Below are 144,179 nucleotides of genomic sequence, written 5' to 3'. Positions count from 1 at the left end.
ACTGACTATCCGAAGAATTATCAGTTAGACTAATAACACGCGCAGCGGAAAACTTTATCTTTTGAAAAAGCCTTTTAGAGACATGTTGTCAGGTTAATGTTTCACTTTGCAAATAGCCAGTTTAAGTTAAGAACGTTTGTGCACAGATAAGAAAGTAAATTGAAAGCGATAAACGACAAAGGGATTTTTGCGTGGTTCGGAATCCAATTCCTACGTCCACGGTCAGTTGATCACACTTACGAACACTCTGGGCTTATGCTTACGGGTGCACAACAAACCTTGAACTGAAAACACACGTTTCAGTACCAACACACTACGTTGGATTTCTCAAACACACTTAGCGCGCACTGGGCACTAAGATCTCTTGGAGTCAGAACACAGGTCTAAGAGAACAGGAGGTTGAAAGGAGGTTCAAAAACTACCAACTAGATCACAGAGAACAGGCTCTCTGTAATCAGTAACTTAGGCTTTGGATAAGCAATATTTGCCTAAGGTTCTAAGAGAATGTATGTAATCAGCAATGGACTGATTTTGGCTTCGTGATTCTCTTCCTCGATTCAAACTTTGGAAGGCTTTGATTGGCTGAATTGCTATTTCGGTAGCGTTTCAACTTGTGTATTTGAATCGGTGAAGATTGAAGTGATCCTCGAGCTCTATTTATAGGAGAGGTCTTGAATAGATTCGTTGGCGGAGATGGTCTTCAAGAATTCATCCGTTGGAGAGTAATTCGAATTTTGCCGAGGCTTCAATCTTCGAGGTTCCTTGTTTGGTGAAAATGGCTACTTAGGTACAGGAGGTAAGGTGCCTCTGAAAAGGTAATCACCAAAAAAGAATGCTCTACAAAGAAAGGACGATCCTCTGTATCTTTGCATTTAATGCGGCTGTACTTTGATTGCGTGGGCTTCCTTTTAACGTTGGAGCTTCAGTACAAGGAAGAATGTCAACTGATATTTAACTTTAGTATCAGTCCGCTGATTCCATGTAGCCAGCATTAGATGAATTAGTCATAACTGATTCTTCAGTTGAGAAACTCGTTCTAGTCAAATATCAGTATTTGACTCTGACTTAAATCGCGAACAACAGTCAAGTTCTTTAGTCTTTAGTCTTCAGTCCTTCGTTCTTCATTCTTCATTCCTCCGGTCTTCAGTCTTCAGTCTTCAGAACATTAAACAACTAGAAGATGAACTCCAACACTTGAGTTCGAAAGGTTCTAGTCTATTACAAGAAAACCTTAAGGATTTTGGTATCATCAAAACTAGGGCTAGAATATTTCATTAAGTTCCCAACAAAACCAAACTTGAGCACACTACAATTCGGTTCAACTCGGTTTGATTACACTCCTAGACGGAGGGTGATGCAGCCCAAGGTTCGTCGTTGAAGAAGCAAGAGTTGAAGAAGAAGTCATATGGAGATGGTGGAGTTGGCACTCCATGTTTATGTTTGATTTTGATTTATTTGTATTTGGTCCAAAGTTGGAAGACTTTATTTGTTTTATTTTCAACTTTGTTATTTTAGAGCTCAATAGTTTAGCTTATTGGGTTATTTTCGAAAATAAGGAATAAGGGCATCGTTTGGTTGATAGGGTTTTATTTAAGTTGTTTCCTTATTAGACTAGGTTTAGTTTTTGCCTATATATAGGGCTTCGTGGTGTGGCTGAAATTTTGAACCTATTTTTTTAATCAAAACTGTGAGCTTTATTCTCTCTTGAGAGTTTTCGAAATTCTTCTTGAAATTCCAAGTCAAATTAATGTATCGACGTAACAGCGAGTCAACCAATCCTCGTCGGGTGTCATCCATCATCCCCGAGTTGCTGCGTCAATATCACGTTGGGGTATAGGGATTCCATCGCCTATATCATTTCATGGGTTAGATTCAGAGGTTTTGGGATTTCCATTATCTATTCCATCTATCGTTCGTTCTTCAGTCTTCCGCTAATATGTTCGATTGAACGGTCTGGCAAGGATCGTATCAGAGAGAGTACATGATTAGTACGATGAAGGACATTACAAAATTTGTATTGCACGTTTATTTCCAATGATATAAATTTTTATTATTAATAGCACGCCTTTTGTAGTGAAATCCATTTTAACCATATTTTCACTTGAAAAATTAAAATGTGTTCATTTATATATTTAGGGCTTGTTTGGTACGCGTGATTAATGTGTATAATATATCTATGACACCCTAATATCTTGTTTGGTAAGAAGTAATACGAAACACACGGCCCTTTATAAATTAAAAATCCGAAAATATTATACTGGTTTGAGGGATTATGTATCCCACCTTTGTAGGTGGTATACATAATACAAATCTTAATTATAACTATTATCAACTTTATATAATCTTAATACATCATAACAAACAACATATTATATTTTACAGATATTTTAATGCATTTTGCCAAACATGATATTAATATGACATACAATAAAAGACATCTCAGTCAAACGTATCACACTTTATCACATACTACGTACCAAACGAGCCCTTATAAAGTGATTTGATTCAGTTCTTACAGGAGTTCCACCATCATGGGAAGATTGTTAAAGGAGGCAATCCGTGTTTCGTCACTCTTATACCGAAGAAGACTAGCTCCTTACAGGTGAGGGACTTTCGTCCTATCTCTTTGATTGGTTGTGCTTATAAGATCCTCGCGAAGATTTGGGCTAATAGATTAGCAAAGATCATTGACAAGGTGATCTCTGATAATCAAAGTGCATTCGTGGGAGATAGATAAATTCTGGACAACATTTTGGTTCTTAACGAGTCCGTGGATTTTCTTAAGAGAAATGGTCCCAGTAGTTTAATCTTCAGTGTGGATTTTGAGAAAGAATATGACTTCGTCTTGTGGGACTACCTTGATGAAATGATGGATGGGAACTTTTGTTCAAAATGGAGATCTTGGATTCGTGGATGTTTATCTTCTGCAACTATGTCGGTCCTCGTCAATGGTAGCCCTTCGGGCGAATTCTCTCTCCAAAGAGGAATTAGACAAGGAGACCCTCTCTCTCCTTTCCTTTTTCTCATAGCAGCGGAAAGATTCAACTGCCTTATGAATAAGGCCCTGTCTCTTAAACTTTTTGAGGGTACAGTTATTGGGAAAGAGAAAGTGGCGGTGAGTCATTTACAGTTCGCAGACGACACAGTGCTCATTGGTAATGCTATTTCCAATAATGTCAAGGCCATCAAAGGTATCCTCAGGCTCTTTGAAATATCATCTGGCCTTAGAGTTAATTACTTGAAAAGCTCCGTTTATGGCATACTCATGGATGATCATAAGCTACTATCTTTTGCTGATATCATTGGCTGCAATATTGGAAGCTTTCCTTTAAGTTATTTGGGACTGCCGATTGGTGCTAATCACAGAAAGAAAGAAACTTGGAGAGTTGTGATTGAGAGAATCCAAAAGAAGCTATCTGGATGGGAAAAGAGAAATCTCTCTTTTGGTGGAAGAACTATTATCTTGAAATCAGTTTTGTCAGCTCTTCCGCTTTACTATCTTTCTTTCTTTAATGCTCATGACTATGTTATTAAATCTTTGACCAAAATGCAACGAGAGTTCCTTTGGGGGGGGGGGTGGGAAGAAAATAGTAAAAAATTGCTTGGGTCAGCTAGGATAAAGTGTGCCGCTGCAAATCTGATGGTGGTCTCGGGGTTAGAGATTTGAAAGCATTTAATGTGGTTCTTTTATGCAAATGGTTTTGGAGATTTGCTAAGAATCAAAATGTTCTCTAGGCTAGGGTTCTTAGATCTAGGTATGGGGGTTTTATGGCTAGCCACATGAGTCCAATTAATACGAAATTTCAATCTTTTTGGTGGAGGGACCTGATTAATCTTTTAAAAGGGGATGAGGTCAGATTTGTTTGTCAAAATATCTCATTTACCTTAGGAAATGAGTTATCTACTTCATCTTGGGATGATCCATGGTTTAAGGGGTGGGTCTTTCTTTTGGGACTAAATTCAAATTTCTTTATTGGGTGTCTGCTCAAAAAAGCTACAAAGTTGGGGAGATGGGTGGTGTTAGAGAATGAAAATGGGTCTGGAAATTTGTGTGGAATAGAGAGTTTAACTTTGTCGAATTTATGGAATTTGTGGAATTGTGGTCTTTTTTGTGCAAGGTTAATATCCGCCCATACGTGGTTGATTCTTTATCGTGGAGTAGCTCAAGATCTGGAATCTACATGACAAAAGAGATGTACTCCCTCCTTCACAATGATCGGCAATTTTTGGACAACAAACTAAATGCCCTCAAGGATATTTGGCAGGAGTTTATTCCCTGTAAAGTGTCTTCATTCACATGGAAAGTCCTTCAAAACAAAATACGAACGAGAGAAAATCTATTGAAGAGAGGAATTCATATCAAGAATACTAATTTCAGTTGTCCCCTCTGCCTTGCTTAAGTGGAAACCACAGATCATATTCTGCTATCTTGCTCATTTTTGGACCAGGGTTTGGAAAGCCATCTGTAGATGGTTGAGTTTCAGCCCCGTCTCATCTTCCTCTATCCTGGACCATTTCTATGAGTTTGTTGACAGGGGTGGAAACAAAGTTGGAAAAAAGACTTGTAACATTATTTGGCAATGCGTGTGTTGGAGGATTTTGAAAGTCAGGAACGACAGAGTGTTCAAGGAAGGAGGCCCCGACAACACTAAAACGGTGGATGATATTATTTTTTGTACATGGAGATGGCTTAAAGCCATGTCTCCCAATCATTCTTGCTATTCATTCTACGAGTGGATGTTGGACCCAATTAGTTGTCTTCTTCCTATAGTGTCTTGACTCCTTGTTGGGGGAAGATGTGCCTTCTGCTTTGTTTTTGCTGGGTAGGTGACCTTGTTGGGTCTGTTTCTCATCTGCTTCTATGGGTGTTTTTTGATCTTATGTCCTAAGGTTGGCTTTTTGCCCAGAGTCTGTAATTCTTCGTGTTTCATTACAGTACTGCTGGTACTCTCCTTACTTTAATAAAAATATTTCATTTACCTTTCAAAAAAAAAAACATTTTTAAACACTTTTTCACCTACACACAAAATATACTTTTTGTTGGGGTCCCGGAGGATTGACTGACAGGTGTATGGGGGGGAATACACATGTGAGCTATTTTTCGCAAATCAAAACAAACTTAACCAAATTTCAGTTAGAAATAGGTTGTAGACTGATACTGGGGATGCTTCAATAAATTGACATCAGTCGAGCATTGGGCTTAACTGATATCCAAGTAAGGCTTCAGTCTAGTTTGTAAAACATAGTAGAGTTATTGATCTCTCTGACTATTGAATCGTCAGCAGGATTAATAACTTAGTAGCGGAATTTAAACTTAATGCGAATAGCCTTTTAGAAAAGGTTTGTCACTTGTAAAATCCTTAGTTACACTTTTCAGTTAATCCGATTCAGTTGAAGACAATTTGGCACAAGTAAAGGAATAACTGAAAGCAGATAAAGAACACAAGGATTTTTACGTGGTTCGGAAACAACATTCCTACATCCACGGCTAGATGATTAGTCTGACAAACACTCTGGGCTAATGCTTCAGGTGCACAGCAAACCTACCAACACCACTCTTGGTTGGATTTTACACTTAGCGCGCCCTGACACTCTCGTGTGCACACAGCGAAACACTAAGGTCTTTGGAGACAGAACCTTTAATCTAAACTCCCTCTTGGCTTAACTGGTGCCAAGGTAACCGTCCTGTTTAGTTTTCTGGTACTAAACAACAACCGCTTGGCTTACCTGGTGCCAAGGGACCGTACTGTTTAGTTTGCTGGTACTAAACAACAACCACTTGGCTTGACTGGTTCTAAGGAACCATCTGTTTAGTTTCTTGGTACTAAACAACCATTCAAACACACTTTTCTCTTGTTTGAAAAGAGGTTTGGACGCTTCGTCCAACTATGACTACTGAGAACAGGCTCTCAAGTAATCTATACTAGGCTAATGATATAACATGTATTAAGAGAGTTTTGATAATCAGTTAGACTAATTTTACAACGATGAATTACTCTCTTATTCGATTCGAAATTTGTCTATCTATGAAGAATGTTGCCTTTTGAATTTGGCAGAGTTTCAGCGTATGTCTTCGAATCGGTTCTCCAAATTGAAGGTTTTTCTCGAGCTCTATTTATAGGCAAAGTCTTGAATAGATCCGTTGGAGAGATGGTCTTCAGGATTTCTATCGTTATGAGATATTCCGTGCTTTTGGCTGAGGCTTCAATCTGCTTGGCTCCTAATTAGTTAAGAGTTTGAATCCTCTTTGTCCAAGGAGCATGGTGCTGGAAAAGGAAAGTTGTTGTACTGGAAAGAACGATTTTCAAATCTGATGCATTTAATGTCATTGCAGGAGCACTTAATGCGGGCGTCTGAGCTTCAATCCGATGAAGAAGATCGACTGATTTTTTTGTCCTTTGCTGGATCAGTTGATAACTTCAGTGAAGTTGTCTTTTGCATCACCTGTATCTTTCCTCGGTTGTTCAGTCTTCTGTCAAGCTTTGATCTTGAAAGTCTTCGGTCTTCAGTTATCAGTCACCTTCATTCTAGCTAAAGGATTGAACTCCAACAGTTGAGTTCAAACAAGAATTCTAGTCTAGAGAAAACAATTCTAAGGGTTTTGGGATCATCAAAATTGGAATAGGGTATTTCTTCTATTTCCCAACACTTTTCTTAATTCTCGTGCCCAAAAAAATGATCTCACTTGTAGTGGGATGGAGGGAGTATAAAAGAGGAGTTTTTTACCTCCAATTGTTCTCTCTCTTCATAATTTTTCCCTCCAAATTTTTTATCTTATTTTTTTCTTTTCTTTTTCTATTTTAATTCTTTTAAAAAAAATATTAATTTTGATTCATGAAAAAAAATACTCATATGATTGTTAAATTAAAAATTATGATAAGATCTTTAATTTGATTAAAAATTATAAAAAAATAATTTTGAAATGAATAAATTATTATTATTTAAAGTGTCAATTATTTTTTGTTCGCTCTCATTATCTCTAATATTTAATATTTTTTTTCATTTTGGTTCTGTTTATTGGTGAAAAAATACGTAGATGTCATTTTTTCCTTTCAAAAAAGTTTACATCATTGTTTGATTATAACTATTTTAAATTTAAATATTTTTAAATTATAGTAGTTTTTAATGCAATTAATGGGAAGGAAATTTGTATTAATTTTAATATGAATTAGCAAATGAAAATTAGTTATATATATATTGTTGGAAATTGGAAGAAATATGCATCCTAGTTTTGATGATATCAAAACCCGTAGCTTTAACATCTCAACTGAAGAATACAGGAGAAAGAAGCAACTAAAGAGACTACAATTGAAGTAACTACAACTGAAGCACTCAAAGACTGAAACTCAACTGAAGACTGAACAACTGAAGGAAGAGACTGAGATCAGAACTGGTGGACTGAATCAAAGTCAACGACTGGTCAAGAAAAGGACGCAAGTATACTCGCCTACATTAAATGCTTCTGCAACAACACTTAATGTACCAAATAAGAAGATGTCCTTGTACCTGAGCCAGAAAAGAGACGTTATCTCCCAACAGTAGGATTTGAAGAAGAAGATCATTGCCAACAGATCTATTCCTCATAGACGCATATAAATAGCTCAGAAGATCTCTCAATCAGAGAGAGAGAGAGAGAGAGAGAGAAAGAGAGAAGAGAAGATTCCGATTCAATCCTCAATGCCAAAGCTACATCAGAAAATCAAATAGAGCTCAAAAGTCCTTAAGCATTGAATCGATGAAGAGAGGATTTAAATGTTGTAAAATCAGTTTCACTGATTACTTAAACTCTCTTATTGTAACTAGGATTTTCACTTAGATAAATCACTAGCCTAGTTACCGGTTACTTAAAATTCCGTACTTAGTAATCCTAGTTGGTATATTACAATACTCATTTTCAAAAGAGCGAGAAGAGTGTTTGTAATCGAGCTTGAGACTTAGACCAAGCTCAGTGGTTTTTTAGTACCAGTAAACTAAACAGTTAGGTTCCTTAGCACCCCCAAGCTAAGTGTGTAAATCCAACTCAATGAGTTGGTTGCTGTAAGGAGTTTCCTTTTAGTATAGGTTACTTTGCACACGTAAGCATTGCAAATAGGTTTGCGTTTCACCCGTAAGCATCATGGTTAGGTTTGTTGTGCACCCGTAAGCACTAGCAAGTGATCGTCAGACTAATCATCTGACCGTGGATGTAGGAACGTTGTTTTTCGAACCACATAAAAATCCCTTGTGTTCTTACTTGCTTTTATATTCAGTATTTGCGCATATCTCTGTTTCTCTAATACTGACTAACTGAAAAGAGTAACTACGGGATTCTCTATAAAGAAAATGTTTCAAGGCTATTTCACTAAGTTTACTATTTCACTGCTAGACTTATAGGTTTAACTGATCAATCTTTCGATAGTCAGTTGAATGAGTGACTCTACTCTGTTTTACTTACGACTGAAGCTTTACTTGGATGGAAGTTAATTGACCAGCTCAATTAACTGAAGTTACCCACTGAACCTCTGTTTCAGTATCAGTCGCCACCCCTTGTCAACTGAAGCGTGCATATTCAAAGTAGTTAAATTGTCTTTTAGAACAAAGGTGTTGGTTTTAAGTAACCTTATTTCGAAAATAGCCTACAGGTGTATTTCCTCCTATACACCTGCCCTTTCAACCCTCAGAGGACCCAATAATTGGCATCAGAGCAGGTTGTTCGGAAGAACAATTTATTTTGATCAAGTTCTACTGAACTAGATCCTATTCAGAAGGGTTGTCAAAAGATTTTCAAGAGTTTCAAAATTTTCTTTCCTCTGTGCTAAGTGTTCCCTTTTTGTTTCTTTTTTTATCTTGTTATGTCTTCTAACCCCTGCAGCTCGTCGTCTCACCTAAAGAATGACAACAAGAGGATCGAGAAAGGAAAGACAATTGTCGAGGAAGTATCTGAAGACTCAAGTTCATCTTCAGACTCCTTCACTTCATAACAAGATCTCCTTGAAGTTAAAGAGGTAGATCAAGCTTTAACTGCTTACTGTGATCAAAGGATGATTCTTGAGAATATCCTTGTGGAGAAATGGAGATTGGGAATGACCATCGCCAAGACTGCCTCCAAGACGAACGAAATCTCCCTAATCCTAACTGATGAAGAAGATGAAGAAGAACTGGCTGTTGAGTACGCCAGATTGGAAGACTTGATGCAGTCACTTCAGATTGAGAGAAATCAACTCATACATCTTCTCAGAGACGTACATGCAAACCTCATCCAGACGAGAAGAAATCTTGATGATGTTTTGATTAAAGCGTAAAATGAAAAGGTTAAGAAGGATCAATGGGTTGAGTTCGGCATGAAGAAAGTCAAAGTAAAGTTCTTTCCATCCATCTCACGAGAAGAATATCTCAGAAAGAAACAGAATGAAGATGATAAGGGAAAGAGAGTTCAAACTGCACATTCTTCATTGACAATCAGGCATCAAGAATCTTCAGTGCAATTAGTGCAACATGATGAGAATCAATCAGTCGGTATTACTCTGTTCTCAAGACAAAATATGATATCTACTGATGATTCCTCATCACGTGAAATAAGATCCGTCATCTACCCTGAAGCAGACTTATCCTCTCGAATGATGGAACTGAGCCTCAAATTAGTCATCACTTCTTCAATAACGGAGGATAGTTCAGAAGGAAGGTCTTCTGAAGAAGACAAAAGAAAATGAGTTCTTGAGGATGATTCAACTGATGAATTCAACCTTGACTTTACAAAAGAACCCCCAGTTGAAGTAACTGAACTGCAACAGTGGGTGACCAGCCAACAACAGTCATCCACTCAACCACTTCAACCAAGGGAATCTCAGACAGCTTGCTCTCCTCCATATCAAGGAAAAAACAACGATGAAAAAGGAGAAATGACGAGAAGTGAGAAAGAAGAATCAAGAGAAACGGTGAGAGAATCCAATGTGTCAGACAAACAATCAGTCAATAATTCTTCACCCAGTAACTGGAGAAGGAGACCAGAAACTTAAAAGGATGCATTATCATAAGGAAGCAACGATCAAGACAACTGTAACAATTGAGGGGGAACTTCATCAATTGAAGTCTCTTGACTAATGTCATCAGTCAATCATAATGAAAGACTGAACTTCAGCTCAACCATCATCTGGAATCGACTGATTTTAGTGTTCAGTCGAATTGTAAGCCTCATTATCTATCTCAAAGACTACGCATTTGTCCCGCTTCTCAAAATCAACAATACATGTCTTGGTCTCTTTCAGTTTATTTGTAAATTGTAGGGAATGATGATTGAAATATCCTTTGTAAAAATTTCCGTCATTTAAGATAGAAGGGTATATCTTCGGTCTTCTGCCTTATGTTTTTTTTGTGCTAAAAATGCCTTAATCAAATTTTACCTTGCTATTTATCTAAGCAGTTAACTCCACGATCTTAATGATCCCGCCCTATTTATCTCTGTTTCTCTAATACTTACTAACTGAAAAGAGTAACTAAGGGATTCTCTGTGAAGAATATCTTTCAAGGCTATTTCACTAAGTTTATATTCCGCTGCTAGAGTTATAGGTTTAACTAATCAATCTTTCGATAGTCAGTTGAACGAGTAACTCTACTCTGTTTTACTTACGACTTAAGCTTTACTTGGACGGAAGTTAATTGACCAGCTCAATTAACTGAAGTCACCCACTGAACCTCTGTTTCAATATCAGTCGCCACCCCTTGTCAACTGAAGCGTGCATATTCAAAGTAGTCAAACTATCTTTCAGAACAAAGGTGTTGGTTTTAAGTAACCTTGTTTCGAAAATAGCCTACAGATGTATTCCCTCCCCCCCCATACACCTGCCCTTTCAACCCTCAGGGGACCCAACATATATAAAATTATAACTTAAAATTCTATATAGTTTTATTTAGTTACGTGTACAATTTATTTATATAAACATATTTGTTGTTATATTTTCTTTTTTATATTATTCCTATTTTCCCTGATTTCTTAATTAATTTTGAGCTATTTAAATATGATTTTTTAATAATCAAAATACATTTTAAACTTTTAAGAGCCCAAATTTTTTATATTAAATTACCACTATTAATTTTGTTATATCAATGGTTTAGAGTTATTTCCTTAATCAATAAGACTAACTTAAATTATTTTCTTTATAATTTATAAATTTAAATATTATTTTACATATTCAATTTGTATACAATAGTCATTGAATTTAATATTATACTAATTAAGTTGATAACATTGTTATTACACTCTATTTAAATCAAATACTAATATTTAAATTAATATAATTTTTTATTATCGACTAATCTAACTCATAAATAATGAAATTTAGACATAATTCAAAATTTTAAAAATAAATAAATATACAGTGGCCCATGCATCGCATGGGAAAGCGTACTAGTAGTTTATTAACTAACACTTCAAAGTATTTAAACAAATTAAAGTCCTAAAGCAAAATCAAAATTAAAAAAATTGTATTCAAATCAAGTAAGCACTCATTTTAAACTATAAAATTAGCAAAACAGACGTTCACATTCCATACTGCAGTAATTGAAGTCTATTCTAAAAAATGGGCAAATTCACGGTCACGACAAAATCAAAAAGAAATGGTAATACTAATTATATCATGAAGGGGTTTATAAAAAAAATAATTTAAATGATTGAATATGAATATAATTAATTTATACCAAGTATTTAATTCAAGTTATAATATTTTTTATATTTATTTCAGAAATTAAAATTTCTCAATTAATGAATTAACATAAAAGTGAAATCTGAACAAGAATATATTTTTAATTCCTTTTTATTTTAAATTTCAAAATAAATAATTTTATTAGTAAATATTTATAAATTAATAATTAAAAAAATCGAGGGGGGAGGGGGGGGGGGGCGCAGAAATCTGTGGGACCTTTGCGAAGTTCTAATTTATTTGTTTTTTTTTGTGTGTGTGTGTGTGTTGGTAAGTTAAGTCGTGGCAATTATTTTTGGCACCACTCCCATTAAATGCACCTTTTTATTTATTTATTGATAGCAACATTTTTATTTATGTTTTTGAAGTAATTAGGATAGCAACACATCTCTACATTTTGCACATTTAAACAATTTATTATTGACATTAAAAGATTTACATTCGTATTTCTTATGGGAAAAGTGATAGACTTTGAATAATGCAATAAGTTTTTCAATGTACAAAACAAGCTTAGTAATATTTTGTGTCTCAAATTTTGAGCGTATTCTGCAGAATGCCTCTAATTTTTGTTTTTTATTCAAAGGATTCTAACTTTTAGTGTTTTTCATATAATATTATCAATTTTATTTTATATGATGCTATCATATAAAAGGCGGCGTTGGATATGCCTTTGAGGCTGAATTGTTGTCGGTGATCACCGCTATTGATATCGCGAATTTAAGAGGCAGCCAGTCGCTTTGAATTGTCTGAAGAGGGAAAGATTGAAGTACCAAAAACTAAAGTATCGAAGACTGAAGATCGAAAGACTGAAGTACTGAAAACTGATGACCAACTAAATCTAGACGCTAACCCAACTGAAGGACTCTTACTGAAGTATCAGTGTTAGGGATACACTGATACACGCCACGTCAGATAAAGCACTGACTGATGCTAAAGTAGAATATCATAAGAAACCTCGGACTGATTCCTGATTCGGACTGATTCTTTAGTTTTAGGATGTTTCACTCAGCTCAAACATAGCCATGTGGAAAATAAGTTGTTGTCTACCAGTACAAGCTGCATTTAATGCGGAGATATGAAGAATCATCCTTCAAAGTGCAAAATTTCCCATTTCGTGTTGCTTTATTCTACAACACCATCTCCTATGAAAGTAAGGACGGTACCTACTTTCAGTTCAAAGAGACCGAAGACTGAGAACCTGAGCCAGATTCAAATCTAAGTCACAACGACAGAAAATGAAGAAGGACCTCCTCCAACGGATCTTTTCTCCAGATGTTGCTTATAAATAGAGCTCAAAGATCAACCTCATTCTTCACCGATTCAACGTACAAAGCTGAAACTCTGTCGAACTAAAGTGTCAGCTATTACCACTGCATTCTAAGTTTGAATCGAAGAAGAGAATACCTATTGCTGTAACTATCAGTATTTATTGATAACATACATTCTCTTATAACATCTAGGCATATACTTGACACGCACCCGTCGTGCGGTACGATCAAAATACTTGTGTTCACCCTAGATGGATGATACACGCTCCTACGCCTCGCAACCAGAATCAAGTCTTAGTGGCAAGTATAGGGTCGAATCCCACAGGGAGTGAGGAATGATCACTAAATTATTAGCACAAAATACCGCAACTAACATGGTGTAATGGTAGCACAGAAATAGTAACCAGATATCGTATCCACAGGGATTGACACAACGAAACGACTTTATCTATCTCCTAAACAGACTATGATAGTAGACATGTAAACAAAAGTAGAAGATTCAATTATCTTAAACTAAAACACAAATAAAAAATAAAAGTACGTAGAAGAAAATCAAATATTAAAAGCAACTGATCCTAGGGTAGTAAATTCATTAATTAAATCTATGCAATAAATCTATTAATCCTATGTACCAATTTAATCCAGTTATGATGAGAGATCACTTAATTAATCAATTACTCTCGCTAGAGCAGCAACGATCGTAGATTAGTAAATTATCTATCTCCGTTAGGTCTCAAGAAAATCTACTAACTCCCAATAGCTCCTAAGAATAGCTCCCTATGATCCACCTATCTCCGCTAGGTCTCAAGGTTAAAATCATATCATACATTCCTGAATCCGCTAAACAGTTATCTCCGTTAGGTCTCAAACCGAATAGCTAAACATGCAAACTATTGGCCAAATAATTCACAAGAAATTAAACACCAGGAATTATGAATCATAAACTGGAAGGCACAAAGGTATTAACAAATAAATCACATAAATTCAATCAACTATTTACAAACCCTAGAATCAGCTAAAGGAAACTAGCCAGACATGCTTAAATAAAACATAAACATAATTAAATAGAATGCAATTGAAAAAACTGAATTATATAAAAACTGAATAAAAACTAAAGTAGCGACTTGAATCTTCAATCTTGATCTAAGCCTTAAAACTAGAAAGCAATAAAATTCTAAAGCTAAAAACTAAAGCATGAATGCTAGGGTTCTCGGATGTGTGTTGGTTCCCTCTATAGGTCAAAAGAGGACCTATTTATAAGCTTCAGATTTCCTTCGGATCACCATGGAAGTTGCCACGCAAAGTAGAATTCTAAAGGTAATAGAATCGTGTGAAATAAGGCAACTCTCCAGCTGGATGTGCGCTTCTGAAAAATACTCCTACCAATCGCCAACTTCGCAGCTCTCGCCAGAGGAATGGATGTCACCAGGGTAACGGGTCACGCCAGAGGATTAGGTGATTTCTCTGACCTCGCCAGAGAACTGGTTTGCCAGCGGAATGATGATCTCTCTGGCATTCGCCAGAGGAACGGTGAATTCTCTGCTATCGCCAGAGGAATGGTATCGTCCAGCGGAATAGGTTGCGCCAGAGAAATGGACCTCCGCTCTGGCATTTCTCCGCTCTGGCAGCGGAGAAGCGAATCCTCTGTCATCGACTCCTCTGGCGCCTTATGAGTCCTCTGGCATCGACTCCTCTGGCGCCTTATGAGTCATCTGGCATCGACTCCTCTGGCGCCTTATGAGTCCTCTGGCGTTCGTGGATTTCGCTGCACTGAACTTTGATTTCTCTGACTCCAGAGGAATGGTGATTTCTCTGCTCTGGAAACCAGAACACCTGGAGAACGCCAAATTCTTCCAAATTCATTCAAAACTGCATTCTTCCATCTCGAAAGCCTAAATCTCCTCCAAAGCATAAAATACACCATAAACGCACCAATTTCCAGAAGATTATCTTAAAACATGCACAAACAAACCCTTAAAAATAGAGTAAATTAAGCATAAATCAAGGAACCACTTTGTTCTCTGACGAGAAACTGAGGTGTCACTGGTCTCAATCTGTATACTCTGCACAAGAAACTAAACAAAGATCAATAATAACAAAGGGGTGAGGTTGTTCGGTTAGGTCATAACTGTTGCCAATATTTGTTTCGGTCATAGGCACACTGATAATTCGTCCATGATCCGTATAAACTCAAGGCGTGGCCCAAAGACATTTGGGTGTTTCAAGAGGCTATACTTCACACTTAGGATGGTTGAGTCCATTGTAGTCACTTGGTCCGAAGGTCACACAATCCCCGGTCATAAGGCAGTGCTTCACTCCTCCTTAGATGGTAGTCATACCCGTTACTCACCAAGTATGACCCTCACCAACCTTCTCTCCCGAGGTCCCCAACTCTGTACTTTAAGTGACATATGCCTCCTGGACACAACCATTTCCGGCTTGTTAGCCGACCAGTCATAGACATGCTACAGCGCAGAAGTTACCTTTCTCGTTTGATAACCATGGCTTTACGCCTCATCACAGTTGATGGATAATCTCTAGAGAAGCCCAAGACTGGGGAAGGACAGTGTATCCCATCAATCCTTTCCCCACCTTCTAGATCTACAATGCTTTTTGTTGACGCTGCTCAACTACTCGGTCGTGGTATACCGGTTGTCACGCCCTGGTATACCCTGGCCTTTGTTTGACACGGACAGCGTTTTACCGAACGGAGATCTCCCGTTGGCCCCTACTGTCCATGGTTTCGAACAGATCATTCCGGAACCACGAGACTCAACCGAAAGAACAAATGCCTCACGAATATTTACATATTGACAACAATTATTGCCACCCATTTAACCTCACCAAGGGATTACTCACACATAGCAGTAAACATAAATGCAAAATTAATTAAGTGGTAAACTCGAGCAACGTAGGAATCTCCCCAGGCTCCACATCTCCTCTCTTAGGCAGTGGTGACCTCTATAGATAGTCAACTAGTTTATCTAATAAGAATTACCATAGATGACCAATCAACTAAAATTCTTTAAGAAAAGGCCAACATAACTATTTCCCCAGTTCCATAGCCCACAAGATGTTGATTATGTTTTCCTACATTATCTATCATCTTATTCACATGACGTGGCAGAAACTGGAACCCTGCATAACATTATCATTTAAGTGGTAAACTCCAAGAATCTAAGCATTACATTATTCACATTCTCTATTAATTAGCCAGACAGATAGATGCAAAAGACATAGCACCACAGCAAACAAGATACAAAATTTGGGTGAATGTACCAGAAAAATAACTTAGGCAAAAGCAAGCACAGCTACGAAATGGCCGTTTCAATTTTACAAAAAGCCCTATATCCTACCATAATCAATCAACTTATGTAAATCGAGAGGTCGAGCAATATTTACCAGAGAGAATTGGAGAAATCCGACACTAATTTGGCTCTGGCTGGGCGAAGCCGGCTCACGGTGGCCGTCTGGACTCTGGGTGAGGCAGGGGCGAGCCCAGACCTCTTTGCTCATTTCTCACCCTCGAATCGACAACGTTCGACATTCGGTCGATTCCTGAAATAGGGGAATAGTTAGGGAAGAATTAGAACAAGGATTTAACATAGAATAAGTAAAGAAAAAGAACAAAATAGAAGAAGAAAATGGGGCAGCAATAGCCGAGAACCACCACGGCGGAGGTGCAACTGGCGGCGACGACCGCTGGTGCTGCTCGAGCAGCGGCGGTTCGCGGCAGATGTCGCGGTGAGCCCTAGCGGCGCGTCGTCCGATACTTGCTTCGCGAGGTACAGCGGATACCATTCCTCGGTCCAGTCGTATGTCGCCGACGATTCCTTGTGCTCCGCAGCTTATCTTCTCGAATCACGCTCTCATCGCCCGCCGCAGCCGAGATTTCCTCGGCGACTGCCGAACTGCCGCGAGCTTTCGACAGGAGCAGCGATGAGGATACCATAGCAAGGATACGCAGCGGCAATTCGCGGCGGTGCCGCGAACGAGAGCAGGGGGTGGAGGGAGATCGGGGAGGAAGCGTAGATGGCAAGGGGAGAGAGAACGAGTAAGAGAGAAGGAATACCTGAAACGGTGAGAGCAGAGGGCGTGAGGAACGGTCGAGCAGCGGCAGCGGCAGCGGCAGCGGCAGCGGCGGCGGCGGCGAGATTCACCGGAGGAAGAGAAATTCAAAGTGAAACTTGAAACCCTAGATTTCTGATTTTGAGATTGAGGTAGGTATTTAGTTTATTTAAATATTAGAATTAATGACATAAATAAATAAAAATAAAATTAATAAATAAATAATACTTATATATAACGATTTTCTTAACGCTAAAATAATCGTTATAAAGTAGATGCTCATAGATAACGTATAACTTAACGGTTTAATAATACCGTTATTTATATCACTAATAGATTACGCAAATATGTAACGCTTAATTTGATACTGTTACAAATACATTTGGATAACAGTACATACATAACAAAATTTTGTAAAACCGTTATATATCACTAAAAGTGCGCTCATACATAACGGTTTTTGACCAAAACTGTTATGTATGAACCGTTATCCCTATTTTGATTTTTAGTAGTGACGGACCTGAACTGACACAAACAAAGGAGAAAAACAGGGCCAAATGGCCCAAAAGTCAAAGACGCATCACACCTACACACTTAAACCATACTTGCCCTCAAGTATGTAGGTGGATTCATAGAAGACACGGACGAAAAGATGAAAGGAAGGAATTAAAACTTCAAGACACGAGACCTGCACAAACATTAGGTTCAGATCATACTATCATGCATCATTCAGTTCAGTCAAAATCACAAACCAGAGAGTAATGAAGATGCATAAAGTACGATAGTAGCTTCTCTCTCACTCATGTATATAGCTAAGTGTATACACTCGTGCTATGCTGCACCAGTTCTTCTATGAGTTTGATTGAAAACTACAAGTAAGCATACTAGCATGACTCATCAGAGGGACTTGCATTTGGTTGTAATGGGGCATACGGAGCAAAGGTGAGATATGTGTAGTTAAGAAGCTAATTCAGTATCACCTATACCCAGCATGTGTATTCAGTAAAACCACAACCAACTTTTCATTCCCCTGTTTTAATATGGACCAACCTTTCTTCGATTTCTGGCAATATTTTATCATCAATTTTTTTTGTACCCAGATTTTCTTTCTTCTTTTTAATTCCTTGTTTACCATTTCATGAACAATAACAATTCTTCCTTTTACATATAATCTTGTCAACAAATAAGCTTAAGAAAGAATAAGTTCGGCTCAAATTGGCATAACAAGGGATTTTATCGCATTTATCAACAAAGAAAATTTTGGGGTCCTAATCAAAGAAATACGCCCTAATCATGCAAGTCACCACTAGTAGTAGAAGTTTTCAAACAAAATCCAGAGTCCCTAGTACAGCAAAGTCTCACCAGAAATATGCGATTTTTCATAAATATGGCTATGATCTCACTGGTGGGCTACTATCTGTAAGCTCACAACTACTATCATACACATCATACTCATCCACCAAATCATACCACAACCAAAAATCAGTATGCATACTCTCATCACCATCAATTAGTGCAAGTAAGACTCGACTCAAACAAAGACTCTAAAGACACTAAAACATAAAATCAAAAGATGAAGCAAAACCCAATCTAAAAGTTCAGGGTAAGAAAACTTAATTGTCTTGGTCGAAGGATCCCTCCTCTTCATTCGACCGGTCCGTGATTATCTTAAAGCTAGCTTTCATTGCTTCCCTCAGGGTTGTTATCTCCGCGCTCAGCATCAACAGCTCGTCCTTCACCTCTTTAAGCTCAGCCATCAACATGACACCCTCGCTACTGACAAGGTGAGGTGCATCCTGCTCCTGTGGCCTCCTCGGTCCTGGCCTGGCCGCTGCCCCCTCTGGGTACACCAAACGGTGCCTCCCGCTCTCATCAGCCTCAACCACCCTCCAACGCACAAATCTGCCGAGGTCTAGAAAGTGATTTTCAGCCAGGGTGGTGTCATCAGAGTTCTCTTCATCGAAGTTGGTGAGCTTCTCCGCTAGGATGGTCACTAATGGGCATAGAGAGATGAACTTGTTAGTATGGGTGACCCCATACTGGAATTGCAGTGCCACGGTGAACCCGAAGTTCACCCTCCTCTTCTCTGTCATGCACCACAACAGGAAGACCTCCTGTTGAGTGACCACGTTAAAACCCTCCAGCCGGCCATAAATGTTGTAGGCCAGCCATCGATGACAAATTTGCAGGGCAGGGTCACGGATCTCGTTTGACTTGCTGCTATTTTTGACATATTTGGTTCCGGTAGACAACATCGACCAGTAGTGGTCAATCCGACTTCTCCACTCTGGTGAGGTTATAGTTTCTGCTTGCTTGTACTATTCTTCATAAATATCTCTAGCTTCAATCACCCCGAGGTGTATGTTCAACTCATTGAACGAAAGCGGGAACATCCTACTTCGCAACTGGAACTGCAAAGTACCCGAGGTCTCAATCGTGTAGTTTCCTTTGGGCTTAAATTCAAAATAGCCTTCTGGAATGCCTTCGGGTTCCACTCCAATACCTTCTTCCAACCTATCCCATCAAAATAGCCTTCCACTCTCTCTTTTATCCCCAACTCCTTCAGAGCTTCATTAACCAAAAAGTACCAAGGGGTAATTTCCCTGTTCTGAAGTATGGCATACCTTTGGCTGTCTCTCGGTATGACTGCTCCTGAAGTAGTAGGGCGCACCAAGCCTTTTTGCTTCGTAAACTTCGATTTTGCAGTAGTGGCTATACTGGAGATGGGTTTCTTTGGCGCCAAAACTTCCTCCGACTTAGAGTTTTCCACAGTTTCAGTCCTCTCTGGATCTTCTTCGTCTTGCTTGCCCTTTCCCTTTTCAGCTGGAGTTGCCTTCTTAGCCTTGCTCTGAACTTCCTTGCCCTTCGTCTTACTTCCGGCTGCCGCCAGTTTGGTTTTCGTGGGCAGAGGAGGCTTGGTGACATCCAAGTTTCTCTTTGCTCCGATTTTCACCACCTTGCTCTGGGGTGTGGAAGCCTCCACTTTTGTCTCGTGGGTGGCCTCCTCTCCTTCTTCTTCTCCTTCCTCGGACTCCGTCGCCGTCTTTCCTTCTTCAAAGAATGGCGCAGGTTTCAGTGGTGCAGGGAGTACTGGAGTGACTTTCCGCTCCTTGGCAGCTTGAGGGGGGGTTGATTTCTTCAGGGTTTTTCTCGGCTTCTTTATCGGTGTGACACCCAAATCCATTTTAATTTTAAATGAAAACGCACGTGGAAAATCATGACTATAAATAAATATTTAACGAGAAAATAGTGAAATAAATATCTTGTTTTAAAATACTTTACTAAACATAACATTTTTAGTTAAAGCTAAATTCAAAATATTTGATTCGCCATTCGACCTTCCACGCGCCTCCGGTCTTTAAAACCTGAAAATGTTAAGTATGGGATGAACATACAGGGTACACTCAGTGTGGGAACATGCAATCATTGTCCACGTTAATAAAATGAGAATCTCATATGATCAATACATTCGTGACTGAAAGTCGCACGGTGGCATACCAAGGACCTTTCCGTCCTGGACCGATTGAGCCGGCCCCTGGCGACTGGTTGCAACCATAACTTTAACATGAAATCGCATTGTGGCATACCAAGGACGGTGAAGTCCTGGACCCATTGAGCGGGCCCCTAGCGATATAATTTAATGCAACTCACATATGGTAAACACATGATATTAAAATGGACAAGAATTAACCACGGGCATGTACTGAAATAAATCCCACACCTGTAACTTGGAACTTCAACTTGAAAGCTAATTCTGAGTAATTCAATCAAAATATACGTCCTAGTCGCGCCGCACCTAGTCAGATAAATTCAAATAATAAAATATAAGGGCCTAATTGAACTTTAAAATAATAATAATAGTAGTTTAAATCTTAAGAATTTATTATCATAAAATAATTTGGAAATAGTTGGTCTAATGAATCAAATAATAAAATGCAGGCTCTTATTAAAATCTGAGTTGGGATTTAATAAAATCAAGTCCAACTTAATAATGAAAATTAAAATATGAAGTCCAAATATGACATTCTTTGTAAAATAATATGCAAATGCAAGCCTTTTGATAAAATAAATTAGTGCAATAATTAATCAAATTATAGCCCAATCAGTTAATAAATTGAGCCCATTTAAAAATAAACTATCCTAGGCCCAAGCCCAAGTCCACTCTTCCAACTCCCCTAATTTACACACACCCACACCCTAATTGCTCACAAAACTCACGCAGCCCCCACTTCCCTTTTCTCTCTCTCCCTCTCTCCCGGTCTCCCCCTGCCGCCGCCGCCTGACGTCAGCCAGTCGCCGGAGGCCGGCGGCTCTGGCCTCCTTTCTCTTCCCCCTTCTTCCTATCTCCCTCTCACCCCTCACTTCTCGCTCTCCTCCCTCATATTTCTTCCTCCTCCCTTGCCACCGTCTCGGCCGCACCAGCTACGGCCGTTCCTTTCTCCGGCGGTGACCTTCGCCGCCCGCCAGCGTTACCACCCTGTCCATGCCTCCCACCTCTCATCTCCTTCTCGCCGACAACAGCCACGGCAATAGCAGCAGCTGATCGGCCCGCCACCTCCCTTTTCAGATCCGGCGCCACCACTGCCCCTGCCTCTCTCTTTCCGCCCTTGCCGCCCCTCGACAGACAGCAGCAGCCGGTCAGGCTGCCTCCCCCCTTTCACCTCTCCGGCAACAACAATCTTCACCAACAATTCTTCTACTCCTTTCTTTTCTTTTCTTCTAATCCCTTACTATTATTCTTTTAATTCCTTCCTTTTCTTTTGATTATGCATATGCTATGTAATGGTTTTTCAAAAGAAACATTTTTTTCTAAAAAAAACAAGAAATTGTGAGAGTTTTGGCAATATATATATGGTGTCTGCATAGGCGAAAATTGAAGAAAATAGCCATGATGAATTAAAAGGAACTTTTGTTTGTTTTTGAAAATAATAAGTTTACCTTTCGATGCCTGCACTGGAAAGAACAAATGGAAGTCAAGGAAAAAAGATGAGAATCAAAGTTTGCTACGTTTTTATCAATTTTCTTTCGGAAATGAAATGATGAAGGCAGTAGCAGAGATATAGATAAAATGAAAAGGTGAAGGCGGTGGAAAAGATAAATATGATAAAATTGATACGGATGATATTTGGCTCAAAACATGGCTGCAGCAAAGTGAAACATGTGGACTTATTATGTGGCTGAAAATTTGAGTTGATAAGAAAGAAGACATGTATATCCCAAAAGCAATACAAGTAAGTGAAGCCCAATATAAATAGACTACAACTAGTTTTATTTAGGCCCAATAATATAAAAATATATGCAAATATTCATTCAGCCCAATTATGTAAATATTTATTGCTAAGTAAAAATCTGTAATCTAAAATTAATGATTTAACTAGGGGCGCGACTAGATTCATCACAAACTCGACTGATATATATATATATATTAATAACTCGAAACTATAATAATTTTCAAATAAAATTTGCAAAGGAAGTAAATGGTTTTGGGCTGTGACAATCGGTGGGGTAGGTACGGGCTGTTCTTCCTCAACTGGCTTTTTCGGTGCCTCGATCATCTCTTCTGAGGTTTCTTTCTCAACCTCACACTCTTCCATGGTAGGAACTTCTTCCTGCCCTTTCTCCTCCGTCTGAATGGTCACGACTGGCTCTTCGGTAATTTTGATAGAAGTTTTCTCGGAGGCAGTCCGCCTAGTAGTTTGTTTCGTCGAAGGTCGGGGTTTGGTGGTCCTTTTCCTCGCCGGAGGTTGAGTGCTTCCAGAACCAGTTTCTCCTTTAGTCTTCGCCATTGCATAATTTTGGAATTGGGAAAGTGTTTGAAAAGTTAGGGTTTTGGGTGGCAAATGAGGGAACTCGGTGGTTTTTAAGGTAGTAGCAGCGGTTACCAAATTTAGAGGTGTGGGGAGTGGTGGAGATCGTGTGTAGCAGTTATGGAGATTTAGGATTTTGGGAGAAGTAGGGAGAAGTGTTTAAGGGAAGTGAGGATGACGGTTATGACAGAGTTTTAAATTAAAGAAAGAAAAATCTTTGCAAAAATCGAATTTCAAATTTCCTTTGGAAACCCAAACATTTCCGTCCCATCATGTCAGACGGTCGTTTCCGCCCTTCTGACGTCACCCCCTCCTGGTTAGACCCCTCCTGCTTTTCAAAATCCCAGACCTCCACCTACACACTTTGTAACGCAAAGTGGGTTTGAATTCTCCACTAGGCCTCCGCCTTCCTTACTTTTTCGGCCCATCTTACCTGCAAGTTAGTGCATCCAAACAAACAAAACAAACTTAAAGAAAAGAAACTTCGATAAAGGCCATACCGAATAACAACGCTGGGTTGCCTCCCAGCAAGCGCTCTTGTTTCCCGTCTCGAGCTCGACTCTTCCTCCATTCTTTACTCGTACACAAGGTCGAGAAGGTGACATTCCTCCTTCTCTTTCTCTACTTCAACAAGTTCATGGTAGGGTTCCAAGCGATGCCCATTCACCACGAATGTATCAATTCCATTGTGATCGTACACCTCTACTCTTCCATTTGAAAAGATTTCTCTAATCACAAATGGTCCTGACCATTTTGAACGAAGCTTCCCGGCCATCAGTTTGAAACGAGAATTGAAAAGTAAGACTTTTTGTCCCACCCGGAATTCCTTATTCCTGATCTTGGCATCATGGATTCTCTTGGTTCGCTCCTTATAGAGCACAGCATTGTCGTAAGCCTCCAACCGAAGCTCTTCCAACTCACTCAACTGCAGCTTTCGCGTTTCTCCAGCTAGGCTCATACTGAGGTTAATTTGCTTAATTGCCCAGTACGCCTTATGTTCAATCTCCACAGGTAGATGACATCTTTTTCCATAGAGCAGCCTGAAAGGAGACATTCCTATGGGTGTTTTGAAAGTAGTTCAGTATGCCCATAACGCGTCTCCCAAATGGTTGCTCCAGTCCTTGCGGTTCGGGTGTACCACCTTTTTCAAAATGCTCTTTATCTCTCTATTGGAAATCTCAGCTTGCCCATTTGCTTGGGGGTGATATGTTGTGGTGACTTTGTGTGTCACCCCCACCTTCTTGGTCAGTGCTCTGATGGTGGCATTACAGAAGTGAGATCCTTGATCACTGATTAGGATCTTGGGTACGCCATACCTCTCGAACACTTGTTCTTTCAAAAATTCGGCCACGGTATGAGCATCATTGCTTGTTGTTGCCTTGGTTTCGACCCACTTTGACACGTAATCCACTGCCACCAGAATATATTCGTAGTTCTTTGACTTTGGGAAGGGTCCCATAAAGTCAATTCCCCACACATCAAAGATTTCAACAGGCATGATTGGGATTTGTGGCATTTCGTCCCTCGCGGTAATACCTCCAGTCATCTGGCACTTCGGGCAGCTCTGTACCCATTTTCTTGCGTCTGCAAATATAGTTGGCCAGTAAAATCCACTTTCTAGAATCCTGTGAGCCGTGTGCTTCCCTCCAAAATGTCCACTGCATGCTGTTCCATGACACATGTCTAATATTTGGGCATGTTCATCCTCTGGTATGCATCTCCGTATGACCTGATTTGCTCCAATCCTCCATAGATATGGATCATCCCAATAGTAAAATCGGGTTTGCACAAGTAGTTTCCTCTGCTCGAACCTTGTCAACCCTGGGGGTAACTCCTTAGTGATCAGATAGTTAGCTATATCAGCATACCATGGTTCCTGGTTGGTTAGGGTATACACCTTTTCTCCTTCTGTATGGGTGTATACAGAGTATAGCTTTTCGTCTGGAAAGGTGTCGGTAATAGGTGTACCGTCATCTTCTTCCAGTTGTAACCGGCTCAAATGGTCCGCCACTAGATTAGCTGCTCCATTCTTGTCTCTTATCTCAATGTTGAACTCTTGCAACAGTAGAATCCATCTGATAAGCCGAGGTTTGGACTCCTTTTTGGCCATCAAATATTTCAAAGTTGCATGGTCCGTGTAGACAACCGCTTTTGTTCCCAAAAGATAGGAACGAAACTTTTCTATGGCAAACACAACTGCCAAGAGCTCCTTCTCGGTAGTGGTATAACTGCACTGTGCTGGATTTAAGGTCTTGGATGCGTAGTAGATTACGCAACTCTCTTTTCATTTCTTTTGCCCTAGTACTGCTCCAACTGCATGGTTGCTGGCATCACACATTATTTCGAAAGCTAGGTCCCAAACCGGAGGTTGGATAATGGGAGCTGACACCAATTTGTTTCTCAAAACTGTGAATGCCTCCTTGCAATCATTATCAAACTCAAACGGCACATCTTGTTGCAGAAGTCTGGTCATGGGTTGAGCAATCTTGGCGAAATCCTTGATGAATCGCCGGTAGAATCCTGCATGACCGAGGAATGCCCGTATGTGCTTTACTATAGTTGGGTAGGGAAGTTTGGCAATAGAATCGACTTTCACCTTATCCACCTCGATTCTCCTCTCCGAAATCACATGACCCAGCACTATTCCTTCTTTCACCATAAAATGACATTTCTCATAGTTAAGAACCAGGCTTTTCTCCACACATCTCCTCCACACGAGCTCTAGATGATTTAGACAAGTATCAAACGAGTTTCCAGTAGACGGTGAAGTCATCCATGAAGACTTCAATACAATTCTCTAATAAGTCGGAGAATATGCTCATCATGCACCGTTGAAATGTCCCCGGTGCATTACATAGCCCAAATGGCATTCTTCGGTATGCAAATGTTCCAAATACACAAGTTAAAGTGGTTTTCTCTTGGTCTTCATGTGCCACAAAGATTTGCATATACCCAGAGTATCCGTCCAGGAAACAGTAATAGGCATTACCAGCTAATATTTCGAGCATCTGGTCAATAAAGGGTAGTGGGAAATGATCCTTCCTTGTTACCTCATTCAACTTTCTGTAGTCGATGCAGACTCTCCATCCTGTCTGCAAACAAGTGGGCACTAGCTCGCCTTAATCATTCTCAACAACCTGTATTCCTGACTTCTTCGGTATGACATGGACGGGACACACTCATTGGCTATCGGATATGGGGTAAATAATTCCCAATTCCAACAGCTTCAGGGTCTCTTTCAGCACCACCTCCTTCATGACCGGGTTCATCTTTCTTTGTGAATCTCGAACAGGCTTGGCTCCTTCCTCCAGATAGATGTGGTGCATGCACTCCGTAGGACTGATGCCCTTGGTATCGGCTAAAGTCCAACCAATGGCTTCCCTGTTCTCCCGTAAGACTCTGACTAGACATTCCTGCTGCACAAGGGTCAGATCCGCACTGATGATGACTGGGAGTGTTTCTTCCGGACCTAAATAAGCATACTGCAAATGCTTGGGCAACTTCTTGAGCTCCAGTGTAGGTGCCTTTAGTATTGAGCGCAAAAGCTTTTCGTTCTGCCCATACTGAGCCAATAACTCTGGTTTGCTTGTTTCTGTTCCTCCAACCAAATAGACCTCCTGGATTAACTCTCTGATCCTCTGATCTGCTTCCACCTCGGCTTTCAGAGTGCTTTCTCGGATAGAGTAAAGCTCCATGATAGCTTCCTTCATCTCATCATCCTCCATATGCTCTGCATCTCGATCGGTCAGACCATACTGAATTACTTTCTCTGTGGTGTCCCTGGAACCGAAACCAATTCCCTAGTTCTTGTACTAGCGGTTCGAATACATCGATCATGTCCACTGTTTCCATTGCTTGCTTCCTCTTCATGGTTTCATAGATGTTGAACTCTTCCTGAACTCCATCGAACTCACATGTTAAAATTCCAGTTTTCATATCAATTTTGGTTCCAGCGGTCATCATGAATGGTCTTCCCAATAGTATAGCATTCTCTCCATTTTCTGGTCCGGTGTCCAGAACGTAAAAGTCAGCTGGGAAGATCAAATCCCCAACCTTAATCAGTACGTCCTCTACCACTCCTTCAGGATAGGCGTTGGATCTGTCGGCTAACTGTATGACCACACGGGTGTTTCTCATCTCCCCAATATTCAATCTCTTGTAAACTGCCAATGGCATCACATTTATGGAAGCTCCTAAGTCCATCATGGCCTTATCCATGTTTGCTCCACCAATGTTACACAGGATGGTGAACATTCCTAGGTCCTTCCGCTTTGTGGGTAACTTCCGTTGGATCACCGCCGAATCACTTTCTCCCATCACATAGCGTACTTCTTCCTCCATCTTCACTTTTCTTGAACAAAGGTCCTTCAAGAATTTAGCATACTTGGGAATTTGCCTGATAGCGTCGAGTAAGGGTATGCTTAACTCCATTTTCTGGAACATCTTCATCATTTCACTTGCTTCATTCTCTTTAGCTTTCTGTCTCAGGCGTCCTGGATAGGGTGCGTCGGTCAGATTGCTACCTCCAGCTTGTTCAGCAGCTAGGCCTTCACCACTTTTACTCAAGTTTCTTTGAATCAGTTCAGCCTCAGCCAACAACTCTTCTTCCTTCTCCTCTCCTTCTGGAAACTCAGTTAGCACAACTTGGGCATGTTCTCTGGGGTTGATTCCCATGGCTGGAAGTTTACCGGTATTCTCCTCCAATTTGGCTACCGCTTTAGTCAAATGACTAATTTGCTGGTTAGTTTGGTTCATACCGGCGCGAATTTCATTGCAAAATTTCTCGCTTTCTTTGACCATATTTTCTATGGCTTCCTCCCATGGTGCTCTCCTGTGTGGTGGTTGGTAAGGAGGTTGTTGTTGATTCTGATTGTGGTGTTGTGGTGGTCCTAACTGGTACTGTTGTTGATGTTGGTTCTGATTATACTGGGGACGTTGCATCGGTACTCCCATGTTGTTCTGCTGTTGGGGTTGACCATCTTGCTTCCATCGAAAATTAGGATGATCCCTCCACCCTGAATTGTAAGTGTTTGAAAAGGGATCATACTTGTGTGGATTCCCATCATGCCCTCCGATAGCATTAACATCAACAATGTCCTCGCCGAAGTTAGGGCAATTTTCAGACTGATGTCCTGTAGCATCGCAAAGACCACACTAACGAATCTTCTTCGGTATAGTCAGGCCCGATAGAAGTTCTTTGAGTTCGTTCATGCTTTTCTCCATAGTTTTCTCCAGCTTGGACATCTACTCCTTCTCTTCACTTTTTCTTGGTATTTCCAGATTTCTTTCATGCCCCTCATCGCGTGATTCTTCTGCCATGGTGCCCAATAGTTTAAAGATCTCCATTGGAGTCTTACTAATCAATGATCCATTACAGGCTGCTAGGACCAAACTACGATCATTCCCCTGCATGCCCTTTACGAATCCTTCAACTTGATCTTTTGGAGAAATTTGATTATGGGGACAATTGCTCAGCATCCTCTTGAATCACGTCCAGTATTCATAGAAGGATTCTAGCCTGTCTTGCCTTATGCTGCGGATATCCCATCTCATCCGCTCCACTCTTGCTGCTAGGAATAATTCCTCCAAGAAAGCCTATTGCAGTTGTGCCCAGGTGGTGACACTTCCTGCGGGAAGGTCATACAGCCATCTTCTCGCATTGTCCACCAAGGTAAAAGGGAAGAGTATCAATTTAACATACTCTTGTTGTTCATCACTTGACTGGTGCATGATCGTCATCTCAAAATCTTGCAGATGAGTGTGAGGATCATCTCCTGGGTATCCATTGAACTTCGGTAAGATCTGAAGCAGTGAGGGCTTCAGGTCATACCGACGAGATGCGAACGGGTTCTCTGGTAAGGTAATCTCGTTAGGCCTCAAGTTGAGATTAGTTGGGTATGCCAACTGTTTGAGGGTCTGCGCCTGCTCGGCTTCTGCCATAGCTTTGCGTCTCGCTATCCATGCTCCTGCGCGTAGTCGTCTTTCGGTTCGATCAATATTAGGGTCAAACACCAATGCTCTTGCAGCTCGACGAGTTCCACGCATACACCAGTAGCGGAAAATGGAATGAGGAGAGAACAAAATTGTTGCGCGTCACTCCCCGGCAACGGCGCCAATTTTGACACGCACCCATCGTGCGATATGATCAAAATACTTGTGTTCACCCTAGACGGATGATACACGCTCCTACGTCTCGCAACTAGAATCAAGTCTTAGTGGCAAGTATAGGGTCGAATCCCACAGGGAGTGAGGAACCACTTTGTTCTCTGACGACAAACTGAGGTGTCACTGGTCTCACTCTGTATACTCTGCACAAGAAACTAAACAAAGATCAATAATAACAAAGGGGTGAGGTTGTTCGGTTAGGTCGTAACTGTTGCCAATATTTGTTTCGGTCATAGGCACACTGATAATCCGTCCATGATCTGTATAAACTCAAGGCGTGGCCCAAAGACATTGGGGTGTTTCAAGAGGCTATACTTCACACTTAGGATGGTTGAGTCCATTGTAGTCACTTGGTCCGAAGGTCACACAATCCCCGGTCATAAGGCAGTGCTTCACTCCTTCTTAGATGGTAGTCATACCCGTTACTCACCAAGTATGACCCTCACCAACCTTCTCTCCCGAGGTCCCCAACTCTGTACTTTGAGTGACTCATGCCTCCTGGACACAATCATTTCCGGCTTGTTAGCCGACCTGTCATAGACATGCTACGGCGCAGAAGTTACCTTCCTCGTTTGATAACCATGGCTTTACGCCTCATCACAGTTGATGGATAATCTCTAGAGAAGCCCAAGACTGGGGAAGGACAGTGTATCCCATCAATCCTTTCCCCACCTTCTAGATCTACAACGCCTTTTGTTGACGCTGCTCAACTACTCGGTCGTGATATACCGGTTGTCACGCCCTGGTATACCCTAGCCTTTGCTTGACACGGGCAGCGTTTTACCGAACGGAGATCTCCCGTTGGCCCCTACTGTCCATGGTTTCGAACAGATCCTTCCGGAACCAAGAGACTCAACCGAAAGAACAAATGCCTCACGAATGTTTACATATTGACAACAATTATTTTCACCCCTTTAACCTCACCAAGGGATTACTCACACATATCAGTAAACATAAATGCAAAATTAACTAAGCACAACATGTAACAAAAGGGAAATGCTTGAATAAAAGAAATAGTACCTAAGGCCACGAGCCTTAATCTTGTTCTTACTCGAATTGAAAACGGAAATGATAAAATACTGGAAATGTAAATTGTTTGGATCCACAACTCGGCAGGAAATCAGAATAATAAACTAAGTAAAGCAAAAGTACAGTGAGGCAAGAATTTTTTTACGCAGCACATCTTCATCCTTTTATACTGCCAAACTGTGGAGGGCTAACCCTAGCTGTGTCAGCTTCATATCTTCATCGAGATCTTCTTTCCTTCTTTAGCGCAATCCTTGATTGATCCGATTGGAGATATATTCCAGCTGCATGCTGTAGTAAACCTTCCCCCTTTCCAGATTCTTCCAGCTCCTTCTCCGTTCTTCCGCATTCTTCCATCAAATCTTCGGGATTCGCTTTCCTTTCTTAGCTTCGGCTGTCTGCTTCTCCTTGTAGTGGTCAGACGGATTGCTTCATTCGATTTGACTCATACCAGGTGGGTTGCTTCCGGTTCCCATACCCCAAGTTAGACTTGAGAGGTACTGCGCCTAGGCTCCATGCTGGTAAACATGACATTGCAATCTGGGCTTGGTAATGCCCATTCTGACCACATTTATTCCGTTTCCACTCCACTGGATCTTTCTTCCTTGACAACGAGGTTTTTCCCTGGACGGACCTGAACTGACACAAACAAAGGAAAAAAAAACAGGGCCAAATGGCCCAAAAGTCGAAGACGCATCAATACTCTCTTATCCAAAGCCTAGAAACTAATTACAGAGAGCCTGCTATATGTAATCTTAGTTGAAAATTCGAACCCTTTTCAAATAGAGAGAAAAGAGAGTTTGAGAGAGTATTCGAGACAGTTGTCTGAATACTAGGTTGTTTAGCACCTGCAAGCTAGATGTGTGGTTTACTTAGCACCAGTAAGCTAAGGAAGAGAAGTTCAACAGTTGTTGGCGTGTTTTTGCTATAAGGTTTGTTGTGCACCCGTAAGCACGAGCTAGGTTTGCTGTGCACATGTAAGCACGAGCTGAATTGATTGTCAGTGTGATCTACTGACCGTGGACGTAGCAATCGTTATTTCGAACCACGTAAAAAAATCCTTGTGTTATTTACTGTTTCAGTATTTCAGGTTATATCTGTGCACAAACCCTGCTTAAACTGAAAATTGTTATTCAAAAGGATAAACCCTAAAACTGATAATCTGATTCACTAAAGGTTGTTTCTTAAAATCGCTTTCGCTCAAGTGTTATCAATCCAACTGATCAGTCTAAGGACAATCAGTAGGATTTCTAACACTTCTCTGATTTCAAAAACTGATAAGACTGAAACCCTATCTGAACTTCAGTTTGTGGACTAGTTCTTCATACTGAAGTTAACATACTGAATCATTATCAGTATCAGTCTTAACTCATTCTCAAACTGATCTTACTCGCACTGATTACTTCAGTTTCAGTTTAGAAACTGATTTCAATTTTCAATTCGAAAATAGCCTACTGGTGTATTCCCACCCCCATACACCAGTTCAGTACCCCTGCGGGACCCAACATGAAGGTTGGTGGCCTTTCGCCATTGACGAGATCAGAACGGTTGTGGCAATGGATATTTCCATGCACAGCTATGTCCGTGCGCGCTAATGGGTGTTTTCCTGTCTTGGGAATTCGATCGGACAGTTGGTGGGCTTGCGATGCGGGGCTTTTTTGCTGCCACTTCTGATTTTTGTTCGCGGCTCCTACGGCGTTCTGGTGCCTGGCGGCAGCTCATGTGCGGCCTTGTGTGGATGTGGTGCCGTGTTGTGATGGTTCGTGCCTTGAGGAAAGATCGGCTGCGACATTTCTTCATGCAGTCCATCTGCATGTTGTTTTGGACTAAGGTGTGGAAGGGTTTCAGAGTGACCCCTGCGGCTTTTGTTAGTATTCTGGTGTGCTGGATGCTGGGTCCCGGAGGGACGGACTTCATTGGTAGCGGTTTGTTCTTAAACCCTAGTTTCTACCTGCACATTGATTGCTTGTGTATTGGTAGTGTGCGTTGTCACACGTTTCTTCTTTGTTGGTGCTGGATTCTCTATTTTTCTTATTTTCTTTCCATGCGACGTTGGTTTTCTATTCATTTGTTTTCTTTTTTTTTGGTGTGCGAGAGCCAGAGTCACTTGGGGGCGATGGTCAGGCCGGAGCTCCCGAAGTTTCTCCCCTCGTTTTCCCACCATTTTTTCTTTCCTGCATTGATTTTTTTTAGACGAGCACTCTTTTTCCTATCTAGGGGTTTTTCCCTTTGGGTCCAAGATAAGTTTTAACGAGGCTCGGTCCTTAGTCTGCTTTCATGTGCTTTCAAGGGTTTTAGGTTTTTCATTTTCTTTAATATATGCCTTATTTTCAAAAAATATCCCGTTATACGGAATTCGACGATGGGATAATGAGTCATCTCACTGGATTCTTAGGTGATTTTTTTTGTCCACATTACCCAATTAAACGACGTAGTTTCACCTAAAAATTCGACGAGACTACTCATCAATCATCATTTAGTCGTTGGACCTTTTATAGTGAGATATTATTGAAAAAATGTTGTAAGTTGAAGGATGTTTTTAATAGAAAAAAATATTTTCTATAAAACGCTAAAAATTGAAGGCACGAGATATAATTAATGTTTCATACTATTATACATCCTTCTATTCAAATATCCAATTGTTTATGTCTTTTCAAAGTTTATCTTATGTTAAAATTGCACGTTGTCATGCTACTGTTATGTTTTGAATGAATTTGAATCTAAATCCATCCTTCTTCCATTGAGAGGTTGTTTGATTCATTATTTTTTGGTTAAAATGTTGCTCCTTATTACGAAGCTGTATTTGTGAGTATTACTGTAGGCACGTAAAATTGTGAGGAAATAAATATTTTATTAATTTTATGTCTTTATTTATTTTGGATATTATGAAATTCAATATTAAATATGATATATTATTGATAAAGATATTATCATATCTCAGAGATAGAAATCAATTTCTTTGGCAGCAAATAAAATCTTAATATTGATATATATCAATCTTCAGGAGCCAATATAATCTTGCCACGTCAGCCCTAAGCCCATAATCATGCGGGTTCAGATCCTAAACTTGGCTGTTCTTACAACTATAAATAAGGGTCTCCATATCAATTCTAAACACAACAAATCATAATTCAAGAGCTCAAGAAATGGAGGAGAATTATCTACAACAAACTTCTCTCCAATATTCAAGGTGTCCCACCGAGGTTTAAGGCGTTCTTCGTGGAAGCAGTCTGAAGCTCAAGCCAAGCCCAACGTTCAATCCAAAAAAAATGCGAAGGCCATCTGCATCAACGTTATAAAGCCCAAAGCTCAAGATTCAAGGTGTTCTTCGTGAAAGCAACCCAAAGCTCAAATCAAATTCAACGTTCGTTTCATAAATAAGGCGCAAACCCTCTGCATCAACATTCCAAAGCTCAAAGCCTCAAGTCAAACCCACTGTTCCAAATCCCAAATCCGACGTTTATTTCAAAAACAAGGTTAAGGTCCTCTACATCAACATCATAAAAGCTCAAAGACTAGTTCAAGAATATCGGAGGCATATTTTTCCATCAAATCTCAAGGACTACTCAATGACCATCCAAGAATCAACTTGAAGAGAAAAATCAGAGGATCAAATAGAGATAGCAACCCACACAATTACATTTGATCTACAAATATTAAAGTTGTACGCAATTTTGTATTTATTAAATTAAATACATAAATTTGCCAAAATTTGTAAACATTTTATACTCGTGTCAAGGAGTATAGTACTTGAATTTGAATTCGTGGACATGTTATACTCGTGTCAAGCAGTATTCAACTTGGATGATTCTTTTAGATAGATTTTGCTCATGTCTAGGAGCTTCTTAATAGTTTAGGCTCTTATCAAGGAGAATAATTGATAGTTTAGGCTCTTACCAAGGAGCATCATATCTTGGAAGATGGACTCGTGACTAGATACACTTCTGAAAGAGTTTAGTGCACAAAGTTATCTAAAGTACACTGTGTAATTTGAAAGAGTAATGTTAGCATGAATGTTATGAACATAATGTTAATAACATCAAAGCTAACATATAGCGGAAATGAGTAACACACAGGAATATTTTTTCACGGATTATATAACTAATACCCGTGAGTGCCTCAAGGCTAAAATAACTATGATCATCAACAATACAAAGTAGAGATTTAGATCTCTCTGGTAATCTATCTTGACAGATTGTCTGCCTAAGATAAATCTACCTATCTAGAACCTGCACTAAAATATTGAATCAACACAGAAAAATAAATAGCCGAATAACAAGAGTTACTCGGACAAAGAACAAGCTAATACGCTCCACTATCCTTGTACTTCAATTCTTGCTCTTGACCTCCCGTCAATACAAAGTGAAACTTTACAGATTAGCTGCCTAAGCCTCACTCGTCAAAACAATCCTTGAAGAACCGGTGTCATGTTTGCAGCTGTAAAATGATGAGTTGGTTGTGAGTGAATCTTAGGTCGCTGAAAGTGCACTTCCAAAACGTAAGAATGTGATAAGCTTCTTGCTGCTTTTAGAAGCTTCATATTATCACTGCAACTCTCTCCAAAAATTGCTAGTCAACCAGCCGAAAATGTTGGTTGAAAAGATCATGGATCTTGAAAAAATAGGAACAAACTGCCCACTACTTTGGACCAAGATTAACCACCATTCCACTTATTAAAAACGTGGTCAACTACCACAAAACCTTTATTCCACAACCAAAGAATAATAAAACGTGAAAGGAAGGTAAAGATTAATTATATACAATTACCAATGGAGAGTCAAACTACAACTTCAAGGCAAACTCCGGAATGCTAGTTGGTTCTCAGAAATGTTGACAATAGTAATGTTATCAACATTCAACCCAATATTATCGAAGTCAATATTGACTCTAACAACTTCTTCTTCTTCAATCGAAGATTCTTCAAAAAAAAAACCCTCATCATTTGTTGATTTACTTTCATCAAAGTTGTGAAGCTCCTGCATCGATAATTCTTCAACTCCATTTGCAATCATGCTTAACTCCATATCATGTGCTCTAGTAGCCGATTCCTCGAAAGTTTTTGGTTGAATTCTTTTCAAGATGTATCGAAGACTCCAACGCATGCCTTAGATGCACATTTCAGTTGCTGAAGTTTCTTACAATTGATCTTTGTAATGTAAACTCAAGTTCCTCGAACGATCGATGTAGTCGATGACAAGTTCTTCTTTCCATTGACTTGACTTCGTAAGCTCAACCAAGCTCACCGTTCTTCAAGTACTGTAGAAACGATTGAGAAATTCTTTTTCAATTGTCCCCAACTATCAATGGAATTTGGCTGCAGATCAGTATACCAATCAAATGCATTGTCATTAAGGAGCGAACGAATTGCTTCACCAAGTGATCTCCATAAGTTCTAGCACCATTGCATGTTTCCACAAAGTGAGCCACGTGTTGATTTGGATTTCCTTTGCCATCAAATTGTTGAAACTTCAACGGTTGGTAGCCTATTGGCATCTTCAAGATGTCAATCCTTTTTGTATATGGATAAGTCCATGATGATTTCGAGGTCTCTTTGAACTTGTATTTGACTGTTCCCATGATGAAGTCTTTGAGTTGATTGATGTGTATTGAACCATCGAAATAGACTTCCAGTTTTTAGTTGGAGACATTCCATTTTCGCATGTTTTTGGCTTCGTGGATATCTCGGCTTCTTGTCTATCCTTCGCTTGCTCGTCATTGTATAAACAATTTTCATTTCTCCAACTTTGCAATTTTGATATCTTCTTCTTGAATCTTTTTGGCGAGTCCTTCAAGAAGCTTTGTCAAATTTCCAATTTACTCTTCAAGAGTAATAGATATCTTAGTACTTAATGAAGTTGGTGAAGAGAAGAGATGAGAGGTAGAGATTTACCCATCGGGCGTGCCAAAATTTGTAAACACAAATTTATGTATTTAATTAATAAATACAAAATTGCGTACAACTTTTATATTTGTAGATCAAATATAATTGTGTGGGTTGTTATCTCTATTTGATTCTCCGATTCTTCTCTTCAAGTTGATTCTTGGATGGTCTTTGAGTAGTCCTTGAGATTTGTTGGAAAAATATGCCTCTGATCTTCTTGAACTTGGTCTTTGAGCTTTATGATGTTGATGTGGAGGACCTTCGCCTTGTTTCCGGAATAAACGTTGGGTTTGGGCTTTGGAACGTTGGGTTTGACTTGAGGATTTGAGCTTTGGAACGTTGATGCAGAGGGTCTGCACCTTCTTTCTGAATCAGACGTTCGGCGTGGGTGGCTTACATGAAGAACACCTTAAACCTTGAGCTTTGGGCTTTATAACGTTGATGCAGAGGGCCTTCGCCTTATTTCTAGATCAAATGTTGGGCTTGGCTTGAGCTTCGGACTGCTTCCACGAAGAACGCATTGAACCTCGATGGGACACCTCGAATATTGGAAAGAAGTTCGTTGTAGAGAATTCTTTTCCAATTGAGCTCTTGAATTATGATTTGGTGTGTTTAGAATTGATATGAAGACCCCTATTTATACTTGTAGGAAGAGCTAAGCTTTGGGCCTGAGTCCGCATGATTATGGGCCTAGGTCTGACGTGGCAGGATTTTGTTGGCTCTTGAAGATTGATATATATATATATATATATATATATATATATATATATATATATATATAATTATTAAAATTTTACTTGGTTGATTTCAGTCTTTAATATCTTTATCAATAATATATCATTTTTAATCTTGGATTTCATAATATTTTATAATAAATAAAAAATATATAAATTAATAAAATATATTTATTTCCTCATAATTTTACGTGCCTACAATTACTAGTTGGTTGCGTGGGGATTTTAAATTAAATTATTTCAATGGAGTTTGTTTTTTAATTAATTAAATTGTTTTAAAATTTTGGTAATGATGGACTCTAATTTGAAATTTTGCTTTTAGATAATAATGATTTTCTATATTCGCTCCATATAAAATTTGCCAATATTTTTTTTGGGTTGAGTAGCAATTAAATTATGTACTTTGTGCAAATGCATATTTTATGAAATTAAATTATCTACATTATATATGTCTTTGTGTATGTGTGTGGTGGTGTATGTGTTGAATTGAAATAAAAGTATTAGTATTAATAAAGTAGATAATTTAATTCCATAAAATAACATTTACATACAAAGTGTAAATAATATTGATGCATGATTTCATTATTTTTTTTAAAAAAAATTAAAAATAAATTATGCTTAATTGTCAAACAAAAGAGTTTATAGAAAACGACTATCCCAAAAGTCAAAAGATATGGAACTATTAACATGACAAATTGACACTGTTATACACACTAAACTTGACAACGATTGATATGCAATGTTACTTTTTATATATTTATTAATTTAAATATGAACCTTTGTATTGTATATTATTTCAGTCTAACCATTAAAATGTTTCATCACGCCATCAATAATTAATATTTCTAACCACTTTTCTAGAAATGCAGTTCTTTTCCCATACCGTATCACGACAAAGCATGCTATATTCTTCATTTTCATTGTTGCGTTTATTTCACAGGTCCAGGAAAACATTTATCATGTTCATAAGCCAAAAGATGGAGTATATTTTTAATTACATTAATGTAATAATATCTAAACATTTAACATGTTCATAAGCCAAAAAAGCATATTTTTAATTACATTAATGTAATAATATCTTTTCACTATAATATTATAGTTCAATTGTATTCATCCTTTAAAAAACGCTCAATGATATTCATTCCCCTTTAAAATGTAAGTGATCAAGGTACGAATATCAATTTTCTTTTAAAGAAGTTTCGATAATAACATTCAGAATAATCATATAAATTATATATATGTGTATGTATTTATACTTACATGTAATATTTCGATGTCACATGATATATTCCGCCAAAAATGTGTTAAATCTCATATGTCGATTACCAAACACACGAGCGCCTTAAATTTTAAAGTTACATTTTATCACATCCCTAATGCACCCCGTGAGCATAATTATGACACTCAGTCCAATTTAGTGGCAAATTAAATATCCAAAAATAACATAACATTGAGGGACAATAATGATAAATTATTATATAACACAAATATGTAATATAAAGGGTTAATTGTCTGTAAAACGACGAAGTTTCAATTTTTTCAATAATTCATTATTTGTAAATTTCTTTTTACTATTACTATGCTAACAAAAATTGCCCAAAATTACATGGCAATTATATATAATTGGACCTTCATTTTTTTTAGCAAAAAGTAATCTAATGAACTCTAATATTAATTAATGGTTGGAGATTTTTTTTGACTGATATTTGTAACACAAAATCTTGTGTACACCCGGGTGTACCGTACACCCGGATTGTAATCTGCCCAGATCATATCCACAAAGCTGACCCGAAAACCCGTTTAATATATATATCAAATGTGTGCGCACAAAAATAAGTGCATTGACAAGTGTATTTAGTTGGGTACTTTGTTTTTAGGGGTTATTGCCCCTAAATACATGAACTATGACCAAATTCTAGTTTATAACACCACCTTTAGATTTTGCCCCATAATACATAACCTTTCAATTTTTTCTGGAATCTCCCATGGCCAAAGTTTGGAATATTCAAAAATAACCCCATTATAAAATTCTTTGTACTTTGACCCCTAAAACTTTTGGTTTTGGACTAAAAGACAATTTATACCTAAAACATGTATAAGATTGGGCTTAAATGGTATATCGGCTGGAAACTTTCCTCGTGCCCGATAGATTACTTTGTAATCTGGGTCTGGACTGTGAGACAATGCCACGTACTTTTAAGCAAAAAAACAGTTTAAAAAGATCCTTGTTGAAAATGGTATCAGAGCGGGTTTTTATAGAGGAATTATGTAATTTTTAATTTATTTTATAATTAACCTATGTGGGAGGAGACTCCACTGAAAATTATGGATCCGGACGAGTGTCCGAGATGTGTACACTACAGGAACTCTCTCCAGAATCTGGAGATAGAAACCAGTCGCCTAATAGGCGATCTCAAATGGAACAATCGAGCCCTCGTAACCAACCTACGACGAGGAGGAGATATCGAGCTTATTCGCGACATTATCGCGAGTATCCAATTCTATCATGAGCATCTCATGAGAATGGCCGCAGCCAGAACGGCCATTGAACGAAACATGAACGAGGCCCATTGGTCGCACGATTGATGGAACCAAAAGACAAGGCGGGAGTAGTTTATCCAAACTACCAAAAGATCGAGCCAAGCTCTTCCGACAACGTCAACTTGCGGGAGATCCAAAAGACGGTGGAATATTATGGCATCAAGCTGTATGATCTACCGATGGAGATAAGCAGAATATCACTCAAACAAGAGGAAATTCTAACCCTCTTGCGTGATATCCAGAAAAGAATGGAGGAGATCGAAAGGCGAAAACCATGTTCCGGAAAAATTCGGAATCAATGGTCCAAAGACCTGACGAATCCATCCATATTTGATGCAACACCCAAAGAGTTGCAGCCGAAGGACATAATCCGAATCATGAAAGGCAAATATCATGAATAGCCTGGACAGAATCGGATTGGAAGATCTACAAGAGTTAGCAGAATCTTTTGCTAACCTCAATATGGTTGATCTAAAGATGAACCAAGGAGATGAGGTTCCTAAAACCGAGCCTCAAGAAGAAGAATCGTCAAAGAAGGGGTCAGCTCAAGACGATGCAAGCCAGTTCCAAAGAACCAAGCGGCGGAGACCTCAGATGCAGGATACTCCTGTAGGAAAGGTCACACTAGAACCAATCCATCCATACGGATTGATTCTCAACCTTGACGAAGCTAGTTTCAAAGAATGGGAGGGACTCATTGATGAATGGGCTTCATCATTAAAAGTCCTGGTTGCCACAATTGATTACGACAAAAAGGAATTTGCCAGAGTCTTCGAAGCTAGCCTAGCAGGCATGGCAAAACAATACTGGGAAAAAATTGAAGTTATGACCAGGGAGAAGTTGTTTAGTGACACGTCCTTATATGACATCCTTAAGGAAACTACTAAACAGATTAAAATCCATTTCTTGGGAATGGGTTTTTTCGAAGGATCCGCAGAGGAGAAGCGCAAGAAATATCAACAGGCACTTTACAATCTAAGATTGATGGTGCTAGAGCCAAAAGCTCTCGATGAATTTCTGCGTCTATACACCCTATATGTCCATATGGGGGAGGTGGAAGATCAGAAGGCCATGGACCTTTTCTTTCCAAAGTTTCCAAGTCCATGGAGGGAAATGCTCATCAATGAGTATGTTTCACCAGGAGGATATCCACTTGACAGTGCTTCGAGGAGGATGTCTTATGTTCACAAGAAGCTGTCCGAATGGTGTCAGAAGGCGGCGGACCAGAGGAATCTCAAGAGATTGAGAAGACTCAACAAGAAATCTCCATTGATGTGCGACAACATTGATCTTCCAACAGAGATTGGTGCTGAGTTGCTATATCAACGAAGGAGCAGAAAGAAACATAGGTACCAACCCTATGAAAGAAAGTCCAGGAAAAGTTCTTGGAAGCCAAGAACTATGTGGACCAGACAGAAGGCACGCTCCTACAAATCAGGCCAACGGAGCGGACCATCAAGAACCCGATTCTCAAATCAAAAGAGAATCCCAGCGAGAAAAACTTTCAGGCGTACTCAGGCCAAAGCAAATGAAAGTTTCAAGGATTGCAACTGCTGGTCGTGCGGTGCAAAAGGGCATATATCTACCAATTGCCCAGACAACGAGAATAAGATGATAAGGAGATTCGAATCCACACCGGATATCGAAGACGCCATCTATCATCAAGAATTGATGCCCGTGTATCAGTTCGAAGATATATCCTCTGATGAGAGTATATATGAACAGGAAGAAGTCTTTAGTTCTGAAGATTCGGAAATGACCGATGGATCAACCGGAGACGAGTCAGACTAAAGAAGAACACGAGGTTCATCACACCCAGAAAGAGGATCAGAATGGATTTACTAGCCATTTTCTGATTCCACAGGAAGAAGTGGTGAAGAAGCTCGTGAAAAAACTCAAGAAGGAAACCGAAGAGGTACAAACATACCAAGGGTTTTCTAATGGAAGACTGAATCGAGTTTTTCATAGCTTGATTCCAACCAAAAGGAAGCGTCATGTTTATTTTGGCGTCACAAGCCAAGAAATGGCGCTTCCCATTGAGATCACAAGTAATCAGGTGGAAATCCAGTTGGTTCCAGCTGAAGATATTAAGCAGGATCTTAAGAAAATGAAGCCAGAAGTCGCAAGTACGATGAAATGGATTCATATTGGAGTAATTCAGTTGGTAATCAAATCCTCCCTTTTTCCGGGGACAGACCAACCGATTGATGTTGCGCTTTGCGACAAAAGAGTTAGAGATGCCAGAAATTCAATTCTTGGAGCTTTTTCAGGCAATCTCTATGCCAAGAAGATTATAACCGAGTTCTATCCACAAATCGCTTATAATCTGCAAGATTCATCCTTCAGTCGAGCCCTGACTCTTTATCAGGACTACAAGAAGAAGGAGTATATGACGAATGGAAATAGGCCATACTCATTGACTTATCAAGTCTCGTATGCCTTATCAAATTCTCATCACACGGAACTATTTCTGAGAAAAGAATATATTGAAATTCCAGAAATATTCAAGGCGGTTGCCAAGGCAGTCAGTCAAAACCGAGTGGAGATTCCTCAGATCGGAGAAATCGACATCGATATTGGAGACAAGCCAGTGCTTAGCCATACTCAGAGTCTCAGACTAGGAGCACCAAGGCTATCATTCCAAGGAAATAGGCTAACTTCAGGGCCTATAACAAGAAGTTTCTCTCAATCATATGAGAGAAAGACGATCCAGGAAACACCAGCTCAGGACATGAGAATTAAGCTCAAATGTCCCGAAGGATGGAGACAAGTTTCCACAAGATTTGATACAACAAGCAGGGAAAACCAGTTTCCTTGTAGTTCGTTGTATTATTTGGCAAATCCAGGTGACAACCGATACATCGGAACTCTGGAGGTTGGAGGTTTTGAAATTCAGACCGAAGGCCAAGCCGGACAAGAAGCAGACGTCCTAATTTTAGGATGAGATTTCCTTGACAAATATAAGCCATGGTCATGGAAATCAGGAAAAATGGAGATCACAATCGGACGGCAAAGATTGATGATCTAATGACAAGTCCATTCTCGATATACATCTCTGTAGGGATGTTATACGAGAAATACAAAGCAGAATATTTTGCTGCTTATGTGGATTCAGGAGCAGGAATCTGTACAGCAAAATGAGGAGTCTTTCCAGCAGAAGTTGAAGAAGATCTACCTCGAATTGCAGGAAGAGATTTCTCCAAAAAGATTTTGCTTCTATCAAAGGGAGTAAAACAAACGGAAATATTGATCGGCGGAGCAGGACAGACACCTTGGTACAAGGTTAAAACTCCACCAATTTATTTCCATGATACTGGAGCAGATATATTATTCGGAAATAATTTTCTGCAAAGCTTCAAGCGATACATACAAGACAATGAAGCCAGGAGGCTAGTGTTCACAACCAATTGTGACCACAAGATCATTGTGCAAAGGCTTAATGGAGCCTTTCATCGATCAATGCCAATCAAATTTCGCAGCAAGCGTGGTGATGATGGCAGACTCCGGAGACCCCAAATGAAGGATCAAAGGAGATTCGGAGAAGTTTTGCTCAAATGCAGAACTGAGGGATTCCCAGATCTCTCCGAGGAAGAAACTCAGATCCTCAAAGTATCTCTGATATCACACAAAGATATCAAGGAAGAAGAACAAGTGTCCATTGCCGACGTCAAAAGGAGAATCCAAAAGTGTTACCACGAGGATCCTCTGGCATGGTGGGACAAGAACCAGCTCAGAGCAACCTTGAAAGTCAAAACTGGAAAGGAGCATGAGTTCGTTAGGTTCAGACCTATTCTGATGAACCCTCGAGATCAACAGGATATGAGGAGTATAATCAAGGAACACCTTGATTTAAAGCTGATCGAAGAAGGAAGATCACCCTACAGCAGTCCGGGATTTCTGGTGAGAAATCATGGGGAGATCAAGCGAGGAAAACCAAGACTGGTCATTAATTACAAAGGAATTAATGATATTCTTGAGTTTGACGGATATTTCATCCCGAGCAGAGAACACCTTATCAACTGCATCAGAAGTGCAAGGGTATTCTCAAAGTTCGATTGCAAATCAGGTTTCTACCAGATTCGCATGGAGGAAGGGAGTAAGAAGTTCACAGCCTTCTCAACTCCACAAGGACATTATGTCTGGAATGTCATGCCAATGGGGTTAGCCAACGCGCCTCAGATATTCCAAAGGAAAATGGATAATCTCTTCAAAGATTATTCTTCGTTTATGTTTGTTTATATTGATGACATTCTCATTGCATCAAAAAACATTCATGAACATGTCAGGCATCTAGAGATTTTTGCGAATGTTTGTCAACAAGAAGGACTAGTACTGTCTGAGAAGAAGGCAGTCATTGCTACCCAGAAGATGGAGTTTCTGGGGATCGAGATCGATGAATCTGGGATTATTCTACAAGATCATATTGTGGAAAAAGTCCAGGGATTCCCAGAGGATCTCAAAGAGAAGAAGCAGCTCCAAAGTTTTCTCGGGGTTGTCAATTTTGCAGGGATGTTTATCAAAAACCTTGCAGAACACAGAAAGGTCTTCAGTCCACTACTGAAGAAAGATGTTCCATTCATATGGAAGGAGGAACATCGAGAGGGTATGAAGAAGTTGAAAGAGATTTGCAAAAATCTCCCGAAACTTTCAATACCACAAGACGAGGATGACTTGATCCTCTACACCGACGCGAGTGATTCATGGTGGGCAGCAGTGCTCACAAAGATCACCCCTTATGGAGAAGAACCTTGCAGATACTGTAGCGGTCTTTTCTCCAACGACGAGGCGGTGCGATGGCACATAAACGAGAAAGAGTTTTTTGCAGTCAGAAAGGCGTTCAAAAATGGCCGCTATTCTTACTTGCTAAAAAATTTGTTTTGAAAGTAGATAACACCAACATTAAAGCTTTCTTAACTAAAAAGATTGAATCTAAACCTGAAAAGGCTAGATTGATTAGATGGCAAGCAGAATGCCAATATTATGATTATGATATTGTCGTTTTGAAATCTGATCAGAATGTTCTTGCAGATTTCCTTACAAGGGATGGAGCTCCCTGAAGTGGAGGCCATCGAGGCAATACAGGGGCAGCTCTTTGAAAGTCTAGAGCTGCTACAACAAGAGTGGCACAAGTGTGTGCTACATACTAAACAAGCAGGAAAGATACAAGCGGCTGATGAAGCTCAAGTATCTAACCAAATCGATGTATGTTTCATGAAGATGTTCAATCTTCAGGAAGCAACCAACAAGCCGCTCTTGCGCGCTGTCCGTGAAAATCGGGCTAAAGCAATGCTTTCCGTACAGGGCGGATTACCTGTAGCAGGGGATTCAAGTACCCCTAGCACAAGTCCTGAGACAATGGTTTCACAGCCAGACTCTCGAGGAAAAGATGTTGTTAAGGGGTCACTCCCTGAATCAACATGTCAACCCTCCACCTCTGGGGTAAAAGAGGGAGAGATCAATCTTAGGCCCATGACAGGCCAAGTTAAGGTTGATACTGACTTTATTGAAATTTCTCCTTCTTGGCAGATGTACCAGGACAGATGGGAGAAACTTCTCACAAGGAAGGGCATTAATCCGGGAAATTGCCGGGTTGATGTTGCCGGAAAATATCCAAGGGTTTGGACGACTCCAGGAGCCAATCCAAACGATGTCAAGGAATGGTATGAGTTTGGGGCTCTGGCCTCAGTTTATACCACTGCCCCAGCCTTCACCGAAATAAAGGGTCTACCAAAATGGATCCAGAAAACGGTGTTCGACACATGGGAAAACAACGAGTCCCTCAAAAGGGGAGATGTTCTGGAATTGTACTGTTTCAGTGCAGCGCCAGAGCCGGTAGGAAAAGGAATCCGAGAAGCTTTCCACTCCATTAAGCTTCGGAGACCTGATACGGGAGCCCTAAACAGGATCAAAGTTCCCGACTTCCAGGCCGCAATCGTCTCAACATTCACGGAGGAACAAATCTCCACTAGACGAGCATGGGGTCTATGGGTCTGTCTCACAGAGATGGACAAAATGAAGTCCAGATTCAAGTTCTATCAAAGCTCGGATCTGGGAACGTTCCTAGTTAATACCATGACAGGAACAACAACTCCTTTTGCCGAAGAATCTTTCGAGAAGAAACGGCAAATGATTTGGAAGAACAAGATTGCGGGGAGCCAGGAGACTCGTCGCAAGTTTTGCAATATGGCTCATTTAGGCCATTGGATCGAGAAAATCTGCGATCAATGCTCATCGCAGAAGGAGCCAGAATTCGGCAAAGGATTCTTTCCAAAGCCGGATAAAAGGAGGTTCCGGTCTGATGAACACGACAAGCATCAGACTCCAAAGGGAAGGACACCTCGGGCACCAAAAAAGGAAGGTGGCCGACAAAGCTAAGTGAATTATGTGATTCACAGCAAGGATCGCACCCACAAAAGAAACGACAAAAGTGGGTGAAAGAACAGGAGGATCACTCACCAAACGCTCCAGGACAAAAGTGAGTAGAAAGAAAAGCAGCCGGCCCCTACCAGCATTATCACAAGGCGATAAAGCAAGGGTCCAGCACCATGTGATGCCACTAACAAGTGTCGGCAATCAAGGCCGACAAAAGAAGGTGGATGTCATATTCAAGCAAGCTGGCCACAAGGATGAAATCCGAGGCCAACAACCAAGCAATTATAGAGGGGATCAAACCTCTATATAAACCCAAGTGCTGGAGAGAAGAAGAGCATCCGAAAATCACAACACTTTTCACACACCACTTCCTCTCTCTAGAAAAATTATCTTTGTAATTTTTAAATTCTGTTTTCAAAGTTTTTTCGTTTTTAGTTTTAGTTTCTTTTTATTTATGTACACAAGTATTAGCTACTATGGGTAGCTAAACAAGTTTGTCTCCTCCCTTGGGGAGTTTTTATGAAATAAATTAGTTATTATATAATTCCTCTATAAACGCTTAGTTATTGTCCAACTATTCCGGGTTGAGTAAAAATATTTTCTTTATTTTTCCAACAAAGTATTGAGTCGACACTTAGTGAAGGAGAAGGGTTGCAACCATCTCTTGCGAGTGTGTGGTTGGTGCGTGCCGGGTGGGCAGACGAGCCGTAAAACGCAACAAGACCGACTCCTGAAGAAGACCAGTCGACAAAGGTATAATGTTGGTTTAAATTTAAGATTTATTTCGAAGTGTTACGGAAGCATGTTGGGCCTGATTAATTGTTAAACTGTTTTAGAAATCATAATGAGGGTATTTTGTCTTGGTTTTGAAATATGTTGGGGTTATTCTGCAAATTTGATTATTTTGGGGTGGTTTTAGAATTTTCAGAAAATAGTCAGGGGAGAAACTAGAAGAATCATAAAGGTGGTGTATTATGGAGCAAAAACTAAAGGTGATGTTATATTCTAGAAAATTGGGAAAGTTGATGTATTTATTGGCTAATACCCCTTGTTTTTAAGTAGAAGGATGCATTTTCAATTCCTGTAAGTGTTAGTTTTATTGTTTTTCTTACTTTTTTCCCCAGTTTTTTTTCCACTTTCTTTTTCACGATTTTCTTTCATCCTTTTTTGTTTTTGTTTTTGTTTTTTCACTTTTTCTTAGTTTCAATTCCTATAAGTTTTAGTTTTATTGTTTTTCTTACTTTTTGTCCCACTTTTTCTTTTCCACTTCTTTTTTCACGGTTTTCTTTCATCCTTTTTCGTTTTTGTTTTTTCACTTTTTCTTTGTCATTTTTCTTTATTTTATTTTTTGTTTTTCTTACTTCTTTTTTTCTTTTCAGTTTATTTTTTCACTTTTATTTTCACAGTTATTTTATATATTTTTTTGTTTTTATCACTTCTTTTTTTTCATTTTTTCTTTCACGGTTATTTTTTTTTTCACTTTTTCTTTATTTTATTTTATTTTCTTACTTTTTTCCTTTTAGTTTTTTTTCACTTTTTTTTACGGTTATTTTATATTTTTTTTGTTTTTGTCTCTTCACTTTTTCTTTGTCATTTTTCTTTATTTTATTTTTTGTTTTTCTTACTTTTTTTTCCTTTCAGTTTTTTTTTTCGCTTTTATATTCACGGTTATTTTATATATTTTTTTCTTTCATTTGAAAGGTTATAATGTCATTTGAAGGAATCGACTACGATGAAACCTTTGCACCTGTTGCAAGACTGGAAGCAGTCAGGCTCTTCTTAGCCTTTGCCGCTCACAAAGGATTCAAAGTACACCAAATAGATGTGAAGTGTGCATTTCTCAATGGAGTGCTCACCGATGAAGTCTATGTGGAACAACCTCCGGGTTTTGAGGTTGCTGGACCAGAAAAGGTGTACAAGCTGAAGAAAGCGCTCTATGGATTGAAACAAGCTCCAAGAGCATGGTATGATACTCTTTCTGAGTATCTAGTAGAACAACGATTCAAGAAAGGATCTGTTGACAGAACCATGTTCACTCTGAAAGAAGGAGAAGATCTCCTACTTGTTAAAATTTATGTCGATGACATAATCTTCGGATCCAAATTTGAACGGATGTGCAAGAAGTTTGCTAACATTATGACTAAGAAGTTTCAGATGTCCATTATGGGATAAATGAATTTCTTTCTTGGATTACAAGTCAAGTAGAGCAACGAAGGAATACTGATTAATCAGTCGAAGTATGCCAGGGAACTGATCGCCAAGTTCGGTATTCAGCACATGAAATCAGTCAAGATTCCAATTAACACAAACTGGAAGGTAGATCCAGGATCGGAAGGAAAATCTGTATCTTCAACCAAATACAGAGAAATCATTGGGTCATTACTGTATTTAACTGCTAGCAGACCAGATATCGCTTATGCAGTCGGGGTTTGTGCAAGATATCAGTCAGATCCAGAGGAAGCTCATATGGATGCAGCAAAACAAATTTTGCGATATCTCAAAGGCACACCTAACTTAGGATTGTGGTATCCAGCTGACGACGACTTCAAGCTCTCCGGATACTCAAACTCTGATTTTGCAGGATGCAAAATTGATCGCAAATCAACTTCGGGAACTTGTCAATTCCTCGGCAACAAACTTATCTCTTGGTTTTCAAAGAAACAGACTTCAGTTGCCACTTCTACAACTGAAGCTGAATATGTTGCTGCGGGAAGCTGTTGTTCCCAACTCCTATGGCTAGTCCAACAACTGAAGGACTATAGGATCGGAGAAAATGAAGTCTCAATTTATTGCGACAGCTCCAGTGCTATTGCAATCTCACAGAATCCAGTTCATCACACAAGAGTCAAGCACATTGCAATCCGACATCACTTCATTCATGATCACGTGGAACTGTTGAATGGATTCCGACCGTAGTTCAGAGAGCATACTTGCTGACCAAAGCTCTTCCTGAAGATAGGTTCAACGATCTTTGTGGAAGGATCGGCCTCATCAACCCTGAAGAATGATACTGATTTTGAAGATCTCAACTGCAGTCACGATGACTGTTGCTCAGCCAACTGATGCTCCTCCACTGCTGACGTGGCAATCAAAGAAGATGAGTCTTCATCTGAAGGGGAACTTATTCTTATAAGTCAACCAGAAACAGTGGTATCGACGGACTACAATGATCAGTCGATCAGTAAGTATCTTCAACTTACCCTGTGAAAATCAGTTAATTCAGTTATGAGTCTTTGATAGTCTTCAAAAACCTTTATTTAAGTACTGATCAGTTTGTTTCAAAAACTTTAACTGATTGTTGTAAAATGAAATATCCGTGAAGGACAAGTACTTTTAAGAAGATTTAAAAATTACTTTAACTTGTCATGATCCTTTACTTAAAGTGTTTCCAACCTTTTTGCCTCTGAAATGAAAATCTTGAAAATCTCATTGATTTGACAAAATGCAATGATTTTTCTTACCTTTTGAAGCTTCTGTCCTCTGTAGTGATGGCGGAAGTGAAAATTTTCTTCCAAAAGATTTTAGGCATCTTTTTCGAAAATCTTTTCATCTTCTGTCTTGGCAATATAGTCTATATATGCCTCGATGTCTTCAATTGTTTTCTTCATCAACTAACATCTCTCCACAGCCATCTCTGTGAGAATTTCATGCTTTTAAAAGTTGCAGAAGAATTTCGTTCCGACCAAGGAGAGTTCAATGACAACGAAGTCATGGAGTGGGAGAATGATGCTCGCACACTTGGTCTTCATAGGACCCTTCCACTATATCTCAACGTCTCTTCGACGTCAAGCTTATTTTTACCCTCACTTATATCCAGCGACACGAGTGTCTTCCATCCTAATGCTCGGCGCCAAGAAGCCTCTCTGCTTCTGGAGGATAAGGTTTGAAGTACCTCTCTCCAAAGAGGACTTCACTTGGCCTTCAGGCTTCTCTCACATCTTTTGTGAGCTTTCATGGTGTGCAACAGCAATGAGCAGTAGCTCGTTGTCAGCTAGCGCAACCCACAGCACATGGTCGTCTCACGATAGACCTAGTGCTGAGATATCGACAATGTTAGTCCTCACGACTATCGCTGATTCGATTTTTCCTTCTCACATCCCTTCTCCGTTTGCATGACGAGCCGCTCTTTTGCACTACTTCTTTCACTAAAGGCTCACTATGCATTTCTATCCGTCTCCCTCCTCACCTCAAACACTCCTCTTCCCCACCTCTTCTTCTCTCCTTACCCCTTGTAGGTCCGTATGCATAACCGCGTCACATGAATATCTTCAAGATGCTATGCATACTCTACTTTCCTTCACGCTTCTCTTCTCCATCTCTCAGCCTCCTTCACTTCTCCGTCTCCCTTCCCACTGGCATCTTCCTCTTCTGCATCTCTGGACTCATCCACTTCTCAAATCCTCTCACGAGTTTCTGAGACTAGGAGTTGGGTACCATCTGATCATCGCTTCCATCATCAGCTCTCTTCAAAAAGGGGGAAAGTAGAAGTCAGAGAAAAACCTTCTCAAAGTTGGTTCTCTGCATCTTCTCGAAAGACTGAAGATGGTATAACAAAAGGATCACCAGAAGTTTTAAGGATGATGTTCCAGTAAGACCTCAAGTCAATAGAAAATAAGTGTGAAAGGAACAAGCTTAGGAACATGAAGATGAAAATCAAAGAAGTTCAAGGCGCAGACAAGCAGACTGCTGGAGTCCATGGGTTTTCATGTGTTTTTCTTTGTTGTTTTTACTCGTTTGTATGTTTTGCTCTGTACCTCAACTGATTTCTCATCAGTTATTTTCTGTTAATGAAAAGAACTTCTTTTTGATCTCAACCTGAAGACAATAACTTTTTGTCCAGGCTCTGATTAATGCTTTTCAGTTTTGTCTTCGTTCAGTTTCTTTGAACTATTGCGTTCTTCCTTCAGAGTGCAAGTTTTAGGTTATATTGTTAAGGGGGAATAGTATTCACCCTGTTTAATAACTTGTGCTTTGAGTTCAGTCTTTTTCTTGCTTAGAACTGTTGTGTGGTTTTGGCATCATCAAAAATGGGGAAATTGTTGGGAACTTAATGAAATATCCTAATCCTAGTTTTGATGATACCAAAATCAATAGGTTTCACTTGTAATAGACAAGAACTGTTCGAACTCAAGTGTTAGAGTTCTTTCTCTAGTTTAGTTGTTGTTCTGAAGACTGAAGACTGAAGACTGAAGACTGAAGACTAAAGATGCCGACTGATGTAACGATTAAGGCAAAGTCGAAGGATCAGTTTCGACTGATTACTTAATGCGCGCCACGTGGATTCAGTGGACTGATACTAAAGTCAAGTATCAGTTAAACATTCTTCCTCGGACTGAACCGCCAACGTTCAAAGGAAGCCACGCACTCCAGAAGTACAGCCGCATTAAATGCAGAGATCTCAGGATCGTCATTTCTCTGCAGTGGTCATTTCTTTTCGGTGATTACCTTTTCAGAGATGTCGCATCTCCTGCTCTTCAAAGTAGCCGTTCTCACCAAACAAGGAACCTCGAAGATTGAAGCCTCAGCCCAAGTTCAAATTACTCTCTAACGGAATAAATCTTGAAAATCATCTCCGCCAACGTATCTATTCAAGACGTTTTCTATAAATTGCGCTCGAGGATCACTTCAATCTTCACCGATTCAATAACATAAGCTGAAACGCTGCCGAATTCGTCACTCAGCAAAACCAAGCCTCCCCAAAGTTTGAATCGAAGAAGAGAATCACAAAGCCAAAAATCAGTCACTGCTGATTACATACATTCTCTTAGAACTTAGGCAAATATTGTATATCCAAATCCTTGGTAAAACTGACTGCAAAGAACTTGTTCTTTGTGGTTTAGTTGGCAAGTTTTCAAACCACTCTTTAATGAACCGAATTGAGTGTTTGTGTCGAAAAGGAGTTCAGACCAGTTTTCTATCTTCGTGAGATCTTAGTGCCCAGTGTGCACTAGGAGTGAGAAATCCAACCCAGTGTGTTTGTACTGAAGATAGGATCTTCAGTCATCTCGGTTTGTGTACACCCGCAAGCACACGTTCAGGTTTGATGTGCACCCGTAAGCACACGTATCGGTTTGCAGTGCACCCGTAAGCACTTGCCCAGTGAAGTTGTTGGTCTGATCAACTGACCGTGGATGTAGGAAGTGTTTTTCGAACCACGTAAAAATCTTTGTGTTATTTACAGCTTTCAGTACTTACTTTCTTACTTGTGCTCTTACCTTCATAGACTAAAAACTGATTAATTGCAAATAGAAACTTAACTGCTGACAACATATTTAATATCACAGGCTATTTCGAAACAAAAGTTTGTCGTTGCGTGTGTTATCAGTCTAACTGATCTATCTTCTGATAGTTAGTAAGATTCATAACATCTCTATGTATATCAAACTCGACTGAAGCCTTACGTGTATCAGTTAAAGTCTTTGACTTAACTGATAACTCCTTACTGAAGAGTATTCAGTATCAGTCGTCATCCTTGTTTTGACAAAGCTCTTTTCAGTAAACAGGTTGAGTCAGTTTGTATTTAAAGTTTCGTTTTAACTAAGAAAAATAGCCCATAGGTGTGTTCTCCCCCTCCCAATACACCTATTCGAGACCCTTCGGACCTAACATGAACAGTGAGGTCTCTAGGGTTCAAACTCCACCACCCCTCTTCTCTTTAATTTAAAAAAAAAAAAACAAAACAAAAAAACAAAAAAACAAAAAAACAAAAAAACAATAAACAAAAAACCTAAAACTTATGGGTAGAGGTGGAGCCAAGCTCTGGGCTTGACTAGGCATTTGTCCAGACCCAGGTAAATATTTTAGTTTTTATATTTTGTATTTTCTCTTCAATTTTTTATATACAAAATTGTATTTTTACCTATCCAAATTTATAAATACATTCAAAAATATAGTTTCATCCATTCGTTTTTAAAATCATAGCTCTGTCATTATTTATAGGAACAAAATAATAAATATATCGCACAAAAGTGGCAATAATAATTTCCATCATGTCAATGAGGTTTAGCTCCACTGGATGAATTCGAACCTCTTATTTTCCTTTTCTTGGTGATTTTTTATATTATTTCTTATATGAGTGGTATTGTAACACTGATATTTTCAAATACTCAAAAAGTTTCCAAGGGAAAAACTACAAAACATGGAAGTGGAATTATATTTGAATCAACATGCCTTACAACCCGGGCCCTCCTACTATTTATAGGTGATTACAAGTGAAGGATATCTTAGTAATTTTAGCTCCGAATACGGGAGGGTATTTCTGTCATTTCCTATTCCTTCATTTCTTCTGTTCAAGGGTAAGAGCGTCTTCTTGCCTTTTGAGCATCTTCCATGTCAGCGACAAATTGATAGTTCGGAATAGCGACTCCTGTCAAAAGTTGAAGGGACCACCTGCAATTTAGTTATAACTACCACCTTCTAGGTGCACCATTTTGCAGTCATGAAAGTAGTTTTTGTATTTATCTTCAGATCTGCGGTCCTTTAGGAATTAGCTTATCCTCTTTCTACTATTTGTGATGATTCTCTGTCGAAGATCAGAATACCCTCCTCCTCTGACCAAAGGAACTCCACCTCCTCTGACCAGAGAGACTCCTCATTCTTTGAACAGAGGGACTCCTCCTCTTTTGTTAAACTTTTCCTTCCGATGGACTTTGCTCTGCCTTTTCCCAGATATTCCTCTACTCTATGAGTGTTCTTTGAATAACTTAGCTCTGAACATTGCCATGATCTTTTCTCCGCTATGAAGTTCCAGTGAAATTATCATGAACCTTTCTTGGAGGTACTATCCTTCTCACCTGTGGATTTAGGTATTTGGGCTATTTTTATCCTTAAGATCAAAAGCCTAAATATCATCCTCGTAAGTGTGGTAGTGATCCCACTTATATTATAACACCCCAATTTTCATAAACTTTTCAATTTAAAATTTTGAAGAACTAATAGAAAGAAAAAAAAAATGACTATCAAAGTTTAAAAATAATTCAAAACCAACTTGCCTAAAAAAAACTAATTTAGTAACATGAAATAAAAAACGATAATTTAAAATGTAACAAATTCACTTAAACTTTCTATGCAAAATCTTTATTTCTAGTCATTCTCAACTTCCATGGTCACCTCGACTCCAGAACTGCAAAACTGGAAAGATAAGGGGTAAGCATATTGAAAATATACTCAGTGAGGAACCAAACAAATATCCATTTACGTCACATATATAATTAAATCACGTTATGATAACATGTAGTACTTGCAAACATGCGCCAAGGGGTGGAGATGTAAGCCCCTTGACGAAACATAATCATAGTTTGAGTCGATGGCTTAAGTCCCATGATCAAACACATACATAGATCAATGACTTAGGTACCATAATCAACTTATCAACATAGATCAATGGCTTAGGTCCCATGATCGCACATAACATCATAGATCAATGGCTTAGGTCCCATGATCGCACATAACAACATAAATCAATGGCTTAGGTCCCATGATCGCACAATAACAACATAGTCATAAGATGCATGTAAAAAAGTAATCAACCGCGATAATAAAACCTATATAACCATATGAATAAGCGTAAAATCCCTCACCTTTAAGTATATTTTGAAATATCTTGAAGAAATTCTAAGTGTGTTTTAACCGAAACATAAACTAATGAAGCTCAATAATGTTGAAAAAAAAAAGGAAAAATAAGTAAAATTTGGTGCTTTTTCTTTCAAAGTTTCGTCCCCTATGGTAGGAATGATCCCTAACTATTTATACTAATTTGAGAGGAATCCTTGATAAATATGAAATTTGTTTATGTAAATCTCTTTTGTTGTGGATGAGCGTAAATATTTATTCATATAATATATGTATACAATGCATGCAATTAGGATTAAGAGTTTCATAAATAAATAAATATTTAGAAAACAAATCTATTTGTTTTGTGAAAACAAAATCACGCTTTGAAGATATACTCCTTAACTGGTATACTAACTCTTAAACATAATTAGTGTACCACAAAACAATTTCTTACGTACGTAATACTATAAACTTATTATTATTATTATTATTATTATTATTATTATTATTATTATTATTATTATTATTATTATTATTATTATTATTATTATTATTATTATTCTTCTTCTTCTTCTTCTTCTTCTTCTTCTTCTTCTTCTTATTATTATTATTATTATTATTATTATTATTATTATTATTATAAATCAAAAATTGAACCTATCAATTATGAAATCATTAGTATGAAGTAGGGGTGGATCGGTACCGTATGCCGAAATTTTTTCGTCATACCATATACCATACCGTAAATTACGGTATGAGAATTTACATATCGTCGTCGTACCATACTTTTCAGTATACCGAAGATCGGCATACCGAAAATTTCGGTATAAGAATTTCCATACCGTGGTCGTACCGATAGTGCGGTATATCGAAATCATTGGTATATTAATATCAATAAATGTAATATATAATACGTATATAGTTTTTTTATTATATATAACATAATATATACGTAACCCTATAACTTTTTAAATTATTTTAGTACACTATAATTAAGTTAAATTACCAACTTAGATAACAATGAAATTATATATATTTTGTATCTAATACTTAATAAATAGTTATATTATTATTTATCTTTTTATGAGATATATTGTTAAATAATGCATTATATTGTTTTTATTTATATTCAAGGATTTAATGAGTATTGAATAATAATTTAATGAAAATATAGTAAGTATTTCATTGTTTGATATTAATTGCTTTTATTTATATTAGGAAAATAACATAATTGTATTTTTTTTCCCTTAATTAATGAATCAAATATTTTTGGTTCAGTTTGGTATTTAATTCAAATTTTTGATATTCGAATACGAAATTTTGTGATTAACTCGAATACAAATATGAATATTTTGTTTGATTTGATTAGTTATCAAATATGATTCGAAAATCATAATGCTAGATTAAGTATTTAAAAATAAAGAATAAAATAGATATAAAGTAAAATAAACAAAAAATTAATATTTACTTAAATAAAAAATAATATTAATCAAAGCATTAAAAACATTGATTTCAAATTCAATTCATACGAAAGCATTTCATATTTTGAATTAAATAGTAAGAAGTCAAATGAAATAGCAGGAAGTATTTCGATTTATATTGTTTAAAATAAACTTGTAAAAAATTGAAACGGATATTTGATTCGATTCGAATATTCGCGAATCAGTGTACGAATCAAATATGAATAGCAAATAAAATTTGAAAGATAATCGAGTAACTATTGGAATATGCAATTATTTTTACGAATGTGAATCGAAACCAATAATATTCGCTTCAATTCGATTTGTTTACTTTACATCCGTAGAATTAACTTATTCTAAAATTATAGTTATAGTCTACATATATAATATAACTATATAGCTCACACTTATATAGTTATATATTATAATTGACTAAAATTATAGTTATAGTCTACATATATAATATAACTATATTGATTATAATATACAATTCGATTTGTTGGTCTTTGGCTGCAGATGGCGACGGCGTATAACCGGCCATCTGCCCTTTTTTGTTCCTTTTGCTTTTGTTTTGTTGGTCTGAACCGGGTTGGTCTGGGGACGATGGTTAGGCCGGAGTTCCCGAGACCCTCCCTTCCGCTCTTCGTTCTTTGTTTTTGTCTAGACGGGTACTCTTTTTCCTTCTTACGGTTTTTCCCATGGGGTTTTCCGTAGGAAGGTTTTAATGAGGCTCGGCCCTTAGTTAGCTCTCTTGTGCTCTCAAGGGTTTAGGTTTTTGTTTTCTTTTCTTCTTTTTATATATAACCGTATTTAATAAATATATTGATATTTTAGTTTTATCAATAACCTAGTAGATCTTGTAATTATTGTTTGAGTTTTATATTTACTCAATTTATTTACTTTTCAAAATTTACTTATGACTTATATTATCTAAGTATTAGTTAATTTTTTATATAACATGAATGTAACTTATTCTACAGATATAGTTATTTTAGAAGAATTATAGTATGTAGACATATAAATATAGATATATATGTAGCTCATACTTGTATAATTATATGATATACTTGTATACTTTTCAAAGTCCTTTAGTTAAATAACATAGATGCAATTTATTTTATATTTATTCAATTTATTTACATGTTTTTAATTATTAATAAATATATATTTTATAAGCTGTCATTAATTTTTTAGTAATTATGAAAAAAACTTTTTAATAATTTATTCTGACGGTATACGGATTTTTTCGGTATATACCGAAACAACGTTATATACTGATACCGGTATATACCGCAGTATATACCGTAGCACGGTATATACCGCCGATTTTTCAGCATATACCGCGGTATGAGAAAAGTTGATATCGTTGCCATACCGACCGTACCGAAATTTTCGGTATACCGAAATTTCGGCATTTTTTCGGTACGGTAAGTGCGGTATACCGATTTTTCGGTATTTTGCTCCACCCCTAGTATGAAGATTACCTTATCCATACGTTGGCAATTCAACAAAAACACTTCTTTCCTATTAACTGTTGTTACTAGTAATTACTTATAAACGAAATAATAATTAGGTACATTAAATAATTAATTTAAATATATGTATATATATATATATCCATACTAAGAATTAGCATATATATCTACTTATGAGTTTCAAAGAATTAATAATACATATCAATATGTATTTTGCAAAAAAATAAAAAAATAAAAATATAAGCTATAAAAAAATACTAAAATAAATAAATACCAATAATTCGACTTCTATAATAAATCTAAATATTTGGGATGTTACATATATGCGGTTATTTTTTTACATTTGTGTGGTGTAGACGAGTTGCTTATGTAATTATATTTAGATATTTCTTGTAATTTTAATTTAGAAAAAAAAATATCAATTATGAATACAAAATACTAGTAATAAATATAGAGCACAAAAGTGAAAAAATAATAATAATATCAATCATGAATAACAACACATGATAAGAAAATAAATTGCTATACAAAGGAATGTACAACTAACTACAATTTGTAAGAGATATTGATCTCATCTACCACCACGAGACCCACAATTTTTGCATCATCCATCACATTTCACCTGCCCTTCAACGCTTCACGAAAGCTGAGCCGCTTGAATCGCCTTAGCCGAGCCACATCATTTTCTAGACTATATTAATATTCAGTGTCACATCAGAAAAATATTTTTGTAGTAGTGTAAAAATAGGATCAAATATTTGCCACGATTCCCTCAAAAAATAAAAAAAAATAAAAATAAAAATAAAAAAAAAGACGTTTTCTCTTGCACCAAAATACACCAAGTATCAAATTTATTAGAAACAAATAGGCCGTGACCAACGATTCCCTCAAAGTTAAAATAAAAATTGGAGGTTTTCTCTTATACCGAAATGCACCAAACATCAAATTTCTTAGAAACAAATAGGCTGTGACCAGCTGATGTCTGCAGTTAGTCTATTTTTATCATGTATCTTAGTTTGGTAATTTTAAATCAGGTTACATTCAGGAAAATGAATAACCTTTCAATTATGCTTCTTTTTTAACTCAAAATTCAAAATGCCCACTATTTACAATATGCGACATGTTAAATATATAGTGCGGTATCGTCACACAGTTGATCAACACGATAATGCATTATTCGATCAGATTATATGTTATTTCGTTGAAGAATAATACATGTATTATTTCGTTGGATAATTAACCGACAAAATGACGACGAAGCACATGTAAGAGGATAAGATGCTTAACCTTCAATTAGTAAGTCATCGCGACAGAATAAAGTTATTTTTTTAAAAAGGAAAAAAAAAAACTAAAACTTTCAAATAAAGTTAAAAACAAATAGTATTTGTAATACAATTATCATATTTAATTAATTATGTTATACCGATAAAAATATTGACCGATGAAATCGAAACATCTACAACATGAGATATTTTGTTATTAAATCGATCCGTCAAAGCATTTTTTGTTAAATATTGGACAATGTATGCATAAATTAAATTATAATTTTGTTGTGAAATGTATATTTACAATAAATTAACAATATGATTTACAATCAATTATTCATAACTCATTTTTTTACTATGCTCTAATATTAATATTTTAAATAATTAAATACACTTTAATGATTTAACGCAATTATAATAAATAGAACCATACATATAACCAAATAAAATTAATTTAATTTAATAACAAATAATAATTTTGATGTTATCAGTTATCAATTAATATAAATGTATGGTGTTTTGTTATATTAAAGTTCCTAATAGTATAAGAAGAATTTATTAGATCTATTTAATTTTTAAAATATTAAATACATAATTTACATAATCATTACTATTTTTTTTTCAAAATGTATGTAGGGCACAATAGGATTGTAAATTAATCGAATCAAGTCGAATATCGTGATTTTGTATTTATATTTGAATACTAATCGAATCAAATATTTATCGAATACGAATTATTTGATTAGTTTACAATCAAAATAACGAAGCACGGTTTGTAGTGGAAGAATGAAATTAATTTAAAATTTTAATTTTATAAATTCTGAAGTTTTAATTACTTTTCAAATTGTGAAGAATGACTTTAAGAGCATCCGCAATGGACTTACTTGATAGCCTACTTGATAGTGGAGGACCACATTGAGTAAGTAGTGCTGCATTGGGGTTACTTGATAGCCTACTTGATAACATTAGTTTTGATTTTTATATTTTTCATTTAATTTTAATTGCTCAAATTTAAATAACACAATTTATTTCAAATTTAAATTGCATTAATTTTAAAATTCTAAATATTACATAAAACTTTAAGAAAATAAAAACAATTTGTAAAAATTAACTACTCTGGTCCTAGAGGTCCGAAACGTGCCCAAATGTGCTCCATCAAATCATTTCGAAGCTGAGCATGTAGATGTCTATCTCGGAGAATTGTATCCCTTCGCACATATTCCTCGAAGGACACCGGTGTTTGTGGAGCACTCTCCGTCGAAGCATTGCTAGACGCCCCGTCATCATCTCTCCAGTTGAGAGCCGCTTCACCTTCGTGCTCCACAATCATGTTGTGGAGAATGATGCAACACAACATGATGTCCTTAAGGTGCTCTACGTACCAATTGCGCGCCGGACTTCGAATGATTCCCCACCAAGCTTGAAGGACTCCGAAGGCGCGTTCGACATCCTTCCGTGCCGATTCTTGCATCTTCTTGAACCTTGCCTCCTTCGGATTGGTTGCCATTGATGGACTCTTGACGAAGCAACGCCACTTCGGATATATGCCGTCACACAAATAGTAGCCCATCCGGTATTCGCGCTGGTTGGCATGAAAGACCACCGACGCCGCAGTTCCTTCTAACACATCGGAGAAGAGAGGTGACTGATTCAGCACATTGATGTCGTTGTTCAAACCAGCGACGCCGAAGAAGGCGTGCCAAATCCACAAATCGTGGGATGCAACAGCCTCCAATATCAAGGTGGGCTCTCCCTGATCCCCGCGTATGTAGGCGCTGTGCCACCCCTTTGGGCAGTTCTTCCACGCCCAATGCATGCAGTCTAAGCTCCCGAGTATCCCGGGGAAACCGTGTCGCGCCTCGTGCATATGAATGAGGCGTTGGACGTCAATTGGCGTTGGACGGCGCAGGTAATAGGCTCCAAAAGCCCGGATGACCGCCTTGCAGAACTTCTTGAGGCATACACGCCCGGTTGAGTCGGCCACTTTGAGATACTCATCGAAAACATCCGCACTAACCCTGGTGGCTAATTGGCGGATAGCCGACGTGCATTTCTGTGAAGGAGAAAGAGAGTCTCGACCGATTGCATCAGTGCTCATATGGAAGAAAATATCTTCACCTTGAACAACCTCGACGATGCGCAAGAACAACTCCTTCTGCATGCGAAAACGACGCCGGAAAAAAGTAGGACCGTACGTTGGATTATCGATGAAGTAGTCTTGCATAAAACGTACATGGGCCTCTTCACGATCACGGTGGACGTATGATCGGAGACGTTTGACACGCGCCGGCTCTGGCGCCGGTGGGGAGCAGTATGGAGCAAGCATTTGTTTCTGCAACTCTACCAACTCCATGAACGTTTCAGCTATTTCGTCGGAATCAGGCGAAGAATCATGTTGGGGTGACGCCATTTTTGGAAGAACAAAGATGATATTTTGCAAGAAAATTTGAAGGAGGAAGAAGGAGTGAGTTGTGATGAATGAGGGAGGGAGAATTATTATTTATGAAGAGAAAAGAAGGAAAAAAAAAGCTAAAAGAGCCGTTGGAAAAAAAAATCAAAAAAGCCATTTAAAAAGCCTTTGAATTTTTTTTAATTGAGGCGCGTGCACAGCACGCGCCGCTCGAGTAGCCCTCTCCCCCCCCCCCGCAACGCCCCTACACGATGGCAACGCTCTACTCGAGTAAGCCATCGAGTAGAGCGTTGCGGATGCTCTAATGCATGTATATTATGATTATTGGCATTTTCCCTTTTTAGAAATGTCAATTATTATATAATACAATAATTCTTTTATTATAGGGTAAATATCATATTAAACCTTGAACTATTCCCGCTTTATCAAAAATACCCTCAAAGTTTCGAAATGCTCTCTAAACCCTCAAAGTATCAGAATTTTATCAAATATATCCCGCATCTATTTTCCGGTCACCAGAAACGTGATGTGGCTCGCCGGATGACAGTGTAATTTAAATTCTATTTTTTTTAATTCATGTCATTTTATATTCTATTTTTTAAATCTACGTCATCCATATCTCCTTCTCTCTGCGTTTCCTCTCTCACTCTCTCTACCGTCTCTCTGTGTGTCCAAAGCTCTCTCTCTTTTTGTCTTCAAAATTCACAAAATCAAACACATCCAATCAACAACCGAAAATCACAAAATGAGAAGCCGCAGTTTCTCCCAACTCATGCTCATCCCCTCTTTCTCATCCAAACTACACTCAATTTCACCTCTTCCCCAAAACGAAATTCAAATTTCTCACTTCTAAACCCTAATTGACATGGTGAAATGAAGCAGCAGCAACCTTCCTCTTTCTCCGCCGCCGCTTTGGAGGTTGTTCGAGAAGCTTCCTCTTCCTCCTCCTGCAAACCCTGATACGCCGTGCGCAAGCGTAGGTGGGGGAGATCCAGATCGTCGACTTCCTTCCTCCGCCGCTCCATGACCCCCGCCGAGATCCAGGTCGCCGCTGCCCGCTTTGCCGATGCGGCCGCTGGCGTCAAGACCTTGGGTCGGGTCAACGATCTCGACTCCCAATCGGACTCGCTCTCCTCGTCGGAGGCGCTGCAGCACGCTGAGTCGCCGTGCCCGTCGGTCTCCGACGGGGCGGCGCAGAGGGATACCTATATTACTAATATACCTCTGGATAATGACTTCTTGGACCAATTTTTGACCCTGGGCACCGAGAATAGCATTTCAGATTAAGAACAGAGAAATAGAAAGCTTTGGAGAGAGAGAGGGGAAGAGAGAGAGAGGGGGAGAGAGACGCTAGAGAGAGGGGAGAATATGGATGACATGGATTTAAAAAATAAATATAAAATGACATGAATTAAAAAAATATATTACACTGTGTCATCCGGCGAGCCACGTCATGTTTCTGGTGACCGGAAAATTGATGCGGGATATATTTGATAAAATTCTGATACTTTGAGGGTTTAGAGAGCATTTCGAAACGTTCAGGGTATCTTTGATAAAATGGAAATAGTTCAAGGTTTAATATGATATTTACCCTTTATTATATATCTTTTATAATATTATACTTCTTATATATATATATATATATATATATATATATATATATAATATTTGTGAATATAAAATTAAATCCATCCAAGAAAGTGATGAATCCATCGTAAATTTACAATCCAAGGATGAAAAATAGTTCATAATTTATTTTAGTCACACACACACACACACACACACATATATATATATATATATATATATATATAATATTTTTAAATATTTAATCAGGTATGTACGAGTATCGAATTGAATATCATAATTTTATATTTGTATTCGAATACTAATTGTATCGAGTCAAATATCTATATTATGATTGTTGAAAGAAACATAATTATTTATTTTTATTCTTATACCTAATTTAATTATTTTATGATTGTTGAAAGAAACAAACTTCAAACATAATTAATAAATATCGTTTTTAATTTTTAAATATAAATTTAAAGAAGATTATGGAGAAAATTAGATCAGGGGTATAATTGTAACTTTATAAAATTAAAAAAATCGGTCCAATTCAATAAAATAATTAAACCGGTTGTAATCTCAAAAACCAGAAATTGTGTCTAGACAACTGTTGTTGTCTAGATAGCTTTATTGTATTTTTTAACTATGTATCTGAACCGACTAAAATTTTCGAGCGAGCCGTCAATGATGAATTGATATAAGCTGAAAAGCCGCTGAGGTGCTTTTTACATGACGGCCCGCTTATTTTTCCAACTGAAACCTATTCCATAAATCTTCTACTTCATTTTTTTTTTTTAATTTTTCAAATTTGATTTTGCCATAAAGAATTTCTGCAGAGCTCGAGCTAGCTCGCGAGCTGCAATAATGGGGATTGTGAGGCAGGAGGCGACGCAGAAGGCGGAGCTCGAGGAATTCCGCCGTATGCTGCTATCGTGCGCCGCGGTGAACCGGCGGAAGGAAGGCGACGGGCTAGGCGGCGGCAGGGACAGCGCCTTGCCCGCGCGCGGCGGCGACGTATTGGACAGGATGGTCTGCGTCACCAGCGGCGTATCCTATCTCGGCATCGCTATAGTGAACCAGCTCCTAGTCAACGGTTACTCTGTTCGAATCATCGTCGATAATGAAGGTCGGTTGTTGTCTCTTAATGTTCAATCTGTGGTTGGTAGTAGCATTTTTTTCGAGTGATCGGATTTAGTAAAGATTCCGTATACGAATTCATCAATCTCGATTCTCGATTCAGATTTTTGCTTACAATCATTTATGGATTAGTGATCGGTTTTATTGAGTGTTTGGTTTAACAATGGAAATGAATCATTAGTAAGGGATTCCCTTTCTTTTGCTTCCGCTCTATTTTGAGGGATAACAAATTGGATGATTGGATTATCCTCAAGTAAAGGTAATGGTTAATTCATTACCCAAACCAAACATTAAGCAATGGATTCAATTAATTGAATTCCTTTCCAACCTCTAAAAACATCCAAACGTGGGCTTAGAATGCTAGCTATTCCAACTCAAAAGGAAAAGAAAAAAAGCAGACTGCTATTCAGTATTCACTCATTTTGCATCTCTTGTTTGGTTTCATGAGATACTAACAGCATTAAAATCGGAAATGCAGAGGATGTTGAGAAGCTGAGGGAGATGGAAACTTCCGGTGAAATGAGGTTGAACAACAGCATAGTTGAAGTTGTGATGGCCAAGCTCACTGAGGTCGAAAGCCTAACTGAAGCGTTTGATGGTTGCCGTGGCGTCTTCCACACTGCTGCATTCGTGGACCCGGCCGGGCTGTCCGGCTACTCCGTGAGTATTGAATTTTTGCTTCTCTCTCATTTATGTTTCAAGAAAAAGAATCCCAGCAGTTCATGTGAAAAGTCATAATTGTGTTCAATGTGATCACCCTTTCAGCCTTTCTGTGGAATTGGTTTGGTACACTTGTTTCTCATTCATGAAGGACAAGTAGTCTAATTAAGCTGATCTCATTAATCTCGTGTTTCAAAATAGTCAGTGATGTTGATTTGCAACTGAAATTAGGCAAATCATTTAATTACAATCTGTTTAATTAGTTCAAGAATCTGGTCCACCTTAATTTGCACATACTTATGCTTTTTTAGGTAAACTGAGTTTTCTGGTGAAATGGTGCAGGCAACTCTTCTACCTACTAAGCTATGTTATCGGAAACATGTTATCTTGAAAAAGAATATACTATGATGTTGTAACTGTTGCAGCTTCGTTTAGCTGTGGTTTAACTAACTAACTACATTCTATTGTGTAGAAAGCCATGGCTGAGATTGAAGTTAATACGAGCAAGAACGTGGCGAGGGCCTGTGGGCTTTCTCCTTCTGTTAGACATTGCGTGCTCACGTCATCTCTCTTGGCCTGCATTTGGCACGACTGCTCTAGTGATGAGGCTCCACGCCTCATTGACCACAAGTGCTGGAGTGACGAGGCTATATGCGTAAACAAAAAGGTATGGATCACTAGAGTGGTTGCGTAATCAGTCTAGAATCAATCCTGATCTTTCTTTCTCCCTCTAATCGACAGCTCTGGTATGCGCTCGGGAAGCTGAGGGCAGAGAAGGCCGCGTGGGAGATTGCTAAAGCCAATGGCGTGAAGCTGACTGCCATTTGCCCCGGGCTCATCACCGGCTCGGATTTCTACCGGAGAAATCCAACATCGACTATTGCATACCTTAAAGGAGTCCAAGAAATGTACGTATACGGCTTGCTGGCAACAGTAAGCATCGACACACTAGCCAAGGCACATGTGCGCGTCTTCGAAGAGATGAAGAAGACAGCCCCCGGCAGGTACATTTGCTTCGACAAAGTGATAGAAAGAGGAGACGAGGTCGAGACGCTGGCTGCTGAGACGGGAATAAGCGCGGCCCTAGTAACGGGGGGCGCCTCGTCTAGCAGCCGGCCTCGGTTTGAGCTGTCGAACGCGAAGCTTAGGCAGCTCATGTTGAGACCGCGCCGTTGTGAGAATGAATGATGAGATAGGGTTATAAATCAAATTTTGCTGTATCATTTGAAGAGCTTTATGTGGTCTTGGTGTATAGTGTATGTACGTATTACGAATGTGGTGAATTAGTGTAACACGATGGAACATTGTAGTTCAAATAAAAAGATAATTATAGCTTATGATCCGACTTTTGAAGAGTTAAAAAATGGTTTAATCTTCAAAATATTTGTTAAAAGTCTATATAAAGATACCCACTTTTGATAATGTGTATGTCAAAAATATCCATTTTGATATTGTCCGATTGAATATTAATACAGAATCCAAGTGGATAATACATTATTATCCGACTAGATAATTTATTATCCTATTGGATAATGCATTATCTGAAGAGATAATGCACTTTTCTATGTTTAACAATCACACAATTAACAAAAATTTAAATAAATTCAGTACTTTTTTTTTTGGGTTAATAGCCAGAAAATACACGAACTATTTTGAGATTTGCATATTGCACATGACCTTCAAAATTAGCCCCAGAATACATGACTTTTCAATTTAATCGCAATTTGCACCCGCGTTGACTAACACTTTGATCGGTGGTGACGTGGCCGCCGGATTTTGTTGACGTGGACGATTTTCCGATATAGTAAAACGACGTCGTTTTGTCAAGCTCTTTTAAATTAAAAAATAAATAAAAAAAAGGAAAAATCCTTTTGTTCCGTCGACCACCGCATCTCCGCCCACCTCTCTCATCACTCCAAGTCTCCAACGCCACCTTCTTCCCCAGCCAACCGCGAAAAGCGCGGCCTTAATTTCAGACGCCGAGCAACTCCACCGCCACTACTGCTCCGGCTGCCCGTCGACCACCGCGTCTCCGCCCACCTCTCTAATCACTCCAAGTCTCCAACGCCACCTTCTTCCCCAGCCAACCGCGAAAGGCGCGACCTTAATTTCAGACGCCGAGCAACTCCACCGCCACTACTGCTCCGGCTGCTGTACTACGACCACCGCGCTCCTCCAATCGCGCCGCCGAGATTCACCACCCTCTCTTACTTCACAATTTTAAGATTTTCGGGCTAGGGCACATCAGATCTGTGCTTGATACTATCACCATCGGACCCCCAAATCAGGGGGGAGGGAGGCTGAGGTGGGCGCCGGTTTGCTGCTGCGTCGACGTCGGAGTTGTAGGCGGGGGGGAAAAGGGGTTAGGGTTTCTTCCGATGGAGAGGAAGATGCTCGAAGGGGCGTTGGAGATTTCTTTTATTTCTTTGATTTTGATGTTTGATTTCTTCGATTCAAATGGATGGTGGTGGTAGTTATTTGGAAATCTGGAGATCTGGAGGTAAGGCGGCGCAACAACTTCTCCGGCGCCATCCCCATCTTCCTCTCGCCCCGCCTCGCCGGAAACAAGAAGAAGGTCGCCGGAAAGCAAGGATTGTTTTTTTTAATTCTTTAAAATATCAAAACGACGTCGTTTTTCCCACGTGGCTTGCCAGTGTGTAAAAAAAGCCACGTGGCTGTCCATGTCATCGTCGGTCAAACTTAAGAGTTGCCGGAATTTTCGCCGTGTGCAATTTGCGATTAAATTGAAAAGTCATGTATTCTGGGGCTAATTTTGAAGGTGATGTGCAATATGCAAATCTCAAAATAGTGTGTGTATTTTCCGGCTATTAACCCTTTTTTTTATCAAAATGGATATTTTTAACATACTAGTATTACTTATTAAAATAGGCAATTTTAATTTCCAGCATTCTAAATGTGGCACAAGAGTAAATACCTGGAACGAATATATACTTGTCTGGTTGGAAAGCCTGCGGTTTGGGATGTAGTATTACTTTTTCTTTGAAAGTATTATTTTCAATGCATTAATTTTATGATTTTAACATGAATTCTCAATTTTGGCAATAATAGAAAAATTTGTTTGCATTCGGTCATCGAAGTTCGAAGCGTAAATTACAACGATAAATTTTTTAATGTGACGTAAGTAATGTCATCTCTACGTGGGCTTCAGTAGATATAAATGGAAAGGCCCATTTTTAGCAGCCCATTACTGCATAGAGATGGCTATCTGCCCACTTAAAAGGTTGGAGTTGAAGGCATTTGAGAAGCCCATTTGAAATGATGGCCAATTGCTAAACGAAAAATAAACTTAGCGCTAAGAAATTAAAGCATTTAAATAAAATTTATATTAAAATAAATATCAATTTATTATAAATCTATCTAATTTAAAATGATGGTCAATCGAAGAGATTTGAGAAGGGGTGATTCTATTCGTCCCCATTTCTCCCATTTTACTCTTTGTAGCCTCTTACCTAATAAAATAATAAAAAATATTTATAAATATACTATTTTACCCCATAACCCCCCAAAAAATGATAGATTTATATAGCCTTCAAAATCTATATATTATATAAAATAACAGTTTAACGGATACTTTTTAGGGCCATATTTTCTCTCTTCCATGTTCTCTCCATTTAATCTTAAATTTTCTCATATTTTCTCTTTCACGTTCTCATCTTAAATTTTCTCTTCATCTTCATTCGTAAAACACATTGAATTCTCTTCACTATATATCAAATTAACTTTCTCTTGCTCCTCAATCGAAGAATTAATGAAAAACAACAATTTCTTTTCAATTGTTCAAAACCCAACCACCCATCATTCCTGCAAAAGAAAACCTTAAATCGTTTAACCGCATCTCTATTCTTCTATTCTTTTTCTGATTAGCCAGAAATCAAAGTAGGGGAAGAAAAGGAAAAACAGATCTAAAAAATCACATCTTTAAATGAGAACCAAAACGAGAAATGGAGAAGAACTTTTTAATGATAAAAGATCTATATTTGAGTTTCACTGTTCACATATGCAAATCACCCTATGAGATTTCTGGAAATTGCAATTTGAACACTAATATTTATATAAATTATAAAAGGGAATATAATTGGGTGATGAATCATAGAAGACGAAGCAACAGTTAATTACAGAAAAAGAAAACGGTGAAGTCTGACCTGAAAATTGCAAAAGAAAATGGAGAAGAAGAAAACAAAGAAAAAATACGTGAATTGCAGAAAAAAGGCGCTGAGATTTGCAGATAAAAATGGAGAAAAAGCAGCTACTCTTTAAACTTCAGTTGGCTGCTGTTGTTCGACCGGAGAAGGTGGACAGAAAGAATGACGTTGAAAGTCTCCAATTTGAAGGAGGAAGTGACACATGGAGAAGGGATCTAAGTTTTGGCGTGATTTGGGAGAAGAGAGAGACGATGGAGGTGAGATATACAAGAGGGGGAGGAAGAGAATGGCGTATGGAGGGCATATGAGAGGAAGAGAGAATTGGGCTGATGATTTAAGGCCCTCATAATGAGAGTTTGGATAATGGTATCAAAATAAAGGTGTTAGGCTTAAAAAAAAAACATTTTGGGCCATAGAGTTAAATATTTATATTTTTATGAATATAGAATTAAATTATGTATATTCTCTAAAGAAAAGAATTAAATTATGTATATGCATAAAAAATATTCATATACATATACCGGTTAACTATATTTAATTAGTGATAGAAATTTAGAATTCTAATAGTTGAAAATTTTGTGCTTTCATATTAATGTTCTTTATTGAGTAATTAATGTAGATTATTTTATTTTTTAAGAAAAATAATTTGTATTTACTTATGTTCTGGCTATATTTAATAGTATTTATTTTTTATTAATTTAATATATCATTTAATTTTAATGTAAAGCTATGCTCGCCGTGCATAATATCACTAACTTTGCCCGAAATTTATTTTTCTCACGATTTTTAAAAATTTCATTTTTTATCAAATAATTTGACATTTGTTCAATTTCCTCACGATTTTTTTTTCCCTCAAATTGAAATCGACGTGGCGCTGATGTGGCTCACCGGTACACGCTATTCCGGTAAAGAAACGTTGCATTCGATTGGATTAATTGCATAATTTCATATAATATTACGAACTTTGCTCGAAATTCATTTTCTCCACGATCTTTAAAAATTCCATTTTTTATCAAATACTTTGACATTTGTTCATTTTCCCCACCATTTTTTTTTCTCATTATTGTTGTATTGTTGAGCTCATATTGTGAACTTGCAAATGATCAAGTCCAATTAGCATAAAACATCTAGAAAAAAGTTTGGCTATGTGTGCCTTTTTTAGTAGAAAGTTCTGCAAACTCCTATGTTGCAAACTCAATCTGCCACAAAGAAAAATAGCAGAAGATGATTCTCCTTGACTAAAAAATCGATGCACTAAATTTCAATCTGCAAACTCCTATGTTGCAATCAATAACAATTTTTTGTCATTCTCCTTAAGCTCAATGAATTATTCAACGTCCACTCCAAACAAAACCCAGCAAAATGAAAGCACTAAAAAGAAGAGACGAACTAAAAATCTACTGAAAATCCTAGAAATCCAAACTAACAACATAATCTTACTTTGAAAATTAGCAATATTGCTATAGACCTCTCTAACTTCACAGTCTTACTTTGCATATATGAAATATAATCATTAAATCATAACAGAAACTAAACTCTTCACAACATAAACAGAATCATTCCCAAACTCTTCAAGAAATTAAGCACTAATTTGGAAAACTGGAAACAGGAAGCACTGGCACCAACAATCGACGCACTGGTTCGAAAGACTGGAAATAGAAAGCAATCGGCGCCAGCAATCAGCAAGCAATCGCGCCACTGGTTTGAAATCGGCGAGTAATCTGGAGAGGAACTCTTCGACAGAGGTGGTGGGAAGGAAAGGAAGCGTTTTTTTCTAGCACCAAAAGCAATATATTTCCTTTTGTCTGAAAAAAAAAATGAGAAATTAAAAAAAATTAGAGTTTTTTTTTATTATTATTTAGTATGTGTAATTTAAAATTCATATATATTCCACATCAATGTTATGTGTAAAATTAAATCCACATCACTGCTATGTCATTTTTTCGGTCATCGGAAAAGAAAATCGTGGGGAAATTGAACAAATGTCAAAGTGTTTGATAAAAAAAATGGAATTTTTAAAGATCGTGGGGAAAATGAATTTCGGACAAAGTTCGTAATATTATATGCAATTAACCTTCTTTTTTTTTTACCTCCAATCTTGTTTTCTCGATTGCTTCTTCTTCAAATGGTGGATTAGATGGAAATGGAAGAGTAAAGTGTGGAATGGAGGCTAGGGTTTGAGATAGATGATCAAGAACTCTTTGAAAGTGTTTGAAGAAAGTATTTATAGTATTGGGTAATAAATAAAGAGAGAAGAGCTGGAAATCAGAAAAGAAAAAAAAAAGAAGAAGAAATAAACATGTTTTTCTGAAAATAGGGACATCGTCAGTTGTCGGACCAGCGACCACTAGCCCACTCGTTGCACACATCCGAGAAAACAACTCTCAACAACGGTCGACGTAATGGATGTTGGCTCACCTGCTGAGTACTGCATGTGTTGCTCATTCTGTCTCATTATTTCTTGTTCGAATTCTAAATTATTTTTTTCTATATTTTTATATCGAACTCCTCTTTAATATTATGCAATTTTCCTACAAATTCTAAAAAATACAGTAAAGTTTCAAATCCAAATCTAAATCAAAGGAATGTAAAAACCATGTTACATACATATCATCAAATTTAAATCATATTTAAAGGAGATCAAGAAGACATACTTCCTCTAAGAATTTCAAAAAAAAAAAAAAATTAAAACACATTCAAGAAGCATTTAAAGAGAAAATTTAAATTGCCTAAACAAAAGAGAAAAATTAAATAACCATATAAAGATGATAACTTATGCACAAATACATCTCAATCCCAAAATTTTGAATTTATACACATTTTTATTCTTTATTAAATTAAATACATAAATTTTGTGTCCAAAATTATTTAATTATGATCTGCATCAAAAATTTAGGCGCTAAAAATCTCACATGGTATTGGTATCACCCGTAAAATAGCGTGATACTCGTCAGATTAGGGGGTAAATCCTGCGTGAGGTGGAGATATGAAATTATTTACAACACGAATCTAGAAATGTAAGATTTGTACTTGAAAAAAATAAATTAAAATTACAATATAGTTAAATCTCGTCAATTTCATATCGCAAAAATTGCTTCGCTGCAGTCAAGATTCACAAGCCTTTATAATATGATTACAAAAGAGAATAAGGTTATTAAAAGTACACATTCATCCACGCACACAACACACACACACACACATATATATACACACTGTATGTTTCAATATCTCTCTCTCACACACTGCAGTCTGCACAAGCTAGAATTGGTGAATGGCGATACAATATAATCATCTAACATGAGATGATAAACGCCAAAATCTCTGTTGCTAGCTTCCCAAACGTAAATCAAACGCTTCTCTGAAATAAATCGTAGTGATCCGATTATTTTTTTGTAAATCTACTTCTACGCTTAGCTTACCCCTGCGGCTAACCTCCGACGAAATACTTGCGATTTTTGAGGTATGTCTGATTTTGTATTTTCAATTCATTCTCAATCTGCCATTGATTTTCTGATTCTATCGCATTTTAGGCGGTTTATTTATTCCTTGATACTGAATCAGTTTTGAAACAAGCATTATAATGTGATTAGAGTCAAATTAATTTCGTTGATTGTGAAGCTTATCTGCCATTGATTTTCTGATCTATTGCATTTTAGGTGGTTTATTTATTCCTTGATAATCAGTTTTGAAACGAGCATTATAATGTGATTTGAGTAAAATTAATTTCGTTGATTGTGAAGCTTCTGGTCATAAAAAGTTGAAAATCATTAAAATAAAAGAGTAGTTCGAAGAGTCAGGCTAATAAGGAGATTTGTTTCCCCACTCTTCCTTTTCTGTTTATGAGCATTAATTAATACACTGGATATATAAAAGCGTAAACGCATTAGACCTTTTTATGGACTTTGAAAAAGTATTAGGGCTTCGAGATTGCATTATTTAATGCAAGTATTCTGCATTTAGAGCTTGTTCTAATAATTTTACATTATTTTATTTTTTTTCCTCTTCTCTTAATTGGTGAATCCTTAGTGATAAGTTATTAGTATTATAAACAATTATTATTATATTGATGTCCGTATGTTGGCCAAGCGATAAGGACCTAAGGCCAAAGGTTTTGGGTTCGAGTCCCCTATGTATTGAAGTTTGAAGGACTCTTGAAAAAGTTTTCTTATCTTCTGTTCAAGGAATTAGGAATCAGTGCCCAAAATATATATAAATAAATAAGAAATAATTTAAACTTGTTTAACAAAATTCGAGACTTCTAAAATTTTATAACTGGTAGTATATTTCTAATTGTTAGTTTTTTAAAGTTTTAGCAATTTGAAAGATTGATTTTATTAGTGTTGGAATAAATAAAGCTGTCTAGTTAAGGCTGGAACAAAAAAAATCATACTCCAAAAATAAATAAAGCTGTCTAGTCCCTTTTCGCTCTTACTGAATGCATTATCCATTCACTTACTGAAAAATTTATTAATTAACTCTCGTATTTGAGTTTTTTGTCATGTGATCTCTAAATTTATTTGTTCATTGATTTATTAACTATTGAGGCCTAAGCTATATGTTCAAATTTATTGTGACACAGTTTTTAAATTTAATTATTAAATTATCCAAAAAAACTATTAAATATATTTTAATGGTAAAATAGTTTTGGAATTAGAGCATCAACATAACAATTTCAGTCATTTAATTTACACCCTAAGCTCATAACATTTTTCTTTGAGGTCCTAAATTAACAGATCAAATTTGTGGAATTGGATTAACTTGCCAAAATATGAACACTGAATTTAGGAGAACATTTAAATAAAACAGATAATATATTTTACGTCATTCTTAGCTTGCTAAGAAAACCAGGATTCACTACCGCAAAATACTTCAGTTATAAATATTTGCATGCAGTGGTGGAACCAAACTTTTGACTCAGGTGTTCAATTTTATTAATTAATGATTAAATAAAAACAAAAAATAAAAAATCAAATTAAATTAAAGTAAAAATAAATAATCATTAACATAATAATATCATTTAAATTACCAAAAATACCTTTCAAAATGACTTTCAAGTTCCTACAAAGTAACTTCAAAAAACTAAATGGATAAAACTTTGCAATATGAGGTTGCTTTTAATATCAATTCGAAAAATAAATTTCTAAGATCCAAACATGATATGCATAAATTAATCATGTGTTCACTTTATCAAAACGACGATTCAATTTTAAAGTTTGCTTGTCAACCATAGTGTAAAATAGCTCAACTCAATAACAGTAAAAGATATAATTATATTTTCTATTTTTTATAATATATTTATAAAATTATGAAAATATCCCTATTTTTTTTTAAATCTCAGGGTCAGTGACCCCTGCCCACCCCCAGCTCCGCCCTTTGTTTGCATGATTCGGTTGGATTATTAAACCGTCAACATTATTTCAAAGTCTCAATTTTCTGTGACTCATATTTATATCTCTCACTTTTTTTATTTTATTTCCTTAATAATACAGCTGAAGAAGTTGTAAAAAGAAAATAGAGATAAAAATAAAAAATTGGGAGTGAAGAAGTGGCCAGCCGAGCACGAACAAGGCAAGATTTAACTATAGGTAACACCCCATGTGAAATCCCCATGCTTTTCTTTGGAAGTTGTTTTATTTTATTTCAATTCTATTATTATATATGTTGAATATTGTAACATTTGGATTTAAATTTAACGTTTGATTCCTCTCGCATTTTTTCAAAGGTTGAAACTCAGATGCCTTTAAACCAATTTCCCAAAAAATAACTAGTTTGCCCAGAGCTAAAAAAGATAAATTAAATAACAAAACAAGGTTAAAATATGTACTAATATTTACTATTTCCTCCACATTCCTTTATTTTGGGTGTGTTTGCTTTGAGGTATAAGAGAGGGATAAGCTACATTTATCACATTATACTTGTTTGCTTTTATGTATATAAAAAAAAATGGATAATTTTATACCTAAGAGAGGGTGGTATAATTTTATATCACCTTATAAAGAGTGGATATATAAATATATTATCCTTCAAATCAAACAGATATAACTAGGGCTGGGAATCGGGTCGGGATCGGGTACCCTACTCGAAAAAATCGGGTACCCGACCCCGAATAAGGTCCGAAAACGATACCCGACCCCGAACCCGATTTGTAAATCGGGTACCCTAATACCCTAAATTACCCGGTCAAATTGCCAATTTCCAAAGTCAAACTGTAAATTCGGGTAAATCGGGTATTCGGGTACCCGAATTACCCAATTTGGCTTAATAGGGTATTCGGGTACCCTAATACCCGATTTAAAAAAAAAAAAAAAAACGAAAAGTATAGAAAAATGCGCACAACCAAACACACCCTCTATATATTTTAGGCTAAATTAACAAAAGCAAAGAAGTTTGTTAATAGAAAACACAATTGCACAAAACAGTAACCAAACATCCATTGCTAAAAGATAAAAACTAGGAATCAAACATCCATTGCTAAAAGATAAAAACTAGGAATCAAACATCCATTACTTAAAGATAAAAACTAGGAATTCAGAAGACCAAATATTTCGATACAAGCCAAGCCAAAAATATAACAGTCAGCTTAACTGGTAATTCTAACAAATTCGATGCAGCAAATTTTACCAAGAATAGGAAATCGTCAAATCGAAATTCTAACAAGTCCTCTCTAACCACATTGACATCAATGACAAGGAAATGAATTCGAAATCTGTATAAAAAAAAAAAAAGAAGAAGAAGAAGAAGAAGAAAAAGAAGAAGAAGAAGAAGAAGAAGCTCATCTGTCCTCGGAGCTCGGAGGCAGCACAGCTGCTGCGGAGAGACAAGCTCGGCGGCGAACGGCGGGGCGACTGCTGACTGGGCGAGGGTCGCGGTGGGAGTCGCGGCCTCGTGGGACTGGGGAGGCTGGGATGACTGGCTCTTAAATATGAACGACGGCGAGGCCGAGCAGACGAGGGGCGCCGCCTCCCACGCCGGAGATGGGAACGATTTCTGGAGACTGGAGTGGGGCGGCCGGGCGGGAGTGCAGAGTTAGGGCTGGGACGATTTGGGGAGGGAGGAAATCAAATCAAAACAAATGGGAACAGGGGGTGAGGTATACGGTAGTGCAGAGTTTAGACTTTAGTTTTAATTTTAATTTTTAAATTTCATATTTAATTTAATTAAATAATTTAAAATTTATTAATTAAAATATCGGGTATTTCAGGTTTACCCGATACCCGATTTTTTCACACCCTAAATACCCGACCCCGACCCCGATCCCGAATTTTTCGGGTATAGGGTACCCGATACCCGATTTTTTCGGGTCGGGTATCGGGTACCCGATTACCCGATCCCGAAATTCCCACCCCTAAATATAACAAATGTGTCCTCTACTTTAAGTGATAAGTTTATACCTCATTATATTATCCCTCTGTTTAGAGGGATAAAAAGCAAACAACACCCTAATGGTAATTATCATGTTAAATCCCAACTTATCTCCATATTATCAGTTATATCTTGAACTATTAATACTATTTTGATAAATTATGAACTGTAAATTTTATATCAATTGTGTCATTCATCTACTCCCTCCGTCCCAATAAACATGGCAACATTTGTTTCGGCACGGATATTAAGAAAATTGAGTGTTATGTTTTAATTGAATTGGGCCCATCAAATTATTGAGTTAATTAAAGAGTTAATGAGATATGGTCCATATTCCACTTGTCACTGCACCTTCTGGCTGCCGGCGATGGCAGCGCCGGCGTCGGCGACGGCGACACCGGCGGTCTTCAAAATAACCAAAAAAACACCTTGTCGCTGAGAATCGCATCGGCAACAATCAAAAACCAAAAAATCAATCCAATTTTTCTCAATCAAACCAGAAAATCAATTTTCCTCAATCAAACCACAAAATCAATCCAATCAAAAATCAAAAGAACCAGAAAATTAAACCCACCCCTTGTCACTGAGAATCGCATGACCGACGACTGGCCTCACTGTAACGACCCGACTTCTCCACGGCAAGAAGAAATAGGAAAATAATTGAAGAACTTAATTGAGCTGAATAAACTTGACAATTTACCCGTTAATTCGGGTATGCATATCTAAAGAGATAAGATAAAAGGAGATAAAATGAAAGGCATTAAGAGATGCTAATCAAATGACAATATTCGAAATCAGGATCGCATAAGTTTAGTTTCGTGACTCCGATCACAATCAATGATAGCTTCATTAAAAGAAATATGGGTTAAGAGTTAGCCCAACAAGACAATATTATACCACACAATAGAAATTCTCAATTTAGGGGATGGAGGACGAGGTGACAAGATAGTTATTAGCGGAAGCAAAAGACATCGTGGAACCCTAGCCTCAGCTCAGCCTCGTCTGCACCAACTGATCAACCTGAAAACATTTGAAAATAATTTGGGTTGAGTACTAATGTACTCAGTGGGCACAAGTTTCTGAAATATTTTATGAAGTAATCGAAGCAGTTTATCCAATATCACAATCATGACTTAGAAGGTTTTAAAACGGAAATCCACTTCTAAGCATGACAAAACTTTTCTTCATTAAGTGGCGCGCCATGTACGTTCGATTGTTACTCACTTTCGCCCCACATTCACTGATCTCGGGACACACCCAGTCAGATCCAAAAATCTGTTATTGATCTCGGGACGCACCCGGTCAGAATCAATAGTCTTAACTGTGCTCCGGATAACCTCCTGTCAAGCACCGTGCTCCGGATAACCTCCTGTCAAGCACCCACCCTTATAACGTTCTAATCTGTTAGTGCACGATGGCGATCAACCCATCGAGCCACTAACCTTGTGTACACAATCCTCATTTAGCGTGTTAGGCCAAATGAGAATCTCGATCGATTCTTAAGTGAGCCTTAAACAATTACAGAACGCACATAAAAACATTTATATTGGATAAACAGATAATTTTCATGAAATATCAGAGCATATATAACTCAAGATACATTGTATGTAAAATAAAACCCACCTGAATAGGCAAAGTCTGTAGTTTAATCGTAAACCTGTCACAGGAAAGCAGTGCTAATCCTCCTGGTCCTCAAAAGCCTACAAGAAATCTACTCTTAATAGGTCTCTTGGTGTTATTCTAACTTCTAAATAAAAAGGGGAAAATCACTAACTATTGATACACTTCACCCGAATTAATAATCTCTTTAAGTGAATCCGTAAATTTTAAATATATAATTAATGACAAATTTAAAACTTATAAAATAATTTATAATTTTATTAAAATATAAAAACTCAATCTTATAAGAAAAATAATAAAACTAGTTAAGGCACTTCAGACTCATTTAAAGAAAGAATTAAAGCCCAAGACAATACAATACAAAAGACTTGTTCAATTTAAATGAGCCCAAGTAAATTAAATGAATAGAGCCCATCAGATAGAAGAAATCAGCCCAATCAAATGATAAAAAAAAAAAAAAAAAATCAGCCCAATAAACTAAATAAAAGTGAGCCCAAAATAATAGCTAACAATTAAAGAAAATTTGAACTAAAAGAAAACAAAGCTTCTTTTCTCTCTCCTCACACCCACTCTCGGCTCCCCCTCTCCTTCTCTCTCATTTTCCTCCTTTCTCCCTCAAAACCGCTGCCCCTCTCTCTCTTGGCCGGACGGCCATCGGCTTCTGCCGCCGCCGCTCCAAGTCCGGCGGAATCATCGCCGCACACCACCTCCGGTCTTCCCTCTCTCACCACCTCCCATCCGTCTCTCTCTCTCTCTCTAAAACCACCACCTCTTCTCTTCTCCCTCCATAGATCCGCCGCCGCCTGCTCCAACCCCGGCGAGAATCGCCAGATCCGAGGCCTCCCTCACTCATCGCCTTCCCTCGCATTTCCGGCAGCGGACGGCCAAGAAGGGCGGCCGCCGCTGCTGCTCCGTTCACGCCGCGATAGCGGCGCTTGGCCTTCGGCCGTGCCGCCCCAGCCACGCCCACGACGCCGCCTCGCTCCGTCTCCATCTGTCTTGGCCGTGGGTGGCCGGCGGGCTGCTGCAACGCATGCAGCGCCGGCAGCCGCGGCCTTGACAGCTCGCACCCGTCTCCCTCTCGTCTCTCACACTCAACAAGGCAACGAAAAGAAAAATCTCAGATTTGGAAAGATTTGATTTTTGGGCAGTTTGAGTTTCTGAAATTTCTTAAAAAAATAATGCTCTTGTTCTCAGTTCTTGCTTTTATTCATTAGGTCCTTCCGTAAAGTCTAGGATTGAGAGAGATACAAATCTGTTACAAGGTAAGTAAAGGGAAATACATGGTGTAGTAAAGATTTGGGAGATGCTGAACCTTGTACAGGAGCTCTCCTTGTACATGCTCTATTTGGGTATTTCTGTAACAGGAAGAAAAGAAATGGGTATAGATGATTATGTATGTGAAAAAGATAAAAGAAAGGTTGTTTGAACAAAAACCTCTTTACACGAATTTAGAACCTTGGTTTCTCCTTCCCTTCTTTTTTGTTTATGCGTTGGTTGCTTCCTACTGCATCTGCTGCTGATTGAATGAGTAAAAGAATGTGGAGAAAATGGAGAAATTGATTTAACGGTGGGGTGGGGTAATTTAAAGAGGTGAATGGGTTAATGTGGGTAAAACTTGGCTGCATGTAGGCCAAATGTCACAAATGGTTGTAGAAGAATATCTTGGAAAAGAAAAGAATTCCTGCAGGATCACTTGTCAAGATTTGAAGATAAAATAAAAGATTTGATGTTGGAGGATTCTTGAGAAAAGAATAGATGTTTCATCTCACTCACGTAGGCAGAAAAATTATTAATCTAATTTGGGCTCATAAAATAAAGGTTTTCATATGTTGGGCTTAATGCCCCAAAATAAATAAATAAGTAAATCAACCCAAAGCTTTTAAATATATAACTATATATATTGGGCCTTAGACTCAGTGTAATAAATAAATAAATATAATAATAAGAATAGATTATAGATACTTGAATAAATAAAATGATTTTTTTTTGTAATAATATTTCTCATATAATTTAGTAATGTCTCAAAATTTTGATTGATCAAACTAAATATATTGTATATAAATCTATATCAATCCCCTTGATATAATATAATTATAAAATATCGGACGTGTATCAATAGCATACTTAATTATTGGTTTTCTATATTTCTTATGAAAATGTCGGGATGTCACATACCACCCTCCTTAAAAAAAATTTCGTCCTCGAAATTTACAAGCCGTAGCAATCTAACTCGGGTTTTGAGCTTACAACTTTTCTTCTAGTTCTCACTTCGTTTTTTTCTACACCATGGTGGTGCCAAAGTACTAACCAAGGGATTTTGCTCGTTTCTTAAAACTTGGATCTTTCGATCAAGCATCGGGATTGGCTTATCTCCATAGTTCAGGTGTTGGGCTAGAACTACTTCATCCTGCTTTACTACGCGCTTTGGATCAAACACGTACTTTCGTAATTGTAAAACGTAAAACACATTGTGTACGTCCTAAATGCTAGGTGGCGGTGCCAACATATCAACTATGAGTCCCACTCTACCTAGGGTCTCGAAAGGTCCTACATAGCGGGGTCGCAATTTATCTCTACTTCTAAAACGAATAATTCCTTTTGTGGAAATTTTGAGAAAGAGTCGATCCTCAACATCGAATTCTAATTCAGTGCATTGTATCTTATGATTAGCAATTTCTAAATTGAGTAAGGCGAAGTCACGATTCAGTTCCCTCTGTTGGGTGGTGAAATACCCTAACTTGGCTCTCGTCTTTCGATTTAAGGAGTCATCTACTACATTCGCTTTTCTTAGGTGGTAACTGATGGTGCAATCGTAATCCTTTACTAATTCGAGCCATCTTCGTTATCTCATGTTCCAAATCCATTTTGCTCGAAGAGGTACTTCAATTCTTATGATCTGTGAAGATCACACACTTAACTCCATAAAAGTAGTGTCCCCAAATCTTCAGCTTGTACACGACGGCCGTGAGCTTTGAGTCATGAGTCGGGTAGTTCAGCTCATGGGGCTTTAGTTGACGAGACGCGTATGCTATCACTTTCTGATTTTGCATCAACATGCAACCTAGTCCTAACTTTGAGGCATAATGCCAACACCACAAATCCTTCATTTTCTTCTGGTATTGCTAACACCGGGGCAGTAGTCAGCCTTGTCTTGAGTTCCTAAAAATTTTGTTCACAAGCTTCGGACCAAAAGTACTTGATTCTCTTTCTCAAAAGCTAAGTCATTGGCCCAGCCAATTTTTAAGAATCCCTCAATGAATCTTTTGTAGTAGCCCGCTAGACCGAGGAAACTTCTTATCTAATTAACGTTTGATGGTGCCTTCCATTCCTTGACTGCTTCGACCTTGGCAGGGTCCACTTTGATTTCTTCAGTCGACATGATGTGACTGAGAAACATCACTTCTCCTAACCAAAACTTACACTTGCTGAATTTGGCGAGGAGTCTCTCATCCTGCAACGTCTCGAGTACGATGCGCAAGTGTTCTTCGTGTTGTTCTTCAGTCTTAGAGTTGATGGGGATGTCCTCAATGAACACTAAGACGAAACTATCGAGATACTGATGGGACACTTTATTCATTAGATCCATGAAAATGACTGGGGCATTTGTTAATCCAAAAGCATCACTGTGAACTTGTAATATCCGTAACGCGTTTGAAATGTTGTCTTAGAAATGTCTTCCCCTTTCATCTTGAACTGATGGTAACCAGAGTTTAGGTCAATCTTGGAAAAGACGCCAGCTCCTTTCAGCTGATCAAGCAGGTCACCTATCCTTGAAAGAGGATATCTATTCTTTATTGCGAGCATATTTAGTTTCTTATAATCGATACCTATTCTTATTGAACCATCTTTCTTCTCGACGATAGGATCGGTGCTCCCCACAGTGAAACGCTAGGCGGTATGAAACCTAGGTATAGCAATCCTTGCAGTTGCACTCTCAATTCTTGTAGCTCCGGTGGGGCCATTCTATACGGCACTTTCGACACTGGAGCTGCTCCAGGTTCTAGGTCAATTGTAAGTTCTAGTTGTCGGTCTGGTGGCAAACCGAGCAATTATTCGAGAAAAACATATTTGAAATCTCGAACCACTGGAACTTCTTCGATTATTTTCCTCTGATTCTGGTTCTCCTGTCAAACTGACTAAGAAAAGTCTGACATTCTCCTTTCCTCATTAGCTTGGTAGCAATGACTCGGTCGTGTGAGCTCCGCTCAGTGTTTGTGCATAGGTGAGACCTCCATTACTTGCTAGGGAAATTGATATCTCATGGCGCAGTCCGTTCCTGAACTTCTCCGCACGTTTCTCATAATTATAAATAGAAGTGGTGCATATCGTATCAGTTGGTTGAAAGTCCTTTCATACTCAGTCAGCGTTCCAGCCCTCTGCCTCTGGTTCCATAACTCATTCTATTTTCTCTGCCGGTAACATCCCAGTGTATACTTCTCATATAACTCTGCCAAAAGTAATCCCCGGTGAAATTCTCCCATTGCTTTGATCCATTTCTCGGCATTCATAGGATCGTCTAAACCGTCAAACCTAGGTGGCTTCTCTTTGCAAAATCCTTTCATTACTAAATGGTCTGGTGCTATTTGTGGTGCAACCTCATCAGGGGTAGTTCCTCGTCGTTGTCCACGCTAACTTATTGCCATATCCATTGTGTATTTAAAGGTTCAATTGGTTATACGACCTAACAGTACCGTGTGTGAATCAATCATAAGATTGGCGTGTTATGAGAAAGCAAATTTGAACAACACGCATCAGGTATGAATAAATTACTTATATATTTGCCTCAAAAGAGGACTTTCATAATATTCAAAATAATAGTGCATCTCAAAAAGGGTTCTTTTGATTAACACGATTGAATAATGACGGATCTAGATTAATCATAATAACTAGGCGTGTTATGGGGAAGAAAATTTTGAATAACACGCACTAAAGTATGAGCAATATACTTATATATATTATATGCCAAAAAAAAAAGACTTGTATTATAATGAATGTAATTGTACTCCAACGGTTTCTTTGGAATACATTAGCATAATATGAGAATTTATTAAAAGAATTGAGGTTCTAGGTAAGGTCTGAGTTAGATGTAGAAGAGTTCGACCTTACAATCAAAAGGTTTAGTGATTATGTCAAAAGAAATGTGATTCCACACAACTGGTACCACCACTAATCTAATAACATATGAAGTCAATTGCTCTCTCGTGAATTTCTTGTGATAGCTTCCTCAATATTGTTCTCATGATCTTCTTACGACGTCAATGGCCTTGGCTTGGTGCTCTTGGTCAGCTGCGGAAAATCGTTGATCACAATTCTTGGGCATGTGTTGGTTGTCCCTATATTCCATTCATTAGAAAGGTGCCGCACGAGCCTCGTTGATGATTCGATATCTAATACTCTTCCATTGCGCGCATTTATTCAAAACACGAAAATCTCCCAAAATTCCTTGAAGAAAACTTCTAGGTTCTTGATGTAGTCATGGAACTTCTCGTCATATTGTTTTTGCAAGTACATTGGTGTCTAATGCTTGCAGAATTTCTCGCCTTGTTTGTCCGTCTAAAAAGAAAGACCAATGACATTCAAACAGAAATAACGCAAGGCTAGATCTAACCAAGTTTCTCTGTTTTATAAGCATCATAGGTATTCTGAGAGCATTCTATGTTCATCAAGGTTCTATTCTTCGTCATTCTAAAATTCTCTAGGCAAAAGTATAGTTCATATGGATTGAAATTCTATCATAGCATTAGCTAGAGCACCTCTAACTATGAGGCAAGTCATACTCTTATAAGTTCATAATTTTGTTGACTATTGAGTCAACCTACTTATAACTATCAGGTCAAAAAGGTCATAAATAACTGAGGTCAACAAATAAGGTCACTTATGCCATCTGAAATATTACTCAACATGCATGAAGTTAAAAATCATAACATATCTTTAATCATAAACGATTCATAGAATCAAAACATAAGCAACAAATCTTTTCTCTTTCAAACATGCTTATGTGAGCTCAAAGAGACTCGTCATAATATACTTGTTCTGGAAATAGATCATGTGGGCTCGGGGAGTCCCATCATGATTACATACTTTGCTTCTTGTAAGGACTCGTTGGTCCAAAAATCACACTTTTCTTTCTTTGCATAAAAATTATCTCCTTACATATGTGCAATCATTCAAGCATTTCACAAGATAATCTTTTGCGCGCACTTTCTTGGAACAAAATCATTTATTTGAAAATTTTGAAAGCGTACCTTTGTTGATCAAGCAGTGAGACGGTGAGCTGAGGGTTGCAGGAACACTTAGAAGTCTAGAGGTACTATTCTAGACTCGAAATAATTCAACTAGCGATAATCAGAGACACGAAAGAAAACTTATGCTCTGATACCACTTGTAACGACCCGACTTCTCCACGGCAAGAAGAAATAGGAAAATAATTGAAGAACTTAATTGAGCTGAATAAACTTGACAATTTACCCGTTAATTCGGGTATGCATATCTAAAGAGATAAGATGAAAGGAGATAAAATGAAAGGCATTAAGAGATGCTAATCAAATGACAATATTCGAAATCAGGATCGCATAAGTTTAGTTTCGTGACTCCGATCACAATCAATGATAGCTTAATTAAAAGAAATATGGGTTAAGAGTTAGCCCAACAAGACAATATTATACCACACAATAGAAATTCTCAATTTAGGGGATGGAGGACGAGGTGACAAGATAGTTATTAGCGGAAGCAAAAGACATCGTGGAACCCTAGCCTCAGCTCAGCCTCGTCTGCACCAACTGATCAACCTGAAAACATTTGAAAATAATTTGGGTTGAGTACTAATGTACTCAGTGGGCACAAGTTTCTGAAATATTTTATGAAGTAATCGAAGCAGTTTATCCAATATCACAATCATGACTTAGAAGGTTTTAAAACGGAAATCCACTTCTAAGCATGACAAAACTTTTCTTCATTAAGTGGCGCGCCATGTACGTTCGATTGTTACTCACTTTCGCCCCACATTCACTGATCTCGGGACACACCCAGTCAGATCCAAAAATCTGTTATTGATCTCGGGACGCACCCGGTCAGAATCAATAGTCTTAACTGTGCTCCGGATAACCTCCTGTCAAGCACCGTGCTCCGGATAACCTCCTGTCAAGCACCCACCCTTATAACGTTCTAATCTGTTAGTGCACGATGGCGATCAACCCATCGAGCCACTAACCTTGTGTACACAATCCTCATTTAGCGTGTTAGGCCAAATGAGAATCTCGATCGATTCTTAAGTGAGCCTTAAACAATTACAGAACGCACATAAAAACATTTATATTGGATAAACAGATAATTTTCATGAAATATCAGAGCATATATAACTCAAGATACATTGTATGTAAAATAAAACCCACCTGAATAGGCAAAGTCTGTAGTTTAATCGTAAACCTGTCACAGGAAAGCAGTGCTAATCCTCCTGGTCCTCAAAAGCCTACAAGAAATCTACTCTTAATAGGTCTCTTGGTGTTATTCTAACTTCTAAATAAAAAGGGGAAAATCACTAACTATTGATACACTTCACCCGAATTAATAATCTCTTTAAGTGAATCCGTAAATTTTAAATATATAATTAATGACAAATTTAAAACTTATAAAATAATTTATAATTTTATTAAAATATAAAAACTCAATCTTATAAGAAAAATAATAAAACTAGTTAAGGCACTTCAGACTCATTTAAAGAAAGAATTAAAGCCCAAGACAATACAATACAAAAGACTTGTTCAATTTAAATGAGCCCAAATAAATTAAATGAATAGAGCCCATCAGATGGAAGAAATCAGCCCAATCAAATGATAAAAAAAAAAAAAAAAAAATCAGCCCAATAAACTAAATAAAAGTGAGCCCAAAATAATAGCTAACAATTAAAGAAAATTTGAACTAAAAGAAAACAAAGCTTCTTTTCTCTCTCCTCACACCCACTCTCGGCTCCCCCTCTCATTCTCTCTCATTTTCCTCCTTTCTCCCTCAAAACCGCTGCCCCTCTCTCTCTTGGCCGGACGGCCATCGGCTTCTGCCGCCGCCGCTCCAAGTCCGGCGGAATCATCGCCGCACACCACCTCCGGTCTTCCCTCTCTCACCACCTCCCATCCGTCTCTCTCTCTCTCTCTAAAACCACCACCTCTTCTCTTCTCCCTCCATAGATCCGCCGCCGCCTGCTCCAACCCCGGCGAGAATCGCCAGATCCGAGGCCTCCCTCACTCATCGCCTTCCCTCGCATTTCCGGCAGCGGACGGCCAAGAAGGGCGGCCGCCGCTGCTGCTCCGTTCACGCCGCGATAGCGGCGCTTGGCCTTCGGCCGTGCCGCCCCAGCCACGCCCACGACGCCGCCTCGCTCCGTCTCCATCTGTCTTGGTCGTGGGTGGCCGGCGGGCTGCTGCAACGCATGCAGCGCCGGCAGCCGCGGCCTTGACAGCTCGCACCCGTCTCCCTCTCGTCTCTCACACTCAACAAGGCAACGAAAAGAAAAATCTCAGATTTGGAAAGATTTGATTTTTGGGCAGTTTGAGTTTCTGAAATTTCTTAAAAAAATAATGCTCTTGTTCTCAGTTCTTGCTTTTATTCATTAGGTCCTTCCGTAAAGTCTAGGATTGAGAGAGATACAAATCTGTTACAAGGTAAGTAAAGGGAAATACATGGTGTAGTAAAGATTTGGGAGATGCTGAACCTTGTACAGGAGCTCTCCTTGTACATGCTCTATTTGGGTATTTCTGTAACAGGAAGAAAAGAAATGGGTATAGATGATTATGTATGTGAAAAAGATAAAAGAAAGGTTGTTTGAACAAAAACCTCTTTACACGAATTTAGAACCTTGGTTTCTCCTTCCCTTCTTTTTTGTTTATGCGTTGGTTGCTTCCTACTGCATCTGCTGCTGATTGAATGAGTAAAAGAATGTGGAGAAAATGGAGAAATTGATTTAACGGTGGGGTGGGGTAATTTAAAGAGGTGAATGGGTTAATGTGGGTAAAACTTGGCTGCATGTAGGCCAAATGTCACAAATGGTTGTAGAAGAATATCTTGGAAAAGAAAAGAATTCCTGCAGGATCACTTGTCAAGATTTGAAGATAAAATAAAAGATTTGATGTTGGAGGATTCTTGAGAAAAGAATAGATGTTTCATCTCACTCACGTAGGCAGAAAAATTATTAATCTAATTTGGGCTCATAAAATAAAGGTTTTCATATGTTGGGCTTAATGCCCCAAAATAAATAAATAAGTAAATCAACCCAAAGCTTTTAAATATATAACTATATATATTGGGCCTTAGACTCAGTGTAATAAATAAATAAATATAATAATAAGAATAGATTATAGATACTTGAATAAATAAAATGATTTTTTTTTGTAATAATATTTCTCATATAATTTAGTAATGTCTCAAAATTTTGATTGATCAAACTAAATATATTGTATATAAATCTATATCAATCCCCTTGATATAATATAATTATAAAATATCGGACGTGTATCAATAGCATACTTAATTATTGGTTTTCTATATTTCTTATGAAAATGTCGGGATGTCACATACCACCCTCCTTAAAAAAAATTTCGTCCTCGAAATTTACAAGCCGTAGCAATCTAACTCGGGTTTTGAGCTTACAACTTTTCTTCTAGTTCTCACTTCGTTTTTTTCTACACCATGGTGGTGCCAAAGTACTAACCAAGGGATTTTGCTCGTTTCTTAAAACTTGGATCTTTCGATCAAGCATCGGGATTGGCTTATCTCCATAGTTCAGGTGTTGGGCTAGAACTACTTCATCCTGCTTTACTACGCGCTTTGGATCAAACACGTACTTTCGTAATTGTAAAACGTAAAACACATTGTGTACGTCCTAAATGCTAGGTGGCGGTGCCAACATATCAACTATGAGTCCCACTCTACCTAGGGTCTCGAAAGGTCCTACATAGCGGGGTCGCAATTTATCTCTACTTCTAAAACGAATAATTCCTTTTGTGGAAATTTTGAGAAAGAGTCGATCTTCAACATCGAATTCTAATTCAGTGCATTGTATCTTATGATTAGCAATTTCTAAATTGAGTAAGGCGAAGTCACGATTCAGTTCCCTCTGTTGGGTGGTGAAATACCCTAACTTGGCTCTCGTCTTTCGATTTAAGGAGTCATCTACTACATTCGCTTTTCTTAGGTGGTAACTGATGGTGCAATCGTAATCCTTTACTAATTCGAGCCATCTTCGTTATCTCATGTTCCAAATCCATTTTGCTCGAAGAGGTACTTCAATTCTTATGATCTGTGAAGATCACACACTTAACTCCATAAAAGTAGTGTCCCCAAATCTTCAGCTTGTACACGACGGCCGTGAGCTTTGAGTCATGAGTCGGGTAGTTCAGCTCATGGGGCTTTAGTTGACGAGACGCGTATGCTATCACTTTCTGATTTTGCATCAACATGCAACCTAGTCCTAACTTTGAGGCATAATGCCAACACCACAAATCCTTCATTTTCTTCTGGTATTGCTAACACCGGGGCAGTAGTCAGCCTTGTCTTGAGTTCCTAAAAATTTTGTTCACAAGCTTCGGACCAAAAGTACTTGATTCTCTTTCTCAAAAGCTAAGTCATTGGCCCAGCCAATTTTTAAGAATCCCTCAATGAATCTTTTGTAGTAGCCCGCTAGACCGAGGAAACTTCTTATCTAATTAACGTTTGATGGTGCCTTCCATTCCTTGACTGCTTCGACCTTGGCAGGGTCCACTTTGATTTCTTCAGTCGACATGATGTGACTGAGAAACATCACTTCTCCTAACCAAAACTTACACTTGCTGAATTTGGCGAGGAGTCTCTCATCCTGCAACGTCTCGAGTACGATGCGCAAGTGTTCTTCGTGTTGTTCTTCAGTCTTAGAGTTGATGGGGATGTCCTCAATGAACACTAAGACGAAACTATCGAGATACTGATGGGACACTTTATTCATTAGATCCATGAAAATGACTGGGGCATTTGTTAATCCAAAAGCATCACTGTGAACTTGTAATATCCGTAACGCGTTTGAAATGTTGTCTTAGAAATGTCTTCCCCTTTCATCTTGAACTGATGGTAACCAGAGTTTAGGTCAATCTTGGAAAAGACGCCAGCTCCTTTCAGCTGATCAAGCAGGTCACCTATCCTTGAAAGAGGATATCTATTCTTTATTGCGAGCATATTTAGTTTCTTATAATCGATACCTATTCTTATTGAACCATCTTTCTTCTCGACGATAGGATCGGTGCTCCCCACAGTGAAACGCTAGGCGGTATGAAACCTAGGTATAGCAATCCTTGCAGTTGCACTCTCAATTCTTGTAGCTCCGGTGGGGCCATTCTATACGGCACTTTCGACACTGGAGCTGCTCCAGGTTCTAGGTCAATTGTAAGTTCTAGTTGTCGGTCTGGTGGCAAACCGAGCAATTATTCGAGAAAAACATATTTGAAATCTCGAACCACTGGAACTTCTTCGATTATTTTCCTCTGATTCTGGTTCTCCTGTCAAACTGACTAAGAAAAGTCTGACATTCTCCTTTCCTCATTAGCTTGGTAGCAATGACTCGGTCGTGTGAGCTCCGCTCAGTGTTTGTGCATAGGTGAGACCTCCATTACTTGCTAGGGAAATTGATATCTCATGGCGCAGTCCGTTCCTGAACTTCTCCGCACGTTTCTCATAATTATAAATAGAAGTGGTGCATATCGTATCAGTTGGTTGAAAGTCCTTTCATACTCAGTCAGCGTTCCAGCCCTCTGCCTCTGGTTCCATAACTCATTCTATTTTCTCTGCCGGTAACATCCCAGTGTATACTTCTCATATAACTCTGCCAAAAGTAATCCCCGGTGAAATTCTCCCATTGCTTTGATCCATTTCTCAGCATTCATAGGATCGTCTAAACCGTCAAACCTAGGTGGCTTCTCTTTGCAAAATCCTTTCATTACTAAATGGTCTGGTGCTATTTGTGGTGCAACCTCATCAGGGGTAGTTCCTCGTCGTTGTCCACGCTAACTTATTGCCATATCCATTGTGTATTTAAAGGTTCAATTGGTTATACGACCTAACAGTACCGTGTGTGAATCAATCATAAGATTGGCGTGTTATGAGAAAGCAAATTTGAACAACACGCATCAGGTATGAATAAATTACTTATATATTTGCCTCAAAAGAGGACTTTCATAATATTCAAAATAATAGTGCATCTCAAAAAGGGTTCTTTTGATTAACACGATTGAATAATGACGGATCTAGATTAATCATAATAACTAGGCGTGTTATGGGGAAGAAAATTTTGAATAACACGCACTAAAGTATGAGCAATATACTTATATATATTATATGCCAAAAAAAAAAAGACTTGTATTATAATGAATGTAATTGTACTCCAACGGTTTCTTTGGAATACATTAGCATAATATGAGAATTTATTAAAAGAATTGAGGTTCTAGGTAAGGTCTGAGTTAGATGTAGAAGAGTTCGACCTTACAATCAAAAGGTTTAGTGATTATGTCAAAAGAAATGTGATTCCACACAACTGGTACCACCACTAATCTAATAACATATGAAGTCAATTGCTCTCTCGTGAATTTCTTGTGATAGCTTCCTCAATATTGTTCTCATGATCTTCTTACGACGTCAATGGCCTTGGCTTGGTGCTCTTGGTCAGCTGCGGAAAATCGTTGATCACAATTCTTGGGCATGTGTTGGTTGTCCCTATATTCCATTCATTAGAAAGGTGCCGCACGAGCCTCGTTGATGATTCGATATCTAATACTCTTCCATTGCGCGCATTTATTCAAAACACGAAAATCTCCCAAAATTCCTTGAAGAAAACTTCTAGGTTCTTGATGTAGTCATGGAACTTCTCGTCATATTGTTTTTGCAAGTACATTGGTGTCTAATGCTTGCAGAATTTCTCGCCTTGTTTGTCCGTCTAAAAAGAAAGACCAATGACATTCAAACAGAAATAACGCAAGGCTAGATCTAACCAAGTTTCTCTGTTTTATAAGCATCATAGGTATTCTGAGAGCATTCTATGTTCATCAAGGTTCTATTCTTCGTCATTCTAAAATTCTCTAGGCAAAAGTATAGTTCATATGGATTGAAATTCTATCATAGCATTAGCTAGAGCACCTCTAACTATGAGGCAAGTCATACTCTTATAAGTTCATAATTTTGTTGACTATTGAGTCAACCTACTTATAACTATCAGGTCAAAAAGGTCATAAATAACTGAGGTCAACAAATAAGGTCACTTATGCCATCTGAAATATTACTCAACATGCATGAAGTTAAAAATCATAACATATCTTTAATCATAAACGATTCATAGAATCAAAACATAAGCAACAAATCTTTTCTCTTTCAAACATGCTTATGTGAGCTCAAAGAGACTCGTCATAATATACTTGTTCTGGAAATAGATCATGTGGGCTCGGGGAGTCCCATCATGATTACATACTTTGCTTCTTGTAAGGACTCGTTGGTCCAAAAATCACACTTTTCTTTCTTTGCATAAAAATTATCTCCTTACATATGTGCAATCATTCAAGCATTTCACAAGATAATCTTTTGCGCGCACTTTCTTGGAACAAAATCATTTATTTGAAAATTTTGAAAGCGTACCTTTGTTGATCAAGCAGTGAGACGGTGAGCTGAGGGTTGCAGGAACACTTAGAAGTCTAGAGGTACTATTCTAGACTCGAAATAATTCAACTAGCGATAATCAGAGACACGAAAGAAAACTTATGCTCTGATACCACTTGTAACGACCCGACTTCTCCACGGCAAGAAGAAATAGGAAAATAATTGAAGAACTTAATTGAGCTGAATAAACTTGACAATTTACCCGTTAATTCGGGTATGCATATCTAAAGAGATAAGATGAAAGGAGATAAAATGAAAGGCATTAAGAGATGCTAATCAAATGACAATATTCGAAATCAGGATCGCATAAGTTTAGTTTCGTGACTCCGATCACAATCAATGATAGCTTCATTAAAAGAAATATGGGTTAAGAGTTAGCCCAACAAGACAATATTATACCACACAATAGAAATTCTCAATTTAGGGGATGGAGGACGAGGTGACAAGATAGTTATTAGCGGAAGCAAAAGACATCGTGGAACCCTAGCCTCAGCTCAGCCTCGTCTGCACCAACTGATCAACCTGAAAACATTTGAAAATAATTTGGGTTGAGTACTAATGTACTCAGTGGGCACAAGTTTCTGAAATATTTTATGAAGTAATCGAAGCAGTTTATCCAATATCACAATCATGACTTAGAAGGTTTTAAAACGGAAATCCACTTCTAAGCATGACAAAACTTTTCTTCATTAAGTGGCGCGCCATGTACGTTCGATTGTTACTCACTTTCGCCCCACATTCACTGATCTCGGGACACACCCAGTCAGATCCAAAAATCTGTTATTGATCTCGGGACGCACCCGGTCAGAATCAATAGTCTTAACTGTGCTCCGGATAACCTCCTGTCAAGCACCGTGCTCCGGATAACCTCCTGTCAAGCACCCACCCTTATAACGTTCTAATCTGTTAGTGCACGATGGCGATCAACCCATCGAGCCACTAACCTTGTGTACACAATCCTCATTTAGCGTGTTAGGCCAAATGAGAATCTCGATCGATTCTTAAGTGAGCCTTAAACAATTACAGAACGCACATAAAAACATTTATATTGGATAAACAGATAATTTTCATGAAATATCAGAGCATATATAACTCAAGATACATTGTATGTAAAATAAAACCCACCTGAATAGGCAAAGTCTGTAGTTTAATCGTAAACCTGTCACAGGAAAGCAGTGCTAATCCTCCTGGTCCTCAAAAGCCTACAAGAAATCTACTCTTAATAGGTCTCTTGGTGTTATTCTAACTTCTAAATAAAAAGGGGAAAATCACTAACTATTGATACACTTCACCCGAATTAATAATCTCTTTAAGTGAATCCGTAAATTTTAAATATATAATTAATGACAAATTTAAAACTTATAAAATAATTTATAATTTTATTAAAATATAAAAACTCAATCTTATAAGAAAAATAATAAAACTAGTTAAGGCACTTCAGACTCATTTAAAGAAAGAATTAAAGCCCAAGACAATACAATACAAAAGACTTGTTCAATTTAAATGAGCCCAAATAAATTAAATGAATAGAGCCCATCAGATGGAAGAAATCAGCCCAATCAAATGATAAAAAAAAAAAAAAAAAAAATCAGCCCAATAAACTAAATAAAAGTGAGCCCAAAATAATAGCTAACAATTAAAGAAAATTTGAACTAAAAGAAAACAAAGCTTCTTTTCTCTCTCCTCACACCCACTCTCGGCTCCCCCTCTCCTTCTCTCTCATTTTCCTCCTTTCTCCCTCAAAACCGCTGCCCCTCTCTCTCTTGGCCGGACGGCCATCGGCTTCTGCCGCCGCCGCTCCAAGTCCGGCGGAATCATCGCCGCACACCACCTCCGGTCTTCCCTCTCTCACCACCTCCCATCCGTCTCTCTCTCTCTCTCTAAAACCACCACCTCTTCTCTTCTCCCTCCATAGATCCGCCGCCGCCTGCTCCAACCCCGGCGAGAATCGCCAGATCCGAGGCCTCCCTCACTCATCGCCTTCCCTCGCATTTCCGGCAGCGGACGGCCAAGAAGGGCGGCCGCCGCTGCTGCTCCGTTCACGCCGCGATAGCGGCGCTTGGCCTTCGGCCGTGCCGCCCCAGCCACGCCCACGACGCCGCCTCGCTCCGTCTCCATCTATCTTGGCCGTGGGTGGCCGGCGGGCTGCTGCAACGCATGCAGCGCCGGCAGCCGCGGCCTTGACAGCTCGCACCCGTCTCCCTCTCGTCTCTCACACTCAACAAGGCAACGAAAAGAAAAATCTCAGATTTGGAAAGATTTGATTTTTGGGCAGTTTGAGTTTCTGAAATTTCTTAAAAAAATAATGCTCTTGTTCTCAGTTCTTGCTTTTATTCATTAGGTCCTTCCGTAAAGTCTAGGATTGAGAGAGATACAAATCTGTTACAAGGTAAGTAAAGGGAAATACATGGTGTAGTAAAGATTTGGGAGATGCTGAACCTTGTACAGGAGCTCTCCTTGTACATGCTCTATTTGGGTATTTCTGTAACAGGAAGAAAAGAAATGGGTATAGATGATTATGTATGTGAAAAAGATAAAAGAAAGGTTGTTTGAACAAAAACCTCTTTACACGAATTTAGAACCTTGGTTTCTCCTTCCCTTCTTTTTTGTTTATGCGTTGGTTGCTTCCTACTGCATCTGCTGCTGATTGAATGAGTAAAAGAATGTGGAGAAAATGGAGAAATTGATTTAACGGTGGGGTGGGGTAATTTAAAGAGGTGAATGGGTTAATGTGGGTAAAACTTGGCTGCATGTAGGCCAAATGTCACAAATGGTTGTAGAAGAATATCTTGGAAAAGAAAAGAATTCCTGCAGGATCACTTGTCAAGATTTGAAGATAAAATAAAAGATTTGATGTTGGAGGATTCTTGAGAAAAGAATAGATGTTTCATCTCACTCACGTAGGCAGAAAAATTATTAATCTAATTTGGGCTCATAAAATAAAGGTTTTCATATGTTGGGCTTAATGCCCCAAAATAAATAAATAAGTAAATCAACCCAAAGCTTTTAAATATATAACTATATATATTGGGCCTTAGACTCAGTGTAATAAATAAATAAATATAATAATAAGAATAGATTATAGATACTTGAATAAATAAAATGATTTTTTTTTGTAATAATATTTCTCATATAATTTAGTAATGTCTCAAAATTTTGATTGATCAAACTAAATATATTGTATATAAATCTATATCAATCCCCTTGATATAATATAATTATAAAATATCGGACGTGTATCAATAGCATACTTAATTATTGGTTTTCTATATTTCTTATGAAAATGTCGGGATGTCATACTCACCACCGCCGGCAGAGATGAAAGACAGAGAGAGAGAGAGAGGGGTGAAGAGAGAGGGGTAAGACAGCGGCTGGTTGCTGTGAGAGAAGGGCGGCGCCATGGCTGGGGAAAGGTAATCAGGTGAGCCGGCGCCCATCCCCCTCAATCAAATCGCAAAACCAGATCCCGGAAGAGAGCTAGGGCTCGCGGCTCTGGAATTACAGAGACCAGGTGGAATTCGGAAGAGGCCTAGGGCTTGCGACTCCGGAATTACAGAGGGAGGAAGATGGAGGTCGCGGCGCAGGCCAGAGAGGCGGCGGCCATGGGAGTCGCGGCGCAGACAGAGGAAGATGAGAAGAGATAAATTTGAGGCGGTGGCGTCCGGCCGGAGAGGCGAGAGACGGTAGCGGCCGGAAGAGCGAGAGGCGGCGGCGGCCATGGGGGCGGCGTGCCGCCGGAGAAGAAGAGAGAAGGCGGCCATGGGGGTGTCGTTTAGGGGAATATAGAGAGAGGGAGAGAGAACCGATATTATAGAGAGAGAAAGAGATGCGATATTTAATTAATTAGAATCTTAATTAAATTTAGTTTAATGGGTTTAATTAAATTAAATCTTTCCTATTTTGGAAAGTGGTCAACTTTAGTGGGACACCCAAAAATGAAATGTGGCCAACTTTAATGGGACGGAGGGAGTATTTTTTTACTTCAAAAAGTTGACGTGGTTGAGGCTCGCTGGATGTCATAGTATATTAATTTTTAAAAAAAATAAATTAGCATGGGTGCCATGTCATTAAAATATAATAAAATTAAAAAGGTGAAAAAGAAATTCTTAATTTCTAGCCCTATTGTTTCGCTCTCTTTTGTCTCTCTTCAGTTATGCAGTGGAAATACATTGTCGAATCGCTACGATCCCTTTTTTCTCCGATAAACCCGAGAGATTGACAAAAAAAAGAGAGGAACGAGGGGTTGGGAAGTTGAGAATTTTTTTCATTTAAAATATAAACTGATAGAATGGAAATAGTTTGAATTTTAAAGTGATATTTAATTAATTTTTTATATTGCATCAAAAGTGAAACTGCAATTTTTATTTGTTTAAAGTGGAAAAAAGATGTTTTATTTTACTTAAAAAAGATAGTAGAGTAATAATTTGGAGTCCCAAAATGCAAAATATATATATTTTGCCAAAGACAAATTAAGAAACAGTTTGAAAAGCTTTTTGCAATACATTGGCATAAGAAATTCACTGACATTCCAAACGGAGGAAAAGTTTTCACTAGTTTGGTTCTACCTTCGGCCTCTCTATCTTTTCTCCCATTCCTCAAAAACTCTTTTTCATTTTTTGGGCCAATTTATAACCACCCTACTTTTGTGAATCACCCCTGCGCCATATCATTTGTAGAATCTATTTCACTGTTTACTATTTTTAAAAAGAAATTAATGTAACACTTATATACATTTATACTATTATATCTAGATAAGATGAAATCTTTCCTAGCTAGGATAGAATGGTACTAATAGTTTTTTGGGGGGTTATTTTGATAATTTCATGTTACAACTATGTTTTTATAAGGTGGAAGTTACACGGTTGAAAAAGTGGAAAAGTTGTCTGCTCATTTTCTATTACTATTTGTCATGCTCTCCATGAATATTTTTGACTTATACAATGAATGTGGTGGTAAAGCTCACATTCTTATAGATTTGACTAGAAAGCTTATTTTTATTTTTATTTTAAATCATAAGTGACTATATATACATTTCTTCCTATGTATTTTATTTAGATAAGATGAAATCTTGGTTTTTCTAGCTAGGCTAGGATGGTATAGTAATAGTTTGTTGGGATTTTTTTAATGACTGCATGTTAAAAAGTATTCTTTATTTAGATAATATGAAGTGAAATATGGATACTAATTAAGTGCTCTAATGGATACTAATTAAGATGCTAATACTCATTAGTGAGCATCTTATTGTAACGACGAAGCCAAATAACATGATAAAATTTTGTGATATTTTTCTATCGTTGATTAAAATGATTTATCGTGTCTATATTTGTACCTATAGATATATAAGTGACATTTCCGTTATTTTGAGATATTTTGCATTCGATTTTGTTTTTCTTTCCCTCATATAGGATTATATACCTATAATCTATCATCTATTAAAAATGCTCTTTCAATTGTAAATCAATTTTAAAATTAAGTGGCAAATTTGAAATTATAATAAAATTGAAGATTTATTTATATATATAAAGGAAGGGATACGATATACTATATCCGTCTCACAAAAATATGATTATGTGTAAGTGGCACGAGTTTTAAGAAATATTAGGTAAAAGCGTATTGTGAGTGAAAAACGGGTCTCACTTTATGAAAAGTGAAGGGATTGTGGTGGGATAGTGTACCAAAATAAAAAAGTTCACGTTTTTGTGAGACACCCCAAAATGGCAAAATGTTCAATGTAGAACATATAAAATACAAACTAGCTAAAATGTATGAATTCAATGTAGAACACGTATGAATTGACTGTGTAAATGTATGAATTGTGAAAAATAATTTTTTTGCTACTTATGTGATTCGAACTCGAGACCATGAATTCATCCAATAAGGTGATGAATCAACCGTAGGTCTTGATGATCTAAGGGCTGAAAATGGTTCATATTTTATATTCTAAAATGTGTTTTTATTTTAGCCCACCCATATCTATACATATTATTTTCTTTTTCTTTAACTTCTTATTTTTCTATTTTAGTTTTTTTCTAAAATTGTGAAATTCGACTAATTATAAAATATTTGATATGTATATAAAATTAAAGATCATGATAAGAACTTTTATTTGATATGTTATGTAAATATTGGATTTATAATGCAAAATCTACATTTATTTAAAGATTAAAACTTAAGAAAAATCTCTCTTCTCTCTATTTTTTTTTTGAATAAATCTATTTTCTAATTCTTTTTTATTTTCATTTTCATTTTTTTTCTTTTAAGTTGTATTATTTTTTTTTCCTTTTCACAATATCAATTTTTATTATGTGTTAATAGACAGAAATGCCTTATTTGTATGTGAAAAATGTCATATTTTATAAACTCAAGCATTTTACACCCAAGTTTGAGTGAAGAACCTATTTTACTCTTTTGTGAATTCTTCTTTATTTTTTTATATTCAACTCAAATATATAGTTTTTTCATTATATTTATAATTTTTTATGTAATAATTGAATTGTTATCAATTTTATACATATAATAAATATAAAAATATTATCCTTGCATTGCAAGTGTGCAAATACTAGTTTTGTTTTTTTAGAAACATCATCTCCGATCCCTAATATTGATATAACATGTAATCATTGTTTACGTATTTGCTTTAGTTAACCTTTCCCATCAATCTTCTCACCATCAATGTTTCATTTGAAAGTGTATAAAACAATACCATTATTGAGCGTGGTAGTTTTTATATGAATTTAGAAAATATCATTTCAAAAGGGAAAAGAGTAACTAATTGGCATTTTACGAAAAAAAATTATATGTACCAAAATGGCGTGTCCTTCATAGTTCATAACGATCATATCTTTCCAAAATAGAGATATGGGATTTTTTGTTCTTATTATATTCTTATAATCTTGTATTTTCTTTTCTGGTATCCTATAAGTCACATGCATAACGTGAGTTTTTTCAATTATGAACATGACAATATAAACGTGACATTGACAAATGAAATATGAAGTCGAAAGAGTTTTTCTTAATTACTATATATATCCAAGAGGTGTTACATGGAAATTTGGTTTTACGAAAACAATAGTAGTTGTAAAATTAATCCTACTTTACAACTTGCATAGGAAAATACATTTTCCATGCAATCTCCATTCAATTCATTTTTCCATGGATGCTGCCACTTTACAACTAAACTAATATTTCTTCAATACATTTCACGGATTTAGTTTTTCAAATGAATCGTGATATATGAGTATTAATTAGTTTTAGTTAAATTGTGTTTTATTTCTATACGTGAAGAACTTAAACGTATTTGCATAGACAATAAGCTTTATTTAATATATACTATTAATCAAATAAATCCGCGCGATTAGGGCTCATAATCTCAAATCCTGTATAGTGGTCCGAATTTTTATAATTAAAGATTATTCATTCTTAGAATTTAACAATCTGCAAGTAGTTCAATTCAAATATAAGGGGCTAGCTAGTAACTGCGAGTAATTAATTATGATGCAATATATGTCGAATAAATTCTAGCTAAACATTTATATTTTATATTTTGCAACTATGGTTGGTCATGAAAAGATTATAATTTCTATGTTTACAACATTGTACCTTTTATTTTTTATATTTATGGACTATTTCTAGTTTTGCGGTTTATAATATTGGAGGCACTATGCTACTTATTTTATGTGGGTATAATTTATGAGCACCACTATCATTTATAGTTCATGTAGAACATTTTAATTTTATTTTATTTATTTATTTATTTATTTTTACTTTAATACCTCAAAAATTGTTATTGACATCATTAATTTTATAAATTACATAAAAATCAAAGCTTGATTTATTCATTTTTTCTGTAACTTAAAATCTATATTATATTACAAAGGAGTTTTCAATTTGAAATCAATTTCAAAATTGGATGGCAATTTTGTAGTTATGATAAAATTGAAGGTTTATGTTTAAAATATATTTTTCTTTTTATTTTTCATTTCTTTAACTTCTTATTTGTTTTTTAATTATTTATTTCCAAAATTGTGAAATTTGATTAATTATAAAATATTTAATATCCATATCAAATTAAAGATCACGATAAGAGCTTTAATTTGATATATTTTATATAAATATTTGATTTAAAATGTACAAATTAAATTTTTTTGAATTTTAAAATTTTATAAATTTCTCTCTCCTCTCTCTCTCTCATCTTGTTTTTAAAAAATGTATTTTTAATTCTTTTGTATTAGTATTTTTATTTTTTTAACTTATTTTTTTTCTTTTCATAATATCAAATTTTATAATTGTAAATTCTTTTTTATTTTTATTTTTTTAATATTCAATTCAAATATATTTAATTAAAATTAATTTTTATTATATTTATGAGTATGATAATTGAATTAGTATTAATTTTTATATATAAAAAATAAAAAATATTTTCCCGTGCATTGCACCGGATGCAAATGCTAGTAGATAAGTAAAAGAACAAAATTAACGAGCTTTGATTTTTTTAAGTAATTTACAAAATTAATAAATCAATAATAATTTTTGAAGTATTATAATAAAAATAAATAAATAAATAAATAATTTTAAAATGTTAACTAAACGATGATCACGAATAGTGGTAACATCAGATATAGCATAACAATATAACATTCATCTACCACTTTGCATTTACTATTATAAACATTCATGGATAATTTCTAGTTAATTATGCAGGCGGGCGCGATCTCGTATCTCCTTTGCTGTTTACTCTCTCTCTCCTTTTTTTTTTAATTTTTTTTAAAGAGAGAGGCCTTTGCTGTTTACTTTTAACCATAGGAACACTTGGTAGTAAATACATGTTTTAACTTTTAATTAAATTTGAGGTGTTGCTTATAAACTTATCCTCTCTATTATATATCAAATACTCCCTATTAACTGCCGTCAAAAGTCGTATTAATTAAATGACTACATTTATTATTTTTACTCTTAATGATAGTATGCAAATCGAACAAGTGAAGAATTTGCATTGAACACAAATGTAAAATGAAAAATCTAATAATAAGGGAATATAATTTTAATCCCAAAATTATACCCATTTTATAAAAAATGTTCCAAATTATTAGAAATACTTTTTAAAATATATAATTATTAAATTTGTATAAAAAATATGCTGAATTATCAGATATATTTTTCAAAACCCCTAGTAATAAAGTTTTGTATTGAAAATGTCTCTCGTCCATTTTTCAACCCGATAAATTTTGCGATGTGACTCACCAGTAAATTAAAATTATATAGTGACATCCAGCGAGCCATGTCACGATTCTGAAAGGCGGTAAATGAACACGGAACATTTTTAATACTATAAATTTGATAATTTGAGATTTAAAAAATATTTTTCATAATTCGAAGCATTTTTTATAAAACCTGTAGTCCTGTACAGTTTGGAATCTAATTTTAGATGTTTAATACAGGTCAAATGTATATTAATGTCAATATAAAAGCAGGTACACATCATTTTCCTATTTAAAAATAGAAAAAATATAATTGCATGGGGAAGCACCATATTTGGTACGTTAATAAAGCAATTAATATATTTCTCCATTTTCTTCACACACCTCATCTCATCTTCATATATATACCTGCAGAGGATGGATAATTTTCTACGCGTTTAGAGAGAGAAAGCCAACCTTCCCCGCCCGCCTCCGCCTGCCTGCCGCCGCGCTCGCCGGAGAAATCCGAGCTCGTTTATGGAAATTCTTCTCAGAGATACAAAAACAGATCCTTCTCTTCATTTAATTCGAATTCGCGTTTTAGGATATCAAGGGAGCTGAAAATGGACGATCGCAATCCATCGCCGCCGCCGGACCGCCGCCTCCGCCGTCACGAAGACGGCGGCGGGCGGGCGGCGTGCACGGGGAAGTCGTGCCAGTCGTGCACGGCGGGGGCGCTCGCCGACTGCGTGGCGCTGTGCTGCTGCCCGTGCGCGGTGGTGGACTGCTTCGTGCTGGCGCTCTTCAAGCTGCCGTGGGCGGTGGCGCGCCGCTGCCTGCGGAGGAGCCGGCGGCGGGTGGTGGAGGGGAGGGGCAGGGACATTATCGGGGATCCGGAGAAGGAGCGGGCGGATGGCGGAATGTTTGAAATCGTCGTGTCGGCCGCCGCCGGAGAAGGGGCGGCGGAATATATAAGCGCGGAGGAGCTGTGGTTGGAGCTGGCGGAGGTTGGCCATTTGGGTTTTGGGAGGGTTTCTTCTGCAAGGACTAATTTTTACACCAAGGGCAATTGAGGTATTTCACCTTCTCTTTGGAGTTTATCTCATGGTAAAAATCATCAAATATTTTTAGATATTTATTTTTCAGACAATATCCAACTATAGTATTTCCCTTATAATAAAAGGAAATTCTATCCATATAAATAAAAATATGGAAATAGTAGTTATTTATAACTATTACTATGTCCTTACGCGATTTACACAATATTTTTTTGTGTAATCAAGATTCGTATAATAGTGTAAATATCATTGTTACACGATTTTAAATGAAATTTTTTATGTAACCAACGAATCTTTCATGTAAGGATATTAAAGTTTAAAAAAATGACTACTATTTTTATATTTTTATTTAAATGACTATGATTTCTTATATTATTATATGTTATTTGGCTACTTACTATAGGCTTTTTTCTTTTTCTTTCTTTTTCCCTGTGAGAGTGATATCTGATATCTCTCACCTTTTATTAAGTTTTAGAAGTTATTTTGTGATTGTCTATTTTGCCCCTTGGCTTTGGAAGATATACCTTTTTTGTAAATTCCACATCACAGTCATCACATATTTCAATTCATGTAACTCAAAATTTGTTGTACTTAATTCATATCAAATGTCCATAATCTGAATAATCTGTAATCGTGGTCAAATTTATTCATGGCGATGAATGTAAAGTTGTATATTCTTATGTCACGTCACGTCAGCAACGATTTATGTAAAATTTATATCGGTTGTAAAATTAAAAAGATTACAAATTAATATATTAATAGATAAATTTTAAAGTTAAACGGAAAAATCAGAAAATGAGATAAATTTAAATATTTATTCGCCAATACTCCTTTATTTTATTTATTTATTTATTATGCGGATATAATTCATAATGTTTATAGGTGGGAATGACTTTATAAGAATTAAAAAGTGCTATATACCGTCGGTCCACAGGAGCTTTGCATTGTGTGAAGAGCCAGAGAGCTGTCAAACAATTTTCAAAAGAGAATATGTTGCTTAATTTAATTTTTTAGGGCCAATAATTATATTTATAAGCCAAATTTTCTGTGCCTTTTTGGGATCTTCAACTCTTTGTATTTTTGTCAATTAATAAAATGCATAATTCTTGCAGGGTTACAGCTATTTATTACACCATACGGCCAGGACGGTCGTAAAAGAAATATAGATGAAAAATAAAATAATAAATTAATTTTATTTAGTAATCAAATGCGTCTTACTTTACCCAATAACCCTTTCATCATTAATTCTAAAAAATGACTGTTAGACAAGGAAATAACGATCATAAATAAATTACTAATATTTTTTGTTAAATTGAATATTTTATTAAATTAACATAAATGCATTAATTTTTACTTGAACTGGAATCATAATCAATCATATTATACGTACCGAATAGCATTTTTGACTAGTAGTTTAAGCCTAGTTTGGAGCGTTAAATAGGCTTATTTCCTCGTTTGATAACCAATCTACCCAATATGTGAAGCCCGCAAAAAAGTCATGGCCCGGCGTAAAAGTACTGTTACACAACGGATATAGATGAGGGGGGAGCCCCGGTTAGCGAGCCTGATTTGAACAGTAACTGTGCTTATATTTCCTTTTCACAAATTTGCCCCGATTTCCCCCATTTGAGAAATTGAAAGTTTGGGAATTGGTCGCACAACTTCTGGATTCGTCGACCACCGTCAATTGGGCCGCCGCCTCGTGCATTCGCCGTCTCCATCCCCCGCCATAACCCTCACTGCCTCCTTCCCTCGCCTACCTCGCTCAAGCCCTAGCAGCATGCCTCCCACCCAAAATCTTCCATGGCAGCCTCCTGCAAGTTTTTAGAAGCGCCTCCTCAAGAGCACCGGCAAAGCTGCCTGGATCCTCGACACCACCGTCATCATCCTAGGGATCCCGGTCATCATCGAGATGGATCACGAGGCGTAGTTCAACGAGGCCGAGCTACAGCATGTCTCCCTCCTCGGCGGCGGCGCCCCTGCCTTCATGCCGCCGCCATAGTGATTTCATTTTCTATTTCCTTTTATGATCTACTACTTGATGGATCTAAGGTTTCGAACGGAAAACCCCCCCATCTACTTAGGTGAATCTTTGATGTTGCTATATTTTGTTTGAATTGAGTTTCTCTAACTGCGATCCAACTATTATTTTCTTATTTTTTGATGCCATATGAATTTTGATTGTTAAATTACAAAGCTAATGAAAAATTGAAATTTTCAATTTCTACAAAATTTAACTTTTCAATTGCCTTCTATTGCCTTGGACAATCTGAGGAGAAGATTTTGATTTGGGGGATTGTACACACTCTCAGTCGGACAACCTTCGTTCATGGCGGTGAAGAGTGAGACTGTGAGGGAGGGAGAGAGAATAGTTATTCTTCTTCTTCACGGCGGTGGTTTTCTGCAGAGAGAGACCAGAGAGAGAAGTCACTGATTTCTCATCCCCTAATTTTAAGGATATTTTTGACATTTCATCCTTATTTCTTCACAATATCATGTATTATCAAACAGTCTCACTACAATTTTGACTCTCTAACAAGCTGCTACCAAACACTGAGCCCATATAGCTTTACCGGCCCAAATCCAGTAACATTTCCTTGGATTTGTGAAAATGTCGTTAACTCAACACACTTTTCAAACACGCCCTTATTATTAGATAACTTTGGCTTTATCGGCGCCATTTGTAGCCATCCTTTCATAAGAGAAGTTGGAGTTCGAAAGTTTGTTAGGACAGTAACTTAGGTTGATTTAGAAATTAGGATAAAAATTTTTGAACTTTTAAAAATAAGACACTAATTTTTTTTAGAATAAAATATGACACTAATTAATAAGTGTTGCATCCGCAGGACATTTCTCGGCCAATTATTGGGCCGAAAAATGTCCTATTTTTACAACGCTTATTAATTAGTGTCCTATTTTACTCTAAAAAAAAATTAGTGTCCTATTTTTATAAGTCCGAAAGTTTTTGTCCTAATTTCCAAATCAACATAAGTTACTGTCCTAAAAAATCATCTGACTCAGAAAAGTTGCATTAACTATTAAGTGTCACAAAAAGAACAATAATTGGAATTTAATTCATTCTCAACTTGGTTAAAATTTTAAGAGGTGGTCTTAATACACCCGGGTGTATCATATAATTGGATTGATCCGCACTTAGACCCTAATTCACATCTTGATTCGAATTTGTATCCTGACCCTAAATTGTATAAATGACACTATTCGGTTATACAAATGACACTGCCTATGTTTGACACTATTATGTTATACAAATAACACTGCGTATAAATGACATTATAACATTATAAATAACACTGTGTATAATTGATATTATTCAGAAATATAAATGATATTTTTTGTAATTGACAGTATAAAAATGTAAATGATACTATAATATTTTAAATGACACTATTACATTTTAAAATGTTACAGTGTCATTTATATTATCGAATATGGTCAATTATAGGTAGTGTCATTTGTATAACCGAATAGTTACACAATTTGGGTCAGGATGCAGATTCGGATCAGGATGCAGCTCAGGGTGTGAGTGCGGGTCAACCCGGCTGTACGGTACACCCAATTATACTTAAGTTTTTGAGAAATTTTAAATGTATGCAGGTGAGTCGGTTATAGTCTCATGTGCTTTTTTCAGAGTTCGATATAAGTAAAATTAATTGAACAAATACAATTATGAACGACTTTAAATTTTACACTTTCTCTTCTTAAAAAAAAATTAAGGAGACTAATTCAAGCGATAAAGTTGAAACATTAATATCATTGTTTCAAATTCCATTAGTAATGTGTGGTTTATATTTTGTTTGAATGTTGAATTGTATTTGTTTGAATATTTTATCTAATTTATAATAACATAATTATTATTTAATAATTCAAGTGTAATATACAAATATGTATCTTGAATTCTCAAAAAGAAAAAAAAAAGTGTTTGAAAACAAAATTTGTTATCTAAATTTTTTTTAGTTGTTTGGTTTTATTGCAATGCAATAATTAAGTGTAATTTATTCATATTATTAATGTGTACTCTCTCCATCTTCAAATAAGTGTCATATCATATTATAAAATTTTGTAGTAAAATTAAGCTAAACTTCCATCTCTATCCATATCTCAATGTTAAAATTAAATTCATTTTCTTCTCCATTTAATATTGAGCAGAGAATCAAAACTTGAAATCTTAAAGTTAGGAAATATAATTAATGGCACACATATAAAATTATACTCTTTCTTAACATGTGTAATTTTATATCAAATGACACTTATTCGAAGATGAATAGAGTAGACATTTTTATGATTCAAAAAAAAGTGTGTACATTTTTACTGCATAAATCGAGGTTTATTTAAAAGTTATCCCTTAATGTTATGTTTTATTTCATCGATTTATATATCACACGTTAAGATAAAAATGTACTATGTTTGAAATAGATTTGGTAGATGAAGTACATGTCCTACATATGGTCTAATTAAATTATTAATAGGCCCGGATAAAATATTGACTCCACAGAAAGGTTCAATTCTAATTTATAATTAATTAATTAATGATGCTGTGATATTAATGCTGAGTTGTCGTTCACAATTCCTTTTCTGTATTAGTACCGGCTAATCATGGATAACCTTTTTTAGACGATAAGAATTGATCTTCTTTTTCTTTTCCTTTTTTTAAGTCAAATATATATTATTATATATAGATGGGCACAAGGTGTACTCATCCCTTACAACATCATGAGAGTAATAAAATTAAAACTTAACATAATATAAATATACTATCTTTCGGCCGACTACATCAATTAGATATTGAACAATAAAAAGAATAAAAAAATTGAACGCGAAGCCACTTTCAAGAAATAATCTTCACACTTTTCACAATTTTTGTGATAGATGGATCAATTCCATTAGAGATTAAATAGTTTCGCGCCTTTCGAATCCTTCACACAGTGCATTGCGAAATTAAATTTAGCACATTTTTTTCCTCTTTTCCTTGGCCTTTCGATAAAAAGTGACTAACGTGGTTGTGCAGATCAGGAGAGGAAGTTATTCAACCAACAACTCACTAGGAACCAGACTTCATTCACAAAGTGACATTCAATTATCAAGTAAAAAAATTGATTTAGAATTCATTGAACAGATAGTACAAGATGAAGAATCATTGCTTGACAAAATGTTCTTTTTGCTCAAGTTTTCTTTTGTATGGATTCTATATTGAAGCAATTTCTAATAAAAAATTGACACCTTTAATAGAGTTGATTCCCAACACACCTTTGGCAATAACGGCTCAAGTTACAATTGGTCTTTTCTTTCATATACTTTAAAATTGTAATTTAAACTAGACATTATAAGTATAAAAAAGATTGCAGTTTTAAACTATTAATGATAGAAAAGTTCATATTAATTAATGAAGGTCGCCTAAAGGGTAGTTGGTGGTAGACTGGTAGGCAACAAGACTCGAGAGTTTGAGAACTATAGAGATTATTAAAAACATGATATAAAACAAAAGAAAGAAAAGAAACCGAGAAAAAAAAAATTGCAATGGCAATAATACATAATATTTGGCCCACATAATTAAAATAAATAAAGTTGAAATATTTATCCGGCTTTCCTCTAATAAAAAAAAGTTGTATAAAGCCATCCTATTCCTATCATTGCAAACCTCAAAAGCTCTTAAAATCTATAAAGTTTCCACATTAATATGTGCAGGTGGAATATAGTACTAAAATATTTATTTTTAAATTAATCTATAAAGTTTCCACATTAATATATGCAGGTGGAATATAGTACTAAAATATTTATTTTTAAATTAAAATTACAAGAGGTATCTAAATATAATCAAATAAGTAATCGCACGTAAACAGGACTTCTACACTACATAAAGATTAAAAAAAATAACTGCACGCGGAGACCATTACATCACACAAAGATGAAAAAATAACCTTACGCAGGGGAGATCACTACCCCACATGTGAGAACACTACCCACACAAAAGTGGAAAAATTACCTGCACAAAGACGGAATTGAACCAAGACCTCTCACAAAGGAGAGTCATTGAATGACTCAATTTTGCCACTTGAACTAGGCTTTATTGGCGAATATATTAAAACATTTAGGAGGGTGTATTCAATTAGGATTCTACAAGATTTTTTTGGATTTTAGAAATCTAGAGGTATTCAATCCAGATTCTTAGAAATCCTTAAAAATCTTGTGGTATTCAATTAGGACTTTTAAGATTCAGGGGGGTGTATTCGTTGTGGATTTCCACAGACTTTGAAAAGTCCATGGAATTTAAATTCCATGGAATTCGCATAGATTCCAGACGACTTTCAAAGAATTCTTGGTTGGATTTCACCCCGATTTTCACTGATTTTCAAAGACTTTATGGGATAATTTTGGAATTGAATTCCATGAAACCAGCACCCGTGGAGAACCAGCGCCCGCTAGAAGAAACCCAGCGACCGCTGAGTTCCAGTGAGCGCTGGAAACCCAGCGACCGCTGGGTTCCAGCAAGCGCCAGGAATAATCATTGATAATGAACTGGCAGATTATAAGCATTGATTCAACAAAATCACCAATTTTCAGTAAGCAAAATACCATTTGGTACTGCTCAGCTTTCGGACCAGTGTAGGCAAACGACTTCTACCCTGGATTATATACTCACGCCTGATGATCTGTGAAATACGCAGGAATTTTTTGGAAACAACAGAAAAGGTTCTCAAAAAGTAGAGATATCATCCTCGACAAAAAGTGATAACAACATTAAATTGGCTGATGCTTGCAACAAGGAACTTGATGACGTAAGAATGATTGCCCTTTTTGTATGATTCCAGTTTTGAAGAAGCTAGCATTTGTGGAGTTCATTTTTTTTTCCTTCATTTGTGATCATTGTTGCTTGTAGCTTTGCGACATCCTACGCAAGAAACATGATGAGGCCAAAGAACTACTGGCTCAAGCTATATTGAACAGCAATAAGCTGCTGATGCTCAACAATCCCCAGTTGGATGAGAAGATATCCTTCAAGCTTTCCACTTCTACAGATTTTGTGGGTTCGATTTTCATAATTCATGCGAATACACATTGTGTTGGCCTTTACTATTGATCACATCCGCGCAACTCAGAATCTGTTTGCCAGATTAACAGTCAGCGGTCGCTGGGTTTTTACAATGATTATTCCCAGCGCTCGCACACCCAGCGGCCGCTGGACACTCTCAACGATTGCTGAGTTCCAGCGCTCGCTGGCTTCTTGGCCGCGGGCGCTGGAACTCAGCGCTCGCTTAAAACTTCATGGATTTCAATTCTCATGGTTCTTGGCCGGATTTCGTCGTGTGTATTTTTTGGATGAAATCCATGAAAGTCATTCCGGATTTTAAGTCAATGGAATAACGAATACACCTAGATTTGTATGGATTTTAAAAAGTCTAAAACGAATACACTCAGATTTATATGGACTTTTAAAAGTCTTGAACGAATACACCCAGATTTCTGCAGACTTTTAAAAGTCTTGAACGAATACACCCAGACTTTTAAAATCCATAGAAATCCATCAAATTCCACAACAAATACACCCCCCTCAATCCAAATCTAGTGATATTGAAAATTTCATTGACTTCTAAGGATTCTAATTATTGATAGACTTCTTAGGATTTTAAATGCCCTAGTATAAATAAAAAATCCTTGCAGAAATCTCTTCTCTCCCCAAAAGATTTTGACATATTGCCTCCGTCACAGAAGAAGACGAAACATCAGCACCGAAACAATACGAAGTGACCACACCCTCAATTTTCTCTTGACCACTGATAACAAAGGTACATATTTGCCTTTTGCTGTAGCGAGGTTTGGATTTGGTGTGCATTTGCTGTTGTATGTTGCTTCCATAGTAGTTTTGAGTTTAGTGGGAATAAGGAGGTCCTATGAATATAATCTTGCTTTGGTTTTGTCGATATGGTTGGGATTGTCTATATGGTGCAATATATTTTGCTTTTGATGTCGATATAAAAATATATTTATACGCATATATGATAGTATATGTAGTAAGTAGTATCTAAGAGCATCCGCAGCGGCTGTGTCGAAGCCGGGATCGACCCGCGTCGAAGGAGACCGCCGCGCGCTGGAGACGCGGCCAGATGCGAGGCCGAGGCGAAGGGAAGAGTCGGGGCGAGCAGCGGTGGTGTGTGGCGCGTCCGAAGGACGCGCCCATTTACATAAAAAAAATTCGAAAATCTTAATTTTTTTAAAAAAAGGACCGTTTGATTATTATTTTTTTTTATTTTTTTTTAAATTTGACCGTTTGATATGGAACGGCTATTTTGTTTTTTTTTTCCTTTTTTTTTTCTTTTTTTCTTTTTTTCCTCTTCTATAAATACCACTCTTCCACTCTTTCAAATTCACCAACACCAACTACAATTCTCTCCCAAAAAAAATTCTCTCTTCTACATTTCTAAAGATGGATCGTGAATTCGATGAATACATGGAGCAACAAGGCGGATCGAGGGTTCCAATGATGGGGTTTGCTCCATTTTCAGCAGCCTCGAATGTCTTGGCTACAGGAAATGTTCCTACGCCGGCGGCGAACGCCAACGTTCAAGAAGAGCCGGAGGAGGTGAAGCCGAAAGCCAAGGGCACTCGCGCTGCATATTCTAGCGAGGAGACCGAGCTCGTGGCAATATTGTGGGCGGAGGCAACCCACAATCCTATTTTGGGGACCTCCCAAAAGTTGCTCCAATATTGGGGAGCAATCGCCGAGAAGTTCAACGCGCTCAATACTTCGGGAGCGCCGCCGCGAAAGTCGGAGCATCTCAAGTCCCACTTCGCCCGTGTCCAAAAGGAGACAAAATTCTTCGAGGGCTGCTACAACACGTGCAAGGAGAATTGGGGGAGTGGTATGAGCGACGATCAAATCTTCCAACAAGCCCAGACGATGTTCGAGGCGAATTTCAAGAAGCAATTCTCCTACGTCAAAGCTTGGAAAGTGCTTCGTGACTGCCAAAGATTCACGTCGCAAGCCGGGGATGTCCACTCTGCCAAAAAGTCGAAGGGCTCCGATGGTGGAGCAACCACTACTTCTTCGGAGCCGAGTGTCACGGCGAGACCCCAAGGCCAAAAAGCGGCAAAGCGAGACAAGGGCAAGGCGAAGAAGGGAGAAGGGTCTTCGGGAGGAGGATCGGCGTTCTCCGACGCCCTCGAGAAGGTGGCCGAAAGCATGAAGGAGCATGCTCTGAAAACGGGGGAAATCGCCCATGCCAAAAAAATGCAAGCCGAGATGAAACGGGAGGAGATGGATATGAAGCTCTTGAACAAGGATACGACGGGTATGACGGATGCACAATTGGCTTTGCACAACTACCTAGTCCAAGAAGTGCTCAAGCGTCGAGGGCTTATTTAAATTAGGAAATTATGTTTTTTTTTTATTTTATTAGAGTATTTTAATTATGTTTTTAATTTAATTTAAATTATTGTAATGTAGAATTTTAATTTTAATGAAATTTGAATTTTAAAAATAAAAGTGTAGAAATATGAATTTTGTGGAAATGGGGATCTAAGCACCCACCTAAGACACAATGCATTGGAGAGGGGTGTGTCTTAGGTGGGGCCCACTCCTAAGACACCCCTCTAAGACACCACCATTGTGGATGCTCTAAGGAAGCAGGTTCTGATTATTCACCATGACTTGATTCTATGATTTCTGGGATTGGCTCGATCATGTTGTAATAATATAAAATATTTTAGAACTTATTTCGTATGCATAAATGTCAAATGGATGATCCTATTTACACAACATAACAAACTCTGGCAGATATATATGATTGGTAGATATCGAAATTGCTGCATTCTAGTCAAGATTGGTTAGAGATTTCATCCTACGTCATCACATCATTTTTCTTCAAAATAACATTCTCATCTCTTTTACATACACACAAATGAATTTGCTTCGTGGGCCACAGTTTTCTTTTCTTGATTTCCAAAATCTCGAATGTTAGTGTAAAGTGGAGAAGTTTGAGTTGCTCGAGTTGTGCAACTAATCTAAAAACAGTTTTTTTTAGTGGTTGGTGACATATCTCTTTCTTTGCTCTTTTATATTTATTCATGAAAGATAAACAGTCTATTGGCTACTACATTAATGATTTTGAGGTTTTATATTTATTCATGAAAGATAAACAGTTTATTGGCTACTTTATTAATGATTTTGAGGTTTAGTTAGTGAAAATCCCTCAAAACACAAGATTCTTGTATTTTTTTGAGGTTTTTAATCCATCATGGTAATGATTGCATAAGAGATTTTGATTTTTTGATTCATTGATTTCATCTGCAGCAGTGTTGACAAAGCTGCATTTTGCTTTTGCATTAGTACAACAATTAAACACAGAGAAATCTGGGAGTCTTATCTCAAGAATTTCTTGAAAATTAGCTTCAAATTCATACCAATCATATCTGACAGGTTTGTTATGTTGTGTAATAGGATTATATATATATATATATATATATATATATATATATATATATATATATATATGGTTGGCCTAGGGTGAAAACACCCCTTACTGTATAAAATAGGAACACATCCTAACCATTAAATTCTAAACTGACGATCAAGATCTGATTTTAATTAGATTAGTATTTCATTCAAATTAAAAATGTTGCTGATTCATGCATATGTATCGACGATGGGCATAATGGTCATAAACATTCTAACTGTATATCTTCAAGAAACACACCCGATATTAGTGTTGATTTTAAATGGAAATAAATCATGAAATAATTGCAAATGAGAAGTGGCGGCATCAAATTCTCTCTATAGTATATGAACAACAATAAAAAAATATTAGTGTATGGGATATTGAATTGAATGCGAATCAAATCCTCCCTCTAAAAAAAATAAAAAAATTACGAATCAAATCATATCCAACTAAACACAATAAATGATTTACTTGATAGTGTATGAACAACACACGGTAGGGTTAAGTTTGCATTGTTTTGTTTTTTTTTTTTTTTTCTCATTTTCGCCGTGATAAAGTATTTTATCAACACCTAATCTAATTCACGAATTTTACCTAGTATTTGATCGTGAAAGTTGAGAGAAAATAGTTGAATTGCCGAAAATAAGATTGTTGTTGTATTCAAAGTAGTGAGTGTATGTTACAGAGTGTGGGTGCACGAGTATTTATAGATTACATGCTAGGGGTAAAATAGTGACTTCATCTCTAAGAACATGCTCTTCGCGTGGTTGAGGGCATAGTGGTAAATTTGCTCATAGGCGGGTGATTTCTCTGCTTTGGTGCATGGGCAAATCGTCCTTCTATTCTTTAATGACTCTTCTGACTAGAGCCATTCCTCTGGCGAGAACCATTTCTCTGATGGTGGTCATCACTCTAGAGGGAACCATTTCTCTGATGGTGGTCATTCATCTGGCGAGAACCATTTCTCTGATGGTGGTCATCCCTCTGGCGAGAACCATTTCTATGGTGGTGGTCATTCCTCTGGCGCTGGTGATTCCCTTGCCCGCGTTTATTCCTCTGCTCCGCATATATTACTCCTCATCAGCTACTCACCCCTCTGGTCTGACTAGTTTGCTCTGAAGCAGAGTAACTAGTCAGAGTGTTCACCCGCGTGGCTGACGTCATTCGCATTAAATGCCTGCCCTTGCTCAGTGTATTTTTCCGTATCTCGAGGTTACTTTTTAACCTTTGCGTCTTTTCGTTTATCCGTAGAAATCCTTGACCGTCGATTATCTCCCTGATGCCATGTGTCGTTCATCCCACTACTTGGTAGTTGCCCGTGTAGGTTATACTTAGGCGGTTCAAATTTTTACTTTCTATCTTCTTCATTTTCATTCCGCGTTGTTTCATTTGCCCTCCTGATTTTCGGCGATCTTCCTCCTACAGTCCGGCGTGTACTTTGTGACCTTCCATCTCTAGACCTTTTCGTCGAGTTTAAAGAACGTTTAACCTAGGTAAATCGCGTTTTTTCCCTCCTCCGGTACTTTTATTCGGTGTAGATTAGTTTTTGTTGAATCTGTTAGTGCTCTGATTGAGCGTGCAAACCCTAGGTTTTTTCCAGTCATGGCTTCCACCTCCGGCAACCAAACTGCCTTCTCCCCCTCCCCTTCCCCCTCTCCTCAGGCTTCTTCCCCTTCTTCCCCTCGCCCCCAAAACCCTTCGGACCCTCCAACTTTCCCGATCCCCAGGATTCCCCGAGTTTCCCCGAACCTACTCCCTAGGTGCCCAAACCTATTCCTGACTCTAGGTTAGGCGTTGAAGATCTTCGCAAAATGGCGGCGAAGTGTAAAAATCCCGCCAACATAAGGTTCGAACTCCAGTCTAAGTCCTTAGAGCCCCTCCGCAAAATGAAACTGAATACTGTGGCTATCTGGCGAGCTCAGGTTGAGGCTAGCTTAATGCTTCCTCCTCCTCCACTTTTGGTAGAGGTTTGTAACCATTTCCAAATCCCTTTTTATCAAATAACTCCCTCCGCCATTCGGAGGTTATATGCTTTCCACATACTCTGCACAGCTCACGGTGTTCGAGACACCAAAAAATTATTTCTTCAGACTCGGTCTCTTAGACTGCAGGGCGACCCTCTGTATAGCTTTGCCGCCCGCAAAACTTATCCTACCACCTTCCTTAATTCCCTCAATTCCTACGATAAGGGCTTCTTGTCATTCTACTGTTTTGCGGTGACCTCCGAAGGCACTTGGCACCAATACGGTGCCCAGGAGTTGAGGTGGCATGGCAACCCGGACCTCATATCAGCCTCCTTCCCTAGGAAAACCTAGTGATTTTGATTTGGGGGTAATAGGTTTCCTCAACACCCTTAATAGGGATGAGCCCTTCCTCTGTAAGGAGTTGGTTGAGAGTAACTCAGCTTTAGCGGAAAATGATTTATTTCCTCTGTTCCCACGCAGATCTATAGGTAAAATTAAACGTTAGTAGGTATGTATAAATTATTATTACCTTGATTCTAGTGATAAGACTTTGTTTGTTTGCAGGGATGTCATGGAGGGATAAATGCAGAGCCACGCTCTTCGCCGACCGTCCCTTTGGTGCCGGGGGACAAGGTTCTGGAGATACCGGCTCCAGAGCTGACCTAGCGGAGCAGCCTGCGGGCTCCGGGATGGACACCTCTCAAATGGTGTCAGATGCTGCTGAGGCGATCACCCATGTTCAGCGCTTCCCCCAGGGCAAGGGGAAGGATATGGAGGTCCTAGGGCTGTTCAGCCCGGACAGCCAGAGGACCGGCGGTTCGGGCTCTGGCTCTGGCCAGGTGGAGGGTGGATCCACCATTTTCGGGGGCGTCATCCCCGTGGTGGACATCTCTGAAGATGCCGCTGCTCTCGAAGAAGTCCAAGATATCCCCACTCCCGCCTACGCCAAGAAGAAGAGAAAAGACGCCTTGCTTGCCCTCGCAGAGAAGAGACGCAAGGAAAGCCAGCAGAAGGGCGGCAGGCTGGTGGAGGAAGAACCAGCAGGTGAAGCGGAGGCCACCTCCGTGGATGCTGGAGGGGGCAAGGCTTTGGCCCTGCCTGCAAGGGCATCGACGGCCTCTGGCCCCAAGCCGGTCTCATCCATGCAGGGGCGAGACTTCATCCGCAAGTTGTTTGGCCAGATCCATCCTAAGGATCGGGAAGCAACGAGAAAGATGAAGTGGTCGACACTGGCTAGCAACATCGGCCAGCTGTGGATTCAGGTACCCTGCATTATTTACCTTACCTTAGTAATTTTGTTACTAACCTTTTGATTTCTCTGCTTTGACATTTTTTTCTCTGGTTTTCTGCAGATGGAATCCCGGGTTAGGGAGGCGATCCAGTGCATCGATGATTACGATGCACTGGAGAAAGACTTGAAAAAAGAGAGGGAGGCGCAGGCGAAGCGCGACAATGAGGTTACGGGCATGGTGGAGCGCTACAGCAAGGCTGAAGCCGATGTGGCTGCGCTGCAGGCCCATATTGCCCAGATGGAGGTGAAGAAGGCCTCTCTAGCTTCTGAGCTGGAGAGGGCCAAGAAGGAAGGTTATGACAACCTTGTCCGGTTCCAGATGAGGTACGAGGAGGAGCACAGGTAGTCCAGGCGCCGCTGGAAGAAGGCTTGTGAGGGTTCCTTAAACCGGGGCTATGTGATGGGTGCCCGGGACCAGCGCCTAGAGTTCTTTATCTCTCCCCAGGGCCAGCAATTCCTGGACACAATGCTGGAGGGTACCTTGGCAGCCTTCCAGAGGACTCCTGATTACTTGGAGGGGTTCTCCCAACTCTTCGCCCATGTGATAAAAGAAACAGCCATGAAGACGGCGGATGTGTTGGGAGCATCTGCGGAGCAGGCTGCTACTCTGGACCTAGGGGCCTTGATGGATAACATCAAGGACGAGGATCTTAACAGACTGTTGGGCGTTGCTGCTGAGTCCCCGAAGAAGCCTGAGTGGTGGTATCCGGTTCTGGAAAAGGTCCTTCCCCAATTTGCCTTTGGGGTCGGCTCTGACCCAGTGCCTACTACTCTGAAGTATCGGCCCTCCTTCTGCACTTCCTTGGCGAAGTTTGTGGACCAGCTGAGGGGTCAGACTGGTGCTGGCTCTCGAGGGTTCTCGCAGTACAGCATGGAGCCCCCTCTACCTTCTGGCTTTACGGCCTCCGCCCTTGAGGATCCTGCGTCTTTCTCCGCAGCTGTGGACCAGCTTTATGCCCTGTACAAGAATGAGACAGCGTATACCCAAGAGGCATTGAAGCTGTTAGACGTAGAACAACGTCTGCCGGCAGTGAATGACTCGGACACATTGCCAGTATTCGAGGAAGGAGGTCCCTCTGGCGAGGCATCTGATGCTGTTGCCCCTGCTGCCGTGGACTCCTCTGCTCCTGCTGCTCCAGACTCCTCTGCCTCTGCTCCTCCCTCCTAGCTGCCTCTGCCCTTATTATCTCCTCCATCTTTTTGCCAAAATTTTGTAATCTTGAATTTGCAAATACTTTGTTGTGTTTTGACTGCAATGTACAGGTTTATAGCAATTTGAATTTGTTTTTCCCTTGACTTGCTAAGCAGCAATTATGGATTGCAATTGTGAATTATGGGTATATACCCTACTCCCCCCTCTGGTGACATGTGCAATGCTCTGCATGAACATGTTAAGTAAAGTATGTAACCGGAAAAGAAATAACTTAAAGTAAACGAGTCAACACCAGGGAAATCCCTAGGACCACGTATCCGATTTTATTGATATCATGGCCCCGAACCTCGTTAAAACCCATGTGGGGAAAAAGAGTATTCGGTCTACAATGTGTTATTTCATCGAACAACATTACACATAAAACTTTTTCAGAGTATTGATATTCCATAGTCTGGGGAGAGCTCTGTCGTATGGATCCGACAATGTGTACGCTCCGCCACCCAGAACCTCGGTGATGATGAAGGGCCCTTCCCAATTAGGTTCAAACTTGCCCACCGGTTTCAATGCATCGGCCCGCTTGAGGACTAGGTCGCCCTTGGATAATTTTCGTGCTCTGACCCTCTTGTCGTATCCCGCTTTGATGATGCTTTTGTATTTCGATGCTCTGACTTGTGCTTCATCCCTCTGCGCTTCCACAAGATCGAGCTCTGCTCTGCGGAGTTCTGAATTTTGCTCCGTGTTGTAAGTTGTAATTCGATATGACTCCAGCCTTGCCTCTGCTGGTACCACCGCGTTGGATCCATATACTAGGGTAAAATGTGCCTCTCGAGTTGTTGTTTTTGGGCTAGTACGATAGGCCCAGAGTACGGTGTCCAGCTCCTCGACCCACTTCCCTCTGCTCTGGTTCAGCCGCTTCTTGATCCCTTCGCAAATTGATCTGTTCGCCAACTCCACTTGCCCATTTGCTTGCGGGTGAGCCATTGACACGAAACGCTGTGTTATGTCCATGCGATCACAGAAATCGGCGATTCTTTGCCCTGTGAATTGGGTTCCATTGTCTGACACGATGATTCTGGGGACTCCATATCGGCAACATATATTTCGCCAGATGAACCGCTCCACTGTCACTTCGTCAATCTTTGCCACAGCCTCAGCTTCCACCCACTTGGAGAAGTAATCCACCGCCACAATGAGAAAACATTTGCCCCCTGGTGCAGTGGGCAATTTCCCAACAATATCTATGCCCCATTTATCAAATGGGCACGCAGCATACATTATTCCCATGGTTTCCCCCAGAACATTGATTTTTCCCGCATGCCTCTGACAAGCTTCGCATTTGCTAACGAACTCTCTGACCTCCTTAGTGATGGTCGGCCAGTAGAACCCTGCCCGGATGATTTTTCGTATGAGATCCCTGAATCCCGTGTGCCCACCACAGCAACCTGCATGAATTTCTTGCAGAGCAAAGTTAGCTTCCTCAGGAGATAGACATTTTAGTAGAGGATGGGTGAAAGAGCGTTTGTAGAGTTTATCATTAATTAGACAATAATTCTCGTATCGAGCCCTCTGATTAGATTCCTTGTTCAACCGTTCTCCTGTCTTAAGAAAGTGTATGATTGGGGCTCGCCAGTCATCCCGAATTTCCACTGCAAAAACCTGAGACGTTCCCATTTCTCTGGTATCGCAGAGCAACGTGATCTCTTCACTCCAAGTCTGTTCCACTGCGCTGGCGACCCGCGCCAATAGGTTTGCTTTGGTGTTCTCCTCCCGGGAAATCTGTTCGATTTTGAATTCCATGAATTTTTTCTTTATTTCGTTGATCTTATTATGATATGCCCTCATCCGATCTTCTTTAATATTATATCCCCCCGAGAATTGTTGAGCTACCAATTGCGAATCAGTTCTGATGATGACGCATTCAGCCCGCAGCTCTGACAAAATGTGCACTGCTCTGACCACAGCCTTGTATTCGGCCTCATTGTTGGACATCTTGCAAGTAAACTTTATAGAAAACTGGTACACTTCTAAGCTTGGGGAGACGACATACACCCCGATCCCGCATCCCTCTTTCGTGACAGATCCATCCGCAAAGGTTATCCAAAATTTTTGTACAGGACGGCGAGTAGTTTCCTGAATGAAGTCCGCAAGGGCTCGTACTCCACGTCGTATTCCCCCAATTCCATAGCCCACTTCACCATTCGCCCTGACAAATCCGGTCGCCCCAACACTTGTCTGAAAGGTAAAGCAGTTCGCACCACTACCCGATGTGATAAAAAGTAGGGCCTCAATTTTTGAGCCGTGACTATGACTGCCAGAACAGCCTTTTCAATTTCCGAGTAGTTTAACTCGGGGCCCTGAATCACCCGGCTGACGAAGTAAATTGGCCTCTGATGATTCCCCTCATCTCTGATAAGTACGGAGCCGACTGATTCTTCTCCTACTGCTATGTATAGATATAACACTTCCCCTGGAATTGGCTTGGTTAGAGTTGGGAGCTCCGCCAAGTAAGCCTTAAGATCCTCAAAAGCTGTTCGGCATTCCGTTGTCCATTGAAATTTGGTCCCCTTCCTCAGAATCTTAAAAAACGGCAAGCTCCGCTCTGCTGATCGTGAGATGAACCTGCTTAGAGCAGTGATACGTCCGTTCAGAGTTTGTACCTCCTTGATCCCTCTGGGTGGTGTCATATCCATAATGGCTTTGACCTTATCTGTGTTGACTTCAATTCCCGCAGGGTGACTTTATATCCCAGAAATTTTCCAGTGGTGACCCCAAAGGTGCATTTCGCTGGGTTGAGCATAAGCCGGTGGTTCCTAATGACCGTGAAGACTTCCTCCAAATCAGAGACATGATCTTCCGCTCTGACACTGCGCACCAGCATATTATCGACATACACCGATATGTTCTTTGAAAGTTGTTATTTGAATATTTTCTCCATCATCCTCTGATATGTGGCCCCCGTATTTTTCAACCCAAATGGCATGCTCCTCCAACCGAACACTCCGCAGCAGACGGCGAATGCCGTTTTAGCAATGTCCCCTCTGTGCATTTTAACATGGTGGTAGCCTTGATACGCATCCATCATTGACAATAGGGCGCAGCCTGAGGTGGAGTCCACAAGCTGATCAATCCTCGGCTGTCACGACCGGACTTAATTAAGGATAATTAAGCCGAGAAACCATGACCAAGGAAGGGAGGTTAAGAAGCGGGATTAGAAAGGGGCGCATAAAAAGGATTCTCAAAGAACTTGAATACACGTGAAATATTCCTTAAAAGGAAAAAGGCATCGTTAGAGGTTTGACTAAAACATTATCAGTGTTTGCAGGGGAAAGCATAACTGAGATACATGTATGAAGACATATATCCTTTCTAAGCCTACTTTAAGTTCGACAAAAGCCCCACTCAGCAACACTTCATCGCCCATCACAGCTCAACCTGCACAAACATAAACATACGAAGGGCTAAGTACAAGAGTACTTAGTGGGCAGTTGCCAGAACTAAAACTTAAAACTTAACATCATCAACAAAACACAACATCGCATAAGAGGCATAAGTTTCTTTCATATCATTTGCTCATTAAACATTTCCAAATTCATAAATAGCATAAGGACATTCTTCATCATCGACAATCATTATAACAAGCATCGTGTCGTGGAGAAGGCCTTCCCCAACCAACACGGGCATCGCGCCGTGAGGGGGGCCTCCCTCAGCGGTCACGACATCGTACTATTGAGGGAGGCCTCCCCCAATAGACGCTAGTATCATACCGTCGAGGGTGGTTTCCCCCCAACGGACACTGGAACACTGGCATACTGGCATCGCGCCGCGAGGGAGGCCTCCCTCAGCGGACACGGGCATCGCGCCGTGAGGAAGGCCCTCCTCAGCGGACACAGCATCGTACTGTTGAGGGAGGCCTCCCCCAACAGACGCAAGCATCAATTACAGGCATAAACTTATTAGCATAAAGCATTCAAGCATAACAAAGCGTAGTTCACATGAGGCGTAAATAAGCGTAACCAGTATAACGTAAATCATTTAGCGTAAAGCATCACAAAGCTTAACTCATTTAGACATATTAAAGCATAAGACTTGCATAGTTCTTTAATAGCATTTTAATTTACGCGTAAGAAATTGCCCACCCGATAGCAAGGTTTTGCTAAGGTATTGTGACTCCTTGAGTCGTTCTTACTCTCGAGCTTGACCTTAATCACGAGAATGTAAAATAAGACATTTCCTCGAGGGAAAATTCTCAATTAATGAGAAAGCGTAATTTAACTATGCATGAATCTCGTATGCATGAACTAATCTTTTGAGCGATAGCCGGGAAATTCTACTATGAATCCTCGTTAAAAGATTTAGCTAACTCTCGTTTATCGCGGTCGAATAAAGCTGTGATTCTTCCTTCCTCATCGGAATATTCTAGTCGTGAAATAAATCTCGCCTTTGTACTTGATCATAACAAAAGAACTAACTCGGCTTTAATCGAGGTGTGACCTCGTAGAAATTATCGGGCTTTTTGTTAGAAACATAATTACTAACGTAACCTCAAATAATTAATAGGCTCCCAAGAGAGTAGCCAATTAATTAAATAAACAAGTGGTTTTAATGAAATAAACAGTAATGGCTTGCTTTAAAGTCTGAAGTCCAAAAACAATATTTAATAAACTGGGTGGATCATTTACTGAATAAGAATCGGCCCACCTGCTGATAAAATAATTTGGCTTCATCAAAACAGATACTGCAAGGCTTAACTAAAGAAGTAACTTCAGCCCAAGTGATAATAGTAATTAATGTGGGCTGGAAAGAATAAATCTTAGTCCAATAGGCAATTTAATCGGCCCATGTGATGAATTAAACTGGCCCAACGGAATATAAATGGGATTAGAATAATAGCCCATCATAAAATATACATCAGCCTAATCTTTAAAATAATTCAAGCCCAATAGAAATAATGGGAATGGCCATTTAAATAAAAGACTGGTCCAATTCGAATTTAAATATGAAAGCCCAAGCAATTAAAATTGGAAGCCCAATCTCTAAAAAAAACAAGCTCAAAATTCGGCCCAAACTTAAATAAAAGGAAGCCCAAATCTTAAAATAACTCAAGCCCAAAAATTAAAAGGGGAAAGCCCAAATAATTAAAATAAAATCAAGCCCACTCTCTCTCTCTTCTCAAAACTCTCGGCCCTGTTCTCTTTCTCTCTCTGTTGGAGCCGCTCGCCCCAAAGCCGATCTCTCTCTCTCTCTCTCTCGGCCAAGTTCTGGTCGGCTGGGCCGGCCGTTCAGTCGTCATCTGCTCCGGTCAGATTCGACCGGTGACGCGTCAAACCCCGGCATCCCAGAGCCCAACATCGAGCCCTGATTCTCAAGGAATCATCGCTGCTGCTACCCTTTCGCCCGGAATCCGACGACTCAGTCGGCGCCGGTTGCACCCGCCTCTCTCTCTCCCCGTCTCTATCGTGAAGGGAATCGAAAGCCCTAATCTCTCCTGAAGTTTCAAACTCAGTTTTTCTCTCACGAAATCCGACCGGTCTTTCCCTCTCAACTCCGGTCGGTTTCTCCTTTTTCCGGTCGGCGTCGTTGTTGTTCTGATGCGGGCGAGAAGACAAGTGTTCGCCGCCTTTCCTCTCCGTTCCGGCAGTCGGGGTTCGCCGTTCTCTTGGGCAGCCGGCCCTTCCCAAAGCTAAGTGACTCCTTTAACTCGATTCAATCGATTCACTCGATTCAAAAACATGAACTGGACAAGGTGCAATCTCTTCTTTGCTTTGCATATACTCAAATTATGCTCGTTTAAAACTATATATGAACTGTCACTTGCTCATGAAAACATAGTTGGGGTGCTTACTAAGTTCAAGATGCTTATACGTCATCTATCCTTGTGAAACTACTTCATGAACATGCTTGGTATGAATGTTTATTGGAATAGGTATTTGTGATAGAATCAATACCTTGAATGTTTGAACTGATTGCTTGCTGTTGGAGGTTGAACGTATTGTACAATAACTGAAATGAATTGAAGGTGCTATCGCTTTCACGAATGAAGGAAACTTTGGCAGAAATGGTAGAGTTATTAGTAAACTCACCTTGCAGTTGCTTTGCTTATTTGTTGTACTGTTTGTTATAGCCGATTAGTTTTAAATGGAGAATAACTGAAATGAACATTGGTCCTTCTGTTATTGCAGGTGAACTAATCAATGGGAAAAGAAAGCATTGAAGCCAAGCCTTACCTTGAGAGCTTCGGCCGAAACGAACTGGAACTGATCCTCTGAACTTTTGGATGAAAATGAGATGAGAGTGAAAGTTGTATTTGCTGGCTGGGTTGATATTAATAGAGAAAATGACGCTGCATACTTGAGTATGCTAGAAGGAGGTGCAGGAATAGGGTGGCTGGAAGTTGAGGCTTGAGGGAACCGGGCAGCCATTGGAGGGCGGCTGAAGAGATGGGGTGCAGAGAGGGTGGTCGGCTCCTCCTGCAGCATTTTACCTTTAAACTTTCTCTCTCTTTGACTAATGTGCCTCAAACTTGAGCTAGTGGCAGCAAAGTGGGCCACGTGGAGTCTACAACTTGTGATAAACGATTTTCCTCAAGCTGGGAACTAACTTGTAATCGTAAACTGTAATAGAATACTGGCTTCGATTCTCTAATCATCGCGTTTCTGTATCTGTTTAGTATCTGCTTCCTTGTTTGCAATATTGAAAAAATACTGTAATATGACTTAAATTAAATCCGTAGATTTAATCTGCGTTGCAGTCGGAATAATTCTTCGACTTCTAGTAGCACTAATAAAATATAACTGCTTTTGTTTCTCGATTAATAAATAACATGAGTTTGCTAAGTCAGTTATAACTTGGAGATAATAATTATTGATCAGCTCAATAATCCTCGCCGCGTTTTTCTCATGCGTTACAAAAGCATAAGGCTAAAATAATAACTCCATCTCTGATAAAAAAAAAATCAGGATCATAAACTGGATTCATATATAACTGGCATCTGGGTTCTATTTACTGAAAGATGCGATATTAATTATCGCGATACCATATTTAACTAACATAAAAGAGCGGGTCACTACATCGGCAAATGATAATGGTCCTTCGGGCAGGCGGCATTCAAATCTCTGTAATCCACACACATGCGCCAAGTAATTGTCTTCTTTGCCACCATTATGGCGTTCGAAATCCACTCTGGGTATTGTACTTCCTCGATATGACCCGCGTCCAGTAGCCCCTGGACTTGTTCTCTGATTGCAGTGTCTTTCTCGGCTCCAAAGTGTCTTGTTCTCTGCTTCACTGGTTTGACGTTGGGATTCACATTGAGGCGATGTTCTGCCAACCCTCTGTCAATATCCTTCAAATCGGCTGTGCTGAAAGTAAATATATCCGCGTTCCTCTGGAGGCAATTGATTAACTCCTCTCTCATCCGTTCATTCATGGATGACCCAATCTTTGTCTGGAAATCCTCTTTCCCTAGGAATAATTCGATCATATGGCACACGTCGCCGGTGGATATTAAGGATGATTTCTCTGAATCTTCCCGAGTGTTTGATAATTCTGCTAACTCCCGCCGCTCCTCTGCTGGAGCCGTAACATCACCCGTCTTCCCCATTTTTCTGGAATCTGGCCCCTCTGTTATCCTTTCTCTCTTCTGTCCTGAGGAATGCGTGAGCATCCGCACGTGGCATTCCTTTGACATTTTCTGATCACCCCATACCTCTCCTACTCTTCCTCCTCCGATGGAGAATTTCATCTTCAGGTGGAACATTGAAATAACTGCTCTGAATTCCATCAGAGCAAGGCGCCCGAATATCACATTATAAGAAGGTTTTGGCATATCGACCACTAGGAATAGTATCATCCTAGTTTTGCAAGCATCCGCCCTGCCGAGGGTGACTGGTAGCTCCACGAATCCCAGTGGCATGACGATTTCCCTCCCAAATCCAAACAGAGGGGCATTCGTGGGTTCAATATTAGCGTCAATCCCCATATTTTGAAAACATTCCAAGTATAAGATATTCATCGCGCTCCCTGAATCTACAAACATGCGATGTACAAAGCAAGATGTTATATCGGCTGTGAAGACTAACGCATCATCATAGGGGTACATGAGCGTTCGCAGATCCTCTGCCCCGAAGCTGATGGTCGGCTCCTCTGTCGCGCCTGTGATCTCCATTACCTGTTTGGGATAATACCCTGACCTTACTGCCCGCACTACTTGTTTCTTAGTCCGATTGGAAGTTGGTATCCCATTCTCACAAAAAATCATGTGCACTTCCCTTCTGGGTGGGTGGGGAGGTGCCCGACCCTGCACGGCTCCTCTATGTTGATCGCGGTTTTTCTCCGGGCGTCGATCCTGGTCATTCCCTTGATCTTGTCTATGGTCGTTTCTCTGCGGTGGCTGCCCTTGACCCCCATTTCCCCTGGCGATAAACTGGTCCAAGTTGCCTTGGCGTACTAAGAGTTCTAGTTGATGCTTGAGGTGTCCACAGTATTTGGTGTAATGTCCATAGGCATTATGGTATTCACATAGCTTGTTGTTGGGTCCTTGTTGTGGCTGCCCGTCCCTATAAGTATTCGGTGCCCGAAAAAATGGCTGATTCTTAACCAAATGGAAAATTTCTTCTTGTGGCTTATTCAGGGGGGTATATTCGTCGAAACGGTTGACTTCGTTTACAGTGCGCTGTTGGCGAGGTGGCACTTCTGTTTGAGGTGGAAGAACCTCGGGGGCAACCCTCTGAAAGGTGCTCGGTCCTGACTCTTGTTGTTCTGCTCCGGTGCAGCTTCTGCCCTTTTAGCCTTATGTCTATCATTCTCAGCTTTTCGCGCCATCCTGGCGTCCTCCAGTTGCAAGTACCCTGGTAGCCTTGCCATGATATCATCGAAATCCCGTGCTGGCCTGATTTGTAATTCATCGAAGAAGAGCCCTGACTTCAGTCCTCTGACATATGCACAGTTCTTTATCTGCGACTCCGCCTCTGGCACCTCCAGAGCAGCGAGATTAAACCTAGCGGTGTACTCCCGTAATGTTTCATTTTGATCTTGTTTGATGTCCATCATGGAAAGGGCTGACCTCCCAACCCTTCGCGAACTTGCGAATTGTCGTAGAAAATGTGTCTGTAGATCTTCAAAAGAATGAATGGAATTCGGGGCTAGCGTCCCAAACTACAACTGGGCGGGTCCAGTTAGAGTGGTAGAGAATATTCGGCATTTGATGCCTTCCGTATACATGTGCAGTGTAACCAGTCCCTCAAATCGGTTAAGGTGTACCTCCGGATCAGTGGTACCGTCATAATCTAGTGAAATAGGCTTGTAACTTCTTAGCAGAGTGTCCGCTAGGATGTCAGCGGAGAATGGGCTCCGGCTGGTGGTGGTATGAGCTTTCGATGTCCTAGCCCGCTTATCATCCTTATACCTCCCGTGCTCCCTTCTTTCCCTTGGCGAGTCATGAGCATGATGGCGCTTGTGGACCCTATGTTCCTATTTTCCAGAGGAATACTCCTGCTCCCGTCCCTCTGACCTTCTAGTCTGATGTGACCTCTCTGACCGATGCGATTTCTCTGACCGGTACGGTTTCTCTACCCTGTGAGATCTCTCTGACCTCTGCACTCTTTCGACCCTCTGGGATTTCTCTCTCAAAGTATCCTCCAGATCCTTCAGCTGGTTCTTCAATTGCGACACCTGGTTTTTTAGTTTCGCGTTCTCCCTTGGTCTCTCCTCCTCAAACATGGGAGTGATGGAGCGACTGTCAGACTTGTCTACCCCCTCCTTCCTGATAATGCTACTTAGCATGACGCGGCTCCCCTTTGGCTCCTTTCCAGTTCCTTCTCAGCAGGGAACCTTTGTGTTTCCTTAGGTAGCGCGGCTTGTTTGTTAGCGAGTTGGTCATTCACCTCCGGAGCAGCGGGAGGCGGAATTTCAGTGCCCTGTTGGTTGAGCATTCCCAACAGAGGAGTCGTGGCGGGGACAGTCGATAGTAGCGGAGTCCCTAGTGCCTGGCGCACCGCAGCATATTTAAGCAGAGCCATCATCTGTTCTGTTAGTACAAAGTTCAGCGGACCGCCACCAGACGTGGGGACCAAACCCTGCAGTTTCGATCCAGTGGCCACCAGAGCAGATCTCTGGGGAGTGATGTTCTGACTCGTTAGCGGGGTAGCGGAAGTGTTGAGAGAAACCCGGCGGTGTAGTGAAGACAGTGCTGACTGGCAAACTGTTGAGCAGCGAGGTGGGTATCTCAGTGCGGGTGCCAGAGCTGAGCCTGGCGTTATCGAACTCCTTCTCGAGAGTGCGGCGAGCCTCAGAAGAATCCATAGTACCTACATGTGAAAAATGTGAGCAAAAACCTTAATAAAAACAAATCGAACCACCATTTGGCAGAGGAAGCCGCAATATAAGATATTCCGAACACTAGCGCGAAGGCCCTTATGAGATCCCTTTCGAAATACCCCCGTGTACTAGGAAATAAACCGAGGACACGGATTCAAACATAGATAGAGAGTAGCGGAGATTTCCTCCCAGATCCGGATTCAAAGTTGGTAGAGAGGACATATTACCTGATAAAGCAACCATGAAAACCCAAAAATACAAAAAACAGAGCACCAACCACATGATTGTTAGTGAAACATGTTAGATTCATCAGAAAAATAGAGATCATGTAAGAAAATACGACAATCGCACGCACTGATAATGACAATATGGAACACAACCATAGATTAATACCCAACTTTCGATCTCACCCATTTTCCCAGCATGCACATGCGAGAAAAACAATAAAACTACGAATCTTATGAATTAATAGACAGATCGGAGCGAGAAACGGATTTATCGGTCTAGATTCACTTGGGTATTCAAAACAACGGATCAATTGGGGCCTGCGCACGTAAATCCGGCCGTAATTACAGATCTACATGCGCAGGTGGTCGGAACTCACGCCTTAACTCATTTTTTCCACAGACGGCGCCAGCTGATAAAGTATTTTATCAACACCTAATCTAATTCACGAAGTTTACCTAGTATTTGATCGTGAAAGTTGAGAGAAAATAGTTGAATTGTCGAAAATAAGATTGTTGTTGTATTCAAAGTAGTGAGTGTATGTTACAGAGTGTGGGTGCATGAGTATTTATAGATTACATGCTAGGGGTAAAATAGTAACTTCATCTCTAAGAACATGCTCTTCGCGTGGTTGAGGGCATAGTGGTAAATTTGCTCATAGGCGGGTGATTTCTCTGCTCTGGCGCATGGGCAAATCGTCCTTCTGTTCTTTAATGACTCTTTTGACTAGAGCCATTCCTTTGGCGAGAACCATTTCTCTGATTGTGGTCATCCCTCTGGCAGGAACCATTTCTCTGACAGTGGTCATTCCTCTGGCGAGAACCATTTCTCTGATGGTGGTCATCCCTCTGGCGAGAACCATTTCTCTGGTGGTGGTCATTCCTCTGGCACTGGTGATTCCCTTGCCCGCGTTTATTCCTCTGCTCCGCATATATTACTCCTCATCACGCCATCTTCTCCCCTCCTTGTGGTAAAGTTGGTTTTTTTTATTTATGAAACCTTAACAATAATTCATACCACAACAATTCAGTTCGTGTTGTATACATGTTTGGTTCATAATCTTGTGACGTGAACTTTAAATTTATTATGTATGAATCCAATAATAAATTCATGGAATCATATTACTTAAAAAATCCGTGTTATACTATAAGTAAAACCAGGGGTCAAAGTTTAAAGCATGAGTGAAGGAATAGTATCATAATTTGTAGGTTACAACAGTATGAATTACAAAAATAAATGTATGAATCATGTAAATTCGTGATGAATTATAATTTAGTTCATGGACGTATGTCATGAACGAATACATCATCATGTATGAATTGAAAATGACAGTACTACAATTTGTACTGAATTGTAACCTAGATCATGCAACTCATGACGACCATATGGATCGACGACTCCATATGTATCTTCAAGCAACAAGAAGATTAAAGGAATTTAAGCTTTTCTGCGTTTTTATTCTATAGAATTTCAATCTGCAAAAAATTTCATAGGAGCTTTAAAGATAATACACGCTTAGGTTAAGATTTAGGAAAACAAGATTTGGATTGATATGGAAAGAATATGTCAGTAAATAACCATATCCTAGTAATCGTCTAAATGAAGTTAAAATTTACATCAATATCCTCTTATATGTGGGACGTGTATATTTAGGTTAGGATTTAGGATGAAATCTGGCCATAAGATTTCTAAGAATCAATGGATGAGATATGTTCCTATTTTATACAAAAAAAACTATTTTTATTTTAGCCCAACTCTCTCTCTCTCTCTCTCTCTATATATATATATATATATATATATATATATGTATATCAAGCTTATTTTAATTCGTGTCTGTTAATATTTAATATAGTAATATTAGCATGGAGATTCACAACAAGATACGGAAATGAAGGTATCTAATTATGAGTTATGGACTAATGAACAAAGTGACTTGCTGTTAGAACTTATGGTTGATGCCGCAGCTCGGGGATGGCGTGACAATAGTGGTATTTTAACAAAAATAACGGTGGAAGAAAGAATATTTCCCACTCTTAACTCAAGACTTGGATGTAATAAGACTTACAACAATTACCTAAGTCACCTGAAATGGTTTAAAAATCGTTGGTTATCTTATTCAAACCTATTGCGATTTAGCTCTGGTTTTGGATATGACTTTACTACCAAAACGTTTACAGCTCCAGATGAAGTATGGGATGAGTATCTACAGGTAAGCTTCTTAAACATCATATTGAATTATAAAATTATTTTATTTTGAGGATATAGTGAAACAATAGATTAAAAAAATAAATTTTTGCTAGGCTCATCCAAAGGATGCGAACTTGCGCCGTGTGGAATATCTTGATTATGAGGATTTGGAAATTGCTATAGGAAATAGTGTTGCTATAGGGAAAAGCTCAATTGGGTTGGGTGGTGAAACTGATGCAAGGACATTAGTAGATGATGACAATAGAGATGTGCGCATAGAAGATTTCACTTATGATGCTGAAAATGAGATGTTTGTAGGACTATCTCAAAATGATCCAGCATTTGGTTCCACACCCCATTTAGGATCCCCTGAAGTGTCTGAGGTCCCCAACCAAAGAAAAGTCAAGCCAAAAGAAGTAGAGCTCAGTATAAAGCAAATTCTTGCTCCACTGAAAATATACCTCAAAATGGCGTTGTGGAAGAAATTTAAAAACGAACAACCACTTTTCAAGGAGTTTATAACATACTAAAGAAAAGAGAAAGGGAGAGAGCTTATACTACCTGGGATTCTATCAAGTAGATCCCAAATTTGGATGAAGGCATTCATATCAAGGCTTTTAACTTGCTTGACACCAAATTAAAAAAAAAAAAGATGGTTTACTGAAGATGACTCCTGAAGAACGAGCTAATTGGATATTTTACAAAATGAGAGGATGGTTTTTATTTGAGTCATGTATTAGATATTAAATACTTAAATTTTTTAGGTGCATCTTTTTGTGATGTTGAGACTTATGTGTGAAATTTTAATTGGAGGATGATTTTTGTTTATCATATATTTCATTTAACTTTCTTCTGAGTGTTGTTAATTTTCTCGAGGTGTTAACTGTTTCTATTTAATGAGCCATTAGTCGTCCGTGATACTACACGGTTATGTTAAGTTCTAACAGTTCATTAGTTTGCTTTCTACCCAAATGTTCATTGCACAACTCTTTATCAAGCTATAAGAAAATGACTTATTGATATTTATAATCATAAACAGGGACATAAACCTTGCTTGCAAGTCCTCATTTATAATTACATATAAGAGTTCTGTAACCTTTGCTCCAATTTAAGTGTTTAGAAGATTAACACATTTGGTTAATTGTCTTAAATTGTGTAGAGGACATGTATTCTGTTGTGAAAATTTGAGTGGATGAAAATCTAGATACTTACATTTGAGCAACTAAAAATGTCGATGTTTCTTTCTTGCGTATTTGTTTCGGTTCTGACTATAAGCTGAGAGCATTTTGGAACTCCAAATTAAATTGGGAATATTTAATATGGAGAATTCATTTGATTTTATATGCATCATGAAAGTGCATGATATATTGTAAGAAGAAATAGAAGAAGATATAGAGATGGAACTATATGAAAATGTGAAGTTCTTAATGTCTGCGATTGAAGCAATGATTTTTTTTATTAGGAAATATTATTGTGATGCCTCGAAGTATTGAACCTTCTCTGAAGCGACGGCCAATTACTAGGATTGAATACAATTTTGTACATGATATGCTCAAAGGAGATCCACAGAGTTTTCGAGAGTTGCATAGAATATACTCGGACACGTTTCTAAAGTTATGCACTATCAGAGAAAACACTGTTGGAAGATACAAGATATATATGTGTTGAGGAAATGGTGGCATTCTTGCTTATTGTAGGACACAATGATCGATTTTGTAATGATCGTCAAAGGTTTGGTCGTTCACATTTTGCTATTAGTCAAAACTTCAACAAAACCTTAAAGGCCTTGAACACTATAGCACCGAAAATGATGGTTAAGTCGTCTACAGGAATGCCAGCTAATATTCGGGAAAGTACAAGGTTTAACCCTTTCTTTAAGGTATAAGTCTGTTTGATAATATTTTCAATTGTATGAAATGCTATAATTTTATTTTATTAAGTATTCACTTTATTTTAGAATTGCATCTGAGCTATTGATGGAACTCATATTCCGACAATGGTACAAGGTTGAGATGTAAGCAGTTATCGTAACCGTCATGATATATGTTTTGGCAGCTTGCAATGGCCGCACAATTTGAAATGCGACAATTAAATATTGATCGGGCTCGGAAAATATTGGGGTCAGCAATTGGTATGGCTCCCAAAGACAAGGTTTGCTACAAATTTCATATAAAGTTTAGATCTTTATTTGGTTCATACTCTGGTCTTCCTTGAACCGCGCTCTAAATTTACTATCATATTGCAAGCAGATCTTTAAGAAGTATATAGAGATAGAGCTGCAACTTGGTAACCTAGAACGATGTAGGAAACTTTACAAAAAATACTTGGAGTGGTCTCCCAAGAACTATTATGCATGGAGCAAGTATGCCGAGTTGGAGAGATCCTTGTCAGAAACTGAACGCGCCAGAGCTCTCCTTGAGCTTGCAATTGACCAACCTACTCTAGATATGCCAGAGTTATTATGGAAGGTACTCAAGTCTCTACATATTGCAAACATTACCTGTGTTTGATATAAATAAATCTGTAGTGAATTGACTAGATATATATGTTTTAATCTTCTACCTATTTGAAACAGGCATATATCGACTTTGAGAAACTAAAAAAGAGAAGGCACATAGAAACTGAGGATGCTCCAGCTGGGTATGTATCTTTTCTGCCCTTTTTGTTTCTCAAAATTCTTATTTTTAACAACAAATTGTGATGTTATGGTATGGTGTAGGTATGAGGAGTATATTGACTACCTATTCCCACAAGAAACACAGACGATAAATCTTAAATTTTTGGAAGCGGCATACAAGTGGAAGAAGCAGAAGATTGTTTCATGCTACTACTTTTTACCAAATGACAAATATATTTCATTTTAATTTCAAATTTTGAATGTAATACACACTAAATAAAAACACAAATGGTTGGAAAATAGTGTTATGCCTAATGTTTTAATACATGATAACAACTATACAAACAGTAACTATAAGAAAATGTTTATATATGTTTCGTTTAGGGAATTATAATTTAGCTTGAAATCGATTGATCAGCCTAAATAAACCAAGAAAAATAAAGGGTTATGGTCAAATTTTTTAACCCATAGTGACTCGAATCAAAAATAGTCCAAGCTCAATTAAGCTGGCCCGAAAATCATGAATTGGGCTCATTAACTGAGAAAATATGTTTTATGTAGTGGAGAAATGGTCTCATAATTGTATAAGATGTGTGGTTGAGATTGAATTTTAGATGTTTTTTTTTTTCTAAATAAAGAGTATTTGTAAAGATAAAGTGAAAAGACGTGGATGTCATGCTCTAAAAAAAAGTGTCATATTATTGGTGGACGCCAAAAATGACAAAAGTTGATACGGGAATTAATTTAAAATCAAGTGAATTTGTCTAATTGCATCCCTAACATCTTTATCTCTCACTCACTCAAGGGAGTATTAATTCACACAAATCTAAAATTGGTAAAACCACCAAATGCCTCAACGAAAAGGGAAAAATTGTCTCACAAACATTTCAAGAATTTGTACGATCTAGTAACAGTGATGCTGGCATGCTGCAGCTCTTTTATCATCTTCTGTGGGTCGTTGCAATTCAGCTGTAGTTGTTGTACATTCAAATAGATCGTTTATCTTCTGAAAAAAACAAAAAATCGATCGTGTAAAAACGAATAAACGATAACTTGTTGCAAAATACACAAAATTTGATGAATTTTGATTTTATATATGACCTTTGAAATTTGAAATAAAATACACCAAATTTAAATTTGTATTATTTTTTCCTGATTTAAAATTCCCCAAAATTTTTGAAAAAATATTACTACAGTCTAACATAGAAAGCTTAACTCTTACATGTAATGCATTTAATGAACTCTTCGATTTAAAATAAAGTTTTATCTGGCAATCAAACATTTACTCACAAGAAAGAGAAATTAAAAACAAACAAGAATACACACTAAAAAGTATACATGCCACTACCTTAAAAAAAAAGTATACATGACACGAATACGTCTATACTATAGGAAGTATTCAATTTGAAATTGATTTGAATGACAATTTTGTAAATTAAAGGGAATTCAAGGTTACAATTTAGATAAAAAAAGATATGGAGAAAAACGTGTTACCAAAAACAACTGCTTCTAACAACACGTTCATTTTTTGAAATTTATTAGCAAATATTCGATATGTATATATGCAATATCTTATTTGTTAATGAACGAAATTGTCCAATATCGTTAATAAATGCAAATTTATCAAATGATGAATTGGTTGAGCTAGAATTATGGACCTATTACAAATAAGATGTTGAATAAATGCTTAATAAATTGAAATCGAAATTATTCCTATATTTTTTTAAAAAAAACTTATTTTGTTAATTTGTAGTCTTTTAATGAAATGTTAGTTATTATTGATTTATTTTCTCAATAAAATAAAATTTTGGGGATTCATAGGAAATGACTAATGCATAAATTTTGGATGGTGATGGGTTTACCAATTTTTATTCCCTAGGTTTTTTATTTTTCTATTACCTTAGTAAAAGTATTACGTAATTAATATAATTTAAATAATTTTATATGTCAGTTATACGTGTAAATCTATACTATATTAAAAAGTCAAAATTTTAATTGATTTCAAAATTGAGTGACAATTTTGTAGTTATAATAAAATTGAAGGTTTATTTGTAAACTATATTTTTTCTTTCTATTTTCTTTTTTTAATCTTCTTATTTCTTTTATTTCTTTCTAAAATTGTGAAATTTGGCTAATTACAAAATATTTAATATGCGTATCAAAATAAAATTCACGATAAGAGCTTTAATTTGATATATTTTTATATAAATATTTGATTTAAATGTAAAAGTTATATTCATTTAAATATTAAAATAAACAAAATTCTCTGTCATTTTTTTGAATGAATCTATTTTTTAATTTATTTTTATTATTATTTTAATTTTTATGTCTTTTCATAATATCAATTTTTATTATTATGAATTCTTATTTATTTTTTGTTTTTTCAATATTAAAATCAAATATATTTAATTAAAATTATTTTATAATATATTTATAAATATAATAATTAAGTTGGTATTAATTTTATATAAATTAGGGGTGCAAATGCTAGTAAGGTATAGTATAACACCAAAAAGTATAAATGACACAATTACATAAAACAAATGTTAATTATCTATAAATACACGAAATATACCTAAATTCTAATTATTAACAAGCACTATTTTTTTGATAAATTAATTTATAAATTCTGAATCTTTTAATATTAGACCCAAACTAAAATTCCTTCAATATTTTATCCTATGTTTATGGCTGAGTTCTACTAAATGGACGCTAAAGCATTTCCCATTTTTTCTTCGTCATAATTAGCTCATATAAAACACGTCACGCAATTTAATTATGGCACCCACATAAAGATAAATGTATCAAAAATTTAATTCGGGCCGATTACAAAATATTCAAAGTTTAAGTATTAATTAATAAAAAATAGTATTTATCAGTACCCATTTGGAGACGACATGAATATTAAGAAATATATTGAGTATGATGTGAAATAAATGTCTCACTTTTTTAGGGTATTAATTAAAGGACTTGCCCAAAAAAAAAAATGAATACTCATTTTGTAGAATGACGAAAAATGAAATATGGATACTCAATTCATGGAGGAATGAAATAGTCCTGATTAAAAATTAAAACTTGAATATTATTAATGTATTTACATATAATTAATCCATCAAGAAGTAATTAAATGGAGTAATATGGCAACTCACAAATGCAGTTCCAAAAATTTAAGCAAGACAGCTAAATACAGTATCAACACATCAACGAACTCATGAAAAAACATCCAAAAACAAACAAGACATTCTGCAAAATAAACCCAAAGAAAAATGAAACGATAATCATCATAGATTCATAAAAGATGGAACACTGTGTTTCAAAATGAGGTCAGTTGTTAGGACTACTATAAACATCAACTGATTTTTCCCACTAGAAAATATGACAAAAATCATAGAAAACAATCGTAATCAAGAATCTCATCACTGCAAAATGAGGCTACTAATCTTTTTCATTCAAGATGAGGTCTTCTCAGCCATCAACCTTACCTTCTCGCCCGCCGTCACCACCTTCTCCATCAGAACTTTCAACTCCTCCTTCAAGCAAGTTTTGTCGTCAGACGAGAATCTCAAGCCATGATCTTCCAAGATTGTGGTCATTGAGTCGAGCTTCTGCCTCATCGCTCTAGCATCTGAGACGAGATCATCTGCTGGCTCGTCTGCAGGGCGCTTGCATGGCAGGGAAACCTTGGGACTGCAGCCACGGGGTCTCGGAGCAGATGGAGAAGCCAAGGAGGGCCTCTTTCTCTTATGGCTCACTTTCTTGCATTTGTGGTGCGGTTTGAGGTCTGATCCGTGCAAGTAGGTTGAGCTTCTGTATGCTGACACGAATGCCCAGACGGGATCAAGATGGCCCTCGTTTGTCAGGAAGAAGCGATCAATAGCAGCAGATTCCAACTTCAGCAACAGCTCATTGACCTCTAAATCAACATCAGATGCTGAAAATGCCATTTTCTGCTCATTCTCCTCGTCATCAAGCTCTGGAAATGCAAATGCAGAAATTTCTTCATCTCGGGAATCCCCATCAGTCGTATTCTTTTCTATCGTGTCCACCTCCGAGAGTTCATCAAGGTCAGGTTCAAGCTTATAGCCCGAATCGACGATCCTCCCTCCAAGACTAGTATAAGGAGGAGACAGGTACTTGCTCTTCTTCCTCTCCCTAGATGAAAATCCAATTTCACATTCCAATTTAGGTTTACTCTGTCGTGTCACCCGATCTGTCGTGTCACTCAATCCAGAGACCTCGTCCCTTGTCTTCCTATCCCGTTTCGCTGAAGACCGACCCCTCCGTCCATGACCATTCACAACCACACCATCGCCCATCTTCTTTGTTTTTTTAGACTTTCCAATCTTCTTCTTTGCCATAAGCTCAGCAACACTTTTCTGTTTTGTGTTCTGATAGATCTTATCATCTAAGGGGCCCTCGGCTGGCAAAGGAGTCGGAACACTGAAACCATTCTTCTCGTCATCATCATATTCCAAACCTTCAATAACAAGGGGCTCACCATAAACAGGAAGCCGGCTGCCACATTTTGCATACGAACACGCAGATATCCAACTCCTCAAGATGACAAGCTCAAACAAATTGTCAAAGGAAGCAGTTTTCGCGAATCCCACCACTTTTGCACGTATCTCAGCAGGCTCGTATTCAGGAATAGGAAGGCGATCAATGGCCACCTCCGGCATGAGCACCCCCGCCTTGATCCCAGCATTCGCCACCATAGGCCTAGCAAGATGATCCCTCTTCTCCAACGGGATGCATCCACACGTCATCCTCGACTCTAAAAGCCTCCCAATCTCGTCAACCGCCCTCTGCACCGCGTTGACAAAGCTCCTCGAACTCAAAGGCCTATCACTCCACATCCTATCAAAATTCTCCACAAAAGGTACTAGCTGCGAGGGCAAGCACCAAGAACAAGAACCGTCCCCAAAAAAGGCCACGAGCACACGACCCTCTTGGCTGTGCTTCAACGCAAACTCCGAGGCATCCCTCGGATCATATACCTGCCCCGGCCACCACGGATGGCTCTTGATCTTCCCCCACACAAGGTCCCCAACTCGAAAACCATGATCTTGGTCCTCCACCCTCTCCCCATTCCACCTTCCCACCCCGTTCCCATCCACACTGACATCAGCATTCAAGTTGATCGTACCTCTCTCTCTCCCTCTCATACCATCACCACTCCCCGTATTATCAGTACATGTAAAATCAGCATCAATGATCTTTTCATCCCTCGCCACCACGGTCGAGGAGCCATCAACATCAAGAACACCTCTGCCATCAACAACACTATCTGAAACACTTCTTGTGCCTTCAAACTCTTCATCGCTCAAATTCCAAAATCCAATTTTTAGAAAAGATAAGTCTTTTTCTATATCAACTATTGCTGCTGATGCTGCAGTAACAGAGCCACCATCATCTTTCTTTGCTTCCAATGACCCGACCCGGATAGCTTCAAGTTTAGAAACAGACCCACCCATTAGATTGCCAGAACCTTCAGTAGGAAGTTCTTCCGCCGCCACTGTATCTTTCAGCCTACTCATAATATCTGTATATAAATATAGTATATGATGATTAAGGTAAAACCCAACCGAAAAAAATATACGTTTCCTGCCACGAATTTATCGCAATATTAACAACTGCAAAAAAATAATTGAAGTGTAATAAGGAAACTAATTAAATGTGTGATCAGTAACGTATCAACTAATAAAAGGAAAACCAACCGCAAAAATTCCCCTAGGGTTTCGCAGCTAAACAAGAACATTGCAAAAATCGCAACCAACATTTACTAATTTAATGACTAAAAAATTGTCAAAATAAAAATAAACATCAAACGCAAATCATCGCATATTAACAACTGTGAGAAATAAGTATAAGGAAACTTAATAAACAACAGTGTTCAGTTACGTATAATAAATAAATAAATAAATACCCCTTTCAAAAAGAAAAAGAAAAAGAAAAAGAAAAAAAAAATCCCTTCCAACAAAAACGCGGCAACTCGGTAACAACGAAAAGGAAGAAACACCAAACCCATATTTCCGTACACCTTCTCGCTCAAGAAAACACTAAACTCAAACACGAATGTTTACCGTAAAAAATAAAATAAAAACAAACAAGAATCAGTACCAAAACCAGAAAGCAAGCGGAGGCGCTCACCAAACAGCAATGCACACACCGAGTTTTTTTCTCCGGAAGCTCGAAATTGTTGATACGCCGCCAGCAGAGGCGGAAAAAAGCTAGAAACTTTCTCGCTCCACGCGTCGAGAGCTAGGGTTTGGGAGGGAGAAATGAATCAGAGCATTTTTGTAGAGAATGAGATTTTTTTCCCCAGAAAACCAAAAATAGAAAAAATTAAGTGAAAAATTATGAGAGGGAAATAAATGTTTTAAGCTTTTTGGAGACGCTTTTTCCCAGGGAAGTGATGTGTTTCGTATCAGTGATTCTGAGCTGGTTTTGAGCTTCTCGTTCCGAATCGCGAGAGTGTGTAATTGAATTCCTACTCGCCGGAGTTGGAGAGATGCGGATCTGGCTGCCGACGTGGAAGCGGGACGGAGCGCGTGTTGATTCCTTGGTTTCTGTGGAAGTGGATGGGAATGATAAAGAGTTGAAGAGGCGTGACTGACAGCTGGCGGTTCAGCGTAGAGCTTCGTTGGGCAGGTGACCGGACGCTCCGACGTGGCAGGGTTTCCACCTGGAAATTTGATTTATTAATTCTGCTTGCTAGCAAAAGCGAATAAAACAATTTCAATAATATTACTACGTCCGTCCATGAAATAAATTCTCATTTGCCCTTAAATTTTTGTTCACCAAATAAACTCCTATTCTACTTTTGGACAATTAAGTCATCCCTTATTTCTTACATTTATTATCCTTTACCACTCATGGGCCCATCCCACAACACATTTATCACTTTAGTCTACTATACTTATATTTCACTCACAACAACTTTATCAACTTTTTAGTTTCCGTGTTGACCATCAAATGAAAGTTTATTTCATGGATGAAGAGAGTACAATACTGCTATATTAAAAGTTTGAACCCATTAATTTTTATAAATTTATCTTAGTGATCATAAAAGCAATTTTAGCACGCATTTCTTCATAAATTAAAGTACACATCATTCTATAATTTTCATTATATATATATATATATATATATATATATATATATATATATATAGGGGATGGCTAAAATAAAAACACTTCTTAAAATATAAAATATAAACAATTTTCAGCCCTTAGATCATCAAGATCTACGGTTGATTCGTAACCTTGTTGGATGAATTCGTGGTCCTGGGTTCGAATTCCAAAGGTAGCAAAAATTTATTTTTCACAATTCGTAACCATGTTGGATGAATTTGTAACCCTGTTGGATAAAATTCGTACATTAAAAAACGTTTATATTTATATTTTAAGAAGTGTTTTCACTGTAACCCTCCCCTATATATATATATATATATATATATATATATATATATATATAATGCGTACTCTTCATGTTCTCTATATTTATACCCATAATTTTTTGACACGAATTTTAATGAAATGTAATTGATAAAGTTGTTAAGTGTTTTATTGATAATCAATAAAAGGTACTGAAATTGAAAAAATTATCTCACACTGAAAATATTGATGGTGGAAAAATGATCCATATTAAGGAAAAAATATTAAATTATATATGGGGCTCCAAAAATAAAAAGAGTATATATTTTTGGGACATAACAAAAGAAAATAAAGACATAATTTAAAGGGACAGATGAATATCGATTTATGTATTTAATTTTATTTAAATTGATTAATATACTTGATTTAACTTGCAAAATATTGAATTTAATAAGTAATATAAGATCAAAATTAATGACTAGTGAAGAAGTTATAAAAAATTGTAATTTAATAAATTGATACAAACACTTTCTGTTGGGTCCCAGAGGGTTGCAGAACAGGTGTGTGAAGGGGGGGGGGAATACAAATGTAGGCTGTTTTTCAAAATTTTTTGATGTTAACTGAAATAGTATCAACTGGTACTGAAAGAGTTTGAAGAGAAGAACAGTTAAACAGTTTCAGTTAAACAACAGAACTTTGACTGATGTCCAAAAAGGGACTTCAGTCAGGTTTTGAAACAGAAGAGTGTTATGAATCTTACTGATTATTCGAAGATTTATCAGTTAGACTAATAACACTAGCAGCGGAAAACTTAACTTTTGAAATAACGTTTGATTAACACGTTGTCAGGTTATAGTTTCACTTTGCAATTAATCAGTTTCAGTTATAAACAAGTTTGTGCACAAATAAGAAATTAAAACTGAAAGCGATAAACAACAAATGATTTTTACGTGGTTCGGAACAAGTTCCTACGTCCACGATCAATTAAACACACTGACAATCACTCTAGGCTTGTGCTCACAGGTGCACAACAAACCTTAGACTGAAAAGACAATTTCCAGTACCAACACTCTAGGTTGGATTTCTCACTCACTCTTAGCACGATAAGACACAAATGCCTTTTTCAGCGGGTGGCTAAGATCTCTTAAGTCAGAACACTGGTCTGAACTCCTTTCTACTCAAACTCTATTTTCTCTCGAGTGAAAAGGGGTTTGAAGTACCAACTAGATTACAGTGAACAAGCTCTCTATAATCGAAAACTTAGGCTTTGGATATTACAAAGAATTTGCCTAAGGAACTAAGAGAATGTATGAAATCAGAGAATTGATTTTGGCTTTGAGAATTCTCTTCCTCGATAAACTTTTTTGAAGGCAGTAAATGACTGAGTTGCGATTTTGGTAGAGTTTCAGCTTGTGCGTTTGAATCGGTGAAGATTGTAGTGTTCCTCGAGCTCTATTTATAGGAGAAGTCTCGAATAGATCCGTTGGCTGAGATGGTCTTCAATAATTCATCCGTTGTGAGAGTAATTTAAACTTGGCTGAAGCTTCAATCTTCGAGATTCCTTAATTTGGTGAAGAACGGCATCTCAGGTACAAAAGGTAAGGCGCATCTGAAAAGTTATCACCAAAAAGGAATACTCTGCAGAGAAAGGACGATCTTCAATATCTCTGCATTTAATGCGGCTGTACTTGAAGGTGTGTGGCTTCATTTATACTCAGGAGTTTCAGTCCGAGGAAGAATGTCAACTGATACTTGACTTGAGTATCAGTCCGCTAAATCCACGTGGCCTGCATTATTACTTAAGTCATAACTGATTCTTCAGTAAGCAACTCTTTCCGTCAAAATGTCAGTATTTGACTTGGCCTTTTCACAGCTAACTTCAGTTGAGGTCTTCAGTATTCAGTCTTCAGTCCTCAGTCCTCCGCTCTTCAATCTTCAGTTTTCAGTTTTCATAACACTAGATAAATTAGAAAAGGAACTCCAACACTTGAGTTCGAAAAATTATAGTCTATTACAAAGAAAATCTAAGGGTTTTGGTATCATCAAGACTAGGGCTAGGATATTTAAAATTATTAAAATCACACAGTTGTATTTAACATTCAAAATTATTTTTATATACTCCCTCCGTCCACGAAATAAACTCCTACTTGCCCTTAAATATTTGTCCACGAAATAAACTCCTACTCTGCTTTTTGGACAATTATACCTTCCCTTGCTTTTAAATTTACTACACTTTTATCTATTGGGCCCACTTTATTCCACCATTACTTATGTAATTAGTCTCCCCTAAACTAATTATTATTATTATTATTATTATTATTATTATTATTATTATTATTATTATTATTATTATTATTATTATTATTATTATTATTATTATTATTATTATTATTATTATTATTATTGTTGTTGTTGTTGTTGTTGTTGTTGTTGTTGTTGTTGTTGTTGTTGTTGTTATCCTTATTATTATTATTGTTATTGTTATTATTATTATTATTATTATTATTATTATTATTATTATTATTATTGTTGTTGTTGTTGTTGTTGTTGTTATTATTATTGTTATTATTGTTGTTGTTATTATTATTATTGTTATTATTGTTGTTATTGTTATTATTATTGTTATAATAATAATAATAATAATAATAATAATAATAATAATAATAATAATTATTATTATTATTATTATTATTATTATTGTTATTATTATTATTATTATCCTTATTATTCTTATTATTATTGTTGTTGTTCCGACCCCGTGGTGCAAAATTAATATTGATGGTTCTGTTTACGGCTCCCCTCTTCACATTCATGCTGGAGGCGTTATTAGAGACTCCTCTCATGTTCTGGGCTGTTTCATTTCTCTGCTGGGCATGGTTGGGCGTTCGAGGCGGAGCTGCTTGCTCTCGTCATTACTTTGGAACAGACGGTCTTTCATGGTTGGAGCCATGTTTGGATTGAGACTGATTGCACCTATCTGGTGGACCTTTTCCGGTCCCGATCTGACACTGTTCCTTGGAGATTCCTCAGTCGTTGGCGTAAGGTTCTTGCTTCTATCGTGAATTTCCATATTATTATTACTCACATCTACAGGGAAGGGAACCGGGTTGCGGATTGCTTGGCTTCTTCGGTGGTGGACGAAGGTTACTGGAATTTTGCGATCCCGGAAATTCTCCATCTGGTTCGCGATGACAGAAGACAGTTGCCTTACATTCGGATTGTCACTTGAGGTGTATTTCTCTCTTTTTCCCTGCATCTTCCTGTTTTTGTTCCCGTTTGCTCTTGTTGCTACCTGTACGGGTTTTCAACTTCTCCTTATCAGACTTTTTGCCTCTTTTGCGCCTTTGGTTCTGTTTGGATCATCGAGGATCTGGTCTGGGTCTGATCGTTACAGCCGTCCTTTTGTTGGGCTGGGATCTAAGGTCTTGGGCTGTCATTACTTGGGAGACTTTGTTGGCCGTGATTTGTCCGGTTGAAGCTAGCAGGAGTTTTTTCATTGCAATATGCTTACTTTGATCATAAAAGTAATTGCTTTAGAAGATTCACTGCTAGCGGAGAACTGGGTCTGATCGGCTGGCTGGTCTTACTTGCGATGGCTCATCTTCACTTTTTCCCCCCCTTCGTTGGTGATTGTTGGAGCTTTTGGATTCAGATTTGGTTAGTGCTTGTTGGTTGTTTGATCCTCCTGATGTTCTTTCTTTTCTGAGGGCGCTTTTGGGGCTGATATGTCTGTTTTGGAGAGGCTTTCCTTGGCTTTTGTTTGAGTCTGTTTTCTTGTGCAGTTTTTGCCTTCTTTGTTCTGCTTTCCTCTCCTGTTGTTTGGTTTCGCAGGTTCGTGTGGTGAGATCAGTGAAGAACTCGAAGGGCGGCGTTGACCTTGGCTCTGGTGCTTGAGGTTTGCTCGGGAATTGAGGCCTGCTCTGACTGTGAGCTCCGCTCTGGCGTTGTGCTTCGCTGCTCTGGAGCGACTTCTCTGCTCTGGAGCAATTTCGCGGCTGGCGCCTCGACTCCTCTGGCGCCTTGACTCCTCTGGTGCCTTGACTCCTCTGGCGCCTCGATTCCTCTGGCGCCTCGACTCCTCTGGCGCCTCGACTACTCTGGCGCCTCGACTCCTCTGGCGACTTGACTTCTCTGGCGCCTCGACTCCTCTGGCGCCTCGACTCCTCTGGCGCCTGGACTCCTCTGGCGCCTCGTCTCCTCTAGCGTCTTGACTCCTCTGGCGACTTGACTCCTCTAGCGCATCGTCTCCTCTGGCGACTTGACTCATCTGGCTCCTTGACTCCTCTGGCGCCTCGTCTCCTCTGGCGCCTCGACTTCTCTGGCGCCTGCGGTCCCGACCCGTCTTTTGTTCGTTTTTGTGGTTTTCCTTCTCCTTCGCTTGGGTTTTTTTTTGTCTTCTTCTTGTTTTGGTTTTTCCGGACTCTCCTTGTTTGCGCCTGTGCTCTCAAGGGTTTTTGTTTTTCTTCAATAAAATTTCTATTTCAGCAGTTGTCATTATTATTATTATTATTATTATTATTATTATTATTATTATTATTATTATTATTATCAAATTGCTAGTTTTTTTTTACTTGGGGGAGTTGGGGAGGGGGAGCAGTGGGGTTTGAACCCGGGACCTCACTGTTTATACACAGGAGGTCGCACCGCTTGGTGTCCCCTAGGGGACATCAAATTGCTAGTTAAAGATTAGTAAAAGTAATCACAATACATAAACACTACCCTTTTAGTCTTTTACACCACTTTTACACCACATTTTTCAGCTTTCTTAGTCTCCGTGCCGAACCCCAATTGTGAGTTTATTTCGTGGACGGAGGGAGTATGTTTTTTGGCTTATTAAAATCACATAGCGAAAATATAGAAAGAAATAAAGAGATAAAGAAGATTTTACAATAACAAAAACTAAAATAATGAAAAGGAATCATTAAATAAAGAAAATAAACCAACAGAGAAAAGGAGAGAAAATATGATAAAATAAAAATAAAAAATCAACTTACTAGAAAAAGGAGATAGGAGAGATAATTTTTTTTAAGTTTTAAACTTCAAATAATTATATGGTTTACATTTTAAATCCAATTTTTACAACTCTTAGATTATCTAATTGAATATGTACATTGGATACTTTATAATTATCTAATTTCATGATTCAACGAAAGAATCAGAAGAGAAAAAAAAAAATAGTACATATTAAAATGAAAGGTATTAAAGCCCACACTAGTGTTGTAAGTCAAAATAGTTAACTTCTAAATTTGAGAGTTTAGCTTCATCAATTTTGCCAACTAAGCATGACTGCAATGGCTAGTACCTATTTTCAAACTTTATTTTATGAAGACAGAAGTTACCATTGCAATTATCCTTTTGTTGTCTGTTTAATTAGTGTGATAGCATCATAGCAACAATAAAGTTAGAAAAATAATTTTAACAATGTCACGTTAGCGTCATATTAAAGTTTTAAACTCACCAAATTTTACAAACATATCAATGCAACAATAAATCT

General features: G+C 38.0%; 5 protein-coding genes and 3 long non-coding RNA genes across 13 annotated transcripts; 3 read left to right on the top strand and 5 right to left on the bottom strand.

Moving 5' to 3' along the window:
* Nucleotides 1–15,842: 15,842 nt before the first annotated feature.
* Nucleotides 15,843–17,155, bottom strand: LOC130989460 (uncharacterized). Its single transcript, XR_009090606.1, has 3 exons — nt 16,614–17,155; nt 16,346–16,501; nt 15,843–15,927 (listed from the first exon to the last, which is right to left on the bottom strand). It is a non-coding gene; the product is annotated as an uncharacterized LOC130989460 (long non-coding RNA).
* Nucleotides 17,156–23,392: 6,237 nt separating this feature from the next.
* Nucleotides 23,393–23,872, bottom strand: LOC130990865 (uncharacterized). Its single transcript, XM_057915094.1, has one exon. It carries the CDS (start codon nt 23,870–23,872, stop codon nt 23,393–23,395), a length of 480 nt encoding a protein of 159 aa, XP_057771077.1.
* Nucleotides 23,873–26,532: 2,660 nt separating this feature from the next.
* On the bottom strand, nt 26,533–28,758 carry LOC130990864 (uncharacterized). Its single transcript, XM_057915093.1, has 2 exons — nt 28,536–28,758; nt 26,533–27,950 (listed from the first exon to the last, which is right to left on the bottom strand). Exons 1-2 carry the CDS (start codon nt 28,756–28,758, stop codon nt 26,533–26,535), a joined length of 1,641 nt encoding a protein of 546 aa, XP_057771076.1.
* Nucleotides 28,759–62,860: 34,102 nt separating this feature from the next.
* On the top strand, nt 62,861–65,403 carry LOC130989415 (cinnamoyl-CoA reductase-like SNL6). Its single transcript, XM_057913414.1, has 4 exons — nt 62,861–63,395; nt 63,885–64,066; nt 64,539–64,733; nt 64,808–65,403. The coding sequence occupies exons 1-4, from the start codon at nt 63,134–63,136 to the stop codon at nt 65,252–65,254; spliced, it is 1,086 nt and encodes a 361-aa protein (XP_057769397.1). The 5' UTR covers nt 62,861–63,133; the 3' UTR covers nt 65,255–65,403.
* A 6,002-nt stretch (nt 65,404–71,405) lies between these two features.
* On the top strand, nt 71,406–106,355 carry LOC130989462 (uncharacterized). 4 transcript variants are annotated; one of them, XR_009090610.1, is made up of 5 exons: nt 71,406–71,689; nt 73,719–73,814; nt 100,485–101,123; nt 104,615–104,722; nt 106,134–106,355. It is a non-coding gene; the product is annotated as an uncharacterized LOC130989462 (long non-coding RNA). The 4 variants fall into 4 exon arrangements; XR_009090611.1 differs by lacking the exon at nt 106,134–106,355 and adding an exon at nt 100,311–100,343 and having other exon boundaries at nt 104,615–104,896; XR_009090609.1 differs by having other exon boundaries at nt 71,407–71,689; nt 104,615–104,674.
* On the bottom strand, nt 77,507–79,035 carry LOC130989466 (uncharacterized). Its single transcript, XR_009090615.1, has 2 exons — nt 78,649–79,035; nt 77,507–78,569 (listed from the first exon to the last, which is right to left on the bottom strand). It is a non-coding gene; the product is annotated as an uncharacterized LOC130989466 (long non-coding RNA).
* Nucleotides 106,356–127,518: 21,163 nt separating the features above from the next.
* On the top strand, nt 127,519–131,639 carry LOC130989446 (pre-mRNA-splicing factor clf1-like). The gene is made up of 5 exons (XM_057913458.1): nt 127,519–130,571; nt 130,650–130,843; nt 130,942–131,160; nt 131,268–131,332; nt 131,412–131,639. The coding sequence occupies exons 2-5, from the start codon at nt 130,736–130,738 to the stop codon at nt 131,554–131,556; spliced, it is 537 nt and encodes a 178-aa protein (XP_057769441.1). The 5' UTR covers nt 127,519–130,571; nt 130,650–130,735; the 3' UTR covers nt 131,557–131,639.
* A 2,933-nt stretch (nt 131,640–134,572) lies between these two features.
* Nucleotides 134,573–137,955, bottom strand: LOC130989382 (PWWP domain-containing protein 3-like). Of its 3 annotated transcripts, none has more exons than XM_057913346.1 (2): nt 137,460–137,955; nt 134,573–136,913 (listed from the first exon to the last, which is right to left on the bottom strand). In XM_057913346.1, the coding sequence occupies exon 2, from the start codon at nt 136,844–136,846 to the stop codon at nt 134,759–134,761; it is 2,088 nt and encodes a 695-aa protein (XP_057769329.1). In that variant the 5' UTR covers nt 136,847–136,913; nt 137,460–137,955; the 3' UTR covers nt 134,573–134,758. The 3 variants fall into 3 exon arrangements, with proteins under 3 accessions (XP_057769329.1, XP_057769330.1, XP_057769328.1); XM_057913347.1 differs by having other exon boundaries at nt 134,573–136,851; nt 137,430–137,954; XM_057913345.1 differs by having other exon boundaries at nt 134,573–136,851; nt 137,460–137,953.
* Between the last annotated feature and the right edge of the window lie 6,224 nt (nt 137,956–144,179).

This window comes from Salvia miltiorrhiza, chromosome 6 (assembly GCF_028751815.1).
Source record: "Salvia miltiorrhiza cultivar Shanhuang (shh) chromosome 6, IMPLAD_Smil_shh, whole genome shotgun sequence".
NCBI classification, from domain to species: domain Eukaryota; kingdom Viridiplantae; phylum Streptophyta; class Magnoliopsida; order Lamiales; family Lamiaceae; genus Salvia; species Salvia miltiorrhiza.
This window is presented reverse-complemented; position numbering and strand designations above follow the sequence as displayed.

Coding starts and splice junctions, on each gene's coding strand:
- LOC130990865 (XM_057915094.1), bottom strand. CDS start 23,872: ATGTCTCCTTTCAGGCTGCTCTATGGAAAAAGATGTCATCTACCTGTG.
- LOC130990864 (XM_057915093.1), bottom strand. CDS start 28,758: ATGGCAGAAGCCGAGCAGGCGCAGACCCTCAAACAGTTGGCATACCCA. Junction 27,951..28,535: donor GACGATCATGCACCAGTCAA/GTGATGAACAAC, acceptor GCGATGCTACAG/GACATCAGTCTGAAAATTGC.
- LOC130989415 (XM_057913414.1), top strand. CDS start 63,134: ATGGGGATTGTGAGGCAGGAGGCGACGCAGAAGGCGGAGCTCGAGGAA. Junction 64,067..64,538: donor CCGGGCTGTCCGGCTACTCC/GTGAGTATTGAA, acceptor TCTATTGTGTAG/AAAGCCATGGCTGAGATTGA. Junction 64,734..64,807: donor CTATATGCGTAAACAAAAAG/GTATGGATCACT, acceptor TCTAATCGACAG/CTCTGGTATGCGCTCGGGAA.
- LOC130989446 (XM_057913458.1), top strand. CDS start 130,736: ATGTTTTGGCAGCTTGCAATGGCCGCACAATTTGAAATGCGACAATTA. Junction 130,844..130,941: donor GTATGGCTCCCAAAGACAAG/GTTTGCTACAAA, acceptor TATTGCAAGCAG/ATCTTTAAGAAGTATATAGA. Junction 131,161..131,267: donor TGCCAGAGTTATTATGGAAG/GTACTCAAGTCT, acceptor TATTTGAAACAG/GCATATATCGACTTTGAGAA.
- LOC130989382 (XM_057913346.1), bottom strand. CDS start 136,846: ATGAGTAGGCTGAAAGATACAGTGGCGGCGGAAGAACTTCCTACTGAA.